Below are 144179 nucleotides of genomic sequence, written 5' to 3'. Positions count from 1 at the left end.
ATGCAAACTTAGTTTAAAAGAAGTTTCTCTGCTTAATGCCAATTTCCAAAACACTGAAGGGAAAGCACCAGAACAGCAACCAGCCCCCTGTAGACAGGCTGATTAGCTGCCCCGACAATTCCACTAATCAATAGGACTACAATTTAAAACTGGATCAAAGCCATGCTTCCCACAATACCTGCTAAGGAAGACGCAATCCATTAGTTTGAGTTTAGCATGCAGAAGGGGAAGAAAAGCCTAGAAGAGCAGTAGTACTGCAAGGCACCTTTGAGCTGGGGTAGCCGAGAGCAGGGGGAGATGGTGAAGCAGGAAGAGAAGCTTGTGTGATGGGGCAGGGCAGAGCGGATCTGAAAAAGCAGTGCTCAATGGAATGACAGGGGGCTCCTGCAGCATGCCAACGAGGTATGGAGTAAGGAAACTCCATGCTAAGTGGGACAGGTTTGAGCCTGGGAACATGAAATGAGACTTGGCCAGACTCTCAATATCATCTGTCCCTTCAGTTACCTCATTCTTTCAAAATTCTTTTAACCTTCTGCTCTATCCTGAGAGAGATTTCTATTTCTCTTACAAAAGAAGGGGAAAACAACAAAGATAATAAAAATATTTTGTAAGAGAAATAGAAAACAAAGTTATACAAATATTAGGCAGCAGTAGCAGAGGTGAGAGCCTGATCCGAGTAAAAGGAAGGCCACCAGCAGTAGGATGCCCAGTTGTATGTGTGTGTGCGCGCATGTGTCTTTTAATGCAAGCATTTCTCCAGGATCTTAAAAATGTAATCAAATGTGAATGTCAGACTCTCATCCCACAGAGAATTGGGGTTAATGCACCAGAAGTATATGCACAGTCTGAGCATTTGTCAGCAGGTAAACACTCTGAAAGTGGCTATTGGTGTAGCTATAAATATTTAGACCTTCCCTCCGTCCGTTCATTCTTCCCCATTGACTTTAGTGCTGCCCAGTGTGACGCACCAATTACAGGCACTTTGAAGCCTGCCACTGGTACCAGCTGGTGAGATTCTAGGGCTGAGAGATAGCTACTTTGAGAGCCTAATGCTGAGATTAAATTGAACAGACTTGCACAGAGTCCTGTACAAAATGTAAAACATGACAAGAGATGTTCACAAAGCTGTTAGTATAATAATCATGCTACAGGGCAATAATGTTTTTGCTTGTGAGGGGGTTAGTAGCTGGCTGATTTACTTACTTTTCTAACACGAATTTCCCAGCATTTAAGGCAAATACTTCATACAGTTTATATTTAGCCTGTGGAACGGAGCGTCACAGGACTTTGCAGAATCAAATACTGCCACAACATGTTTAAAAGGGATGGGAATATTTTATAACCACTAACTAGATTTTCATTCTTTTTACAAGACAAAGGAAATTGAGCCTCATACTTCAGGGCTTAAGTGACTGTATTGGGGACAGGACAAAATGGTGACCTGTCCCATCACATTAGACCTTTGCACATGTGACAGGTTCATCACAGTCTCGCAGTTAATGGCACAAGGCCTGGGACTCAGGAGATCTATGTTCTAATTTAAAGCTCTGCCACAGACTTCGAGTGACCTAGGGTAACTCACTTAATTTTATTCTAGAATAGGGAACACCACGCTATCTCAGAGGGTTGTTTTTTTTGTTTTGTTTTGTTTTTTTGTTTTTTGTTTTTTTAAGGCCACCCAATAGTTTTAAGCCATCCAAAAATATAAGATTAAAAAATACCCCCTCCCCCCCCGCCTTTTCATGCAAAACCTCAATTGGGTTAGATACATTTGCAGTTTTTAAAACCTCTTTGCTCATTCATCATTAAAAAGTATTAGACAAGTGTAAATGGATAGGGGGCTTTTGTTCACTTGTTCCGTTATGTTCTTTGGGTAACCTTATTGGATTTAACTGGAGAACAGCTTCTTGCTATACACAGTCGTATTGGATTATTGCTCCTTGAAGATTTATGTAATGAAATGGACACATCTCCTTCTGCCTTTATTCTACATTCTTGCTTTAATTATACACATTGTCTGTTATGAAACCTTGTCATGTTGTCACAAGTGGCCTCTGTGCTGAACTTTGCCTTGTCAAGATAGCTTTATCATTCATAAATATTTCAACGAGAACCAAAGACTGCTTATACATGATTGATTCCTTACAGTTCACTGACCCTTCCTTCGAGGCCTTTTATTAAAATCAAAGTAAACCCCATCCTAGAAATCTGACCATTAATTGTTAATCTTATAGGTTGACTGAAACAGTATCCTTGAAAAAAAGAGAGGAACATCACTGTCTTAAAGTGATACATCACTAAAAATTAAAGGTGGTCGACAGATTAAATATGTTAATTTTCAAACTCAGAACCTAACCGATGTCTTTAAATTAAATCAAACAGGTTGAGCGCTTTGGAGGCTTCTTGTCAAAATTTGGTTCGGAACGCTGAGCAGAAACCAATTAGATGTTTGGGCAGCTGGGAAATGTGGCTGAGTCATTGGCTGCTCCCTGCTACATTATCTGGGTACCTCGGTTACTGGCACTGCTAGGATAATGTATTTTTGCCATCAAGTCAGCCACAGAAAACTGATGAATAATTGGAAATGGTGAGATGGAAACAGCTGAGGTAGATAATTTTAAGGCCTGATTTTCAAAAGCATCTTCTACTTTTGTAGTCCCCTTGTAGATCAAAGAATTATGCATTCAAGTGGTTGTATGTTTGCCCTGAAGTATAGGTGTAATTATTTGCAGAAGCAAATCTATTGCTGCGGGGGAAAATATGGAGGCTCTGGGGTCTAAGCTTCTCAGGGCAGAGACCTTGTTTTTGTGTGCATCTAATGGACCAGAGACGCTGTGTAAATAATACATCATTGCATTGATTGAAAGCGAGGAGTTGCCTCTTTGTCTGTCCTATTCTTCTTCAGTTAAAGTATTTTGCACTTAACAGTATCTTGGTTCCACTTCTTTAGTGGTGCTTATATGCGCCCTGTGGCACTGCAGGGGATCCTCAGGAAAATGCACTGGAGAAGCTTCAGAGGTGGCCTGAATTAAAGGTGCACTGGAGTTGCATTTGTCAGCATCAGAACTCATCCTCCCCCTTTAGCGTATTTATGATTATCAGCTCTTTTATTTTATACCACAGCAAATATACTGGCAGCCCCAATAAGGTAATGAAGAGCATTTGGGGTTATATTTATGATCTGTGTGTAACAGAAAAGCAGGAGCTGTAAACTTCAAGCTAACCAGCCATGGTTCAATTTCTGAACGTCACATTCAACCTCTATAGGAGCCATTGCTAATACACACAGAGTTTTATTAGGGGGACCCTCTACACAACGTCCTGTTACTTGCAACTTCTAGTTTATTAAGTGGGGAGGAAAATACCTTCTTAAGCGTCTCTCAAAGTAGAATACATTTTAATGCAATTCTGTCAGGAATCCAGACCTGTCCTAGTTTTCGGTCTTATCTACTCATGATACGCCAAATGGCTTCACAGCCATTTGGGAAGCACTGCATGCTGGTGTGCTTACCTGCAGTAGCTACAGAAAACAAGACAGATTTTTCTCCTGCTTTCACCTTTGAAGACCGAATGGCTAGGCAGCAGTTCTGCGGAAAAGGACCTGGGGTGACAGTGGACAAGAAGCTGGATATGAGTCAGCAGTGTGCCCTTGTTGCCAAGGAGGCCAATGGCATTCTGGGATGTATAAGTAGGGGCATAGCGAGCAGATCGAGGGACGTGATCGTTCCCCTCTATTCGACATTGGTGAGGCCTCATCTGGAGTACTGTGTCCAGTTTTGAGCCCCACACTACAAGAAGGATGTGGATAAATTGGAGAGAGTCCAGCGAAGGGCAACAAAAATGATTAGGGGTCTGGAACACAGGACTTATGAGGAGAGGCTGAGGAAGCTGGGATTGTTTAGTCTGCAGAAGAGAAGAATGAGGGGGGATTTGATAGCTGCTTTCAACTACCTGAAAGGGGGTTCCAAAGAGGATGGCTCGAGACTGTTCTCAATGGTAGCAGATGACAGAACGAGGAGTAATGGTCTCAAGTTGCAGTGGGGGAGGTTTAGATTGGATATTAGGAAAAACTTTCACTAAGAGGGTGGTGAAACACTGGAATGCGTTACCTAGGGAGGTGGTGGAATCTCCTTCCTTAGAGGTTTTTAAGGTCAGGCTTGACAAAGCCCTGGCTGGGATGATTTAACTGGGAATTGGTCCTGCTTCGAGCAGGGGGTTGGACTAGATGACCTTCTGGGGTCCCTTCCAACCCTGATATTCTAGGATTCTAAGACATTTGAGCAGCAAACACAAATCAAGCCAGGAGGCCAAGGAGTTAGGGAAAAGAGGCACAAAGCTTCCAAAGCATTGCAGGTGTTTTCCTATCGGCAACTGAACTATGGAAGGCAAAGTCTTTGCACTGGGGGGAGGGGGAGAAAATCAGGCTTGCTCTCAGTTATATTTATAGCATCTCAGGTCATTTTTGAAAAAATCGGGTTAATCAAGTTGAAAATTACATATGCTGGTATTTTGAGAACATAATTTGAGGTTCTAGATATCAGTGTTCTATACACACACACTTGCACCAAATAGCTTCCCATTTAAGGCTCCAAAGCTTGAAGACCATGGATTTCCTAATTTTTATTTCAATGGGAAGCCACCAATGTGGACTCATTGGGGCCGAAACAGAAGAGACAAAGGGTGCGAGAAAAACAGGATTATTAACCTCATTTAACAGATGGTAAACAGAGGCAGAGAGAAATGAAATGGTCTACCCAAGGTCACACAGGGGAATCTAGCAGAACCAGAACCTGAACCTTAATCTTCTGAGTGCCTTAACCATAGACTATGCCTTCCTCCTATGTCTGATGCTCATCTAGCTAAGGGACACGTGGAAAATAAACTTTCACTGGACAAGTTTTGCACAGCTCAAAATGATATTTGAAAGAAAATAAAGTTTGTCATTTCTGCATTTATGAGTAATAGATCAATCAACATGGGGGAAAAAATATCCCCCAACAATTAACCAAGGATGCTGATGATATGTAGAACTCATATCATAATACTTGGCTTTACTACGAATACTCCTGATGAACTTTGTGTTAAAAAAAATTTTAAAAAAAAATATATTCAGTTTTATACAGATGTTTATATAGTATTATATAAACACAGATTGATTGCTGTGTACTAATTTCATCAGTAGAAGCCCTCTGTTCTGAGAAGGGGGTTAAGCTAGATATTGCACAGGGCTCGTCATTTCTGACATGCAGAAACCAAACGGAATACAAACAAACTCGACTTTTTTCCTTTCTTTCCTTTTCTTTTTTTAAATAGCAGGTTGTAACTTTTCACCCTGGACCAGAACATTTCTTTCTAGGTGAAAACAAAAAAAACACAAACTGGAGCACTTTCCACCTCCTGATTACTCATGCATAAGATTTCATTTCTAGAGGAGCTGTGAGGCCCTGAGCTTTTACAATGAGAAGCAAATTGACGCTTGGAAGTCTTGATTATAGTGAAGTTCTGATTTCAGGGAGAGAATCTAAATAAATTGCACAGTCCCTACATTATTTAACACGTATCTCATTTCAGGGGAAAAGATTGCACCAGAAAGATAAATCCCCGAGTCTCTCCACATCTTGAGGCTGGGGGGAGCTGGCACGCTGAGCCCGAGCGTCGAGCATCAGGTATTGAGGGGAAAATTACTTAGAACAGGCAAACAAGAAAAACGAGACCTAAGCTATGTTAACATTATTAATTGCATTGGCTAAATCTTGGTAGGCTGAGACAGGCCTGCAATAATCTGTGTATGCCTGGCATATCACGCTCTTCATTAGGGCTTGAATGCATGGATTAGTTCATTGTTGTAGGGGCTCTTGCGTATGCCGGGCACACCATATCATAGGTTCGCACACATTTGCTGGGTTGCTGCCATGTTGTAGACATTTTATATTTTTGCATTTCTATAGCTCTCAGTAGAACAACTGAGCACATCACAAGCAGTAGCTAACTTAACCACCTTTATCTGGGAGGTAAGAAACACAGGCTTGATGGTCCAGTGGTTAGGATGCTGGCATGGGACTCAGGAAAACCAGGTTCTGGTCCTGGCTCTACCATAGGCCTCCTATATGACCTTGGGCAAGTTTACTTAGCCTCTTGCTGCCTCAATACTTCACCTGTGAAACAGACCACAGCACTTCCCTAACTCACAGGGATCGTATAAGCATAAACGGAAGATTTTGAGGTACTCGGATATTAAGGTAATGGGGCCCACGTAGAATGTACGATGCCCATTTTATATACTAGGAGTTGAGCCAGAGAGCTATTAAGTGATTTGCCCAGGGTCACACAGAAAGTAGGTGTTATGGCTAGGAACTTAATCCCGGGTCTTGTGAGTACCAGTCAAGCATTTTTTTTTTTTTAAATAAAGTTAAAAGTTAAATGTGACAGGTTGCCAGGCATTTCCTAGCCCAGACCCTAAAGGGTTAAAGCAACAGCCAGTTAACCTTGACCTACAAGAGAGCAGGGGAAATCTAAAGGACTGCCTGGGAGGTAGTACAGGGGAACAGCGGAGCCCCACCCAGAGATCTATATGGGGAAACTGCTGGTTGAAGTTTGTGTTTTGTTCCTGATGGTTGCGTTCTGTTTGGACTCTCTATAAATTCTCATAAAGGTGTCCCTGGGAAGAAGGGACCACAACTAACTGAGAACCGCCTGACTTATTTCATGGGCCAGGAAACCAGTGCACCTGTTCACACTAAATCTTCACCATTCTTTACAGTCTCTTTTTAAAAATATTTATCATCATTATTATTCAGAGTGCTAGCAAACTACAAGAGTCAGAAAAAAGTAAAATCCCCCTCAGCAACTTCCAAAAGTAGCAGTAGATGCTGCTTTATCATTTAAGTCCCAGTTAAATGGTGCTATAGGACATCTGGAACCAATGCACTCAGCATTCTTCAATAATGCAATTAATTCAATTGAGTGAACTTCAAAAGGTATGTTAAGTGGTAACGTCTCGGATCATTAACTTTAACAATGTCAATGTGTTCTCACTATTACATCTACCATAAGTAGTGTACGTATTATTTAATAGCATGCTAGACACATGGAGAATTCTCTTGACTGAGAATCACTAGTACATATCAGTGGTTGGAAGCCAGAAACATGCGTGTGCGCACACACACACACACATATAACATAGCTCCTGTCATGTATACACTATTCTATCCCCCCTTTATAGAGGAGTAAAAAGGAAGCTGAGCTTCATGAAACAGGCTGCTAAAACCATACTATAAATATAGATCCTCTCTAAAAGAGCAGTGAGGGAATTAGGTGAACATTTTATACAGACGCTGTTCTGATGATATATTTTATATCATCTGTGTGCGTATATATACACACTTTAAAAGAAAAACACTTGTGAGTGATGGTAGGGACACTTGCATAGAAACAAGGTTGTTGCTTAGCAATTTATCTGCTCCTGCTGCTTATTCCCAGTGTAAATGCCTGGGTCATCAGCAAGGTTTGAACTCCAGCACCAAAAGCACAAACCCGAGTTAAAGGAATAACCTCTCATTGCTAATATCAGTAGTAGATTCCTACCCTCTTAGGGGGACCATCCACTATCGTGGAATATGCCTCTTGCTGGGCTCGTGTATATTCTATCAGCAAGAGGAACAGGCCACACTGGGAGGAGAGGCCTTCCAGCAGAAGGGAAACAAGGGACAGAGGGGAAGGTTCCAGATTATAATCCCTCCTCTCGGCCTGCAGCCACTATGTGCATTCTCTAGCTGTCTATGTATACATTGTGCTCACCACTTTGGTATCTGAGTGTCCTATTAGCACTTCCCTAAAATCCAAGAAACAGGGCTCCTTCCCTTCAAGTGTAAATGACAGTTTCCTAAGGATTAACAACTGTATTTTAATTTATATAGTCCTTCAGAGCTCCAACCTCTCTCATTTGCCTGTCAGCCATACCCAGAATGCCACTGCTGCTCAGAGCTCTTCCCCATCTCTGTACTACATGGCGTCTGCACCTAAGGAGCAAACAAGTGCTTAGCCATTGCTGTGGGTGGAGACAAAGTTATTTCCCTGCGTAAGAAAGTGCTGTTATGAGGTTACAGGATATGTGCAACACCAAGAACACAACCCCCAACGTTGTTATTAAGAGCCTGGATCTAAGGCAAGATTCATACATTCTGCAAAATGGCTTTGCTCAGTCAACTCAGTGAATAAACACATTCCCCGAAGACACAGAATGGCTGGCAGAAGAAGTAAGCTCCTCGCTGTTGTCTTTGCCCATAGCATTCCATGGTAATCTCGTCAGCAGTGCAAGTGTAACAAATTGCATCTGCTTATTTCTGCTCTCGTCTCCAAGGTGATAGTAGATAACATTTAAACTTAAATCCTTCCTTCCCTCCCTGATGCGCACACACACACATTGAGATTGGGGCTGGAGTTGTGAGCTCTGGAATGCCAGGCAGATTTTATGGTTTGAATGTGTTTCTTCTTGAGTTTGTAATTTCAGGTCTTAAAAGTTTCTCTCATTTATTTTAATTGATAGTGGTTATTTATTTGTCTGCTACCCTGCCCTCCTGCCACCCAGAGTGGCAGATACTGTAAAAGGACTCTTGACCTCACTCAAACGCGTGACTTGCCACTGGACCCCCATAGGCTGTAATTTACAAGGGAAGGACGGACGGACAGACAAGAAGATACTGTTAATCTGTCACTGAGCAGGAGGTTACTTCCTGAGGAAAGCACGGAACTGACAGCTAAGGATTAGAAGAGGCAGATGAATTTGGAGTAACTGAAATATACTCTGTCAAGCTTCTGGTTGGGGGTGGGGGGAGAGATGTGGTGGGGTCAGGGTGAGGAAAAGAAAACAAGCAATCATAAGTAATTCATTTCATAATAGAGAGCATGATATATTCCACCCAGATCACACCACACGATCCATTGTCTACAACCGCATTTGCTCCAACTCCTCAGACAGAGACAAACACCTACAAGATCTCTATCAAGCATTCTTACAACTACAGTACCCACCTGCTGAAGTGAAGAAACTAATTGACAGAGCCAGAAGAGTACCCAGAAGTCACCTACTACAGGACAGGCCCAACAAAGAAAATAATGGAACACCACTAGCCATCACCTTCAGCCCCTGACTAAAACCTCTCCAACGCATCATCAAGGATCTACAATCTATCCACAAATCTTGGGAGACAGGCCAATCCTTGCCTACAGGCAGCCCCCCAACCTGAAGCAAATACTCACCAGCAACCACACACCACACAACAGAACCACTAACCCAGGCACCTATCCTTGCAACAAAGCCCGTTGCCAACTGTGCCCACATATCTATTCAGGGGACACCATCACAGGGCCTAATCACATCAGCCACACTATCAGAGGCTCGTTCACCTGCACATCCACCAATGTGATATATGCCATCATGTGCCAGCAATGCCCCTCTGCCATGTACATTGGCCAAACTGGACAGTCTCTACGTAAAACAATAAATGGACACAAATCAGATGTCAAGAATTATAACATTCAAAAACCAGTTGGAGAACACTTCAGTCTCTCTGGTCACTCTATTACAGACCTAAAAGTCACAATATTACAACAAAAAGACTTCAAAAACAGACTCCAACGAGAGACTGCTGAATTGGAATTAATTTGCAAACTGGATACAATTAACTTAAGTTTGAATAGAGACTGGGAGTGGATGGGTCATTACACAAACTATTTCCCCATGTTTATTCCTCCCCACTGTTCCTCAGACATTCTTGTTAACTGCTGGAAATGGCCCACCTTGATTATCACTACAAAAGGTTTTCTCCCCCCGTTCCCCTCCCCCGCTCTCCTTCTGGTATTAGCTCACCTTAAGTGATCACTCTCCTTACAGTGTGTATGATAACACCCATTTTTTCATGTTCTGCGTGTATATAAATCTCCTCACTGTATTTTCCACTGAATGCATCCAAAGAAGTGAGCTGTAGCTCATGAAAGCTCATGCTCAAATAAATTGGTTAGTCTCTAAGATGCCACAAGTCCTCCTTTTCTTTTTGCGAATACAGACTAACACGGCTGCTACTCTGAAACCTGATATAGTCCAGTGTCCCTCCTTGCTTGTCTGGTTAACAACTGGTAGAAAAAGAGGGTTTGTTTTTTTTGTTTCTTCACACCCTTGAAATGAAAAGGACTTCAATTTCCACCATAATTTATCTGACTCTGTCTTTGCTAGCACTAATTACATACAATCCCCTGAAGCAAACCCCTTGTGCTCCCCTATCAAGGGGATTCTACTCACCGCACATGCACCTTCTTGTGGCTGGGTCTGGGAATCAGCTCTCACTCCATCTTGTGCTCCTTCCATCAGTTGGTCATGCTATGGCCCCTCTCTCTCCATGACTCAGGGTACTTCCCCTCCATGACTTGGTCCTCCAGCCAGGTCACTTTAGAGTCCCCCTTCCAGGGTAACAAAGTCCCAGACAAGCTGTCTGTCTGCCATCTCAGGTAGTCTTCTCTTCCCGCATCTGGCCCTTTGCCAGCTCACCCACTGCTCCAGGTTCCAGCCCAGGAATCCTATGACTAGCAATCCAGGTCTGCTCAGTCTCAGACCCTGGTGCTGTTTCCCTGAGCTCCTGCCAACCCCACCTTTCTATCTTCTTGCCTATCTGTGGGGTTTACCACCAGCAATTCCTCTGCTCTCTGTGGTTACTTCACCCTTCTCAGCCTCCTGCCCCAGTCCAGAGCAAAACCCCAGGACTGACTCTGCTACTAGCCGACTCTGCTTCCCTCTAGGGAGTGACTACAGACCAGTCTCCCTGCAGGTACTAATCAGCCTTCTCCTGCTCAGCTGGGCTTCATGATCAGTTAAGCCTGGCTAACCGCCAGGTGCAGCCAGGTCCCATAATTGGCCTCTGAAGCTCATGTTAACCCCTTTAGGACCTGTGTGGATCACACACCTAGATCTGAAACCAAGTGCGCAGCTCAAAATTTCCTCTCGGATAGGCCAAATCCAGGAAAAATCTGGATCCAGACTACAGCTAGTCAAAAAGTATTTTTTTTTCCCACTGCAGAAAGCTCCAATGAAAACATTTTGACTTTTCAGTTGAAATTCACATCTCCGCCCCCCCCCCAAAAAAAACAGTTATCAAATGTTCAGTTTTTCAATGAAAAATTCAAGTTTTCTACAGAATACAAACACTTCTCTCTCACACGCACACTGTTGAAAACCCAACACTGAAAAATCTCTCAATGTCATGCTTCAGGGCATACACTGACCTCTAACTAATAGAGGTTAGGAAGAAACTTTCCCTAGGGGCAGGTTATTTCATAATTGCCTATTACAGGCTGTCTTGCATCTTCCTACGAAGAATCTGGTATTGGCCATGGTCAGAGAAAGGACAGGAGATTACAGCAGTAGTTCTCAAATGCAGCCACCAGGTGTTTTTCCTGCCGCCACTATAGCCTCATGGGCAGAGACAGGGAAAAGTTAAAAGCTGCGGCCCTCTCTGCAGTTCCCAGGGGCTCTAGGGAAGGGCTTCAGGCCCCCCATCTTCAGCCGCAGGACTCGGAAGGGGGGTGCTTCAGCCCCCTTCCCTGGTTCAGCCAGAGGCTCCGGCAGCAGGCTTCACCCTCCCACTCCCCACAGCTTTAGCTGGAGACTCTGGTGGCAGGCTTTAGCCCCTTCTCCCCCTGTCCCTGGCTAAACAGTGCGGAAAAGGGGGTGGGCTTAATCCCCTTCTCCCCTGGGGCTCTGGCAGCAGGCTCTATGCTTCAGGCCCCCCCACCCCCTTCAGCTGAAGGGCTCCAGACTCCTCCCCAGGGTCTGACTCTGGGCTTCACCCCAGGGTGGTGGGACTACAGCAGGGACCACTTTACTGTGCACCATGGTCAAAAGGCAAGGAGCAGGGCGAGCCTGGGGTGCGAAACTGCAGAAGGGATCTCGGAGCAATGGGGGGGGGGGGGAGGAGGAAGCAGCAGAGCCCAGGGGATGGGGATGGAGAGCCCGGAGGGTGGTGGGTGGGCACCAAAGGCACCTAAATACAACTGTACATTATTTTTATTATTGAGACTGCAAAAAAACAAAACAAAAAAACCCTACATAAATAAATGACAATGATTTGGACATGTATATGTACATATTTATTTGTTTTTCCTAAACTTAATTAAGTATTTTAAGAAAATTTGTCAGAGTGGCCACCAGCAAGAGTTGGTGGCCACACACTGAGCCCACCAAAATTTTTGTTGTGAGATCCTCTGGACTAGATGGGTCTCTTGTCTGATCTAGGGTGCGGAATTTCTATATTACTATTCAGAGTGTCATAATGGGGAAATGACTGACAATTCATTTCCATGTTGCCATTGAGCTTGCATCTTGAGGTTTGGTACAACTCATATATTGACATTTTAGTTACATATTGAGTCATTTTATGTTACACGTACAGGCTGCTGAATACAAGATGGTGAGCAGGGAAGGGACACTTTTTTTTTTAACCTTTGACCTTTTCACCAAAAAGGTCACCAAGTCTTTATCATCTAATTTCAACCATTCAAAGCCTGAAATTTGGTCACTCATTCATTGTGGACGGTTGATTACATAAAAGAAATGAAATTAAATACGTCTGATAGTTCACCTAAAGGTCCTCAGTCTAATGATTTACAAAAATTAAATTAATTCTCTAAGTGAGGCCGTCGTATTGAAAATGAAACTTCCAGTCTGGAGAAATTAAAGTCATGTGAGATCACAAGTTCGATAACAGATTTTAGCCCAGTAGATTCTCAAAGATGAGCGAGAGTAGCTTGCATGTGCCAAGAATGACATGAGGAAGTGGGCTTGACAGGTGCTCAGTCTGTGCTTGATTGTGGATGTGGCTTAAATTTCCGTAGTGTTGATGCCTCACCTGAGATTTTACGGAGCACCCACCTTCTGAAAACCAGGGTCCCTTTATGGTGCCTCCACTTGTAGACTGTCCGTTTGGGGGTATTGCGTTCCACCTACCACAAAAGGGATTTTGAGCTGCATGCTTAATTTCAAATCTGGGTGTGGGAAGCACAAGCAGGCTCGGTTCAAGCCCCACCCCACCCCCGAAGTCAGTGCTGGTGAAGACAGAGGCAGATAGTAGAAACTGAAGTCCTCTCCATTTTCCACTGTCTGTTTCTGAGAATTGTAGCTATACATACTGTGTGTAGGACAGTTCAATAACAAATAATTAAAATCATTCCCAGAGCTATGCAATGCTCCTGCTGATCTCTGATGATTCTGACTATACAAGCAAGACAGGATATGGCATAGAGCTGATGCACTGGCTTCATTTCCTTCTGGAGCAGAAGGGGCTGGAAGAAATCATTAGACCACACTAGCCAAGTGCATATGTGTCCCCAACGCTGTGGATCAACTACAGAGTGAGTAGCTACTTTCCAATGGCCTTAGTTCATCAGCTCACGTGGTAGGAATCTGTGCATTGCAGCCAGAGGTCCTGAGGTTCAGTTCCTGCCAGTGTCCCAGTTATTTTTTGTACAGCTGTTGTGCTGAAGATCCCCAGTCATCGACCAGGACCCCAAAAGCTATATAATTGTTTTATAAATAGAAAGAGAAGGAAACTGTATTTTATGTTTCAAAAATAAAGGGAATCCACTGGGATCTCCTTGATTTTCCCATTCATTGACTCCACTAGGAAAGATCCTACAGCAGGTCAGCCTACCCTGCTGTCAGAGGAGAGCCCAGCAGAGCAATCCTCTGTTCTCAGCCTATCAAAGCTGTTTCTGTGTTGGCCATAAGGGGTTGGACTTAAGTGTGTCCTGATGTGCTTGCATATCTCTGTAGGGGTCTCGGCTATGCTGGAAGCCTTTGCCAGACCTGCATGCCAAGGAATGAGCTCCTACTTTGTTCCAGTTAAAAGTATTTCTTGAAGCTTCCGAGAAGGATAATACAAATGAAAATAATAATAACCCACTAGGAAAAGCACTTGAGAATGAAGTTTTCAATGTGTGTGATGAAGGGCTTGCTGATCACAGACTACTGTTCTTGATCTGCTTTAATCAAGCAGCTGCTGATTAGCAACAGCCCAAACTGCAGCGTTCAGATTCCCATCCAAATTTGAACTTTCCCAGAGTTCAGAGGTGTTTGGAGAAGCGGAGGGGCTTGGTCCATCTCTACTGATTGTGAACAGAGGTGTAACTTGGTAGTGTTCCCCTCCCTCTTCTAACACAGCTACACACACACACACACACAGACGAGAGATTGCCCAGTCCCAAGGGGAGAACTATACTTACAAATTTCAGAGTAACAGCCGTGTTAGTCTGTATTCGCAAAAAGAAAAGGAGTACTGGTGGCACCTTAGAGACTAACCAATTTATTTGAGCATGAGCTTTCGTGAGCTACAGCTCACTTCATCGGATGCATACCGTGGAAACTGCAGCAGACTTTATATATACACAGAGAATATGAAACAATACCTCCTCCCACCCCACTGTCCTGCTGGTAATAGCTTATCTAAAGTGATCATCAGGTTGGGCCATTTCCAGCACAAATCCAGGTTTTCTCACCCTCCACACAAATTCACTCTCCTGCTGGTGATAGCCCATCCAAAGTGACAACTCTTTACACAATGTGCATGATAATCAAGTTGGGCCATTTCCTGCACAAATCCAGGTTTTCTCACATCCCCCCCACCCCCATACACACACAAACTCACTCTCCTGCTGGTAACAGCTCATCCAAACTGACCACTCTCCAAGTTTAAATCCAAGTTAAACCAGAACGTCTGGGGGTGGGGGGTAGGAAAAAACAAGAGGAAATAGGCTACCTTGCATAATGACTTAGCCACTCCCAGTCTCTATTTAAGCCTAAATTAATAGTATCCAATTTGCAAATGAATTCCAATTCAGCAGTTTCTCGCTGGAGTCTGGATTTGAAGTTTTTTTGTTTTAAGATAGCGACCTTCATGTCTGTGATGAAGGTCGCTATCTTAAAACAAAAAAACTTCAAATCCAGACTCCAGCGAGAAACTGCTGAATTGGAATTCATTTGCAAATTGGATACTATTAATTTAGGCTTAAATAGAGACTGGGAGTGGCTAAGTCATTATGCAAGGTAGCCTATTTCCTCTTGTTTTTTCCTACCCCCCCACCCCCAGACGTTCTGGTTTAACTTGGATTTAAACTTGGAGAGTGGTCAGTTTGGATGAGCTGTTACCAGCAGGAGAGTGAGTTTGTGTGTGTATGGGGGTGGAGGGGGGGATGTGAGAAAACCTGGATTTGTGCTGGAAATGGCCCACCTTAATTATCATGCACATTGTAGGGAGAATGGTCACTTTGGATGAGCTATTACCAGCAGGATAGTGAGTTTGTGTGTGTGGTTTTTGGGAGGGGGGGGAGGGGGTGAGAGAACCTGGATTTGTGCAGGAAATGGCCCAACTTGATTATCATGCACATTGTGTAAAGAGTTGTCACTTTGGATGGGCTATCACCAGCAGGGGAGTGAATTTGTGGGGGGTGGGGGGGGGGGGTGGAGGGTGAGAAAACCTGGATTTGTGCTGGAAATGGCCCAACCTGATGATCACTTTAGATAAGCTATTACCAGCAGGACAGTGGGGTGGGAGGAGGTATTGTTTCATATTCTCTGTGTATATATAAAGTCTGCCGCAGTTTCCACGGTATGCATCCGATGAAGTGAGCTGTAGCTCACGAAAGCTCATGCTCAAATAAATTGGTTAGTCTCTAAGGTGCCCCAAGTACTCCTTTTCTTTTTGCGTATACTTACAAATGTAAGCTTCCTCCTAAGGCAATGGATTATGATCTCTTTCTGAAGGACCTCCTGCCTTTCTCTCTTGCCCCAGAGACTCAAGCTTCATACATTCCTGATGGGAGCTGATCAGACTCATCCAGATCTGGCTTAACTGGGTGAGTCAGCAGATGGCTCCCTATCTCCATACGGGACACTACTACTTGATACTTCCATTACATAAAACCACTTGTGACTCAGTATTTTAGATAAGTTATAGATTCTTGGGCAGATGATATACATGGCTCTGATCCAGCCCCACTGCCAATCACACTATAGATTTATGGAACTTTACAAACCAAATTTTAAGTGAGATTTGTGTTAGTGAAAGTTGTGTAGTTTACAGTCCTTCCTACACAGAACAGATCCAGCATGGGAAGTGGCAATTCAAGATTTCCTTGGTGTTAGCAATGGGTGGAATGGCAACTGTGAGGCCATTTCAGTCTCAAGGGCTCATTCTGCTCTTTCCCTTGTTGTCAACAAGGTGGACAGATCTGATCTGGACACCTGGTCCGAAAGCATTTGCCCTGAGACTCTCTTCTCATAAGTTTATTAACACAGGCTACCAAACAACTCTCATGGAGGGGGTCACACATCATCGACTGGAGCTGAGGATCCAGAAGCAAAAAGATCCACATCCCATTCTTGATCAAGTTCCGTCCCTCTTGTAAATTTTTACACTTTGGCCCCATTGCTCATTTTGTTTCACAGCTAAAACACAACACAAAACGTGTTGGGCTTGTTTTTTCCCCTTCCCTTTCCCAAAGTAACAAGTAATTGACACCTTTTTAAATATTCAGAAGTGCAAGTGTTTTGTCATTTAGGCTCATCACGTTGCTACATTGTGGAAACTCTGGCTCAGTTCACCTCTTAGATTTCCCAGCAGAAATAACACCAGAGTCTGGTGTGAACTGAACATTTGCGATAAGCAAACTTCGTCCTGCTGTTCATGAACTGAAACCTGACACAGACAGCAACGAGCAGCCGCCTCGTTTTTTTCCCAAGTGGCTGTCATTTCCTTGTCTTTACAGAAAGATCAGAAGCTTCATACTCAAGCTCTCCCTCCCCACTCATTTCTTTGCATCTGCCTTCTGAAAGGTACCCCTAAACATGATACAGAACTCCCATCGCTTTAAGATGAGCAACACATGTGGTTTTGAGGGGTAGGTCTAGGGGAGAGGAGCTCTTGTTTATTTAAATGTTCCAAATATCAAGGAAGAACATCACTGGGACCCTGCTAAATGAAAAGACGTTGCTCTTTACACACAATTATAGGAAAGAAAATGAAAACGAGATTGAACAATTTCTCCGCTTTGAAATATTTATCACCTCAAGTCTCACCAGCAGGGATTGTTATTCCTACATTAGGCTGACATCTGGCAGAGAGGTTGGGATAAAGAGGGAGTGGAGAAGAGCCTAGTGAGAGGTTGCCAAGAAGATGTGATCGTTCATTTCTCTGACAGGGGATCAAGCATGTCATTAAATGTCAAGTGCAAGATTAACAGATGTAGAGAAACGAAGGCACTGAATTCCTCTTTTAACCTCTAGGCTCTTAGCACAATATGGTGAAACTGTTTTATTTTCTCTTTTGAAATGGCAGTGCAGAAATGCCCCCTCATTCACAGCCAGGCCTGATGGCTAGACTTGTAGGTAGCTGTGCACTGTTTTTATCTAAAACAGCTTGTAGATAATGGAGGGAGAGATATTGGTTTGCATTTTGATAGAGATGAGCTAGAGCCGTGTGGTCCCACCTGTAGACTTTGAGGTTTTGGATAAAATAGGGCCTGGATTCTGAAATGTTCCTGACCTGGAGCTGAAGCATCTGCAAAACCAAAACCTACTCCCTGGTTTTGCCCAGACCAACCTTTTATTCTTAAAAATGATAAATCCAAGAATCCCAAAATCAATAGGTCCTAACTTAACTGAAAGGCTATCCTAGATTATTTAATTGGATACTGAGACACCAACACGACTGTGTGCTATGCGCAGACACACACTTATTTTGTGCAGCATTTCTAATATACACTGTAACCCCAAGCACTTTGCAGAGTTCATGGAGATAATAGCAAAGGGAAAGGGAGATCACTAGTAGCAGGTACAGGAAAGGTACTTTCAAGTTCATGTTTGAAATGCAATGGGGAGAGGGAGCAGATAAGGCAAAACTGATATACAACGGCTACTCCAACTGACCGGAAGTGCAGAGAAAACTCTCTTTCCACCCTGAGTGAGATTCTGCAATGGCGCAGAAAGGATGTCTCTCAAACATACTCTTATTCTAGTGCCTGAGCCTCAAAAACGTTAATTCACCTTCATAGCACCTCAGTCAGGTCTGGAAGGTCATTATTAGCCTCAGTTTACAGGTGATTTACAGGAAGGCTAAGTAACATTTCCAAGGTCACACAGCTGCGCCTGTAGCAGAACCACATTTTCTGAAGCCAAGTTCAACATCTTAACCACAAGAAAATCTATCCCCTCTCATTATTATTATTATTCATTTGTATTTAGTAGCACCCAGAAGCCTCACTCATGAACCAGGACCCCACTGTGCTAGGATCTGTACAGATACTGAACAAGACCTATGTTGACAACATGCAAACAGAGACGTTGGATACAAAAACAAAATACTTTTTTCTGGAAGGTTGCAATGTAACATTACTTTGTTTCTTAGAATCCAGAACCCTAACACTTAATAACCAAAAGCAGAAAGAGATAAAGCAGGCTGCTCCCTAAGGCAGAGATGCACAACTCAACCCAGTTTGTTCTAGGCTGGTTCTTTACAGACTGATGCTCAAGAACCATATCCCATGCTTCCCTGCAGAGTCCCTCAGCCTGCAAGCAGGAACAGGAAATACCTTACATTTAGAGCGAAAGCATGTAATTTTAATACAGTATTCAATATACACAAAGACAGCCCCTCTCCCAAAGATCTTACAATCTGAGTGAAGGATGTGTGCATGATTTGAGTGCATTTGTCTATGGCCAAGCCTGCTCCTGTTGAATTAGATGGAAATTTTGCCACCAACTTTAGTAGGAGCAGATTCAAGGGTTCTAAGACCAGAAGGGACCATTATGGTAATCTTGTCTGACCTCCTGCATAACCCAGGCCAGAGAATTTCCCAAAAATAATTCCCAGAGCAGATCTTTTCGAAAAACATCCCATCTTGATTTAAAAAATTGCCTGTAAAGGATAATTCACCACAAACTGTGGTAAGTGCTTCCAAAGGTTAATTACTCTCACTGTTAAAAATGTACACCCTATGTCCTGTCTAACTTCAATTTCCAGCCATTTAAGCTAGCTGAGAAAGGTATAACATGATCAAAGAGCCCAATATTAAATGCTGTTCCCCAAGTAAGTACTTAATGACTAATCAAGTCACCTCTTAACCTTCTCTTTATTAAGCTAAAGAGATTGAGTGCCTTCTCACTATAAGGCACGTGTTCTAACGCTTTAATCATTCTCATGGCTCTTCTCTGAACCCTCTCCAATTATCAACATCCTTCTTGAATTGTGGGCACCAGAACTGGATGCAGTGTTTCAGCAGCAGTTACACCAGTGCCAAATACAGAGATAAAATAACCTCTCTACACCTACTTGATTCCTCTGTTTATGCCTCCAAGGATTGCAGGAACCCTTTTGGCCACAGAGTTGCCCTGGGAACTCAAATTCATCTGATTATCCACTATGACCCCCAAATCTTTTTCAGAGTCACTGCTTCCCAGGATAGAGTCCTCCATCCTGGAAGTATGGCCTACATTCTTTGTTCCTACGTGTATACATTTACATTTAGTCATATTAAAAACACCCTGTTTGCTTGAGCCCAGTTTATCAAGCAATCCAGATTACTCTGTACCAGATTACTCTGATCTTCATTATATACTGCTCCCCCAGTTTTTTACTACTGCAAAACTTTATCAGTGGTGATTTTATATTTTCTTCCAGGTCATTAATAAAAGTATTAAATAGCAAAGGGCCAAGAATGCATCCCTGTAGGACTCCACTAGAAATGCACCCAGGCAATAATGATTTCCCATTCATAATTAGATTTTGAGACCTATCAGTTAGCTAGCTTTTAATCCATTTAATGTGTGCAATGTTAATTTTATTTCTTTCTAGTGTTTTAATCAAAATGTAGTGTGATATGCAGTCAAATATCTCGCAGAAGTCTAAGTATAGGTTGGTCCCTTCTGTTTTCATTCTTTCCCTGCCTGGATAATTTTCTTTTACTGGCTGAATAAACAATCCAAGAAGGCATTCAACTTTCCAGAGTTTGTCTTCCAACTCATGCTCCAGGCACTGGGGCTACCTTGAGGCAACATTCTGAACAAGTAGCAAATTAGTGTGCGGTTATTTTTTTCTTCTTTTTTTAAACAAGTACACAGTTGAAATTCAACATACATTTGTTGCTGGGTGACCTTTGCGATATTTTCTCTGCCTATGTGCATCAAGACAAACTGCTCCACCCCTTAATTCCTACATAGTAAAGCATACAGTCCGTGGCAGGGGAAAGAATGGGAGTGCTCAGGTAAGTGCTAGTTCTTATATTATTGTGTGGTTCCTTAAATAAAGGCACCAGGAGTTGCTAGTGAGATGCATAACTACAAGTTTTATGGATAGTCTCTGCATTTTAGGAGCATCAGCAAAGCACTGAATAAACTCCCCCTGTTATTTAGATTATTGTAGCTCAGCTGAGCTCAGGGCCCCCTTAGTGCAAGGAGCTGTACATACATATGCTAAAGAACCAGCCCTGCCCTGAGATCTAAATCTCAAGTCCTGTCTTCAGAGTACTTTGGGTCCAGTATAAAACTTGGGCAGCATTCTCAGGAGTACAGTCCCTTCTCTTTTGTTCTCCCAAAGACCTGGTGAACAATCTGGAGAGAAGGGGGTTTTCTCCAGGATATTGTACCCGTCCCAGAGCAGACTAAAGCAACAGCCACCCAAACTCCACCTTTAGGGTTCACTACAAATGAAGAACACACATAAAGTTAGAGCATGTGCTCAAGAGCTGTGCTGAATCTAGGCCCCTGTCACATACACAGAGACTCATGAACAGATGGGGGAGGGAGAGAGCAGTGTCATTCAAAGGACACGGTCGTCATTTTTTCCTGACTTATAAAATCATTTTTCTTACTGTTTTAGTTTTTAATTATTAACTTTCTCCAAGGCCAACATGGAAAGCCATCTCGCCAAATGAATTTCCATTCACTCTGCACACCCACACCAGTTTGTTATTGTACTGCTGCTCACATGTGCTGCTTTTAAAAAATGTATTTATAAAGAGTTCCAGAAGCATTCCCCCCCCTCCCCCAACAAAGCCCAAACAAGAAAGAATTAGAGATTATCGAAGTAGGTCTAAGATTTTTCAGACATATCTAAGAAAAAAAGGAGGAGGTAAAGAAGAGCCTCTCTGAGTAAAAGTTAGGGCCCGTTGACTTTGACTTTGCCCACAGAAGTCAAGCATTTGCAAATAAGACTTTTAGTAACTTCTCAGCACTTAAGAGATTCTTCTTTGCAGTGCATGGTGCAAAGCCAGGAGGAAGAGCCTGAGCAGATCCTGCAAAGATAGCACAGGTTTGTGAAGCATAGCAAAATAAAATAAAAAGCCCTCTTTACTTCACTACTGACTGTGAAATCTGTTAATGCCCCTTTGTCCTCCTGAAAAGTGAAAAGCTGGGACTATGTCCAAGTCTTGATTTTTTTTTCTTGTTAAGTACAGTAGCTTCCATCCCCTCCCAGCCCATGGCTTTTATTGCTCTCCATGTAGAAGAATAATCAATAGTCGTTTTTAGATATTTAATACACCATGAGATTTGTAATTAACATGACATGGTTCCTATGAAAGGATTCTTACAATGCTGAGTATACAAGGGTAATATTGAGGGTGGGGATTCTCACCCTCTCTCTCTTTTAAATACCACCACTGCCCTAAAGTAAACATTTATTAGTACATTTATAACTCATCACCTGCAGCTGTCTTTTTTGCAAGATGTGCACCACGTAACGTGGCCATTTGAAAGGAAGCAAAGCAGAAGAGCTCCTTATGAAGAGAGGGTTTGCGAGCCAGCTAGTAGGAACCTGTGCTGCAATTCTACTGTGGAAGAGGAGAAAAGAAGAGGAAAGGGGTAATAATAATATAGCTAATGGCTCTTTAGCAGACTTCAGACCGAAGAAAGAGAAAAAAGTTATTAACTTTGGGAATGGAATAGCAAGGAGACGTACCTATGGTACAGGCAGTGCTTAGGAACATTAGACATAATTGCTTGTATTAATAAGAAAGCTGATGATCCTTTGTTTAAACAGAGGGCAGATAAGGCAAGTAAGTTCAATAGTTTGGGTTGCATAGCAAGCCTCCGTTTGACATCTGTAAAACTGGAGCAATAAACATTCCTTTCCTGGGTGCTGAGAAGCTTAGTTAATTTGATATTTTGCAAGGACTTCGGTGGCACCTTAAACACTACCAGATTTATTTGAGCATAAGCTTTTGTGGGTAAAAATCCCCCTTTTTTGTGGGTAAAAACCACACTTTTGAAGTGGTTTTTTTACTCACAAAAGCTTATGCCCAAATAAATCTGTTAGTCTTTAAGGTGCCACAGGACTCCTCGTTGTTTTTCTGGATACAGACTAACACAGCTACCCCTCTGATACTTGATATTTGGCTAAGTGTTCCAATATCCTCAGATAAGAAGCATTATAATGAGTGATATATATGACTGTATTTGATGCTTCAACATTCTTAACACCATCTTGTAATTAGAATTATCTGCTTCAGACACATTAAAACCACCAGTGAAAGACTCCAGGACATTACTATATTGTGAACAGCTGACCTCTAATATTGGGAAATGATGAAAAATTAGTGGGTTCAGATGTGCCCATCTTGCCAGTGGACAGATGTTTACTTTACACACCATTTAGGAATCCCCAGTGCGTTTGACTACAAGCTGATAAATAAAATGGCTAAATGATAGGGAGAACTGGAGAGGAGCGTAGAAAAATAAAACTTCACTTTCCCCAAAGTATAGAGACACACGTGCAGAGATTCTGGAGAGAAAAATGCATCACATCACACTTCTGTCTCTCTCAAACTCCAGTCAAGAGCATCTTCATCAACTCAAGCCCATCTCATTTGGAAAATACTCTATATAGAAGAGATAAACCGAGATATACTCCCTCATGACACAGTTGACTTCCTCTTTCTTTATCAAATCCTAAGCAAGAAATAAGAACAATATATACAATAATTTGAAGGAATAAAAGCACTCTTAGAAAATGTCTCTCTCTCACTGTCAGCCATGTCCTTAGAAATTTAGCAAGCTCTGAGTTGCCTGCTCCATCACTAAGTGACATCCCTGTCCATTTGTTTTGTTGCTGCAGGAGCTCGTCTTCTTGGAGATTATTTTTCCCCTCTATTATGCTTGTCCAATGTGGCACTTATACTTTAATGCTTTATAGATAAAATGGTCTCTGTCAGTCCGCACTTGTCATGCCTGGAGAAGATTTTACTGCATCATAAAACCGTGTAATGCCCCAGTGTTTAAAAAAGATCTATCACTCTATCATCAGGTCTTTATAGTCTCTGCGTACATTTCTTTGCAATGCAAGGATGGCTCCCAGAGCAGAATAGTGACAGAGATAGATGGAACCATGTCTGCTAATGAATGTCAAGAACTGTGTTAAATTCATACTCAGATATTATTTAACAGCTACAGAAACTTGTAGAAACACTCACATAATGCCATTAAGAATCATGAAGGGGAAGTGTAACAGAAAGAAAACTTCCCTTTCTTAGCCTGTTAATAGAAGATGGTTATGCTTGGCTACGGTATTTCTATTTCCCATGTCCTCACAGATCTTCAGAGCTGATGGCAAGCATGGTGCCGGGTGTACGAGTGACCTGCTATAAAATAGAAAAGAAGGACTTGTGGCACCTTAGAGACGAACAAATTTATTTGTGCATAAGCTTTCGTGAGCTACAGCTCATTTCATCGGATGCATTCAGTGGAAAATACAGTGGGGAGATTTATAAACATAGAGAACATGAAACAATGGGTGTTACCATACACACTGTAACCAGAGTGATCACTTAAGGTGAGCTATTATCAGCAGGAGAGTGGGGGGGGATAGCTCACCTTAAGTGATCACTCTCGTTACAGTGTGTATGGTAACACCCATTGTTTCATGTTCTCTGTGTATATAAATCTCCCCACTGTATTTTCCACTGACTGCATCCGATGAAGTGAGCTGTAGCTCACGAAAGCTTATGCTCAAATAAATTTGTTAGTCTCTAAGGTGCCACAAGTCCTCCTTTTCTTTTTGCGAATACAGACTAACATGGCTGCTACTCTGAAACCTGCTACAAAATAGTGTTTTAACATGCAGATTTCTCTCCTCTTTCCTGTCCATTCATGTGCCCCAGTGACACCCTTAACCAGTGGCTCTGAATGGTATATACTGGGGTCAGAGTATTCATAAAGAAGGAAACAGAATCTCTCTCTATGCTTGTGGGAACAAGGTACTTTATGACAAGGTCTAGCAGTCCTCAGGGCAGCAGGATGCTTGATCCCTTAGCCCTCCAGGCAGCAGTGTTCCACAAGAGTGGATCACAAAAAAGATGTTCCTCCTATTTCTCTGCTATCTCCTTCCCTGCGTTCTTCTCAATTACAGGATTTGAGACAAGCACCAAGCCCAACATTAGCCTTTGGATAGACACACTTTTTCCAAGTTCAAGGATGTTCAGATCCAAGCCCATTGTCAAGAAAGGCCTTAAGCTGCATGGTTTGGCCACAGGTCGAGATCAGAGCTTTCCCACATATCGGAGAACGATTAAGAAGAGGGTAAGGATCAGGAGTTCTGTATCTAGCTCATCTGGTATCCTGATCAGCCTCCTTTTCCTGCCCCAGACCCTGAAATGCCTCCTGAGGCTGCTGTGGAAGCACAGACAGCTGTAACAAGCAGAGCGATCCTGGTGGGGCCTTAATCCAGCTCGATGACCTATTTGCACACCAAGGGGCATCATGGTAAAGATGAATCAGGTCCATTCTGTATGCATTTGTGGGCAGCCACAGGGCTGTGTGTTAACAGGTGCTTCTGCCTCTTGCAGCAGCGCGGAATGCTGATATCTCATTATGGCAGCTAATCATCATTTTCATCTAACCACTGCTGTAGGGCCTAGCTTTGAGACTATATACCCTGCACAATTTCCATGTGCCAGGTGGCTGTGGGTGACCCGATTACCCAGTGATTGCTACTCAGCCTGGGATTCCTAACACCCTCTCAGCTCCATTTGCAGCAGCCTCACCTCTCATCCTCATTGAGGAAACTTTCAGCCTGCAAATGGACATCTGTTCACACAGTACTGAACAATTTGTTGCATTAGATGCTGGAAGTATTTTACTACGTAGTTTGTTTATGCTCTGTGCTTTGATAACTCTTTTGAATAAACTTACAGGAACAGGGCAAGAAAATGGAAGCTGATGGAGGGCTTTTTCTGTGTTCATTTGAATAAAATATTGTTAGCACCTAGTGCATAAAGCTCAATCTTTTCAATAGCCCTCTGCCTTTATCCCTCTGATTTAGCTGACAGTTGGTAGAGACCTTTCTACCAGATAAGCAGATTTGATTAATATGCAGTATATTCAGTTCCAGGGTTTTCAGTTACATTGACCCTCACTTAATAAGGGACTCCCTATATCAGCCAGGTCACATAGGAACATAGCTGGGAATTACCAGTATGGATCAAACCATTGGTCCCATTATGTCTGGTGTCAGGTGTCTCATAATGGCTGGTACCATAAAGAGGTAAAACCCAAATGGAGCCAGATCTTGAAAAAAGTTGAGCACCCACCATGCACCCAATGACCATAATGGGGCCAGATTACAGGTAGAGTTGTAGGGGTCCAGCACTTATGCAAACACGGCCGTAACAGAGTATCATGCTCATGTGAAAAGTCTTTTCCCAGCCCCACACAGTAAAGGATAATGGTATATCTTACATTAGCAGATAGTGAAGATAAAGTAAACATAAAGAGAAAGTCTGATTTATTGGTTCAAGCTGGGGTCTGGGAGCCAGGACTCCTGGGTTCTGTTTCCAGCTCTTTCACCGACTGACCGTGGGGCAAGTCACTTCTGTGATAAATGTAATGCTGTGAAAATGTGGAATATTCAAAAGGTTATTGTATTAATGTTATACATGTGACGTGTCTTTATGGGCTTGCTAGGGATTGTATCCCTAGCTCAACTGGTAAAATGAAGGATGTTTCCTATGGGCAGGGCACGAAAGTCAATGGGGATTAATTAGTGCAAATCACCAATGCTGAAGCAATGCAGGTAACTAGTCTTTTGAAGTTCCCCTCTCTCCTCCCCCAGGGAATAGCATAGACTTGTTTGACCTGGATCAAAAGGCCTAAGAAGACAAAGAGCTTGAAACTGTTCAAAATATCAGCCCTGACTAGAGGAGAGGGTCACTCAGACTCTATCCTAGAACTCTGACAGGTATGAGACCATGACCAAGAAACAGGGCCCTAGTGAGGACCTGAAATACTTTTGAGCTTCCAGGGTCTCTACGTGGAAGATGGGTGATGACCTGGGAAGCTAGGGAATACATCAGAGGGGTTTGGGCTTTTTTGTTTTTTAAAGTATGTTTTCTCTGAAATGCTTTTCTTCTGAATAAATAGCAAATTGCTTTATGAGATCTGGCTGGTCACTAGTCCTGTCATAGCCCTGGAAGTGCTGAACTGCAGTTAGATCTGCTAGGGGATGATCACAGTGAATAGCAGGAATCAGCAGCCAACCAGTCCCCACTGGAGGGAGTGAATGGCAAGTTTCTGCCCTGAGAAAGGCGCCAGATAGAGGCCTGAGACCCAAGTGCGGTGCCCCTAAGAAAATCAGGAGCGGGTCAGAAGTGCAGTTAACTCAGGAACTGTGACAACTTCCCATTTCTGTGTTTCAGTTTCCTCACCTGCAAGGTGGAGATGATACAATAGAAATACCTAAACAAGGTTACAGGCAGTTGTTTGGGAGGCTTAAATAAACCATATTTATTTAACCACTTAGAGATCCCGAGATAAAAGCCTGCTGGCCAGATTTTTAGATTAATCAGAAGCTCAGGGCTGCACAGAATTATGCAGGGAAGTTTGATTATTTGCATATGCAAATAGACATTAACTGGTCATTTGCATTAAAAATTGCAGTAACTGGGGCTGATTCTCCAGTGCCCTGTCCTTTGTGCAGTCTTGACACCTGTGCCAAGTGAGTGTGAAAGGCTACACCCTGGTCTGATTGGATGGAGTTATATACCCAAATTGCAGAGATGTCAATGACTGGACAAGACATGAGGCAGTGGAGGCCCCACGTTAGGATGGCAATTCTGTATGCAACCGAGATTTTGTCAGTGGTTGCTTTTTTATCCTAGCCTAGAAGTAACAGAATATCATTATTAACATCACTCAGTGAAGCAGGCCAGTCAGCAGTGCCTGTTAATATACGTGGAAGCAGGAATAGAGAATGAGGTTTGTACAAGAGGAAGCAATCTGACAGGCACAAGAAAAAAAGGAGCCTTATATTTTATAACCTTTCAATTTCCTTTCCTTATCACACATGAAACCTGCTAGCTCCTAATGTCTGACTGGTCACTCTGTTTGGAAGTCTCACCTTCACCTTGCCCATATTTCTTGCTGTACTAACTCATGATATTGTCCCCCAATTGCATTCTGTCTGATGCTGACAGCTGACAACAGATCATCATTTCCAGTGGAAAAAATAAACAAGAGGAAAACATTCACACACACCCCAGAGATTAGAGGAGATGACTGTCAATCAGGCCTTGTCCGTCAGTATTTCTCCTTCCTTTTTTTTTAATCTCAGAGCATGGAGATTAAGGTTGTTGCCAGCAGGCCGATAAAGGACACAAAACAAATAAAACCTGGCTCTTTTTCTTTGGAGAAAATAATTCTGTTACTGATGGACTCGCTGTTCTGTTGTTGCTCATTCCACAGTGATGAGAAGTTCAGCTAGGTTAACGGCAGCAAAGATATTGGACCATGATTCAAAGTAACTTCTTACTACTATAAGTGAGTGAATCACAGTCTGACCTTAATTGACTTGCTCAAGGTCACACAGTGAGTCAGTGGCAGAGTGTGGGACAGAACTGAACTCTGTCTAGTGTGCTAACCACTGGACAATGTTGCCTACTCAAACAATAGGAGAGTTGTGGAGCAGATGTGACGCTCAAGGAAGGGCATATGGAAGCATGCCCATGGCAGGCACATGTACTCATATAGGTAGGCAGCTGCCCACGTCCGCTAACCCCAGTCTGCACTCTTTCTTTCCTCATGCAAATAGTTGAATGTTTTAAGTCCCACACAGATTTCTGTATTTCACCATATTTATCCCCAGGCCTTCAGTGGACACTAATCATTGGGAATTATTTATAGAGTTTATGGGGAATAACACAATGATTTATCCACACCAAAAAGGAAAAACAGCCCAATTTCTCAGTAGAGACTGGGAGCAAGAAAGGGGGAGAGAAATCCTTTGAGTATAAACAGATTGCACTATTTAAACACGAAAATATTTTCTGCATCTATAAAACTTACCATGCCCAAGTATTTTAATTAATCACAGCAGTTGCTATGGAAACCCTCCTAACTCAATTATGGATCTACAAGGAGGTGCAGTGTATTTATGACTGTGAAGCAGGTAGTTCTTGCACTGAAACTAAAGTGGAGAGCAGACACTGAGGAATGTAAAATGTTTTGATGGTCATTATTAGCAGCTAAATAACATGGATTTTTGTTTAGCGTTGACTGATTCCTCCCACTCTGCATTCTCCTGAGGGAGGATGCAACGGCGGGTGTGCGTGGGGGCATCAATAGATTTGTGCCAAGCCAAGAGAGTTAAAAAAGTTGATTTCAGTTGACTCCCTCCTGGGCCGATGATGGCTGGGTGGGATGATGATGCAACAAAGTGGAGGGGAAAACTGCATTGGAGAAGGGCACCATACCCTTCACAGGAAGTGTAGGCCTGTAACTATGGCCTCGTTAGGTCAGCAGAGCTCTTTGGAGACACAGAAAGGATAGGCAGTGTGGCCAACTGGATAGGCCTCTGGACTTAGACATAACAGACTGGGATTCAGTTTCTAGCTCTGCCACAAATTTTGTGTGACCTTGAGCATGCCACTTAGTCTTCCCTGTGCTTTAGTTCCCCATCAGCAAATTGAGGATTGTTCTTCCCCACCTCCCAGAGTGTTGTGAGCATTAAAAACAAACAAACAAACAAAACCCCCAAACCCAATGACTGGGAGGTGCCCAGCTGCTGCAGTGTTGAGAGCTATTTTAAAGTCGCTGTTCAGTCTAATGGTGCTGAAGACTGATGATTCTCTCATTTCTCTCCTTGAGTACTGTAACTTCACCAGCTGAGGATCAAGCGCTAGAGCCAAAAACTCAGAAATCTCATAAAAGCCTTATGAATTTGCTATACCAGACTGATCCATTAGCCACACAGTTCAGTATTCTGGCTCAATACCAGATGTTTCAAAGGAAGGTGTGAACTTACTGTGCAGTATCATGTTGCAGGGGAGAGGGGAGGGGAGAAAGAAGGGAGCATTATTTCTTCCTGACCACAGCCTGCGACTACTTTATTGCCTGGAAACGTGAGGATTGGTAACCTTACATCTGTCATAAAAATCATCTTGCCACATAAGCTGGCTTTCATTCTTTCCTATGCATGTGTTGCTCCTAGCCTCAATTCTCTGGCATCCTTTCCTGAAACAACTTCACCAGACTAAAATCCCCGTACTTAATTTCTTTTCATAGGTCTGTGGCACCATTCATCTCAGGTGCTGTTTTTAGTCACTGTTGCATGCCCCCTCTCCCACTCCAAAAGATGGCATCATTTACAGTAAGTATCCTTGTCTCCCAGTTTAGATTAAATGCCTTGTTAGATATTTCTAAAGGTGTCTTTAGCAAAATGCAGTGATATTTCGTACCTCCTCTGCCCCCATTCTTCAAGGTCATAGACCAAGCCTTCAGCTTGTTTCTTAAAGGTTAAGTGAGAGTTCCATAAGAGTAGCGTGAACTTTGGAGAAGCTTTAAGCATAAAAAAAAATCAAAACCTTCAGAGAATACAATATTGTTACATGAGGGGTGGTGAATATGAATGATAAACTGGCAGTTGAAAAAGCAGGGCAGAAAATACCAGCCCACTGTCACAAGAACTACACTTTATCTTCTTTGCAAACACTCTGCTCCCTTTGCATCCATTTTTAGCCTACCCTGCTCTAGTGAACATCATAGCCTGCAGAGCAGGAAGATGCTGGGGGCTTTCCATTTCAGCGCAGCCCCTGAAACTACTGTGATCATACTCCCTGAAAGATGTGCAGCATTAACTCTTAGGATACTGGCATTTTCCAGACTGGCAGCCATATGATACTTAGAGAGATGCATAGTATTACAGGGGTTGAACATATTATGCTACACTGTTAAAGAGGCACTTTAAAATTATAAACTCCTATTTAACTTGCCCCTGAAATATTGATCTCAACCTCTAGAAAAGTGTTTTCTAATATTCGGCCTGTATTTTCATTCCATTATTCCTAGCCCTAAACCTTCAGATTACATAAATTATTGGTTTTATTACAGGGGTAAATGGGTGCAATTTAATGGCCTGTGATATAGAAGAGGTCAGACAAGCTGATCTGATGGTCCCTGCTGGCCTTGAACTCTGATTATATCAATTATTACAATATACAGTCCATCCTTCCTGTCCACACCCATCAAACACTTGGAAGGAAATTTGGATCTCAAACTAGACAGTTCAAAAGTATGGATTCCCAGGTGCAATGAAAGCATCAATAATTCTTTGTCTCTCTTTATCAATTCTCACCCAAAGTTCTCAAAGTGCTTTACAATTCCAAAAATAGGTCAATGTTATACATTTTTTTAAATGAGTAAACCAAGGAAAAATAGTAAAATGATTTTCCACTGCCACTAACTGTCATAGCCGGGAATAGAATTGAAAAGCCTTCATTTTCTGTCCCCACTCTCTAACCTTTGAGGTCATCATAGAATGTTCCATATACCTCAGCTCCACCCCAGTCCCTTACAATGAACCAGAAGCAGCACCAGGAGGAATCAGGCAAATACAAATGAGACCCAACAAAGAATTTAACCACGTTAAATAACACGAGTTATTGATTCATGGAAGCTAATTACGTTCTATTTTTTTAATTTAATTTTTCTTTTCTTAGATGTCAGTGTGATTTCAAAGAAAGTAAAGAACTAGTACACATAGTGCAAATGGGTAGTGTGCAAACTTTCCTCATCCATCTTTACCTGACCTGCAAAACTTTCTGCGACTCCAGTCCTGGGCTCTCTGTAAACTCTACCATTGCTCTTCAAACCTGGTCTACAATTCCTGAGCTATTCCAGTCCTGGAGCTCCTCATCCATAGCTCTACAAATGCATTCCCCCTCTTCTGAGCCGCAGCAAACTTTTCTCTTTTGCTTCTGGACCTCTGGTTTGTAGGCATATCATTATACAGTGGTTATGATATAGGGACAAGTGGAAAAACACCACCAATTCAGATCGTACAGATATGCAAGCGTCCCCCCGCTCCTTTAAAACAATGTAAAGACCAATTTTACTGATAATCTACTGGGAACATGGAAACACACATCTAAAAAGTGCTGATTAAAACAACTATATTTAAAGAAGTTTTTTCATAAAAAAATGGAGTGCATGATAGATAAAAAACTATGGGTAATTAATTACTTTTACTATGGGGAAGTGTATAGGGCATCGTTTACATAGGCAAATTTTCCACATCACAGTAAAATCCTTTAAATATGTAGAACAAATACAAAATTGCTGTAGACTAAAGGGATTGTTTTCAGAGTAGCAGCCGTGTCAGTCTGTATCTGCAAAAAGAACAGGAGTACTTGTGGCACCTTAGAGACTAACAAATTTATTTGAGCATAAGCTTTCATGGGCTACAGCCCACTTCATCAGATACATAGAATGGAACATATAGTAAGAAGATATATATATATATATACATATATATATATACACACATATACACACACACACACATATACAGAGAACATGAAAAGGTGGAGAAAGAGGCTAATTAATTAAGATGTGTAAAGGGATTGTGTACATCTTGGTGCATGCATATGATTTCCCATTTATGCTAACAGGAGCTACTGGCATCCATGAAAGGAACAGCTTTCTTGCACAGAGTTGCCTGCTATTGTCTCTGAACACTCATGCACTTGAATTTTTTACCGGCAGTTATGCACACAAATGCATTAGCCCCCATTAAACCCAGAGTTTGTACATGCAAATGTATTAATTGCCATTTGTACATACAAATTAGTATTTGCAAGTGCATATTTATTTATTTAGATTTTAAAAGTATGAAAAGAGACATATCAAAGGATGTAGGTGCTCTAGCATCATCAACATGACAATAAAAATCCCAGTAGCATTACAGTAACAACTTCATGGAACTCAGTCTTCCCCCACTTCATTGCTCTGGAAAGTAAATAGTATGACCAAATGGGTACAGCACTGGACCGGGAGGGTTCTATAAGGCTCTTCACACTGGCCTGCTGGGTGACTTTGCGCAAGTCACTTTCTCTCTGCATTAGTTTCCCCATCTATAAAATGGGGATAATCATACTAACCTCCTTTTTAAAGCACTTTGAGATTTAGTAATAAAAAGTGCTGTTGTTAGAAATGTTATCATTACTCCCAAAACTCTCTAAACAGAGGTATTTTGCAGCATACTTGGAAAGTCACAAAATTTGGACTATTTCAGACCCAGGAAGGAAGCAAGTTCCAGAGGCTATGGCAGGGTGACACAGAGAGAGAGACGTATTTTTCTATGTGCAGAAATCACAAGTTCAATTAACAGTAGAGGATGAGTTAAAGTTGCTTTGGAATTTTGACACAATGTTCTCAGAGTAAAAAGTTGACAGATTTGATCTTGTGACTAGAAATTACTTGTCGAATCACAGCTTCACTTTGGAATCTCAGAGTTCAAGACTTTTTTCAGAGCTTAAACTAATTTCTTAAAAGAAAGAAAAACAACAAGCAACCCCCGGCTCCACAATTTATAGGGGTGGGGGGCTTCAAAGCTTTTATGAATTTTCCTTCTATGACTTAGTTTCTCTAATGTCTTGTAGTCTAGGTTATTTCAGTCCAAGAATAGAAACAAAGTTACAGCAAGTATTTACGAGATGTTTTCAAGTATTCAAACTTGATTTTTTTTTCTGGGTCCAAAAAGAGCAGTGCACAGTAAGACAGAAATGCGGGGTCTGCATTGATCTGCAACAGCATGATGCTACCTTTTGAACTAGTTGAGGTATGCTGCTGACAGTCAAAAGTTGAAAGGTGACTAGCAAAACATCTTTCACTAACAAGGAATCAGAATGAATTGTCCCAGGGGGCGGGGGGAAGAGAGTATGATTCGGAAAGTTTTCAGACGTACATCAATTGTGAAGAAGTCAGGTATATTGGGATTCCAACTGGAGCAGTGCTGTGTCATGGTGACCTGACGCTAGGTAGAACAGCAGACACCCTCCCAACCTCTCATTACTCAGGAGATTAAAAATAGGATAAAGCGTTTTGCCTCTAGCTCGCTACTTCCAAGCCAGTCAAGTTAACAAGACTGAAAAATACAATCTGTTGGTGCCTTTATCTAATAGAGTATGCTACCCCATAGCAATGAGTACGGTAAAGGTAGTTTGCAGACTTAGTCTATTTTTATGGCCCTCATCACCAATTTCTGAGCACCTTCCAGAAGTGCATTGAGTGACATGTCTAGCATGTGTCTCGTGTGCTAGTTCTACCTCTCTTCCTCTCCCCAAAGAGAAATTTAATTTTAACTATGAATTTTCATAATTTCAAGGAGCTAGATTTTTTTGCAGGGTTGACCTTGAATCTGAATATCACGAGTTTATAAACTAACATTTTTGAAAGGTAATACACATTCAAACCAAATCATAGGTGCCTGCCATCCTAACATCACCTTCACTAAGATTTTTGATGTGGGATACTAAATGTGTGTAACATTAACCTTAGTTTGCCCTATATTACTTATGGAGAAAGCGGAAATCTATTGCTCTATAAACCATGCTACCCTAAAAATGTAGTTCTGAAATATGCAATCCATGTGAACATGTAAACCGGGGGACACCATCCCATCATCACTACTTCATACACAAAAATGTACTTGTGTTTTGTTATATTTTTTAAATGGAAGTCTTAGCAAAGATCCAAATCATACCAGGGATTGAACCCTCCTGTAGTGGTGTTTATATGGCCAGACATTATAGGGAATAATGCGTGCAAAAATCTTGTGCCAATATTGCATCATTCTGCACATGTTTTTGTTCTGGAGGATATGAGGGTTTAACGCTCCAGGAGAGATAATTTGGTACCCTTGACCAGCCCCTTTCACTAAAAATAGATGTAAACCTGGATCAGTCTAACTCCACTAATAATTAAAATTTCCACTGAAATGAACTTAGCTTAGGAAAAGTACCTAGCTAAACTTTAAAGAGTCTGCAGTCTACAATACACACAATAGCTTTCACAATGCCATGTTTACTTTAACTCAAGGTCAGTAACTAGTATTGTCGTGACTGCTTCCTCATTGCCCCTGGCTCGTTTTGTCCCTTTTATGTCTTTTAGATAAATACAGTTTACTAGCTTAAATATCCCTAAAGCTAATGAATTTTAAAAAAATGCCTCTCTCTAAAATGGATGAATCTTCCAATGTAGTGCCAATCTTTAAAAAAGGGAAGAAGGAAGATCCTGGGAACTACAGGCCAGTCAGCCTCACCTCAGTCCCTGGAAAAATCATGGAGCAGGTCCTCAAAGAATCAATCCTGAAGCACTTGCATGAGAGGAAAGTGATCAGGAACAGCCAGCATGGATTCACCAAGGGAAGGTCATGCCTGACTAATCTAATCGCCTTTTATGATGAGATTACTGGTTCTGTGGATGAAGGGAAAGCAGTGGATGTATTGTTTCTTGACTTTAGCAAAGCTTTTGACACGGTCTCCCATAGTATTCTTGTCAGCAAGTTAAGGAAGTATGGGCTGGATGAATGCACTATAAGGTGGGTAGAAAGCTGGCTAAATTGTCGGGCTCAACGGGTAGTGATCAATGGCTCCATGTCTAGTTGGCAGCCGGTATCAAGTGGAGTGCCCCAAGGGTCGGTCCTGGGGCCGGTTTTATTCAATATCTTCATAAATGATCTGGAGGACGGTGTGGATTGCACTCTCAGCAAATTTGCGGATGATACTAAACTGGGAGGAGTGGTAGATACGCTGGAGGGGAGGGATAGGATACAGAAGGACCTAGACCAATTGGAAGATTGGGCCAAAAGGAATCTGATGAGGTTCAATAAGGATAAGTGCAGGGTCCTGCACTTAGGACGGAAGAACCCAATGCACAGCTACAGACTAGGGACCGAATGGCTAGGCAGCAGTTCTGCAGAAAAGGACCTAGGGGTGACAGTGGACGAGAAGCTGGATATGAGTCAGCAGTGTGCCCTTGTTGCCAAAAAGGCCAATGGCATTTTGGGATGTATAAGTAGGGGCATAGCGAGCAGATCGAGGGACGTGATCGTTCCCCTCTATTCGACATTGGTGAGGCCTCATCTGGAGTACTGTGTCCAGTTTTGGGCCCCACACTTCAAGAAGGATGTGGATAAATTGGAGAGAGTCCAGCGAAGGGCAACAAAAATGATTAGGGGACTGGAACACATGAGTTATGAGGAGAGGCTGAGGGAGCTGGGATTGTTTAGCCTGCAGAAGAGAAGAATGAGGGGGGATTTGATAGCTGCTTTCAACTACCTGAAAGGGGGTTCCAAAGAGGATGGCTCTAGACTGTTCTCAATGGTAGCAGATGACAGAACGAGGAGTAATGGTCTCAAGTTGCAGTGGGGGAGGTTTAGATTGGATATTAGGAAAAACTTTTTCACTAAGAGGGTGGTGAAACACTGGAATGCGTTACCTAGGGAGGTGGTAGAATCTCCTTCCTTAGAGGTTTTTAAGGTCAGGCTTGACAAAGCCCTGGCTGGGATGATTTAACTGGGAATTGGTCCTGCTTTGAGCAGGGGGTTGGACTAGATGACCTTCTGGGGTCCCTTCCAACCCTGATATTCTATGATTCTATGATTCTATGATTCCCTTTCTGAAGATTAAATGAATTTAGATCTGGTGAAAAGGTCTGGATTAACAATCTTAGAATTTGAAGGTGGCTGGAGACTGAGTGCTGAGTTGTCTTCCCCATAACGGGCTACACTATCTAAACATTTAGAGAGAGCTTGGTAAAGAATGTTTATATCTCAACTCCTTTTTTGATGGAAAATACTCTTTCAACCACAAATTTTTTCACACAAAAATTCATTTTGATCAAAGATTTTCAAAGTAAAATTTCAAAATTTTGCCAAAAAAAAAGTTTCACTAGAGTAGAAGGGGGAAAACTTCTACTCCGTCTAAAAAAAACAACCGAAAACTTTTTTTCACAGAGTAGGACTACCATTTTTCAGCCAGCTTGACATTTGTGCATAAAACACTCATCACCATGGTATCTGAGTAGAAAGATGCAAGCTGTTAAAAGGCAGTATCACTGTTAAATATCCACCTCTTCTTTCAGCCTTACTGGGGGACACAATAAACCTATCCAGCAAGCACAAGACTGAGTACCCATTTAATGCAGAGATAACGAGTCATGGCTTCACTCACACAGAGACAGAGGGTATCAAAATCCAGAATCTTCAGTACCAAACATACCACTTGAACTACAGAAAATTCCTTTTGCTGCGAAAAAGTAAGAGGCTTCACATGGCCATTGGGACAAACAAATTAGACAGATCCCTGGCCACAGACACTAGGCCAGCATTTAACATACACACCCCAATGAACGAGCTTCTCCCGAATATTGCACAGTTGTTCAAATCCCATCTGGGGTCCCATTTCATAAGGTACAGTTTCCATGGCCATCAGTGGGAACTTGGGGACTTAAGGCTCAAAAGCACAAGCTCCTGCCACTTTAGAACTCTCCTTAACCTATAAGAAAGCAAAGTCTCTCGAGTCATAGAGATCAGACAGTTGGATCATGGCCGCATCCTTAAACCAGGATAAGGCATCAAGGTTGGGTCTTGCTTTAGACGCATCTGGATCTTTTCTAAACTATCCTTAATTAAAAGAATCATCTTTACGTTGTTGTTGTTCTACTTTTGCAATCCTTAGACAACATGGTAATTGGGCATGATTTTTACCTCAGCAGCATTTGTGGAAGCTGTATCTGATAGGGAATTAGTCCAGGCCTTACGAGCACGGAGGCAGTCTCTGAGGGCCTGGATTTATCAGGATTAGTTTAGCAGCTAGCTCCGTTACAGCACATTATACATGACTGGACGTCTCTGAGGACACAGAAAGTGCTGCTGAGGAATTCCAAAGACATCCTGCTGGAAGACACATTGAGAGAATGGCATTTTGTTTTCTTCATCACATTATAGCTTAAGCAATTTAAAACGACAGAGCTAATCTCTTGCAGGGATCAGCCATGGTGTTCAGTTTATTTTTGCAAGTTCAGGGATGACTACCACTTTATATATTTTTAATTTTTCCTCCTCCCTGTTTGTGAATTCATCTACAACATTAAGATCATCACTAGGAAGGAAAGTTGAAGAGACTGGGGCCTGTTTGCTTTAACTGAAGAAACACAATAGAGGTATATAGATTAATGGCATAAGAGAAGGTAGACCAGTCACTTCCATTCCCACTTTGCATGGACAAAGGACAGTCAATGGAACTGAAAGGCAGCAAATTTGAAACTGAACAAAGGAAATATTCTCTCACCCCATGAACAACTGACCTGTGGAACTCATTGCCACAAGCAATATACCATTGAGATACCAAGAATTTAGCAGGATTCAGAAAAGTATTTCATAGTTTCATAGAACTTAATGCCAGAAGGGACCACTGGAAAATCTAATCAGAGCTCAGTTTTTACACCTTTCAGATTTATATAGACAACGGGAACACCCACAACAATAAGAGTAAAGGGCTTTTTTTTAAGAGCTTGCTTCAAGGCATAAAACAGCTTCTAACGATTTGGAAGATATTTTCGTGGTAAGCAGGTCTTTTTCATAATTGCACCTTCCCATGAACTATCTGGCGCTGGGAATTCCTGGACACAGATTACTTGACTAGATAGCTGATGATGTCATAAATGGCAATTCCCATGTTCTTTCAGAAATAGCTCACTGAACCAAAGTGAAGGAGGAGTTATGAATTTACACCCCATTCTGAGAAACTGACTGGCAATAAGTCTCAGTCAGGGAAGAAACTATCTTCCCCTTCCCGATCCCGTTCACTTGTCTTCCCATGAAAGCTGATAATATCAGCAGCTGACAGAGGTCATAGAATCACAGAATATCAGGGTTGGAAGAGACCTCAAGAGGTCATCTAGTCCAACCCCCTGCTCAAAGCAGGACCAATCCCCAACTAAATCATCCCAGCCAGGGCTTTGTCAAGCCTGACCTTAAAAACCTCTAAGGAAGGAGATTCCACCACCTCCCTAGGTAACCCATTCCAGTGCTTGGGTCCATACTATTGTGTCAAAACTCAGGGAGAGAGATGCAAGAGGCTCACAACGCTAGTTATTATAACACTCTGCTTAAAGGGGGAGGGGAGAAAAAGAAGAACAGTTTGAATTTGGAACTGAAAACTCCATGGACATCTGGGTTGGGGGTGACCCTTACTATTCAGAGCTCCAGCTAAAGACTTCTCCGCTGTGAAATAACAGAACCATGAAAGGCACGTACACAGCTGTCTCTGTCATGCTTTTTTTGATAAGAGCAAATTTCTCCTCTTGCATCCAGCACAGCATATCTTGACTCCAATTTTTCCTCTCCCTATCCTCCCACAAAGATCAGACTCAGAATACACCCAGCTAACCTTTAGCATTGATATAACTCTTTACCTCTTCGAGCGCCTTTGCAAACAGCTAATTAAGCCGAGCATCTCTCTGATGCAGTAGCAAAGGTAATATTCGTATTACTGGAGAGGTGGTTCTTGTTCCTAATTGTAACTTGTATCGTACATTTTATAGGGCAGATCCTCTAAATCAGCATATCGCCACTGAAGTTCAAATGCATCTGTCTAAGAATATATACAAGATGATTAGGACAAGTACAAAATCAAGTTTTCATGTATTTTATATTCTACCACATGGGTTGGAAAAACAAATATGCAGATACCTGGGAATGCAGTGAACGCTACTCAAATATTATCCTGGATCTTGGGACATCACAACCTTCACAAAGGTGTATTAGCCAGGACACTATCTGTTCTTTTTTCTTTATCCTCTGTTTTATTAAAAAAATCAATTGAATCAACCCCCTGGTGGTGGATGGTCAAGTAGAATTTCATCATCTCATCTATACCAACAGTATTGCATTACAATATCAAACTTTGGGTATGAAACCCCACTCTTTGAGCCCAATGCTGGACCCTGGATTTTTATTTAGTAGAGAATCATATATTTAGACTTACAAATATTGCTCTGCATAAGCAGCAAAGGGAATTTAAGCAAAGCTAGTCAATAATTGTACAGGAATCATCTCAAGCATAGGAAAAACAAAGGAATTTGTTGCTACGATCCTACAGCAAGTTCTGAATAACTGGGCAAGGAATTGCTGGGCATGAGTTGACCTTATTACATATGAACAGTTCATCTATAATGCATTTAACTCAAGTTCTTCTTGTTCTCATGAATTAAGTGCACTCTAGTGGACTGCCACTGAAAACTTGTTTGGGAAAATAGCTCCAATAAAAATCACATCAATAATAACACCTCCAAACCATTTAACAACCAGGAAATGCTTAACCAGTGATTTTGTTATCCTTCTCTTGTCAGAAAATCTTAAGAAGATATAAACATTCCACAATTATATTTTTAAATACAGTGCATTTACTACATTCAATTAAAGGAAAAGAGCTATATGATTGAATATGATTTCTTCTTTAGATTTATAACATAATGTGCTTTTATTTCTTAATTACTCCACTAGAGAAAATTTTATCTTAATGACTGTTCATGACAGATGACATTGTATTGCAGGTCTGTTGTGAATCTTACTTAAAGGAAGGTGATGGGAACACTAACCCAACTTAGCAATAGTTTTAAGAAACCAGTTAGGCACTTTACCACTATGTAAAGTGGTATTCCAGTGTTCATTTCATTATTTTATAAGTAGTATAAAGTAGGGGCATACTGTATAAGTAGGGGCATAGCGAGCAGATCGAGGGACGTGATCGTTCCCCTCTATTCGACATTGGTGAGGCCTCATCTGGAGTACTGTGTCCAGTTTTGGGCCCCACACTTCAAGAAGGATGTGGATAAATTGGAGAGAGTCCAGCGAAGGGCAACAAAAATGATTAGGGGACTGGAACACATGAGTTATGAGGAGAGGCTGAGGGAGCTGGGATTGTTTAGCCTGCAGAAGAGAAGAATGGGGGTTGGACTAGATGACCTTCTGGGGTCCCTTCCAACCCTGATATTCTATGATTCTATGATTCTATGAATGAGGGGGGATTTGATAGCTGCTTTCAACTACCTGAAAGGGGGTTCCAAAGAGGATGGCTCTAGACTGTTCTCAATGGTAGCAGATGACAGAACGAGGAGTAATGGTCTCAAGTTGCAGTGGGGGAGGTTTAGATTGGATATTAGGAAAAACTTTTTCACTAAGAGGGTGGTGAAACACTGGAATGCGTTACCTAGGGAGGTGGTAGAATCTCCTTCCTTAGAGGTTTTTAAGGTCAGGCTTGACAAAGCCCTGGCTGGGATGATTTAACTGGGAATTGGTCCTGCTTTGAGCAGGGGGTTGGACTAGATGACCTCTTGAGGTCTCTTCCAACCCTGATATTCTATGATTCTATGATTTTTACAAGATCTCCTAGTGGGATCATGATGTATTACTGTTTATATTACTGAAGCAACCAGATAGGAGACCCATTGTGCTAGGTGCCGTATAAATATATAGTAAGAGACACAGCCTGTCCCAGAGAATTTAGACTCTAAGGTCCCAATTTAGAAAACCACTTACACATGCTTAATTTTAAGCACATGTTTAAGTGCCATTGAAATCAATCCTTTCCTGAATCGGTGTGTGTGTTTGTAAGTATTGATTGATACAGGGTAATCATCCAGGCGTCACAGTATTTTACAGAATTACAGACTATTTCTGCATAGTATTTACAACATATCACCAAACACTGTAATGTACCCAACGTAGGGTAATACATAACAGCTGTTCCTAGATTCAGAGATTCTGAGGCTGGAAGGGATCATTGTGGTCTGACCTCCTATATAACACCAGCCATAGAGTTTCTGCAAAATAATTCCTAGACCATATCTTTAAAAAAAAAATCCAATCAATTTAAAAATTGTCAGTGATGGAGAATCCACCACAAATCTTGGCACACTGTCTCAGCAGTTAATTATCCTAAATGTTAAAAATTTACATCTTATTTCCAGTCTGAATTTCTCTCGCTTCAGCTTCCAGCTCTTGGATCAGGTTATCCCTTACTCTGCTAGACTGCTAGATTGCACGTGTAGGTACTTATATACTGATCATGTCACCCCTTAACCTTCCCTTTGTTAAACTAAATAGACTCGACGAGTTCAATCTATCACTATAAGGCATGCTTTCAAATCCTTTAATCATTCTCATGGCTCTTCTCTGAACCCTCTCCAATGTATCAACATTTTTCTTGGATTGTGATCACCAGAACTTGACACAGTGTTCCAGCAGTGGTTGCACCAGTGTCAAATACTATTTTATAGTGCACAGTAGCACTACCCTATACAACAAGTGTGTGTGCGGGGACCAGGGGGGTGGGGGTGGGGGGGTGGAGGGGATGAATACTGTAGATAATTAAGTACTTTAAAAGTGGGATTTGTATAGGTTTTAATTACTCAAGTGATAGGGTTAATATTTCTAGTCTTTATGAAAAGGACCGTGGTTTGTTTAGGCATCTCCACATGCATGATCCCCTAGCACCAGACTGGGATAACAATTCAATATGATTCCATGGGGAAAGAGTACCACCTGCTGAATCATCAACAGAACATCCTTCTGTAACCTAGGATTGCTTTGGAGTTTTTCTATTCAAGTTACTGGCTAGGCTTGACCTTACTGGGCACGTGAGAACTGATGAGATTTTAGCCTGCATTACTATGGCACTGAAGAAGTGAACTTAACCTGCTTTTGCTATTAAATTTCTACACTTCAAGACCACACCAGTCTCAAAGCTTGAATAATGACTCAAAGAGGTGAATTAAAGGTTGACGATGTCATGGAAAGCAAGCTCCCACCGGCTTACGAAGTTGTTTTTTTCGTTTGGTTTTTACACTTGTGCACTACCACCAGCAGCTAAGGAACAACAAGCAGAAATCTGCAGTGATCAGATGAAGTGGATTTTGTTTGGCTGAAAGATCCCAGATTGTCCTGGAGACTGAAGTCTGCCGTTTAGGCAAAGCAAATGCAGCAGCAATGCAAAATCCATGCACTGACCCCTCCTCCGTTATATATACAGACAAGCAAAGGTGCTTCAGCTCTCCCTGTCCATTCAAGCCACTGGTGTCTAGGTTGAGACTAAGGTTCCAGTTGTAATTTTTCTAGGGTTATCACCTGTTTTCTAGCAAAGGGCCTGAGCCTATGTGAAGTCATTGAAGCAGTCATCAGGTGGTAACAACTCCCAACCTCTACCTATCTAGGATCAGATTTGAGGTGGTGATTTAGAATGTCAAGGCCTCGATACAGTCCCTTACCAATAACTAATAAGCCTGTATTGCCATTTGTTTGTGGAAGCTATTCAGTAAGTCATATTTATTTATTCTTGTTAAAAGGAGATTTCGAGCCATTTTCTATTTCTACTCCAAATAGATTCTTGTCAAATTATTATCTGGATGAATGAGTTCTAAATGGACTGCTTTGTTCATTCATTACATCTTTGTTTGCATTCATTGCTTTGTCAATGCTTTTCCCAGCGACTGTAAAGATGCAGTGACAACTGGGGTTAAACTTTGTGCATGCAGTTTCTAGAACTAGGCCAAGCAACATGTATTATATGCTGCAATTAGGAGAGACAATGGGCACAGACACCTAAGAGAGATCCTCTAACATCCAGAAATTCCTGAGCAAAAAGTAATATACTTCAAACCAGTAGTGTTCAAAATGTGATCGCCTGGGAAGAGCTGTCTGGTGATATATGCTGACTTCTTTTCTTGTTTCCAGCTGCTATATTGCATTAAAAGATGGTTAAAATTGTATTAAATACTTTCCTACTATTACTTTCCTTGTCAGAAAGTGTTGTAAGCGGCCACAGGGATGTATATGCAATTGGCAAATGGGAGGGAAGGCACTTCAGGAAATTGCAAGCAGGATTGAAAAGGAGGCATTAGACTCTTCTTTCCATTAAGATATATTACAAGTATATTTTGTATGTGTTTTCCATCTGACACCCCCTATATTATTCATTTAGGTAAGAAAATAACTGGTATTGTCAATTCTGTTTACTGATCATGAAAAAATGAGTAACTAAACATAGATTATTTTTTTCAGGTCACAACTAGCACTGGAACTGCTTGGGGAAAAGAAATGCCCATTTCTTCTGGGATTTGTTTTCATACCCAGATTTTAGACCCAAGAGGCCAAATTCTTCTCTTGTATACTGATGTGAATCAAGAACAATTTCACTATAACCAGTGGAGTTATGCTAATATATCTTTCCCCTTCCCCACCCTAAGCACAAGCCATGACAGGCAAGAGTGAAACCTGACCACAGAAAATCAATCTGTGGTCCAGCTATAGTTAGATTCAGTAAATAATGAATCAAAGACATAGACAAGACTATATCTGGAATTGCTTCACTCTTCAAACGGCGTGCCTGACAAATCTTTAACTGTCTCCTGAAGTACTGCTTCTAATGTAGTCTAATACACTTAACATTTTCATAAAATCAACCATTTGGGCTTTAATATTGAACTGCAGGAACAAAGTCGAAACATTAAATTAAAAGGAGTACTTGTGGCACCTTAGAGACTAACACATTTATTTGTTATTAGTCTCTAAGGTGCCACAAGTCCTCCTTTTCTTTTTGCGGATACAGACTAACATGGCTGCTACTCTGAAACATTAAATGTGGTTTTTGCTAAGCAGAAATTATCAGCATTCCTATAAACTGTTTTTTCCACTTCCTGCTATTTAACAAGTAACGGTTTCAGTTCCACACACTGATAAATTCCAGTTTGAGTCCAATAAGTCCCTTTCGTGACCCAAACAAGGAAGACTGTAGATACTGTGAAATGCAAAAAATTAATTTTTATATGGTGCCTTTATAGTGAAGGTATCCCAGACTGCTTTACTACAATAAGCTAAACACTGATAGTGCAGTGAATATATCTAAGCAACTGTGGAATCCTTTATAGAATCAGGGATACAGTTCATACAGAGTATGTGTGAGTGAGTGCATACTGCACAATGATGAAGAGGCCAGAGAATCTCCTACTTTCACCAGGACTGATATCCAACCTTACATGTTTGTATTTAATCTGTTTCTACATCATCTTTTCTTCTATTTGCTTCCCTCCTGTATAAGCTTCCTCCTCATGCCCCCAGATATTTCTTGCCAGCTACTCATGTGCCTACCAGTTGGAAGCACCTAGTCCTTTGTTATATTGTGTCATGCAGACGAGCTGAGTAACCAAGAGTAGGAGTAACAAGAACGACAAAATTGTGTCATTGTTCCTAATCTATGTGCAGCAGGGCTCGCTTCTGATGCTAATCTGCTGTCTAGATTTAGAATCCGCTCTCACTTATCTTTTGAAAAAGATGCCTATATAATGCCATACAGAAACAGTATAAAACCCGCAAGGGGTGTGTTTGTCGTGTTCTTCCCAGATTCTGCTTACATGAAATTTGTGCATTACTTCTGATTCCAGAAGGCAATTTACCCATTACTGAGGCTAGGAGAGAAGACAATTTACAACCAGCCTTCCCCGAAGTTTGAGTGTGTTCAAGATCTGGGAATTTGCTTTGGTCCTAGATTACTTAGCCCAATGTTTCTCAGCCTTTTCAGGCTGGTGATCCCTTACTCAACGTCAAAAGTGTTCACAACCCCACTTACATTTAGCATAAAAGTAAAGGTAAAAAATGCATTCATGATAAGCCTGTAATGTGTGTGAGTGTGTGTTTTGAGAGGTTGACACTGAATACTTAGCCTTGAAGGGAAAGGGTGTGCAGGGAGTGAGATTTTCTTTGCCTTATATGTATTGAAAATGTTCAACACCTTGCAACTCCCTTGATTGCCTTTTTGGACCTTTCTGGAGGTCACATGAATGAGAAATCCTGGCTTGGAATAATGGGGTCTCAAATCATGATTGAGGTGCATGAGTGCTACTACAATATCAATAATACTATTACGTACAACAGTAGTTTTGAAGTGGACCTGAGGAAGAGTTTTGTGTCGTTCGAAAGGTTGTCTCTTCTACCAGCTGAAATTGGTCCAAAATATTACCTAACCCATCTTCTGTCCCTCACTGTTTTTAAAGTCATTTTACAAAAGAACAAAACAAAACCCCACAAGCCTTTCTTGGACATTTTCACTTCCTGTGTTATGCTAGGAAAAGAAGTGGAAATACCATGAAACAGACTAATCTGGAGTAATTTCTGATTCTGCCAAACTGGTATTACTGAAAATCCCAGGAGTGTTAGATATCCAGACTGATTTCAAATCCAATGAGATTTTGGATACGCACGCATAATTGCCTATCTGGCCAGAACTTGAAACTTTAAATGTACCCATCATTGGTCTAGAGTTGGTTTTAAATGTGATTATTTTTATGTCCCACAGTTCTTGCCCCGTATCAGAATATGAAGAACCATCACCATATCTTACGATTATATATCAAGTTTCACTCAGACATTACAGACAACAAGATTAAGTTAGGGCATCCAATTTACACATCTGAACAATGCTTTATGGCTGCATAAAAGTGTTAGAGTCACATGGCCTGTTACTCAACTACTTCTGTCTCTGGGATGGACCATTCCTCACCAGCAAGGCTACACACAGTTCCTCAGAGAGGATATGAAGAATGACTCATTCATGTGGAAACTACAGTGGGAGATTCAGTAGGCAGATTTTACGGTAACTTCATTTACCCTTATTTTAATATATAAGCTGTAAGAAACATATGAAATACAAACAAACTGGTTTTTATTTCCTTCAGCATTCTCCCCCTGGAGAAGATATCTGATGGCTTTTCAACAACTTCCCTCTGACAAAGGCTGCAGCAGGCATTGTTATTCCAATCTCTACCTGCTTGTCTAATGCAGCATGGAGGAACATTGCTTGAAATTGAATTGTATATTATCCAAAGAACATAGAACATCTTCAAAGGGGAGAGTTTGGAGATATTGTAATGTAATAATGTGATTTTGAAGTTTGCACTGAATGAACATAGACGTGAGAGCATTTATTGGAGATGGTGACTGGCATCTGGTGACCCTTTAGAAACCACTCCAAGAGACCAAAGAAACACTGGTTATTGGTCCTCCACGAGTCTTGATTAACTATTTCTAGGAGTTTTAAGTTGCAATCATAGAAGTACTGCTTTGTAAGTAATGAAAGCTACTCCTTGGTCATTGCTATTCAACTCCATCACCTGCTATTGTCTGCAAGCTCAAATTGGCCGTCTCATCTATCAAACGTACCCTTCCTACATGCTCTCTATTTGTATAAGCAAGGAAGCATATAAAATCATCACTTCACCAAGATTTTGTGAGGGTGCTGCTCTGATCCTGAGAGCATCTTGGTTTTGTTTTCCTTCTCGGCATCTGTAGGCTGTTCTGCATCTGACTTTTCAGTAGCTACTATAGTTGGAATGAAGCCCTAAGCTTTATAGGTGGAAGGGTTTTGAGTAGTGTTGTTTTGTTTCCTTGTGTATGTCTGTGTTTGGAGGTTAAATACTCTCTTTTCCTCTGATGCCTATGACAATATAATGTGCTCAAATTGGATCTCTTATACAAGGAAAAAGCATTGAAGAGGTGCTATGGAATTATAATACACCACAGGAGCTGTGCAATTATTAATACCAAAAAACCCGCACATTAAAATAAAAAATCCCCAAAGTTTCTTGAATGCTTTGCGCTATTTGGGATGGATGACAAAAATATTGGTAGCAAAAGGCCCCCTCCCTTCCCCCACATTCCAACAATGCCACAAGCATGAAGTAGGTCTACAGGATTGGGCTATGCCTTGGGAGTCTCTTTCTTTTCCCGGTGCCCATGTGAGACTCCCACGGCTGTCTGTGCAACAGGGATGCCGGGAGGGACGGTGGGTGAGGTTGGGTAGTTCTTGATTGGAGCACTGGCCAGTGGGACAAGGAAATGAGAAGATGATCCACTGGGTACAATACTTCCCTCCACCCCAATCCCCCGCCCCTCCACTTTGTGGGCTGTGCATTAGCTCAGTCATGGCCCACATGGGCTACACAACAGAATCAAGGAGCCCAGATGTACAGCTTTGTGCATCCAGCCTTTAGGCAGGGGGTGGATTCCTACCCGCACACACGTGTCTCCTGCACAAAGAACATTTTACTCAAGGTTTGAACAAGAGATGCAAAATTAACCTCATGCCTGTAGCTCCTTAGTAACTAACATCCAGAGCCACAGATCAGTTTCACTCAGACTGGTGCAACGAACAAACAACTCGCGGCCTGAGAATGATCATCAATAACTAAAAAAACAAACAAACAGAGAGAACTTAACTTTACACAATCAACGGGTGAAAAAGCAATGGGTGAAGCAGAACATACATTTCATATTCATTCCTCCCCTTTCCCCTAAAGCAGGGAAATTACAGAAACATATGTAGACATCTGGAAAGCAAATGAATCAATGCACAGCTAAATTATACAACCCATAAAAATCAATGGAACCCTAAGATATAACACTAAGATGTTAAAAACCCGCAAATAATAAATAAAGCAGAACCATATTTAGGGATTGCCTTGATCCGTGTCCTGTGCAGTGCTCAGGCACATTGTTGGCACATTACCCAATAAAGAATGACTGTACAAAAAAATAGTCAGCAATACAACTGTCCAGCGCTCACTTCCTTCCCCTGTCCCCCAAGCTTCTCTTTAAATGCCAAATATCCTCAGTGCTTACAGTCATCAGTCATACAGCTCAGTGTTTCTGACCGCATCACACTCATTGTCTTCCTTTCGCTTGGAAGGGCCATTTTACCAAAACTATCATTGGTTTCCATTGGGACTAAGATTTGATCCAACTGCATCTGCCTAGCAATAAGGTCCTCTGATGCTAAGGACCTATTTCCTCAATCCTACTATCTGACATGGGGCCCTCAGTGCTCCAGCATTTGTGTCCTCTTTTTGTAGCCGATTGTTTTTCAGGAAAAAGGGAGAGGGAAGACAAGACCTGCACCATAAACAACCTAACCGCAGTAAAATTAATGTTTATTATATTTATAGAATGCATTATTTATGCTGTTTGGTCACACAGTTTCTGGAAAAAGAAATCACACCATACGTCACTGGCTTTATTTCATTCCCATTCATTTGTAACAATGTATTTCTTTGGTTATCACGATCTCCCAAGTCACTGTGGCCCCAGCAAAGCATTTAAGCATTGGTAAGTACAAAGTAATGCACACTGGGAAAAAATAATCCCAACTACACATTCCAAATAATGGGGTCTAAATAAGCAGTCACCACTCAAGAAAGATCTTGGAGTCACCGTGGATAGTTCACTGAAAACATCTGCTCAATGTGCAGTAGCAGTCAAAAAACTAACAAACCAGAAAAATACCATAATGCCACTGTATAAATCCATGATATACCCCTCCCCACCCCCTTTGAGTACTGTCTGCAGTTCTGGTTGCCCCATCTCAAAAAAGATATTTTAGAATTGGAAAAGTACAGAGAAGGCCAACAAAAATGATGAGGGGGATGGAACAGCTTGCATACGAGGAGAGATTTAAAAGACTGGGAATGTTCATTTTACAAAAGGAATGACTGAAGGGGGATATGATACAGGACTATAAAATAATGGATGGTGTGGAGAAAGTGAATAAGAACATGTTATTTACTAAAAAAGAAAAGGAGTACTTGTGGCACCTTAGAGACTAACCAATTTATTTGAGCATGAGCTTTCGTGAGCTACAGCTCACTTCATCAGATGTTTACCGTGGAAACTGCAGCAGACTTTATATACACACAGAAATCATGAAACAATACCTCCTCCCACCCCACTGTCCTGCTGGTAATAGCTTATCTAAAGTGATCAACAGGTGGGCCATTTCCAGCACAAATCCAGGTTTTCTCACCCTCCACCCCCCCACACAAATTCACTCTCCTGCTGGTGCTAGCCCATCCAAAGTGACAACTCTTTACATAATCAAGTCGGGCTATTTCCTGCATAGATCAAGGTTTTCTCACATCCCCCCCACCCCCATACACACACAAACTCACTCTCCTGCTGGTAATAGCTCATCTAAACTGACCATTCTCCAGGTTTAAATCCAAGTTAAACCAGAACATCTGGGGGGGGGGGGTAGGAAAAAACAAGAGGAAACAGGCTACCTTGCATAATGACTTAGCCACTCCCAGTCTCTATTTAAGCCTAAATTAATAGTATCCAATTTGCAAATGAATTCCAATTCAGCAGTTTCTCGCTGGAGTCTGGATTTGAAGTTTTTTTGTTTTAAGATAGCGACCTTCATGTCTGTGATTGCGTGACCAGAGAGATTGAAGTGTTCTCCGACTGGTTTATGAATGTTATAATTCTTGACATCTGATTTGTGTCCATTTATTCTTTTACGTAGAGACTGTCCAGTTTGACCAATGTACATGGCAGAGGGGCATTGCTGGCACATGATGGCATAGATCACATTGGTGGATGTGCAGGTGAACGAGCCTCTGATAGTGTGGCTGATGTTATTAGGCCCTGTGATGGTGTCCCCTGAATAGATATGTGGGCACAATTGGCAACGGGCTTTGTTGCAAGGATAAGTTCCTGGGTTAGTGGTTCTGTTGTGTGGTATGTGGTTGTTGGTGAGTATTTGCTTCAGGTTGCGGATTTGTGCTGGATTTGTGCTGGAAATGGCCCACCTGTTGATCACTTTAGATAAGCTATTACCAGCAGGACAGTGGGGTGGGAGGAGGTATTGTTTCATGATTTCTGTGTGTATATAAAGTCTGCTGCAGTTTCCACGGTAAACATCTGATGAAGTGAGCTGTAGCTCACGAAAGCTCATGCTCAAATAAATTGGTTAGTCTCTAAGGTGCCACAAGTACTCCTTTTCTTTTTGCGAATACAGACTAACACGGCTGTTCCTCTGAAACATGTTATTTACTCTTTCCCATAACACAAGAACCAGGGATCACCCAATGAAATTAATAGGCAGCAGGTTTAAAACAAATTTAAGGAAGTACTATATTTCACCCAACGCACAGTCAACCTGGGGAACTCGTTGCCAGGGGATATTGTGAAGGCCAAAAGTGTAACAGGTTTAAAAAAATAATTAGAAAAGTTCCTGGAGGGCTATTGGCTATTAGCCAAGTTGAGACAAAGAGAGTGATGTAAAATCCTTTATTGGACCAACTTCTGTTGATGAGACAGACAAGCTTTCGAGCTTACACAGAGCTCTTCTTCTTCTGAAGAGCTCTGTGTGGCTCAAAGACTTGTATCTCTCACCAACAAAAACTGGTCCAATAAAAGATATTACCTCACCCAGCTTGTCTGTCTAATATCCTCGGACCGACATCACTACATCAACACTGCATTAGCCAAAATGGTCAGGGACGCAACCTCATGTTTTGGGTGTCCGTAAGCTTCTGCAGCCAGAAACTGGCACTAAATGATTATCCTCTCGTGCTTGTTCCTTCTGAAGCATCTTGCACTGGCCACCGTCAGAAAACAGGATACTATGCTAGATGGACCATTGGTCTGATCCAGCATGGCCATTCTTATGTTCTTATGTGTTTAACTTTAAGCACATCAATAGTCCCATTGACTTCAATGGAACTAAATGAAGTTATTATTTAATTACAGTTATTCTCACCTACCTCCCAGGATTGTTGTAAGTACAAAGTTGCCAACTCTCACAATATTGTTGACAGCCTCCTGACAGTTTGTGTTTTTTCTTAAACCCCCAGCTCCTGGAGTCATGGGAAAATATGAGATTCGGCTTTCATTTGTTAAAATAAGTTTATAGCCCACATGGATGTGGAGAATAGCTGAAAACTCAACACAAGTGCTCCCTCAAGGCTCAGAAAGCAGAATGCAAATAAAAAACACTCACAATTTAATAAAAAGAAAAGGAGTACTTGTGGCACCTTAGAGACTAACCAATTTATTTGAGTATGAGCTTTCGTGAGCTACATCCGATGAAGTGAGCTGTAGCTCACGAAAGCTCATGCTCAAATAAATTGGTTAGTCTCTAAGGTGCCACAAGTACTCCTTTTCTTTTTGCGAATACAGACTAACATGGCTGTTACTCTGAAACCTGTCACAATTTAATATATATTTTTTTCAAGATCCCATGGTTTTGTGGTGCCTGATTCATGATTTTTGGATGTTTGGACTCAACAATACTGTAAATATTATCCCCAATTTACAGATCAGAAAAATGAAGTTCAGAGAGGTTAAGTAAATTGCATAAGGTCACAAAAGGAATCTCAGACACAGCCCGGAAGAATTATTCCGTCTTTAGTTCCTAACCTACTAAACCGTCCTACCTAAAGGAGACAGGGCATTACGAGAGTGCTGTATGTCTATAGATATGTAAATAGCTCGTTAATAAAGTGCCAGTAAATGGGACTCAAGAACAGATATTACAGGACCTATAAAACTTCTTGTTGTGCAGTACAAAGGGTTTCCTTTGTGCAGCTATTAACAGGGGGCAGGGAAGATGCAATTATATTACCACATGAAAAGGGAAAACTCCCATAAGGATGCAGATTCAGCCAGGGTACCTTTGGAGAGATCTCAGCCTCTCTCATGCTGCAGCCCATGTGCACTGCCATTAAAGCAATACAGATCCGCATCTCCTGAGCAGGTGGATGTGTGCGTTAGCACATGACTGGTTCTATGTCTGCAGTACATTTTATCCCAAGGGTAATCTGTTTTACACACAGGTGTTATTTTTTGAGGGTTTTTTTAACTAGCTGTTTTTGATATTGGCAATAGGCAGGATCTAAACACAACGAAAGAAAACACATTCACAAGGGGTAATGAGGTGGCATGAATGTCATCTGGATGATGATGTGCACGCACTGTGAGAAAACCATGGTGAGCACTGGAGGATGCATCGAAATGGACTGGGACTCCTTTTAAAGGTTAGTAATGTGTTCTCACTTTCTCTGCTCTGTCTCTGGTCTCTCAACAAGCAGAAAAGTGGATGACAGCATTTAAGTCTTTTCATGGAGATGTTATCTCTTCCCCTCAACTTCTTGTCCTTGGAGACCTGGATATAACATGCCTAGGACTCTGCATTTACCCATAAGAAAATGTGGCAGAGTCAAAATATCCTAAGCAAAAAATAGAGGCCCAGAAAATGATTAACAACATCTAGCTAAACAGCGGGGAAATGAGCAGGCTTTAATACATGCTATCTAGCAGGTGATAATCCGTTCTGTGTTTGCCAAAATAATGCGTGGTTCACTAGCACAACTGCCTCAATGGTTTTGCCTGCCCACTTACCTATGTTCACTATTAAATTACTAATGCCTTTTACATCATTAATATTTACACCAATATTGCTCCCAACAACCTGCCCCATTCTCAAATCTGCACACAACCTGACAGGGCAGGTAACCTGACAATGATGGAATATATTGCATGGCATATACGACAATGTTTTTCCTTGCATTATAATGTAAACTCTCCAGCCTGCAGAGTACTTTGGGATTCCTTCAGGATGAAAGATTCTAGAACTTTTAGAGCTTTACGTGTTCAAAGCTTCATACAGCCAAATATGTCTTCATGACATTCCCTGGGAAGCAATTCCTGCTTATCATTTATATTGTATATATTGTGATTCACACCCCTGTGAGGTAGGAGACATATGACTAGGCCCATTTTACAGATGAGCAAGCTGAAGCTTAGAGATAGACAGCCTGTCAAAGATGGCAGGACAGGTCACTGGCAAAGCTGGGACCTTAATGCTGAACTCTCAGTCCCATCCTCTAATCCTAGATATCATCTGTCAGTGAAATCTCATATGTACTTCTACAAGGGACAGGGCTCTCTCTTCTGGAAGGATATAAATGTATATATACTCTGTGTTCTCAAAGCAGACGCAGGATATCCTGGTTCCATTCTAGTAACCAAGAAGCTATATTAGTCCAGATGCACCTTCTCCAAATTAGGATAAACTAAATATAAATTAGCTAAAATATTGCCTAGTGCATTACTAAGTAAAGAATACTAAATCTACCCAGGTATTTATACAACACATCACTTTGACATCTCTTTTATGGCATTGCAATGAATACATTTTGCCCCTTTACTTCCTATCCCATGGGGAATAATGGGCAGTCAGGACTCCTGGGTTCTACTCCTGGTTCCACTACTAACATGCTGTGTGAACCCTGGGTGAGGCACTTTGTGCCTCGGTTTCCCCTTCTCTATAGGGGGGAAAATGATACCATTCCTCTTTGAGTAAATTGCTTGAGTTCCATGGACTGTCTACTATGTTTGTACAGTGCCTAGCACAACGGGGTCCCAACCTTGGCACTACTGTAGTAAACATGGTTAACAATATGGAGCAATAGGAGACCTAAGCATTAATATTATTATTAAACTTCCTCAAGAATTGGATTCTGGAAATCATCTCAGCCTTTTGATATTGGCTCGGCTTAGAGGGTTTGCTCCTGCATAGGTTTGCTGCATCTTTTGTCTGTTTGCCTGGTTCCAAAGTGACTTTTTTAAAATTATAAAGACAATGGAAGTTTTGAATTCTTTTCTCATTATCTTTTCATAAGTTGCAGGGTTCAAGTCTTGTTTGTGTGATAGCTGCCAGTGTTAACGTGACATTCACCCTGAAGCTTTCATCAATTTTGCAGAACCACTATTATTTTTAACCCGTTGCCAGAGGCAAAACTTCCAGCAGCTAATGTTGCAAATAGTGCTGAGAGAGGCCAGAAATTCCCTCTTAAGCAAGCAAACTTTATTTATTTGCTAGAATAAATTAAATACATAATACTAATAAAAAGACAAGTCCCTCTAACTTTGGGGTGCCTTGGGAGAGCTTAACAGGCTGTATCACAATGTGATTTCAACGGGACTAATGGCAGACACAAATTCTTGGCAAAGAGGGAAATCTCATCTGAGATTGGTGTAAGCCAAGTCTGAGATGAACAAGGGAGCCAGGTAAAAGGATGACTGAGGACTGGGAGTAGGACCCAGACTTTTTTGTAATCAGGTCACCAATTCAATACCAGCTCTGATTGGTGTAATGATCAAAAGTCATTTCCATTCTATAGACCTGTGACAACTGAGATGGAAGGGTCTCTGCCCGTCCTTAAAGAAAAAGGTCTTCACTTCACAATTACATCATGACATACGCCGTGAAACGGGCTCCCCCTTTTAGGGACTCTGAACGGAAGGCCCAAGGATTGAATAAACCCTTGAATGAAACTTTCCTCATGCAGGACCCCTCCATTTCAGGGTGAGGCGCAGTGGTAGACCAGCATGATGGAAACTGACCTTGCCCACTGCTGTGGAGGAATAGAGGTCATCAGTCTCCAGGATGGTTCATTCATCAAAATGGTTTCTCTTTCCATAATGGCGTCAGGAGATCACTGGAGAGCTTGTATTGGAGAACGGTGAGGGAGGATTGAACTAAACTATTTCAGATTAAAAGAGTTACAATGGAAGCTGAATAGGCAATTTTGTTTTTACCAGGTCCCATGATACAAGAACAAGGGGTCAAGCTGATTAAATTGATGACTGGTACATTCAGAATAAATAAAAGGAAATAACTTGTTTCATATAGTGTGTATAGTCAAAGCCTAAGGGTTTGCAGCCATAGGAGGTCATCAAGTCAAATTCTATGGCTAGATAATTTATAAGCAAAATTAGCACTGGATAGAGATGCTAACTGAAACAAGAGTAATTGCATTTTATGCTATCGGGCATAAAATGATCATCATAAGGACAGAAGAAGGAACCATTCCCTCCTCTTCTCCCCCCCCCCCCCCCTGCACCCACACACCATGTGCAGCATTGTACAGTTTTCTAGTTGCAATATGGTAAATCTCTGACCGGATGGGCCAATGGTACAACAGGTCCTACACTCCTATGAACATTTCTCAAACAATAGTCTCCAAATGGTGGCTGGAAACAGGGTATTTCCAGAATACTCAAAGTATTTGGCCTACGTTGGTGGTTTCAACAATATAGCAAGCAGCTCAGAGTTCTTATGGGGGTGGAAACCCCAGCCCTTCATTTCCTTTGCCACCCCCTGCTTCTCACTAGCAAATTCCTCCCTCACGTCTTATTTCATTTGGTTTAAGAAATGGAAGCTATAATCCTCCTTTGCATCCTGCAGAGTCCTAACTCCTAATAGAATATTCCTACGTGATCCATAGCTTGCAAACCTTGTGGTTTCCATAAATGTTTCATAAACTGCATGTCAGTTCACTCACTGCTAAAGAGCAGCTACATGTTTGTGGTGAAACCTGGTAGCACTGGAAGTTTGTGGTGAAACCTGGTAGACAGTTAGCAACACACAGCAAGGTGGCCTTAACAATTTCTAGTAAAAGTTGAATAGCACAGTTCAGTGACTTTTTTTTTTTGAGGGGGGTTACTGAGGAAGTTCATAGTCATCTTCTGTTCCAGATTCTGAGCATTCATTTAAAAAAACCCAACCAATTAAACGTCTAGCCTTTATGTTTGTGAAATAAACCTTCAGAATGTGAACAGAGTGTAGCTGACACAGCGACGTGTATCTGAATCTGCAGACATCCTGAAACAATGGGTTTGAGATGTGTGAACTGCTCCTGTTTATCTCAATAACGCTGAAGGCTAATGTTAAACATCGACTTTTCCCCCTATTTACTGCTAGTCAAAGCACAGAAGAAATAAAAGTGACAATCACACGTGAAATTCTGCAGTCTATTTTGAGAGGCGCATTTGGTGCCTCATTTTGGTGTCTGAACTGGGTGGGGATTAGTTTGTGGTGGAAGCAGGGGGAATTCCACTATTTTTTATCTCCAATTCTGTCTCTGGTTTTCAGATGTGAATGTGAAGAAACAACCTGTAAAATGACATGGGAAATCAAAGGATGTAGAAAGTACTACCCAAACGGGAATTTGGCCAGGGCATCAGTGCTAACCATCCCTACTTTTATCAACAGCACAAGGGAATCTTTAATGCCTCTGAGTGGGGAGGACCTCACTTTTAGTGGAAAGCAGCATCTCAGACAGTGCCGTGCACCTCCCCATCCCTCTGCACTATGTTGGAGCATTGGTTCAGTACTGACTCAGAGGGAACTGTGCCTGCCTTGGTTGACCACATTTGCCCAGCAGAAATAAATTACAATAAAATTAAGCACCTTGCCACTCAAAATTGGGAAGCTCTACAAACACATTACAGGTTAACAGCTCCTGCTTGTGTTATATGTAATGCTCAAAGCCTCAGCATTCTCATTTATTTCAAATTAGTCTCCAGAATAGTAAGTTATTTTGGAAGCTATAACACAGAATCATTAAAACACACAAAAGACTTCATCTGTTGGAAAAAGAAATATACACGGCGTGTGGAGAGAAAAAACAAGCTCCAATATAAGAAAATGACAGCCGTTTCCACCTTAACCTCTTCAGCTATGGTTGCTAAGTTACCATGACACACCACTGTGTGTTTTCTGCAGCGTCTTGTCTCAGGCCTGACAGTTTGATTAATTCTTCTGAGTATCAAACCTGCATAGTGAATATTTAAACTACTCCAGCATTTATAAAAAAAAACCAAAAAACCAACCTCCGTTATTGTCTATGATTTATACAATATGTTTTATAATTAAACTGCCACATTAGGTGGGAAGCAAAAATTATTTTCTAACATAAAAGTTTAGACAGATTACTCACTGGTTCCAACCCCACCCCCCTTATGTTTTTACCCCATGCTAATAGATTTATCTTTTCCCCATGCTAATAAGTGTATTTAACTTTGGACTCTGTCTACAGGGTTTTAAAGAAACAATGAGAGAAAACTGCTTATATTGCCATTTCCTTTCCTCCGAAGAGCCTATGGGCTGGTCTACAGTACCATTTAAATTGATGTAACTTACTCGTTGCTCAGGGGTGTGAAAAAGACAGCCCCCTGAGTGATGTAAGTTACATCGACCTAAGCACTGTCCACACTGGCGTTATGTCAGCGGGAGAGCATCTCCTGCTGACATAGCTTCCGCCTTTTGCTGAGCTGCAGTAATTATGCCGATGGGAGAGCGCTCTCCTGTTGGCATAGCGTGTCTTCACCAGATGCGCTACAACAGATGATGTAGCTCTTGAGTGTAGACTTGCCCTGTGTCTCCGCATAAAGATGTTCAAAGAGCCAATAAACTTTACCACATTCCAACGAATGAAAGGCAAATATGTCAGACATGTCTCTACAGAGATAGAACATGTCGGTGTTAGTCCTCACCTGTTCATACCAACCATAGCACCAAAGTTTCAGCACTTGGCAGTCTAACTGAACATAAAGCTATTTAATATTTTACATTTCAAAAACCTTTCATCCCAGAAGATCTCAAACATTTATTGTCGCTTGCCCCCACTTTTGCACACTGATTTGAGATCTACAGGTGACAAATGCTAAAAATTAGTATAAAGATTTTTGTATTAATAAGCAGCACACATAGAGAGCCACTGTATCAGCCCCTTGAAATGCAGCCCACTTTGGGGTGAAACAGCAGGGCAGCACACAGTCACATACAAACAGTATAGGGGGAAGAATCCTGCATCCAGCTGAAATTGCCAGAGGAATTTAAGGAGGCAAAATGGAATTCTCCCAAGTTGGTGTTTTGACCAGGACACTGGGGCTAAAATTGCAACTCTGAAAAGGTGTCATTGACTGGATCTTTAATGACAGAGCGTAATCAAGAAACCTTGGTTTTACATATCATCATCCTACATTTTCAATTATATCAATTAAGAAATAGGCCGGCATATAGCATGTGATTAAACATAAAATGTCCCTGAGCAAATGATTTTGAAATATTTGTATTGCATACAGAGCAATTTATTTTCCTTGTAGCTGTATGTATTTCCCTTACTCCTGAAGGCAGGTGTCAGTTAAAGACATTTCCCTCCAGAAGAATCCATTTTCACCTTCTCCTATTCCTGCACTGAAGCCTGCATTTATGCTTATGAAGTCACAGTCTGCTGCCGTGAGTGTGACTGTGACATCCTAAATTCATCCTTATCCCCAAAAAGTCTGAGACCAGGGCAAAGTTTGCTGGTGAAAATAGCTATTCAATCTAGATATTTAATAATGAGTTAGAATGCTTGAGTTCTAATATGACTCCGACAAAGACACACTTTTTCAGGATTTTTGGATAAGTAATTTTAACCTCACCAAAAAGAAAAGGAGGAATTGTGGCACCTTAGAGACTAACCAATTTATTTGAGCATAAGCTTTCGTGAGCTTTTAACCTCACTGTGCCTCAGTTTCCCAACCTGTAAAATTGGCCTAATACTACTGACAGACATCCCAGAGTTTGGAGGGAGGTTTAATTAATGTTCATATAAAATTGTATAATGGAAGCAAAAATAAAAAATGGAAGTTGAACAGTACTCTATACATTCCACAATGAATTACTGAATACTTTCACAGTACAGAGCAAGTGCGTGGCAAGGGAAATATGTAAATGGCAGGTACATTTTGACTTGTTTTTAAGACTGTTCTTTGCACTATTTCCATACTCTTGAAATTTCCTTTTCCAAATGTGAGGTCAGAGCATATATAAAGTAATCTAGAAGGATGAATGGATTTTTTCCTTTACATCATCTGAGATGGGGGTGTGTGTGGAATATATATCCTCTTGCCAAATACTTTTTTTCGAATTGGATATGGGCCAATCCTAGTTTTCAGGTTATAGAATCATAGAAATGTAGGTCTGGAAGGGACCTCAATAGGTCATTTAGTCCAGTCTCCTACACTCAAGGCAAGACTAAGTAATAACTAGACCATTTCCGACAGGTGTTTGTCTAACCTGTTTCTTAAAAACGGCCAGTGACAGAGATTTCACAACCTCCCTAGGCAATTTATTCCAGTGCCTAACCACCCTGACAGTTAGGAAGGTTTTCCTAATGTCTAGTGTAAGCTGCCTTTGCCGCAATTTAAGCCCATTGCTTCTTGTCCCATCCTCAGAGGTTAAGAACAATTTTTCCCTCCTCCTTGTAACAACCTTTTATGTACTTGAACACAGTTATGTCCCTCCTCAGTCTTCTCGACTCCAGATAGACAAATCCATTTTTAAAAATCTTTCCTCATAGGTCACATTTTCTAGAGCTTTAATCTTTTTTTTTCTTTTTTTCCTCTCTTCTGGACTTTCTCCAATTGGTCCACATCTTTCCTGAAATGTGGTGCCCAGAACTGGACATAATGCTCCAGTTGTGGTTTTATCGGCACAAGATCCTCCATTGATTTGTGTTTCTTTTAAAAACAATACTTCAAAATGAATAAATATTGTTGAATGCTGACTATAGAATACAATTTTCCAGAATCTAAACAATGCCCTGAAGGAAACCAGTGCTTCTATCATTTCTCTTGATCCGTCTTGATCAATAAATGCATTTTCTCTCCTGTATGCAAAACATTTCTCCTGAAATGAATTCTGTATTATAAACTCAGCAAATTCAACCTCTTCCATTCCTTCTGCAAGCACTATTTTTCCTGCTCCATTATGATGCTTATAGGAGTTGATTCTAACCATGCATAGAGTGGCACCTGCAATGTGGAGTGTTATGTTTGCTTCTCTTTTCTGCTTAATAACTACACTACACTGCATACATTTACTCCTGTAATTCAAGGAAAATCTTTATTCAAAGTGCTTTATTCAATTCAAATTCTCACACAGATTATACTTCTCTCTTCCCCTCTCTGCTTTTGTAACAGTTTATAATAGCAAAGAAGATTCTGTCTAGAGCAATACCACCAGAGACAGAATGGGATGTCTTTCTAAAAGATGTTTTCTGGCTCAGGCCAAAGTTATTGGGATTGATAGCATCATACGAATATGACAGCAAGAATTATTCCCTCCACTGGGTGAATTAATGGATGGAATTCCATGGCCTGTGTGTTATACTGGAAGGTCAGACTAAATGATCATAGCTGTCCCTTTCTGACCTTAGTCTCTATGTCTGTGAAATTGTTGTGGATTTTGCATTTTACACAACTAAATAATATGTAAAAACTGGACAGACTCAGTGGGGCTCCGAACAACTTTGTTTACTGAAGATACACAGCATATAGAACCAGCTACATAGACATATTGCTACTCTAATTGGGTTCTGGCATTATTCATATAAAATTTCTTAAACATGCCCAGCTTTCTACCACAGGTAACATTTCTTTTTTTGCCAGTAAAATGGCCAGTATGAGCTTCCCCTCATGTAGCACAATCTATTGTTCCAATTAATTATTCCACCGTTCACACGAGGGTAGAACTGAGCGCATGACAGGAGAGTGGCAGCAAAGAAAAAAGTTATAATTACATTACTATTTGTTAACCACTGATAGGCTCATGCTGTACAGACACAGGGAAATTATAATGCATTATCTCCATCCCCATGTGCACATTTGCACTCTGATTTCTCCCCCTGCAGTATCATGGACACTAATAACCTATGCCAGAGTTCCCAGATTGCATTCTTTTAGCAATCCACAGAGCCCTTGCTAGTTATATGATGCTGTCTCTCCCCCTTCTTTCTAGTTGTAGCTGGATAAAGACAGTTAAGAGCACACTAAACAGTCTCCTAAATATTAATTTTCCATGTAATCAAATGTTTTAATTGACACAGGGAAATGATCTGATTGTGAATGCGAGAGGAAACGTTTGTGAGACAACCCCTCTGCTAAGATGTGGCCCATACTGTGAATTTCTTTGACATTCTTTGCCTTAGACCACTGGGGCTAATATCTGTTCTGAGAAATGCATCGCAGTCTCTCTGAGTTACATTCTTGCAGAATAGTAGTAAAAACGGACTCCCTTGTGTTCCCATTGTAATGCAATTGTGTCATTCTTGCTGCTAAAGGCAATTTGATTTGATTGACTAATTAGGCAGCCTAGATGACCAGTTACAACAAATGTTCCCTTCCCTAACGGTAATAATCCATACATAAGACAAAGAGTACCACCACTAATGGGAAACATTTTCCTAATATTCATTGCTTTAAATGTGTAACAGGACATGCCAGAAGCGGGAAGATACCTTTATGAATCATTATTAGGAGTGTGAGCTAGTACAGAGACTAGAGACTCTGTTATGGTGCTTCACAAACAATGCAAGGTTTGTCCTAACCCCTGCTCTAGGAATTCTTAGAGCCCGTTCCCTTTGGAGACTCCTACACAAACTAGTAGATATTGTAATAAAAATAGATCAAAAGTAATGTTAACTTCTTAGAAATTTCTTGTGTCTCTTTTACATCTGCTGGGAAATGGAACAGCTCTGAAGGGGAGCTGAGTGGGAAGTTGCAAGTGGAAACCTGCCCTTGGATATTACCTGCCCTTCAAACATAAGCCATTCATTAACAGAACAAACAAAACAAAGGAAAGAACTAATGTTATGAATCTTAGCTACAAAGTTTATGTCTCTATATGTTTGTCAACTAGAGGCATTCCCTGCCTAAAAGAAACCCCTTCCAAACAACCAGAGCAACTCTGCAGTCAGGCCTTTATAGCCTTTGCAGAGTTTCCCCTGAAGTGTCTGCACCTGGTTACACATCCCTCTCCTGGGGCTGCAGTCAATCTGCTGCAGGCACTTTGCTGCTTAGAGCTTTGGCAGCTTTTGTGTTGGGGACACTTCTTTTCCTTCAGGAGCTGGTTGTTTTGTTTTTTTTTGCGGGGGGGGGGGGGGAGAGACACCTTTGGGTAAGAGCTTGCAATCCCTATTTCACTCAGATCATTAGCTCTACGCACTGCCTACATCCCAGCTGTACAAGATGTCCGCCTGCAGTCTTTATATATATCTTACAATGTTTATGAGTATTGATAAGGTTCAAGCTTTCTGTAGAGATCTCACATGCTATCCTTTATGGATAAACTCCATGCAAGTGGTGTAGCAGGCATAGCAAGTTTGTCAGATCTGAGACAGGAGTTGCTTGTAAAGAACTGTGAACTCTGAACAAAGAACAAGTGGCACCAATGGGCATCTTGTCACAACTCCCATTGAGAACAAAGGAGAATCCCCTTCTCCACCCTTGAGAACAATGGGAGCTGCTGGATGCTGAGCGTTTTTTAAAGTCATTAGGCTTATTTCAGGAATGACTGGGTAAAATTCCTCCGCCCATGTTGTTCAGGAGGTCAGACTAGATGATTACAGTGGTCCCTTCCAGCCTTAAAATCTATTGAAATCTGGCCCTTCGTAATCAACAATACTACATGTAGATCTACAATAAATGGGTCCCACCAACCCCCTCAAGGGCTGCTCTCTGCCTCTTGCTGTGACATTGACAGAATGTCAGGGATTCTGTGTGATGGTTTGGGGAGCTCAGATGATGTTATGTTTGTAAACGTCTCTTGTAATTCTTCTTGTTTTATTGCAATCTCCGTGTGATTCCATCTGCCCCAGCAGTTAGCAAGGCTCCTCACAACATATTAAACTTGCCACCAGTGCCCATGTTGTGAGTCATTTTGACCTTGCCATTTGCTTTGAACTGTGGTAAGCCTGGTCTCTCCTTCGCCCCCTGCTGCTCTCTTCTGCTGCTGTTTATTACAAACATTGAGTTCGGCTTCTCTCACCTGACTCATTGGTTTGTGACTCACTCCTGCATGTTTAGGCCATTTCCAGCTCTTAAGTGCTGCTTCCACTCACATAGATTTACACACTACATCCAAGTAACAAGCAATGAGACATTGCTGAGTAGTGGCCAAGTTTTGCCATGCAGTAGGTCTGTGCCAAAACAAAATCTTCTAGGCCTTGCATGAACAATGAAAGAAAAAACAGAAGTAAGAAAACAGAGGTTAACAATGGACAAAGCACTAATTCACAAGTGGCCTTGTAAATAATATGTAGCTAGTAGATAAAGAAATAGTAAGAGAAGTAATGTGTGATAAGCCTGCTGCTGTAGGCTTACTAGCACAATCTGTAGCATATGGATAGTTTAGGATCTATACAGGGATTGGTTCACAAAATTAGTAAAACAATCAAAGCGTGTGATACATGATGTACAATGTAATAATGTGCATGCGTTGCTCTGTTTTAGAGTATCTATTCAATCTGATATATCATTATGTATGATGGAGTTGTGATGCACCCTAACTTATCCCCTACATCTGAGCCTGATCACTTCAGGTGTAGCTTTATGAAATACCAGTAGAGAAAACACAGTGAAGATCCCAGATTTGAACAGAGTTTTTGGATTCCAGAGAACTTGATATAGTGTTCTCTCAGAACTGAATGAGGTGTTTTGGGCAAACCGAGTGGGAAAGGTCTCAGAGGAAATCCCAACAAAACGCACAGCATAATTCAATACAATATGCACAAAGAACAGCATAGCAACTTGATCTCACCAGGTAACTATTCTGTACTAGCCAGCAGATGGACTAAGGGCCAGATTTTTAAAGGTATTTTGGTGCCTAACGATGCAGGTAAGTGATTAGTGGAATTTTCTAAAGCACCAAGGTTCCTAACAATTATTGGTTTGAATGGGAGTTAGTTGCCTATGCATTTTTGAAATCCCAATAGGCCCCTATCTGTATCATCAGAAGCCTAAATGTCTTTTAAAAATCCATCCGTAAGTGACCAAATATGTCCTTTCCCATCTCTGGCAATACCTGAAGAAATGCTTGTTTCTTTCACCAACAGAAGTTGGTCTAATAAAAAAATATTACCTCACCCACCCTGTCTCTCATTCACCAACTGCTCAGTTTATTAAAATATGGCAGAAAAAATTTATGCTGACTTCTCTTCACAAGAGTTCAGTGCTAAGGGCCTGATCCTGAGAGGTACGGTGCACTCAGAAATCCAAATGAGATCAGTGTGAGTTACAAGTACTCAGCACCTCCCTGGATTAGGTCATTTATCTGAGAAGTTCCACAAAGGCCTTGTTCAATAGTTTGTGAGTAACACTGCCATCTTCCCAAAGGCTGGGGAATCCACTCCCAGCTACATTTATGGGAAGTTCAACTCTGCCTTCCTTGAATGAGATCTTCCAACCTTTTATGAGCAGAGGTTGGCCTAGGAGGAGCTAAAAGATCAAGCCAGGATGCAAGGACGTGCAGTGAACTTTTTAACCAAGCACTGACATTGGTTAACTGTTGCTTGGAACAGTTTCTTCCTCCTTGTGCAATAAAGCTCTGATCCTGCAAACATTTGTACATGTGCTTAACTGTGCTCACATGGGTAGTTCAACCGAAGTCAAAGGCTGAAATCCCGCCCTGCCGCAGTCAATGGTAAAACTCACATGGGCTTAAATGGGACCAGGATTTACCCAAAGTATTTGCAGGACTGAGACCTTCAACAACCACTCTCTCTTAATTCGAATCCCTACTTCAAGTCCATGTGTTGCTCCCATGAAAGCTTCCCACTGACTTTCAGTGAAATATAGATGCCTAAAGGCAGACTTTAAAAGTATACCGACACCTGAAGATGAAGGAAGGCATCTACAAGGATTTTCAAAAGCGCCTCTGTCAAGGTTCCTCCCCCACTCTGAACTCTAGGGTACAGATGTGGGGACCTGCATGAAAAACCTCCTAAGCTTATCTTTACCAGCTTAGGTCAAAACTTCCCCAAGGTACAAAATATTCCACCCGTCATCCTTGGATTGGCCACTACCACCACCAAACTAATACTGGTTACTGGGGAAGAGCTATTTGGACGCGTCTTTCCCCCCAAAATACTTCCCAAAACCTTGCACCCCACTTTCTGGACAAGGTTTGGTAAAAAGCCTCACCAATTTGCCTAGGTGACTACAGACCCAGACCCTTGGATCTTAAGAACAATGAACAATCCTCCCAACACTTGCACCCCCCTTTCCTGGGAAATGTTGGATAAAAAGCCTCACCAATTTGCATAGGTGACCACAGACCCAAACCCTTGGATCTGAGAACAATGAAAAAGCATTCAGTTTTCTTACAAGAAGACTTTTAATAAAAATAGAAGTAAATAGAAATAAAGAAATCCCCCCTGTAAAATCAGGATGGCAGATATCTTACAGGGTAATTAGATTCAAAAACATAGAGAACCCCTCTAGGCAAAACCTTAAGTTATAAAAAAGATACACAGACAGAAATAGTTTTTCTATTCAGCACAATTCTTTTCTCAGCCATTTAAAGAAATCATAATCTAACACATACCTAGCTAGATTACTTACTAAAAGTTCTAAGACTCCATTCCTGGTCTATCCCCGACAAAGACCAGCATATAGACAGACACACAGACCCTTTGTTTCTCTCCCTCCTCCCAGCTTTTGAAAGTATCTTGTCTCCTCATTGGTCATTTTGGTCAGGTGCCAGCGAGGTTACCTTTAGCTTCTTAACTCTTTACAGGTGAGAGGAGCTTTCCCCTGGCCAGGAGGGATTTCAAAGGGGTTTACCCTTCCCTTTATATTTATGACAGCCTCCCATAGGAGTTAGGTGCCTAGGCACTTTTGAAAATCCTACTAGGCACCTACTTGTACCTTTAGATGCCTAAATACTTTTAAAAATCTGGCCCTAAGTACCTAAATCACTTTTGACAATGGGCCTTAAATTCCGAACTTAGATGCTTATGAAAATGTAACCCTATGAGTTAAAAAAATGTGTTAAAGCAATGCTCTCCAATCAGCCAGCAACCCTGATGTATTTTGTGGCTGAATCATATTGTCTGCCTGAGTTAGGTTATGAGATCCTGCGGATTGTCAATGCCCAGTAAATAATGATGTAACACTTGTGTTCTGGTTTAGGTTCGCCAATCCATACAATAGTAAACAAATGCCTAATGGTTCCCAGAACCAGTGCTTCTTCTTCTGTTACACAGAATTGCTTTAATTAATGCATAGACACCAGATGAATCTCTCCATCCTATTGTCTTTTTATAGATCTTGCCCAGATTTCTTACTGAGTGATCCTAAAATATGACATGGCCCAGGAGCAGTTCTCTTCTTCCCACTCCCAGCTTCAGGCCTCACAGATTATTCCTGACTCTTTTTGACAGGATACGAGAATCCTCACCTCCCTATGCATTTACCTAACTCACACCTATTTGCCCACATGATCAATGGTAATCCAGCCAAGTAAGGAGGAGGAATGGTATCTGCTTTGGTCAAGCAGATTTTCCTCAATCTGACGGATGAGATGAGGCCATCATCACTCTTCTGAAAATCACTCTAGTGCAGTTGTTTTCCTGATTTACTTCCACTGGCAGCGGTTTAAGAAGAGCTGCACTAGGTTCTCAAATGTACTATTAGGGGCATTCTGAAATTCAACCAGGGTGAAATGCCACTGTTTCTGCTAGGGAATACAGATACCCATAGCATAATTAGTAGTTCTTTGTGGATTTGCCCCAGGCAGAAATTCATTCTTTTTACGGTTTTAGGTGTTAAAATGACAGTTTCTGTTGTCTCTGAAAACTGTCTTTCATCTCCACAATTAAATTCATGGCAAAATTGCAAAGTGTTTCCCATTTTTGCAAACCAACAATTTAATGCCAATTATTTTTGTTTTTGAGAACTTTCTCACCTGGCTCTGTTCATGAGTCTGTATAACTCTGCGGTTTATAAATTCAGAATTCTTGCTGTACTGTAGCTTTCCGCTCATTACCTGCTTTGCAAGCAATCTGGGATTATACCTGCATTGCAGTTTTCACCTCTACTAGCTCCGCTCGGCACTTTGTGTGTGCTCCTCTTACCGCTTCACAGTTCACCTTTTAATTCCATCTCTGAAGCTGAATGCTTAAACCTCAGATTCCTTAGCACTAAGAATAACGCCTTGCAGTTACGTGACCATTCATCGGAGGGTCTCAAATTGCTGTGGGAACACTGAGCCTCACAACAGGCTTTCTGGGGCAGCACAGTGTTGTTATTCCCATTTTGCAGATAGGGTAAACTGAGTTTAAAGTCATGAAGCTAGTGTGAGGCAGATCTAGGTTTAGAGAGCCAGAACCCAGCTCCCAGTCACCTGCTGTAATCTGCAGGCCCCGCTGCCCTTACATTCATTTGCTATTTTGTACCAACCTATTGTAACTTAGTCCGGTACACTTAAATTTTTGTTATATTTATCTGCTGGCTATTTTCTACTGTACTTTTTCTTCATGATATTTTGTTATTTATTGGTATTACTGTAGCACCTAAGAGCCCAACCACGGACCAGGAGCCCTTTGTGCTAGGCACTGTACAAACACAAACCAAAACGACGGTCCCCACCTGCAGGAGCTTATCGTCTAAGACAAGAGACAACAGGTAGAGACAGACAAAGGGGGGAGCACACGGAAATAATATCAGTCAGCACAATGGACTGTGATGTCAGCCCACCAGCTGCTGAACCATTCTTGAGTTTTTTTTGTAGGCATTATGTCAGAGGAGACTTTTGAGAAGGGAATTGAAGGAGCACAATGAGGTGGAAAGGGGGGATCATTCCTTATTGTAGCAAGTGCTCTTCACAAAGAAACCATAGATTAAAATTTATTCTTTCTACATGATCATTGTCAACTACGTGGAGAACGGGATTCCCCATTGTTTATAAATGAAGCTGCTGAAAGATCTGGCTCCGAAGACTGAATGATGCATTTTTAATATATCATCTATAAGTGAATGCAGTAAAATGGCATGAACTTGAGCTGGTATTATACAGGCAAGTGCTGTGAAAGCTTGTTTTGCCCCAGCTATAGCACTGAACCTTGAACATGGTCTCTAACACTGGCTTCAATGGAGTTACCCTCAATTTACACCAGCGTAAGTGAGAACAGTACTTGGGGAAATTTACAGCTCCTGAATGCATTTGGACTGTTCTGACAGCTTTAATCCCAGTGACTTCACACACAACATCTTACAGGGTCTAGCCCTACATTTGTATTATAATTTTAAATGTATAACCCCCCCCACACACACACACATACACACTAATCTAACCAGTGCCTTACAAAACACAGGGGAAACACATTCCCTGCCTTGACATTCTTGCAATCTAAGCGAAGCTACTGGAATACAAAATTCCCAGCTTTCTAATGGGTTCTACTGGAGCTGGACAACATTTGTCAAATTTAGAAATTTGAAAACAGTGTTGATTATTTATTTGCCAAAACCTTTTACTCTTTCTTGACCAAATATAGAGCTGATTGAAAATTTTCAAAATGTGATAAAATTTGAGATTTTGATTTCTTTAAATTGAAAAGAAAATTCACAGTTTTTAATCTTTTCTATTCAACCTACTCTATTTACAAGTCCAGCCAAATATAAGATATAAGAACATAAACCTATGCTAAGCCTGCACAGTAGCTATGCTTCTTTCAGCATATCCTCAACCCTACATTTGTATAACTCTCAATCAACCAGTTCAAAAAAAGATATAACTGGAAATAAGATTGCAACTTTTTACCAGAGAGATTAATTAATCATTGGAACAGCTTGTAAATGGAAGTGGTACCTTAGTTATCACTTGGAGTCTTTAAATTGAGATTGGACATCTTCCTAAAAGTTAATCCACAAGTTATTGGGCTGATAATGTTCACTTATGCAGTAGGGAAGAATAATTCCCTACATTCAGCAATTCTATGAAATTCTATGACCTGTGTTATGAAGGAAGTCAGACTAGATTATCACAGTGGTTCCTTTTGCCTGAAACTCTATGGGCTTGATTCTCATTTACACTAATGCCTCTTTACTCCACTCTCAAAGTATAAAATGGACCTTAAATGCAATCATAATTTACACCCATTTAAAGGCACTTTTACACTGCCAGAGTGATGTAAAGACGCCTTGGCATAAATGAGAATTCAGGCCTGTGAAACTAAAATTTATGCAACTATGAAAATAAAATAAGAATTGGCCCAAATTTTCCTCTCAAATTTGAGATTAACCCATCCTGAAACTCTGAGGTTCCATAATGTTTAACATTTCTCTTTCTTTCTTTCTTAGGTGTAAATCTTTATTACTTTAGGCCAGCCAGGTCTGGAAGGAGACATGCCAAGTCATCATGGGAAAATCTGTTCAGTTGGCATTTCTAACTCAGTTTTGCAGGTTGAAGAGTTTTGGTAATTTTTAAATGAGCATATAAATTCGTAGGCTTGTTTATACTGGGAAATTAATTCAGATCCAGGTAGGGCGTGAATTTAAAGTGGAACAGCTATTCCCAATTAACAGCCTGTATGCACATTCTTATTCTAGAATAAGAATGCTTTATTCTAAATTAGCTTAATCCACTTTGTAGCCCATAAGGTTAGCGTGCCTTTATAATATTCACTAGCTTGCCTTCGTTATAGTTAGCTGCTTTCATTATAATCAGCCATAATGCAAAAACCTACAGGCCTGTATCCTGTAAGACATTAGCTGAAGCATGGGTTAGCATAAATGCAGTTAAATAGGCCATAACCCTTGGCATAGATCAATAGTTACCTTTAGATGTTGGGAACTAAGAAGAGCTTGCTGAATGGTAGGAGTTAGAATGTTCCAGTCAGTGCTACTACAAGGAACATGGAAGTAATAACCACAAATCCGCTTGAGCAAGGGGTCACGGGTCTGATCATGTGCTGAACTGGCAGCTATATGTATCAATCTGTTAACCTATAGAATAAGTACAGCTCTGTAGTATGTGGGTGCAAAGGCTAAGTATGGACATGGAGGACCGAGCATGAGCGGGTGATGTTCAGGCCCTATAACAGAGCAGTCACCATGTGGTTGGGGGCTTGATATTTCTTGGGCTTCTTCCATTGCGGTCTGCTTTTCTACTACTTGACGCTTCGACTCATTAAGGAACTTGGACTATCTGTCACTGTGGCATGCCAGACCAGGGCTGGTCCTTTTGTCTCTTACCATGAGGTCCTCAACTAAGGGTGTGAGTATGCAATTCTAGGAGCTTATGCATAGAATAATACCACAGATAACCCCGATACTTGTATTATCTCTATCTTGTTATGTGGTTTGGGTCTTTTCTATCTTTATTCATTATTTTAATAAAGATAAAAAAGGTTTTACTTTGCCCTCAGTGTGAGTGTCCTTGTCATCCCCTGCAAGACTGCCCACAAGATATTGAACTCTGTAGTGTTAATTCTGTGTAGCCTGATTCTGGGGGAAGAACCTTAACACAGCCACATCAATTGGCCATCAGTCCAAATATTATTAACTTTCAAAAGGGTCAGGCAACACTTTTGAAGGGGATTAAGTATAAGACAAGAGGCAACAGGTGGAGATAGACATAAGTCTGTCTGTATAAGAGCATTCATACAGAATTCCAACACTCTTCCCCTCTGGACTGCTGTTTATTTTTCAACCTAGAGATAGACTTGAGTGTTTAACTCTATTCTGCTAACTGATTGAACAATATTCTTCATGCCTTTGTGCTTTCATCTGTTCTTGATCAAAGCACTGCTTCAGGTCTTGCTTCTGTACTACATGCTAAAATATTCACAGCTTATTGGCTCCATTCTGGCTATAACACAGCAGAGCTTAAGACATTTATATGGAGTGACATGTCTAAATAAGCCTGGCTTTGAGTCCTTTTCTGCCCTTTAATGGTATCATGATGAAAGCATCCCTTCTACTGAGCAAAGAATTACTTTACTATGACATGATCAAAAGCTGTGGAAGAACACAAAGCTGGAGTCTAAGTGCCCAAGAGAAAATAAAATTAATAGAGTCTTAGGCGGATTGATCTCTTGATTCTTGTTAATAGAGCACTCCAAGGAAGGCTGCTGGTACAGTAGGAAAGTGATCTTCACCCGTTCTCGTGAAAGGTGAGTAGCTAGTGTACTAATGAGAGCCAAAGTGGTGTGCTCTGGTTGATAAGGCACTGAACTAATAGTCAGGAGACCTGTTTTCTATTCCCAGCTCTGCTGCTGACCTACTCTGCTCAGGTCACTTCTCCTGTCTATGCCTGTGTTTTCCTATCCATCTTGTTTGTTTAGATTGTAAGCACTCTGAGATAGGGACATGGACAATATAAAATCCCACTTTCTGGGCAGAAAATTCAGGACTGTGTTGCTTTGATCACAATTCAAAAATTCTTTTTATCTCTTTTCCTTTCATTTGCTTTTTTTAATTATATCCTGATTCACCAGACAATTAATAGTGACTCCCTTTTTTCTGCCTCACTTCCTTGCTCACTTCATATTGTGCTTGCCAGTGGAGGATTCATACTTGCCTTCTATTTTCTCCCTTTTCCTTCCACGGCCAACTTCTGTAGATATGCAGATGTCTCGCAATTATAGTGTAACTTAGAATGGACTGGAATGACAACTCTCCAGTAAACATTTCTCATTCATTGACTTTCTGACACAAAAGTCTTATCTATCCATCTGAGGTTTGGCCTCTATCCATAGCCATCATAAGGTCATCTATCAGCACTTCAAAAGCCATTACTATGCTGTGGCGCAGTCTGAATCATGATTGTGAGGATGTTGGCATAACTTAGGCACTGCTGGACTACAGTTGTCACTGCTCTTTCACTGGCTGTTAACATTCTGGTAAACAATACACTATGCATTTGAAAACTTGTATAAACATTGAAGTCAATGAAAAGAATGCTTTTGACTTCAGTAAGCTTAGGAGCAGTAGAGCTGACTAAAAAATGGATTTTCCATCCCACAAGAAACAAAACAAAACAAAAAATCCCCAATATTTAGACACAGATCCTGAAGCGGGACAAAAAGCAAAAATTTTGAATGATTTTTGCCAACTGAAATGCTGAAAAAAATTGTGTTTTGGGTGAATTAAAATGTTTTGTTTGATAAATTTGAAATACTTCATTTTATTTTTACTTTTTAAAATACAGAATAAAGTAAATTTCAAAATGAAAAGTCAGTTCAAAACAAAAAAAATCAAAACTTTTCATTCCCCAACAGAGTGAAATGGGATATTTGCACCTTTTTTGAAATATTTTCCCCAGCAATTTTTCCATAGTGATGTTTCATTAGTCTTTATACAGTTTCCAAATAAATGTAGGTTTTGTCAAAATCACATTTTTAATGGAAAGTTATTTTTGATGAAAAATTTCCCATCAACTCTATGGGTCAAGACTTTATTTTGTTTACAGAGAACACTCACAACGATGGGTGAGGGTCTAAACTTTCCTCAAGTTCAAGACAATAGGGATGGATCAGATCAGGTTCAGCCATGAAGTTTGGTTCCATATCCAAATTTTTCAATAGTGTTGGGTGTTTTGAGGTAGCCCATCTTTATTTCAAATACTTCAAAAAAAGACTTGCATTGAATTTGGTTGGATATTATTTTTCTCTGCCAAGTTTTGTAATCTTGTCATAATTACCCATTTTTTTCTCTGAATTGCACTGTTTATTGACCTAAGTGAAATTTCTACAGGTTTATATATGCACAATTTGGCCCAGTATTTACATCACTTATCAGTTGTATCCAGAGGTATGGATGAAGTGGTTTGGATATAGGAAAAGAAGACCTAGGGATGATCAAAAGGCAGGAGAAATATTCACAAATTGAAAAGGAGCACTTGTGGCAGCTTAGAGACTAACCAATTTATATGAGCATAAGCTTTCGTGAGCTACAGCTCACTTCATCGGATGCATACTGTGGAAAATACAGAAGATGTTCTTATACATACAAACCATGAATAAATGGGTGTTTACCACTACAAAAGGTTTTCTCTCCCCCCACCCCACTCTCCTGCTGGTAATAGCTTATCTAAAGTGATCACTCTCCTTACAATGTGTATGATAATCAAGGTGGGCCATTTCCAGCACAAATCCAGGGTTTAACAAGAACGTCTGAGGAAGGGGCGGGGGTGTAGGTAGGAAAAAACAAGGGGAAATAGGTTATCTTGCATAATGACTTAGCCACTCCCAGTCTCTATTCAAGCCTAAGTTAATTGTATCCAATTTGCAAATGAATTCCAATTCAACAGTCTCTCGCTGGAGTCTGGTTTTGAAGTTTTTCCGTTGTAATATCGCAACTTTCATGTCTGTAATCGCGTGACCAGAGAGATTGAAGTGTTCTCCGACTGGTTTATGAATGTTATAATTCTTGACATCTGATTTGTGTCCATTTATTCTTTTACGTAGAGACTGTCCAGTTTGACTAATGTACATGGCAGAGGGGCATTGCTGGCACATGATGGCATATATCACATTGGTAGATGTGCAGGTGAACGAGCCTCTGATAGTGTGGCTGATGTTATTAGGCCCTGTGGTGGTGTCCCCTGAATACATAACACCCATTTTTTCATGGTTTGTATGTATAAGAACATCTTCTGCATTTTCCACAGAATGCATCCAATGAAGTGAGCTGTAGCTCATGAAAGCTTATGCTCAAATAAATTGGTTAGTCTCTAAGGTGCCACAAGTACTCCTTTTCTTTTTGCGAATACAGACTAACACGGCTGTTACTCTGAAACCTGTCATTCACAAATTGTTTTTAAGTTTTTTCACTCTCCTTTTTTCCTTTTTGCAATTTGAAAAATTTCAGTGACCTCCAGGAATCTCTTCTTCCCTCAACTTTTGCTCAAAACCAGTTTTGAACAAAGCCTTTTCTGAGGTTCTGAAATGTTCAGGTAAGCAATTGGATTGTTACACTTCAAGTTTTTGGCCAAGACTGAAATCAGATTCCTGAAATAATAATAATTAGCTCTCATGTAATACTTTTCATATGAAAAATTGCAAAGGGATTTTCAGAGAAAGGCAAGTATCATCTCCATTTTTATAGGTAAGGAAACTATGGCACGGAGAGGAAAATGGTGACACATGAAGTCTAGCCAACAAACTGAAACATCTGAACCTCTGGGCACCAGAAAGTCCTAAGTGATGGAAACTTGAAGATGTGAATGAAAACAATCTTTAAACAAAAAGTAATTGGTAGAATTCCTGATTGCACAAAACAATGTGTGGAGGATAACTGGTAGAAACTAAAATTACCATTGCTGGAAACATCACATGAAGTTCTAGCTGTTCCGAAAAGGACAAGAAGGGAGACTTGGTTGTGAAGTCCTCAAGTTAAAGCATCTGTTGAGAAGAAAAAAGTAACTTTTAAAAAATGGCAGGCTAGTGGCTTGAGCGGTGAGAAGTTGGCATATATGGAGGCAAAAAAAGAGGTCCAAAGGAAGTGTTGCGACAGCTAAAAATCTGGCCTATCATGAGCTCTATAACTGACCAGAAGGATCTGAGGGAAAATGGAAATGAAGCAGGTATGCACTAATGTTGAGATGGTCAAATGGCTGGACACTCCATGATAAGAAACAAAATGAGGCTGGCGAGGGGCCTAATGAGGGTTGCTCCAGTTGAAGATAAGTTGAGAGAGGCTAGGCTACAATGGTATGGACATGTCCAGCCAAGACCCGAGAGTTATATTGGTAGGGTGGCCCCGGTAAGGATAATGGACAGAAGACAACAAAGGGGGAATCAAATAAATATGTGAGGAGCTTAAAGATACCAATTTGCATGATAGCCAGGCATACAATCATGAGTTTTGGAAGAAGACTATAAAAATAGCCAAGCCAGGATGGTGAGGTGGCAAGAAAAAACTAGTAGCAGTTGTAGTAGTCAGGTCAAGGTTACACAGGAGCTGTCTGGAAGACCTGGGAACAGAAGCCTTTTCCATTTGATCACAGAACCTCCCATGGGAAAGTCTGTCCTCATGAAGTTTCCAGCACAAATTTGCAGAGCTGAAGAGGTAAATATAACTGTTGTGTAAGCCTCTGACCAGAGTCCACACTTCACGTCTTTAGAAATGAACCTCTCTCTTGTTACCACCCTGTAGCAGCCTGCCTAGTTTACACACAGCATCGTCCTGCAAGGTGCTCAGCATCTCCTGAGACATGTTAAGCACCCACAGTACAGGAAATAATATCTCAGTGAGAACTGGGGATGCGCCGCACATGGCAGGAGCAAACCCAAAGTGACAACGTTTGGAATCACTGATATTTACAGCTGGACTGATGATGGTGTAAGAAAGCTTGACCCTCTTAGGCTGTAATGGATAGATAACTACTGTGGCAGCTACCTGTGTCTGAAGTGCCTGTTGTGCTATTAAATGTAGGACTGAGTTCTACGGAGCAACTGAGATCCACTCCCGGGTGGCTTAGCCTTGGCCTGAAGAACTGAGTGGCTGGGTAATGCTTTCCCACTTCACCTTAGAGCATGGTCCCAATGTGCAGCTTTTTAAGCCTCAATTTACCACCTCTCCCTTCTTTTGTTCTCCATTTACATAATTCCATTGCCCCCCTGTCTATGGTATCTGTTTTCACATATTTCTCTACCACTCTTCAGTGCTTTGATTTGTTTTTCATAAAGAGACGGGAAAAGAGGAATAAATAAACAAACAAAACCGAAATCAGAGTCAGCAAGCTCTAATGGGCGTTACTGATTGAGTTGATACAATATCCCCCCTCTTTCACGCTTGCTAAGTAACTGCTTGTATAAAATATTGGTGATTGCTGTAATCTCGGGCGTCTGAGAGCAGCAGTCAGTATGAAAAGCAGCAAAGGATGTGCGGACGAGTCCACAGCATCGACACCGATTTTATTTATTTTTTACATATTGTTTTACTTAAGCCTGTGGACCAAATTCTCTGCTGGTGGGAATCTTCACCATGCCTTTAATGTCAATGAAGCTTTGCCAATTTATGCTGGCAAAGGATGTGGTCTTATGTCCTCAGTTCACATCAGGAAATAGACAATATCTGAGTGGTGATTTTAGAAGCCGTGGACTTGTCTACATTGGGGATTTGCCCTGATTCCAGCTACTGGTGCAGTTGTAATGGTGCAAACTCCTACTGTAGATAGGAAATCCAGTTTTCACTGGTGCAAATAGCCAAGGTAAGATCTGCAGGTGCAAATAGCAGCTTTGCCTGCACTTGGTGCTTACACTCCTGCAACGACATCAGTAGACGGAATCAGTGCAAATCCCCAGTGTACACAAGGCCCCAGTTGATCTATTGGTTGATCATCTGGTCTGCAAGGGAAATTCTTCCTGTGAATCATCAAGTGTTGGCTGAAAGTGGGTGGTCATTTTTATTATTAGAGAAAGGGGTAGTTTTTGCCTCCATCATAGGGTCGTTGTCCTTTAGAGTCCTATCTAGGAAGCTCATTAGTGTTTTCTGTGTTTATTTGCAGCCTGCGTTATTGCTGTACTGTAATTATGTGAGCTTCAACCCAGGATGGGGAATCTTCCATGGACACAAAGCCAGTGTAGCTGTTTCTGTGCCACATGCCCACCCTTGCAGGCAGCATAGATGTTGTGACTAGGAAAAAAGCAGGTATGCACTATTGTGGCTTCTTGGGGCCTTTCACAAATAGAATAAAAACATAAGAACAGCCATACTGGGTCAGACCAGAGGTCCATCTAGCCCAAGAGCCTGTCTTCCAACAGTGGCCAGTGCCACATGCCCCAGAGGGATTGAACAGAACAGGTAATCATCAGGCAAACCATCCCATTGCCCATTCCCAGCTTCGGGCAAACAGAGGCCAGGGACACCATCCCTGCCCAACCTGGCTAATAGCCATTGATGGACCTATCCTCCATGAATTCATCTAGCTCTTTTTGGAACCTTGTTATAGTCTTGGCCTTCACAACCTCCTCTGGCAAGGAGTTCCACAGGTTGACCGTGCATTGTGTGAAAAAATACTTCCTTTTGTTTGTTTTAAACCTGATGCCTATTAATTTCATTTGGTGACCCCTAGTTCTTGTGTTATGAGAAGGAGTAAATAACACTTCCTTATTTACTTTCTCCACACCAGTCAATTTTAAAGACCTCTACCATATCCCCCCCTCTTTATCAAACTGAAAAATCCCAGTTTTATTAATCTCTCCTCATCTGGCAACCGTTCCATACCCCTAATCATTTTGTTTCCCTTTTCTGAAACTTTTCCAAGCCCAGTGTATCTTTTTTGAGATGGCACAACCACATCTGTACGCAGTATTCAAGATGTGGGCGTACCATGGCTTTATATAGCGGCAAAGTGATATTTTCTGTCTTATGATCTATCCTTTTCTTAATGATTCCCAACAGTCTGTTGGCTTTTCTGACTGCCGCTGCACATTGAGTGTATGCTGTCAGAGAACTATCCACAATGACTCCAAGATCTCTTTCTTGAGTAGTAACAGCTAATTTAGACCCCATCATTTTATATGTATAGTTGGGATTATGTTTTCCAATGTGCATTACTTTGCATTTATCAACATTGAATTCCATCTGCCATTCTGTTGCCCAGTCACCCAGTTTTGAGAGATCCTTTTGTAGCTCTTCCCAGTCTGCTTCAGACTTAACTATCTTGAGTAGTTTTGTATCATGTGCAAATTTTGCCACCTCACTGTTTACCCCTTTTTCCAGATCATTTATGAATATGTTGAATAGGACTGGGCCCAGTACAGACCTCTGGGGGACATCACTATTTACCTCTCTCCATTCTGAAAACTGACCATTTATTCCTACCCTTTGTTTCCTATCTTTTAACCACACAAAAAAAAACCCAAAAAACACTGTTTCATGTTCTCTGTGTATATAAATCGCCCCACTGTATTTTCCACTGAATGCATCCGATGAAGTGAGCTGTAGCTCATGAAAGCTTATGCTCAAATAAATTTGTTAGTCTCTAAGGTGCCCCAAGTACTCCTTTTCTTTTTGCGGATACAGACTAACACAGCTGCTACTCTGAAACCTGTCATTATGCAAGGCACTGAATTTAGCCGTATGGAATGGAAATCTATCAACTTCATGAAAAAACTTGTACGGATACAGACAGACATCATCTTCCTTTCCAAATGCAAACAGATGGACATCATACCAAAAGGACTGAAGGTAAAAAATCCATTACAATCTACATACCACACAGACTATGCTGACAGCTTGTGCCACACACTCTCTGCGGAACCACCTGAACAACATCCTCTATAGCAAACAGGGAAAGATTAAGAATGAGCTCTCAAAACTGGATACTCTCATAAAAAACCAACCTTCCACAGAAACTTCCTCGTGGCTGGACTTTACAAAAACTAGACAAGCCATTTACAATGCACACTTTGCTTCTCTACAAAAGAAAAAGGACACTAAACTATCGAAACTACTACATGCCACAAGGGGCCACAACAGTGGTTCCCTTAACCTACCCAGCAATATTGTTAATCTATCCAACTATACTCTTAGCCCAGCAGAAGAATCTGGGCTATATCGGGGCCTCTCCTCCTGCCCCTCCACCCCCACGAACATGATACAGTTCTGTGGTGACCTAGAATTCTATTTTTGACGTCTCCGACTCAAGGAATATTTCCAGCACAACTCTGAACAACGTACTAACCCACAGAGACCTTCTTACCAACACTACAAAAAGAAGGATTCTGGGTGGACTCCTCCTGAAGGTCGAAACAGCAGACTGGACTTCTACATAGAGTGCTTCCGCCGACGTGCACGGGCTGAAATTGTGGAAAAGCAGCATCACTTGCCCCATAACCTCAGCCGTGCAGAACACAATGCCATCCACAGCCTCAGAAACAACTCTGACATCATAATCAAAAAGGCTGACAAAGGCGGTGCTGTCGTCATCATGAATAGGTCGGAATATGAAAAAGAGGCTGCTAGGCAGCTCTCCAACACCACTTTCTACAAGCCATTATCCGCTGATCCCACTGAGGGTTACCAAAAGAAACTACACCATTTGCTCAAGAAACTCCCTGAAAAAGCACAAGAACAAATCCGCACAAATAAATCCCAAGAACCCCGACCAGGGGTATTCTGTTACCCAAGATCCATAAACCTGGAAATCCTGGACACCCCATCATCTCAGGCATTGGCACCCTGACAACAGGATTGTCTGGCTATGTAGACTCCCTCCTCAGGCCCTACACTACCAGCACTCCCAGCTATCTTCGAGACACCACTGACTTCCTGAGGAAACTACAATCTATCGGTGATCTTCCTGAAAACACCATCCTGGCCACTATGGATGCAGAAGCCCTCTACACCAACATTCCACACAAAGATGGACTACAAGCCGTCAAGAACACTATCCCCGATAATGTTACAGCAAACCTGGTGGCTGAACTTTGTGACTTTGTCCTCACCCATAACTATTTCACATTTGGGGACAGTGTATACCTTCACATCAGCGGCACTGCTATGGGTACCCGCATGGCCCCACACTATGCCAACATTTTTATGGCTGACTTAGAACAACGCTTCCTCAGCTCTCGTCCCCTAATGCCCCACCCTACTTGAGCTACGTTGATGACATCTTCATCATCTGGCCCCATGGAAAAGAAGCCCTTGAGGAATTCCTCCATGATTTCAACAATTTCCATCCCATCATCAACCTCAGCCTGGACCAGTCCACACAAGAGATCCACTTCCTGGACACTAAGGTGCTAATAAGCGATGGTCACATAAACACCACCCTATACAGGAAACCAACTGACCGCTATGCCTCCAGCTTTCATCCAGACCACACCACACGATCCATTATCTACAGCCAAGCTCTACGATACAACCGCATTTGCTCCAACCCCTCAGACAGAGACAAACACCTACAAGATCTCTATCAAGCATTCTTACAACTACAGTTCCCACCTGCTGAAGTGAAGAAACAGATTGACAGAGCCAGAAGAGTACCCAGAAGTCACCTACTACAGGACAGGCCCAACAAAGAAAATAACAGAACGCCACTAGCCATCACCTTCAGCCCCCAACTAAAACCTCTCCAACGAAACATCAAGGATCTACAACCTATCCTGAAAGACGACCCATTAGTCTCACAGATCTTGGGAGACATGCCAGTCCTTGCCTACAGACAGCCCCCTAACCTGAAGCAAATACTCACCAGCAACCACACACCACACAACAGAACCACTAACCCAGGCACCTATCCTTGCAACAAAGCCCGTTGCCAACTGTGCCCACATATCTATTCAGGGGACACCATCATAGGGCCTAATAACATCAGCCACACTATCAGAGGCTCGTTCACCTGCACATCTACCAGTGTGATATATGCCATCATCTGCCAGCAATGCCCCTCTGCCGTGTACATTGGCCAAACTGGACAGTCTCTACGTAAAAGAATAAATGGACACAAATCAGATGTCAAGAATTATAACATTCAAAAACCAGTCAGAGAACACTTCAATCTCTTTGGTCACTCGATTACAGACCTAAAAGTGGCAATTCTTCACCAAAAAAACTTCAAAAACAGACTCCAACGAGAGACTGTTGAATTGGAATTAATTTGCAAACTGGATACAATTAACCTAGGCTTGAATAAGGTGGGAGTGGATGTGTCATTACACAAAGTAAAACTATTTCCCCATGTTTATTTCTTCCCCCCACCTCCTCCCCGCCACTGTTCCTCAGAGGTTCTTGTCAACTGCTGGAAATGGCCCACTTTGATTATCATTACAAAAGGTTTCCTCCCCGCCCCCAGCTCTCCTGCTGGCAATAGCTCACCTTATCTGATCACTGTCCTTACAGTATGGTAACACCCATTGTTTCATGTTCTCTGTGTATATAAATCTCCCCACTGTATTTTCCACTGAATGCATCCAATGAAGTGAGCTGTAGCTCATGAAAGCTTATGCTCAATAAATTGGTTAGTCTCTAAGGTGCCACAAGTACTCCTTTTCTTTTTGCAGATACAGACTAACATGGCTGCTACTCTGAAACCTATCTTTTAACCAGTTACTGATCCATGAGAGGACCTTCCCTCTTATCCCATGACAGCTTATACTTATGCTACTTTATAGCATACTTAAACTACTTTAATTTAAGATGAGGCACCTTCCCAGTGTGCAGCCTAGTATCAGGGACACACCCTGGTCCTCCTCCGAGCTGTGCTGTGTGTTCCCAAGCTGCAGCAGGGAATCTGGGTGTACAGAACACTGTAATGCATGAAAAGGAACTTGCATCTATAATACTCTTCTTCCAGCATGCTTTTTAGTTTTCTGCCTTTTAATTGGGCTTCCTAATATATCTATTCTTGTCCTCCCCAGACTGATTAATCAAGTGCATCATCAGGAAACTGAAATTCTACCATAAAACGATTGCTAATGTGCAAGGGGGGATTATTAAATTGCAGCTTTATTGCAAGAAATTAACAAAGATCAGGGATGAATGATGTTCGTGCTGGAGCCTAGTAGCAACAGGCTCATCTGATTAACGAAGTGACAGTTTTATGTTGTGAAGAAGCAAAAGGGCTTGACAAGACTCACAGTTTTGCTCATTGACTCTAACAGTTGGAATGAGGTTTCCTAACATTCTCTCAAAGTTTGTCATGAATATATCGTCCTTGTCACAATCTCTTTTGAATGGATTCTCAGATAGGAAAGAGTAGCAGTGAGGTAAGTGGCATCTAAGCCACTGGGAATCAGAATGGGAGTTGGTGAGAGTTCCTGGGAGCGTCCCTCTCCATAGTTCTCTGACTTGACACAGATCAGGTTTCAGTCACATGGAATTAGGGTTGCTTTTATTTTCTTGTCATAGCCCAAGTAGCATGCGGGGAAAATTTGATGCCTCTTCAAAAAAAGGAAATAAATCATTGGTTTTGTTGCATTAGGGGTTGAGTTGCAGAGTATGATATTATGACGGTTCAGAAGAAAGTCTTCGCTCCTTTATACAGTGGGTCTGATGTGGCTCTCAGTTATAAGGGTTTTACACCGATGTCACTACAAAGAGTTGAATGAAGTTATTGCTGATTTACACTGGTGTACATGTGATCAGACTGAGAAGTGAACGCTACTTTGAAAAAACAATCTCTCACACATAGAACAAAACCCCCAGTTCACCTCAACCTTCCAGAAGGATTTTCAAATTTGAACTCAGGCTGGTATTTCCGCAGTTCATTCTGTTTAGTTAGTGTGCTGAACCAAAACCCGGGATTTCACAGTGTGGTTCAAACTTCAGATCTGGTTTGGAATCCTAGTTCATGGATCTGAACAATAACCGGGTATTGAGGATGTAATATTCCTGATGATTTCCAGCAACAATAGATGACTTTATTGCCTCTGGCAAACTGCTCAAGAAAGTGAGAGGCATATTTAATACATTTGCTTGGTCTAGTACACTGAGTATAAGACTACAAGTTGGAAGATCTAATCCTTCCAATTGACTCATGGGAACATAGGAATTGCCATGCTGAGTCACATCTGACATCCATTTGCCCAGTATCCCGTTTCAGACAGGACTCATTATCAAACGCCTCAGAGAGAGGTGTCGGTCAGGTCACCTTTCTGTGCTTCATTTTCCCCCTCTGTAACATTCCCCCTCTGTAAGGGATAAAGATATTTTGTTCCCAGTGATGTAAAGCTCTGTGAGCTTTATGGATGGAAAATGCTATATAAACACCATGTATTATAGTCTAAATGTCTTATTCATTCTTTTATGTTAGATACTTATCTCAGTTTGTGTCGCCCAACTTAGTGGAGCCCCATTGTATTTTCCATTCAAGGCTCCATTTCTTCTTATAAGCCTCATTTATTCCCTGTGGACAAAGATCCTCCTCTGCCTTGGTGGGTCCTGCATTTATTGGCGGATTTGCTTGCCTCAGAAATTCACGGCCGCCCTCAGTTTGGCCACTTTTGCTAGTGGCTCAAACCGTCCATTCTCTCAGCTAACCTCATCACTGGCCAGCATGGGGAAAGGGAGGAGAACAATCCCCGCAGTCTCTGCTGACCCACCTAGTGGGTCAGGAGATAGGCCAGGGACCTTCCTCTCTGGTGGGACCCACAGTCCAGGTCACCTCCTTTTGTCTCAAATAGGAAGTTGAGGGGGATGGGGGGAACCCAGGCCTGCCCTCTACTCCGGGTTCCAGCCCAGGGCCCTGTGGGTTGCAGCTGTCTACAGTGTCTCTTGTAACAGCTGCGTGACAGCTACAACTCCCTGGGCTACTTCTCCATGGCCTCCTCCCAACACCTTCTTTACCGTCGTCGCAGGATCCTCCTCCTGAAGCCTGATCATGCTTGTACTCCTCAGTCCTCCAGCAGCACGCCTTCTCACTCCCTGCTCACCCTCCCCTAACTGAAGGGAGGTCCTTTTTAAACCAGGTGTCCTGATTAGTCTGCCTGCCATATTTGATTCTGGTATGTTCTTAATTGGCTCCAGGTGTCTTAATTAGCTTGCCTATCTTAATTAGTTCTAGCAAGTTCTTGATTGCTCTAGTGCAGCCCCTGCTCTGGTCACTCAGGGAACAGAAAACTATTCATCCAGTGGCCAGTATATTTGCCTTTGTGGAAGTATAACATTGTATAAGGGGACATGCTGGATACATTGTATATGAGAGGGCATGCCAAAACATGTTACAAAGTATCTGAGGGAGCATACCTAGGGACAGTTAGCTTTTGAATGGAGAAGCAATTAAGATAGAGCCAGCACGTCTAAGAAGCAGGCATCAGAATGGAAGGTGTGAAGGGCAATTAGTTAAGTTAACTGGAAGCTGTTAAAGGAGATTGTTAAGGGTGGCAGGTAATTGAAGATACGTGACTGGTCTCAGGGATCTCGAAGGGTAGTGACTAAAATCTTTTTCTTCTTTTGTCTGTAACTTCTCTGTAACTTGTTCTCCAAAAACTGTATAAATTAAAAGACACAAGCCTCACGCGGGGGGGCTCACTTCTAAATGTATTAGCAGAGCAGCTTTGCTAATAAAACAGAGTGGTCTGATAAATTGTGAGTCTGAGTCAAACTTTGACAATTTGGAGGTCCCACCGAGATGGCAAGCGGCTTCACTGAGGCTGTGTGATCCCTGACTGCCTTGCAGGACGATCGTGGCAGCCGGCGCCTGGACGCTTAGTCAAAGTGATCCTTCACAACACAGAAAGGTACACAGCAGCAGTGCAGTCTACGCCATTGAACTTGTTGGTTCCCACTCTGTTCGGGTAGGGGTCTTTGGATCCAGCTTCTGGAATCAGACGTCTCAGGTAATTATTATTTTTGTGCTTTAACCGGTTTGAGGACTGTCTTATCTTTGTGTCTATCCATCTTCCCCGTGGTGTGTGTGTGAATCTGGGAGCCATCTCTGTCCGGAGACTGGCTGACCAAGGGGTCCCCGTCCCCACGGTCTGAATAAGTGGAATCTGCACAGCTGCAGCAGCACCACGCCTTGGGTATAACCCCTGGTGTGAAAGCAAGGGCAGTTGAGGCAGTAGCCTGTGGGCTCCTTTCTGTGTGTTGCACCGGGTACCGCTCTGCTGAGCCCGAATTTCCTTCTTGTGTGAGTGCTGTGTGAAGTCCTCCTGGATGGGTAATCAGAAGTCTAAGGTAGAACAGTTCCCTAAGGGAACTCCAGCTTATTTTATGTATTTTAGGAGGGGTCCGGACTCTTGTAGATTTCTTGAAAAATGGTCCAAATTAGCTCTAGAGAACCCCAAATTACAGTGGCCACTGTTAGGTTCTTGGGACAAGGATCGAGTGGACGCTTTAAAAAGCAAACTCACCTCCCAAAAACCAAATTGGAGAGAGGAGAAGTAGACTGCTTCATGCGGTGGTGGGAAGAGGCAAATCGTAGATGGACTGAGTCAAAACTCACCTCTCTTAAAAATTCTATCAAAAAACTAACAGTTCAATTGGATGCAGTCTCTCCCACCACTAGTCCGAGCGCTCTCCTTTGCCCAGCCCTGTGCAATGATCCGGATCAAACCCGACCCCCACCATACTCCTGCGCAAATAAGAAATCAGAAAAGGAAAAATCGTCAGTGACTACAGATAATGAAAGTGAAGAAGATACCCTCATTGGCCTCGCAGCTCTGCAAAATATTATGAAGAAGAAATCCAAACCAGACTGCAAAGATTCTCTTGACATCTGTTCTTGGAAAAGAGAACTTGATGGGAGGTTAATGAGAGACTCTGATCAAACTGTTGTGGCACCCTTACGAGTCCTTAAGATGGGAGAAAGTGAGTCCATATGGGATTATAAACCCTGGACTCGTACGGAACTTTTATCTATAGTTAAAAGTTTTCCCAAACCAGAGGAAAACTCTGTCAAATTTGCTGAGGAGTTTCTGTTAATCTGTGAAACCTATGAACCCTCTGAGACAGATCTCCTCCAAATGTGTAAATTGTTAGCTCCTGCCAGTTATTATGAAAAATGGTTGGCTGCCGCAGACTGGCCAGCTGAAGTACGCCACTCAACCATAAAAAGTACTGGCCCAGATTTGGCATACAGAGACCGGTGTATGGCTCTTTGGAAGCACCTGCATCAAGCCATTCCCAAAGTGTGGTCTCCTAAAACAAACTGGACAGCAATACGTTGCTGTAAGCAAGGGCAAGGAGAAAGCCCAAGCGACTATAGGTCCCGGCTAACTGATATTTTCCTACAACATTCAGGAATACAAGAGCCCGATGTAAATGGGCAGGGGGCCTTGGCACATGCATTTGTTGATGGTCTTCTCCCTGCCACAGGCAGCATGTTAAAACGAATAAGTGTGGGATGGGAGACTGAAACCATGGACAAATTGCTGGCAGTAGCAGAGCATTGCCACCGCACTTTAAAAGGAAAGGAGGAACAGTCCTCCCAAAAGTTAATGGCTCTGCAGATACAGCATTATTCAGGACTAAGCAGACCACACCGGGGACAGGGACGGGGTTGCAGAAGGGGGCGGGGGGCTGGATTAACTGGGGTTTGTAACTACTGTAAACAGCCTGGACACTGGAAAAAAGAGTGTCCTAGACGACCTAATAATTGTATGGGAAATCAAGTGAACCCCCCGCTGGTTCCTCCAGCTGATCCCCAACCCTATTTTTCACCCCAACAATGACGGGATGCTGGGGAACCTCAGAAAGTTTTAGCTCCCTTATTACCTCTGTCCCCTACCGGAGAATGTGTCCTGACTGTAAATGATCTCTCTCTCCCTTTCCTTGTTGATATTGGAGCTTCTCTTTCTACAATCCACACCACTGACTTGCCTGAGATTCCCCGATCTGGAAAATCTGTGTCTGCTGTTGGCATTACGGGGATCCCTACCTCTTTTCCCCTCTCAAAACCTTTGTCTGTTCAGGTCGGTCCCCTCTCTGAGGAGCATGCATTCCTCCTCTCTGATTCCACCCCTGCAACGGGACGGGACTATGCTATGCAAACTTGGCTGTTCTATTTACTGCTCCCCAGATGGTGTCTATCTGCAAATCCCTCAGTCTTCCTTATGTGATTCTGTAGCCACCCTGCTGTCTGAAACTTCCCTCTCCACTCCAGTCCCTTGCTGTCCCTTAACTCTGTCCCTAGAGCACCTAATCTCTCAGGTTCCTTCCTCCCTATGGCCATCTCACCCATCTGAAGTGGGGCGATTAAATACTGACCTAGTTTGGATTACTGTAGACAATTCCAAACCTCTGCCTCGCCTGTCTCAAGTATCCTTTGAATCCTGAGGCAGAGACTGGGATTGCTCCAGTTATATCTGCATTAAAAGAACAAGGAATTATTGTCCCTTTTTCCAGCCCCTGTAACACCCCTATCCTCCCAGTTCAAAAGGCTGATGGCAAATCATGGCGATTTGTTCAAGACCTTCGAGCTATTAACCGTATTGTCATACCTTCTTTTCCAGTGGTTCCTAACCCTGATACAATACTAGCGTCTCTTCCTCCAAATGCAACCCACTTTACTGTTGTAGATTTGTGCTCCGCTTTCTTCTCTGTCCCAGTTCACTCTGAATCCCAGTATCTCTTTGCCTTCTCCTACAAGGGTCAGCAATATACATGGACTACCCTTCCCCAGGGGTATACAGAGAGTCCATCCTATTTTTCTCAAGCCCTAGCCAGGGATCTCGCTGATCTGGTTTTCCCATCAGGATCCACACTGATCCAATATGTGGACGACTTACTCCTGTGCTCCCCCTCTCTGTCTGCCTCAGAAACTGATTCACTAACACTTCTCACAGCTTTAGCGAACAAGGGTCATGAGGCTTCTCGCACAAAATTGCAGCTCTGCCAAACCTCTGTCACATACCTAGGCTTCCTTCTCTCCCAGGGCTCCCGTACACTCTATCCAGCCCGGGTACAAGCCATCCTTAGCTTTCCCCAGCCTTGCTCTCCACGCCAGGTCAGAAAATTCTTAGGCATGACAGGGTTCTGTAGGCAATGGATTCCCCAATATGCTTCTCTGGCTAAACCACTCCAAGAACTCACTCGATCCTCTGTACCTAACCCCATGCCATGGCCACTTGAAGCAAATGCTGCTTTCATCTCCCTTAAGCAGAATTTAGCCTCTGCCCCTGCCTTAGGGTTACCTAACTATGACAAGCCTTTTACCCTTTTCTGTCATGAACAATCTGCTTGTGCCCTCGGGGTTCTTACTCAGGAGCACGGTGACAGAAATCGCCCGGTGGCTTATTTTTCTGCAACCATGGACCCTGTAGCCCAGGGTTTACCCCCTTGCCTACGTGCTGTAGCTGCTGCAGCGCGCCTGGTCGAGATGTCTGAGTCCCTTGTCCTCCGCTCTCCTCTCACTCTCCTGGTTCCCCATTCTGTGGAAACTCTCCTTCTGCAACACAACACGGCTCACCTCTCCTCTGCTCACCTCACTAGGTATGAACTTTTGCTGCTTTCAGCCTCACATATCACTATTAAGTGCTGCTCCAGGTTAAACCCTGCTACCCTCCTTCCTTTACCTAGTGATGGTGAACCCCATGACTGCCTTGCAACTGTCTCCGCTATCACTGTCCCGCACCCCGACCTTTCAGATGTACCTCTCCCTAACTCTGACCTGGTATTATTCACTGATGGGTCCTGTTATAGAAATGACCAAGGCCACCTTCTTGCAGGGTACGCTGTGGTTTCTCTCTCTGAGACCATAGAAGCTGCGCCCTTACCCTCTGTGACCTCTGCCCAGGTGGCTGACCTGATTGCTCTAACCCGTGCCTGCTTTCTAGCCGAGGGGCTCTCTGCCACTATTTTTACTGATTCTCGGTATGCCTTTGGGGTTGTGCATGACTTTGGCACCCTCTGGCAGCCTCGAGGTTTTCTTACCTCTGCTGGTACCCGTATCAAGAATGGCCCCTACACTGCCGCCCTCCTGAATGCAGTTTTACTACCGTCTGCCTTGGCAATTGTTAAGTGTACTGGCCACTCAGCGGCAGACACCGAGGTGGCAAAAGGTAATGCACTTGCTGATGCTGCTGCAAAACATGCCTCCACTATAAAACCTTCACCAGAAGAGTTTCTTGGTCCCCTCTCTGACTCTGTAACGCCACCATCCCTGTCTCATCTCGCTCAGCTCCAGGATTCTGCCCCAGAAACAGAGAAAGAATAGTAACTATGGCAGGCGACCAGCTTGGCTTAATGGTGAAATCCTAGCGGATCTTAAACATAAAAAAAAAGCTTACAAGAAGTGGAAGGTTGGACATATGACCAGGGAAGAGTATAAAAATATTGCTCGGGCATGTAGGAATGATATCAGGAGGGCCAAATCGCACCTGGAGCTGCAGCTAGCAAGAGATGTCAAGAGTAACAAGAAGGGTTTTTTCAGGTATGTTGGCAACAAGAAAAAAGCCAAGGAAAGTGTGGGCCCCTTACTGAATGAGGGAGGCAACCTAGTGACAGAGGATGTGGAAAAAGCTAATGTACTCAATGCTTTTTTTGCCTCTGTTTTCACTAACAAGGTCAGCTCCCAGACTGCTGCGCTGGGCATCACAACATGGGGAAGAGATGGCCAGCCCTCTGTGGAGATAGAGGTGGTTAAGGATTATTTAGAAAAGCTGGACGTGCACAAGTCCATGGGGCCGGACGAGTTGCATCCGAGAGTGCTGAAGGAATTGGTGGCTGTGATTGCAGAGCCATTGGCCATTATCTTTGAAAACTCGTGGCGAACCGGGGAAGTCCCGGATGACTGGAAAAAGGCTAATGTAGTGCCCATCTTTAAAAAAGGGAAGAAGGAGGATCCAGGGAACTACAGGCCAGTCAGCCTCACCTCAGTCCCTGGAAAAATCATGGAGCAGGTCCTCAAAGAATCAATCCTGAAGCACTGGCATGAGAGGAAAGTGATCAGGAACAGCCAGCATGGATTCACCAAGGGAAGGTCATGCCTGACTAATCTAATCGCCTTTTATGATGAGATTACGGGTTCTGTGCATGAAGGGAAAGCAGTGGATGTATTGTTTCTTGACTTTAGCAAAGCTTTTGACACGGTCTCCCACAGTATTCTTGTCAGCAAGTTAAGGAAGTATGGGCTGGATGAATGCACTATAAGGTGGGTAGAAAGCTGGCTAGATTGTCGGGCTCAACGGGTAGTGATCAATGGCTCCATGTCTAGTTGGCAGCCGGTATCAAGTGGAGTGCCCCAAGGGTCGGTCCTGGGGCCGGTTTTGTTCAATATCTTCATAAATGATCTGGAGGATGGTGTGGATTGCACTCTCAGCAAATTTGCGGATGATACTAAACTGGGAGGAGTGGTAGATACGCTGGAGGGGAGGGATAGGATACAGAAGGACCTAGACAAATTGGAGGATTGGGCCAAAAGAAATCTGATGAGGTTCAATAAGGATAAGTGCAGGGTCCTGCACTTAGGATGGAAGAATCCAATGCACCGCTACAGACTAGGGACCGAATGGCGAGGCAGCAGTTCTGCGGAAAAGGACCTAGGGGTGACAGTGGACGAGAAGCTGGATATAAGTCAGCAGTGTGCCCTTGTTGCCAAGAAGGCCAATGGCATTTTGGGATGTATAAGTAGGGGCATAGCGAGCAGATCGAGGGACGTGATCGTTCCCCTCTATTCGACATTGGTGAGGCCTCATCTGGAGTACTGTGTCCAGTTTTGGGCCCCACACTACAAGAAGGATGTGGATAAATTGGAGAGAGTCCAGCGAAGGGCAGCAAAAATGATTAGGGGTCTGGAACACAGGACTTATGAGGAGAGGCTGAGGGAACTGGGATTGTTTAGTCTGCAGAAGAGAAGAATGAGGGGGGATTTGATAGCTGCTTTCAACTACCTGAAAGGGGGTTCCAAAGAGGATGGCTCTAGACTGTTCTCAATGGTAGCAGATGACAGAACGAGGAGTAATGGTCTCAAGTTGCAGTGGGGGAGGTTTAGATTGGATTTTAGGAAAAACTTTTTCACTAAGAGGGTGGTGAAACACTGGAATGCGTTACCTAGGGAGGTGGTAGAATCTCCTTCCTTAGAGGTTTTTAAGGTCAAGCTTGACAAAGCCCTGGCTGGAATGATTTAACTGGGAATTGGTCCTGCTTCAAGCAGGGGGTTGGACTAGATGACCTTCTGGGGTCCCTTCCAACCCTGATATTCTATGATTCTATGAAAGACTCCTGGAGTGCTTTGGGTTGCTCTTTGCATTCTGATTCCCTTTGGCGATCACCCACCGGTACCTTTGTAGCCCCCCTCTCACTCTACCTGTCTCTAGCCGCCCTGCTACGTGGTGTTTCGCATGTCGGCAAGGAGGGGATGGTCTCTGCTATGAGTAAGGCGGGGTGGTGGGCTCCCCATTTCAGCTCCTTTGCAACCCGCCACTGTGCCGCTTGTGTTACTTGTCAAAGCCACAATGTAGGCAAATCTGTAAAAGTAACACAAGGGTTCCGGGGTTTGCCTCAAGCACCTTTCCTACACTGGCAACTTGATTTTGTACAAATGCCAAAGTGTCAGAAATATGAATTCATTTTAGTTATAATATGTCTGTTTTCGGGTTGGATTGAAGCCTTTCCCTGTCGCAAAGCTGATTCATTGTCCGTTGCAAAATGTCTGTTAAACCACATTATCCCTACCAAGGGAATTCCTGCCACTTTGTCTAATGACCGGGGAACACATTTTACTGGAAAAATTGTTCATCATCTAAACCAGGTATTACATGTCACCCACCTGTTGCACTGCCCTTACCATCCACAGAGTGCAGGGGCCGTGGAAAGGCGAAATGGTGTGCTTAAAAATAAGCTGGCAAAAATCTGTAGTTCCACAGGGTTAAACTGGCCAGCTGCTTTACCACTGGCCCTTATGGAAATTCGGTCATCCCCATCCCAGAGACACAAACTGAGTCCATTTGAAATCATCATGGGACGCCCTATGTGAACAATGGCTACTATTACCCCAGCCCCAGACCTAAACCTAACTCACAGCACGCTCCTCCAGTACTGCAAAGGGTTAATGCAAGCGGTGAGCTCCTTCCATTCGCAGGTGCGAGCAGCTTGGCCGAGGGAACCCACCTCTGCTGCCTGTCACACTCTTGAGCCTGGTGATTGGGTCTACCTGCGGCACCGCCTTCGGAAGCACACCTTGGAACCTCGGTGGAAGGGTCCATACCAGGTACTGCTCACCACCCAGACAGCAGTGAAATTATCCGGCATCGCTGCATGGATCCACGCCTCACAGTGTAAGCCAGCGCCACCTCAAGGGGACCAAGCACCTCTGCAAGACCACGCCGAACCAGCTTCAACCCCAGAAGACAAAGAGGAACAGCCTGCAATACCTTACAATCTGCGCTCTCGTAAGGGTTGCCAGAAGCAGAGGGTAAGCAGACAGCAGGACCCAACAAACAAGAAGCAGTAGTGAGCCTAGCGCCTGCTGCCTGGTGGATGTAAAACCATGACTGCGGTTCCCTCGAAAGGGGTTGTCGGAACCAGAAAGGGTCCTGCTTCCAACATGTGTCCTTTGAGAAGCTTAATCCTCAGCTCCTGTGTCCTGAGGGTCTGGGGAATCCAGAGCGACAGTGACAATTCTTTCATCCAACAACAGGTGCAGATAGCCCAGATCCTGAATATTTCTAATTGCTGGGTCTGCAGCCACATCCCAGCTCACTCACAAGCTAGTATCCCCACCATGGCAATCCCTTTGAATTCCTCAGAGCTTTCTGGAGAACCCTATCCACTTAAAAGGACATGGAAGGAAAATGACACTTGGGGGCTGGGAAAAACATATGTTCCTAAACTTATAAGTGTGGTGAAAGGAAAGGGCCACTGGTGCTGGGAGTGTAATGGGACAGGGCTGAATCTAGGGAGGAGCAGCTGTCTCCAATACATCGTGTCCCATGGTATATGGGACTATTCAAACAAGGTTGGAGAATGGCGAACTGGGTATGGAAGGATAAACTTCCTCTCAACCTGGGATCAAACCAAAGATTCAATCTCTTGCTCCCCCTACAGCCTCCCTGAGAAAAACAGCACCATCTACAAATGTCATGTGAATGCTACCTCTTCTCCCAGTGAAAATCATCCTGTGCCCTTTGGGGGATACTGTTCCTCCTTCGTAAATTCTTACATGTCAAAGGGTTGCAGTCAACCCTTCCCAGCTTTAATGGGACATCATTGGGTTTGTGGGGAAAATGCTTACACTGTGTTACCAGCAAATTGGTCAGGTATCTGTTATCCTGCTCAGCTTTTCCCACAATTCCGGGTGCTTCAATCCCTCCCACGAAATCACCTCCGTAATTTCAGGCGAAAAAGGAGGGACTTGCCAGATGCTAAATGGTATGTGGATAACCTAAGCCCCCTAACTTGCGAAGAAGCTGTTGGCATTTCTTTAGTCCCAGTAGGGGGGGTAATCCACCATGCAAAAAGGCTTTTAAGGTTACAAGTGGTGGTTGAGATCATGGCCAATGAAACAGGAGAGAGCTTAAAAGCTCTAGCCAAAGAAGCAGGAGCGGTCCGACAAGTGGCCCTCCAAAACCGTCAGGCATTAGATATAATACTGGCAGCCAAAGGAGGGACCTGTGCTCTAATTGGAACAGAATGCTGTGTATACATACCTGATAATACTAATGAGGTAATAAATCGTGCTAGCCATCTGGAGCAAATTGCATACCTTCCCCATGAAGAACCAAGTTCCTTGTGGAAATGGATAAGTAACTTATTCAATTTCTCTAGTCTGGGAAACTGGTTGTTTCAAGGAATCTTGACTATCCTATTTGGAATTCTAATAATCTTTGTGTGTTTTCAATTGATTTCTTGTTGTATCCAAAACTGCACAAGACACACCATCCATCAGGTTACCCCTAACCAGAGTGCTAATCTAATGTTGTTAAATGTCACCAGTGAAAGTAATGAAAAAGAACGATTGATGTATGGAATCCAGTAAGTCATTGGTCATGGGCGTAGCCTTGACCAAAACGGGGGATTGTGGAAGTATAACATTGTAGAAGGGGACATGCCGGATACATTGTATATGAGAGGGCACGCCAAAACATGTTACAAAGTATCTGAGGGAGCACACGTAGGGGCAGTTAGCTTTTGAATGGAGAAGCAATTAAGATAGAGCCAGCACATCTAAGAAGCAGGCATCAGAATGGAAGGTGTGAAGGGCAATTAGTTAAGTTAACTAGAAGCTGTTAAAGGAGATTGTTAAGGGTGGCAGGTAATTGAAGATACTTGACTGGTCTCAGGGATCTCGAAGGGTGGTGACTAAAATCTTTTTCTTCTTTTGTCTGTAACTTCTCTGTAACTTGTTCTCCAAAAACTGTATAAATTAAAAGACACAAGCCCCACTCGGGGGGCTCACTTCTAAATGTATTAGCAGAGCAGCTTTGCTAATAAAACAGAGTGGTCTGATAAATTGTGAGTCTGAGTCAAACTTTGACACCTTCTACCAGACTCCTGTACCCCACTGGTCTGGGTCTGTCACATCTGTCAGTGAAATCCTTACTCTTATTTAGTAATGGGAGAACCTCAACATTTTCAGGACCAAAACCCATGCTGGTGTAAATCGGCATAGCTCTCTTGACATCAGTGGAGCTATTCCGATTCATACCAGCTGAAAATCTGGCCTTCAGAGCTTGGATTTCATTTGGTAAAACACCCCAAAATGCAAATGTTTATCAAAATCCTCTGGCAGTTTCAGAAATGAGCTGGAAATCTCACAAGAACAAGCTGTCTCGTGGACATATCTCTCAGACTGCCAAGGTCCAAATATTGGCTGCAATGTGTGGCTAAAGTCCCAGAATGAAGCATACAAAAATAATATTCACGAAGGAAAGATATGTTGTAACTCAGCTGGAATTCGGGCGAGAATTGCTGGGTGAGGTTCGCTGGCCTGTATTATGCAAGAGGTCAGATTAGATGATCCTGGAGTCCCACCTGGCTTTAAAATCTATGAAAACTGAAAATACAGTTGTTTACTGAAAATACAGGGATTTATTCCTGTAGTAAAAACAGCTCTTTCTTTAACGTCTGTCCTGTGACTCTTTATTTCTGATGTAAGTAATTTTCAACAATAAAAGGGAGGAGAGACCATCAAATCTGTGTGTGTGGATTATAGGGAGTTTTGGAACAACACTCAGTTGTTGGATCATATTAAAGAAGTTCTGTATTAAAATCACAAATGAGTTTGATTCTCCATAGTTTAAATTCCAGAGTATTACTAATTAAGAGGTCTCCTGGTTTTTGGTACTGTTTCTCTCCCTCTCTGTGTGAAACTTGCAAGCTGCTAATTGTGTTAGTACATTCTAAGACATGATTCTAAGACAGAGTCTGTTCTCAAAGCAATTCTTTGTAACAACAACTACTCACACAGAGAAAAGAAGTACTTGTGGCACCTTAGAGACGAACCAATTTATTTGAGCATAAGCTTTCGTGAGCTACAGCTCACTTCATCGGATGCCCATCCGATGAAGTGAGCTGTAGCTCACGAAAGCTTATGCTCAAATAAATTGGTTCGTCTCTAAGGTGCCACAAGTACTCCTTTTCTTTTTGCGAATACAGACTAACACGGCTGTTACTCTGAACCGACTCACACAGAGAGAGACTCAAAGCAATACTTTGTAACAATAGAAAGAGCACCCAGAGACTCCCCGCCCTTTTGTTGTATTCATCTTGCTTTGTTAACAATTGTGATTAAAATAGAAATAGAGGATGTATGTGGATGGATGCTTGGTGTGGATAATAACTGAATGGTTAGGGAGGTGCCAGCCTAAGAATCCAGTGTCCATCGGCTGAAGAGGGCGTCAAGTGGAAATAACCAGAGGACCCCTGGAAGGCAGACTGGAATCCACCCAACAGCCTCAAGAATGGGAGAACCAAAGAACAAGATAACATTTAGCAGCACGGAGCCGTCAGGAATGTGCCATCTGCTGATTGATTCAGCAACAGCATGATGAAGCAATTCCCATAGACTGGCATAGGAAGAAATTCCTATAAAAATGGACTCTAGAAAGTGAGAACTTTGGGGGGGTCTGATTCTGCAAACCAACTTCCAGGAGCATCAGATGAGCATCTGACAAGGCCCTGCTCCCTCTTCATGTCCAGGCCACCTGGCCAGTGGCTTGGCATGAGCAACTCTAAGGCTGGTAACTATGATAACAGCCTTGCAGAACCTCTGTGTGTGTGTGTGTATGTGTGTGTGTGTGTTTGTATGAATGAATGTGTGAATAAATATGAGATTGAATGGAATGTTATAACTATAACTAACTGCTTACTATGATTCTTTCTGTATTCACAATAAATGTGGTATTTTGCCCTTTTCCCTTTTAATAAGATCCTGCTGGTTTTTATTTTATTGGTACAACACAGTAACGTCCCTAGAAGTGAGGCTCCTAGAGAAGTTTGCCTGTGAATTTTCTAGGTCAGTCGCTACTGGTCTGGGCAAGAAATACAAGAACAACAGCTTCTTACATAATGTTCAGCCTCCTGCCACATAGTATAGCTTAAATTTAAACATGGAGGGCCTGATTTTCCAGTGTGCTGCACCTTGTGCAGCCATTTACATGCCAAGTAGATTTGAAATACTAATAAATCAGAAGAGTCATGATTTACACTCACTTTGTATGGGTGTAAATGGCTGCAAAAAGAGTACAAGGGAATGGAGAATGAAGCTCAAACTATTTCTGAGTGCAAAGAAGCAGCTGAAAACATTGATTTTCTTTTACAGCTGTGGCAGTCACACCTCAGGCTGTAGCCAAGTGTAACCCCAAGGTTGTGTGTCTGAGATTTGGCCCATAAGACAGTTCTATTGAAAGCAAATGGTTATAAATGTAAATTTCAAACCCCACAGAGCTGGTCCACAGAGGAGGATGTCGGGGCTTGGCAGGCTTCTGTGGCAATTATCTAGACCCAAGCAGAGTTTTCATTTCAATGGGGAAGGTGCTTGGCAGCCACAGCAACAAATTCAGAGCAGACCACATCCTTTCACAAAGACTGTGAACCTCCAGCTACAGGGGCTTAAAAGTTAATGAAGTCGCCCATTCATTATCTCCATTCTTTGGCACCAGAATGGAAGACAAACCTAAGGCTGTACTCAACTTTCTGGAACATGTTGGCAACTGGATTTCTCTGAAGCTCCCAGCTGACTTGATGCACATCAGAATGTTTCCAGGAACCAGAGCACTTTGCAGCCAATAATGATTTTCATCTGGAGGGAACAGGGGATGGAAACTAATTAAAAGAAACAAGTTTCTATGATTAATTGAGTCAATGGCGAAAAAGCAGAACATATTTCTCACTGTAGTTTTTTGCTTGATGATGGGCTTTGCATTTGTTAATGGAATTCAGAGTTGCTCACTCTAAGCAAAAGTTAATTCTGTTTTTTACACCCAGGAGCTACTAAGGATTCAGCAAAGGCCTTGTGTCGCTGGTCTCATTTGACAATGGCAGCTAATATTTAGAAGGTCTCTATGCTAGCTTCATAGTTACATAGTCACATAGCCCTAGGTGTTTCTCTCCTTGGATCAATTTGACTATCTAAGATAGCGTGAAAAGAACTAGATTCTACTTCCTGGGAGTAGAGCTGACCAGAAGTGGCAAGCTTTGCTTACCTTGGCAGCAGCTATAATTTTAAAAGTCCTGAATATAAGGCCCTACTTCAACAAAGTATTCAAGCTTCTCCCTAAGCAGATGCGGTCCTATTGAAGTAGATGGGACGACTCACACGCTTAAAGTTAAACATGTTGCTTAATGCCTCATTGAATCAGGTCTTAAATCAAGAAATGAGGATGAATGTCACTCTTTATGAGTTCCAAACACCATTTCGTTATTGAGCCTCTATTCCTAGATGTAAAGAAAGGCCTAGAAAATAGTAGTGACAATATAGTGGTCAGGCACCCTCACCTGGAACACTGTGTTCAGATACGGCCACTCTACCTTAAAGAAAAGCTATAGAAGAGATGTCCAGAGACAGGGGATGGAAATGATCAGAGTACTGGGGAGACTTCTGTATGAGGAAACGTTGAAAAGACTGGTTTCAGAGTAACAGCCATGTTAGTCTGTATTCGCAAAAAGAAAAGGAGTACTTGTGGCATCTTAGAGACTAACCAATTTATTTGAGCATAAGCTTTCGTGAGCTACAGCTCACTTCATCGGATAAGTGAGCTGTAGCTCACGAAAGCTTATGCTCAAATAAATTGGTTAGTCTCTAGGGTGCCACAAGTACTCCTTTTCTTTTTGTTGAAAAGACTGTGATTCATTTAGAGAAGAGAAGTAGAAAAAGGGGGCATGACAGAGGGAGCATAGTGAATGGTATAAAGGAATTAGATCACTCGCTCCTATTTACACTTGCTTATCACACAAGAGCAAGGAAACATTTAATGAAGTTGAAAAACAAAAATTTTAACCCGAACAAAGATAAATACTTGTTTGCACAACACAATCTGTGGAACTCACTGCCACAAGATATCACTTAAGTCAAGAGCTAAGCAGCATTACATAAAAAAGTGTTGCAGATTTATAAGTATAATGAGATCAGGGACAATTACATCACATGATCCGGAAACAACAGGGATGAATCCGATGAAGTGAGCTGTAGCTCACGAAAGCTTATGCTCAAATAAATTGGTTAGTCTCTAAGGTGCCACAAGTCCTCCTTTTCTTTTTGTGAATACAGACTAACACGGCTGCTACTCTGAAACAGGGATATAAGCCCTTATGCTTCAGAGCAAAAGCCAACCACTAATTCCCAAGCGGCTGATTATTCTATAATAGCCATTTATAGGGTTTTTCTTTCACCTTTCTCTGGAACATCTAATACTGGCCACTGTCAGGACAGGAGAATGGTTTTCTGATTCCTTTGCTTCTAGCACCTCATGTCTTGTTTTTCGATATTACACAGCAGAACTTTCTGTCTCGTTTCTTATGCCATGCATATTACCATAGTATCTGAGTGCCTATACATCTGAGATGTTCAAAGAACAAGGTATCCCTCTCCACCATTTACTAGGAAACACAGTACTATTCCTTCACAGCTGGTGGCTCCCAGAACCTTTTTAATAAGGATTTATTAAAGCTGTCATTTCCTGGCAGTTTATCATCTAAATTAAATTGGCTAATGGAATCAAAACATTTTATTAAACTTTATGACTGCGGTAATTATAAACCTTTCCCCACCAATCCAGCATTTTAGACTGATAGACAGATGGCCAAGAGTGTGTGTTTCTGAGACATGAGTCCAGTATTAATTAATCGACATCTTATAAATAAATACAATACCATACTTCAGGAGAGAAGATATTTGTATCTGTATTAGGGATGGAACTATCACCCTCATCTGAACAAAACCAGAATCTGGGAGACTTGCCTTTCTCACTGTATGGCAGCACAAAAACTATGTTCATGCACATGGATTTGTGCCTCCAACTCATTTGGTGAGCAAAAAACACAGATGCAAATTAGCAGAAGACTGGTGAATTGGCTGGGAATAGACGAACTGGGCTCTGCCACTGGCTTGCTAAGTTACCTCGGGAAAGTCACTTCCCTTTCTTGTGCCTCAATTTCCTCATCTGTAAAACAAAAATAATGTTTAGGGCTAGATGGGAAACATTTTTTCTGTCCCATGAGAATTTTTGAGATTTTGAAAAAAATTCCCATTCCAAATCAGGATAAAAAATTTGAAAATTTGAAAATTTTCTCAAACTGAAACAAAAGTCAAAATGGTTAATAAAACAAATTGTTTTGATAATTTTGAAGTATTTAATTTTGATTTTGACTTTTTTAAAATATAGATTTAGTTAAAACGAAAAGTAATTTCAAACTGAAGAACAAACCTTTATGTTTTAAAAATGTCAAAAATGGGACTTCTGACAATTTCAAAAACGTATTTCGAAGTCAGGAAATTTGTCAAAGCAGTTCTGCTTTTGATGAATCAGCATTTTAAAAAAATAATTTTGTTGAAAAATTCCCAACCAGCTCTAAAAATGCTGCTGACTTCCTCCATTAAAGATCTTTGAGATCTGCTGATGAAAAGTGCTACGGTAGAGCTAGGTATTATTATCCAAAATGTATACATCCTTCCTATTCTTCAATCAATCGTTATCCTCATCCCTAGCTGCTATAAAGCCTTCCAAAATTGGCCCAGTATATACACACACATACCTCAAACAATTTTGGCAGGGCTTAGTGCATAGATTCCTGCAGAAAACCCACACATGGCAGTTGGAAGTTTTCCACCCAAGGGCTAGTTCCTCACTGAAAGCTGCAGATATCCCCTGTGAGAGGAGCCACAGTAGGACACTCAGTCAGATCCTCAGTTTCACTTAGGGAAGGGATGTTGGTGGGGTTTATGTCTTCCTCTAGGGTAGTGGTTCTCAAACTGTGGGTTGAGACCCCAAAGTGGTCACCAAGGCATTAAAATGGGGTCACCAAGGCTGGCTTAGACTTGCTGGGGCCCGGGACTGAAGCCCGAGCCCTACCGCCTGGGGCCAAAGCTGAAGCCCAAAGGGCAGTGAGGCTCAGGTTACAGGCCTCCCGCCCAGGGCTGAAGCTCTTTGGCTTTGGGCCTCCTGCCTGGGACAGCGGGGCTTGGGAGGGCTCAGGCTTCAGTCCTCCCTCCTTGGGGTTGTGTACTAATTTTTGTGGTCAGAGGGGGGTCACGATGCAATGAAGTTTGAGAACCCCTGTGCTAGGACATGCTGCTCGGAGGTACCACACAAGTGACTTAATGGCCCGTTTGTCTATTCTGGTAGTGTAATCGCTGAATTGCGGTGTGCGTGCAGGTTTGCACAGCTAACGAGTGGTATACAAAATGTAGTTCTCTGGGTTCACGAAGGGAAAGATTTAGAAAGACCAGCTACGTCTAACATTGCACCAAAACCACTGAAATACCTCCAAGCTGGGCCTCCAACTTCTGGGCACAGTGGGGTGCAGACTTTCACACCTACTACCCCAGTGCTAAGGTCTGGGGTGGGGTATTGCTGCAAGACACCATGTGTGAATATTGCAGGCAGCAACTGCTAGGCATTAATGGACATTGGCAAAAGTGCTAGCTGCCAGATTTCTCTGGATGCAGAAGATAACAGACAGTGTTTCCTGCAATCCAACTCAGAATCATGGGGGATGCTACACAGGGAGGCATAACCCAGTAACACCTCCTTTTAGAAAAAGATACCTATGAAAATCTTCACATAGTTGACATGGATCATGAAAAGAGAGGTTAAAAAAAATAGATGCCAACCTCCACAAATTAAGTGGACAGCTGCACCCTCATTAATGAGCCCCCAATAAATGTAAAGATATCCTGTGGTTTCTGTTTGTGCCTTGGCATGCTGCTTTGCGAGACTTTGAGCTGACAGCATTTGGCGCTGCTAAGCTCTGCCTTTATGGTAATTTCTGTAGCACAGCCCTTCCTGATTTATAAAATTTTCACTGAAGATCTCTCTCCTCATTCTGAATGTCTGTTGGCTTTGCAGACTTCATTACAAATGCTTCTTGACTTTCTCTAGCCCTTTGCATGCACTCTGTGCACACAGCACTTTATTGTGGTACAGATGACAGAGTTAAAATTAACAACAATAATAACTGCAGAAAGCAGAAAGATTTGTTCTGAGATGAGACTTGAGAAGAAAGCGGGCCTGACGCTCCATTGCCCTGCACCTTCTGTAGTGATTTAAACTAATGCAAAATGAGTGTAAAATGCAAGTCTCATTTACAATGAGGTCCCTTTACGCCACTCTGGCAGTGTACGTGTAATATAATTCACATCTGCTTTAAGGCCCCTTTACACTGAGTCGTGTAAATTGGCTTTAGAGGCAGGCCCTTTATCACTCATCTTGTGCTGGTGTAAGTGATGACATAAAATGCTGGGCAACAGAAAATCTGGCGAGCTGATGAAGAGATGCAAGGCTAAGGGAGGCTGCAGAGGACAAAGCTGTTGTGGCATCAGTGGTAAGCCTTTGAGAAGTGAGGGGAAAGAGGGTGGTGCTAGAGATGCAAAGGGAGCTCAGAAGGCACTAAAAAGCAACAACTGTCTCAGAGCTGGGCTGCCGTTAGTCCAGGGGTATTAAGAAATCAAAGGGCAATTTTGAAATGAATGCTGAAATAAACTGAAAATCAGAAGAAGGTGTCTAAAGTTGGAAGCAACATGGCGTGCAATTCTTAGGCTCTCTCTGCATACCTTCCTCCTGCTCTCGGTTATGTCTGGGTCTCAAAAGTGAGGCCTGATTTCTTTACTCAGGCATCATATCTTTGATAGTCTTAATTTGTCTCATAATCTTAATGGTGTCTTGTGGTATAAATTTCTTCCCTAGAAATCCAGTTGGAAAACAAGCCAAGATCTTAAAATATATACATTTTAGCCTTAATAAATAAAGAAGAATAATTCACACTAATGATGCATATTATGCAAGGTATTAAGGGATACTTTGCAGAATTGCTCTTAGCAATTAGCAACCGAGTATTTGTGAGTATTCATAATTCCAAACAAGGCCTACAGGGGTTATCTTGACATAGGTATGCCTGGCTGGTTATGCTGAAAAGGGACATATTTTTATTCAGTAATGTTCAGATTTGTATTGTCAGAAGTTGCTGATTTAATTTCTGCTTTTTTTAAAATTTATGAATGCTGATTTTGTCTGTGTTTACATGTCTGTAAAATGTGTTGTTCCTCAGAGTTATTTGACTGATAGCTCTGGAGACTGGAGTCCAAAGAAGAACAGAATTGGTGACCTCAGTGCAATCCAGTACCCTTTCAATGTGCATCAGCCCTGAACTAGATGAATCACCTTGGAATTAAGTCTCCAGGCCCCTCTACTGAGGCTACCAACAACATTTTTATCATGTAGACAATTTTGTGGACTAGACTAAGACCCATCAGCTCTTTTCAAACAGATCACCAAGCTGCCGATGACTAATCTTTCACTGGGTTGACATTTTAGTTGAAAGCTCGTAGTTGCTATCTACCTGTAGCCTACCGTGAAAGCCTCTTTAGCCCATTCCCAAAGCCCTGAGCAGTCCTGTCATCCATACTAGAGTAAGGTATAAAACAGATCATCGTAAATATTGTGCCCACATTATGATCATAATGAATACAGTCAAATAACAAGATTCCTCACATGCTCTAGCTGCTTGTACTTGTTGGAGTAGGTTAATTGCTGAGGCATTTACAAATGAGAACCATCACTTGGTGCAAGATTATACTGTGTCTCCTTAACCTATATGTCTTCATAGCACCTAGCACAATCGGTCCCAAGAATATTTAAGGTCCCTGAGTGTCAGCACATTACCAAAAATAATAATAATAGGGGACAGATTGGGTAAGGAATTTATAATCTACCACAAGCACTAATATTATGTTAGCATGTAAAAATGTAAGAGTCGGTGATGGGCGATAGACCCTCTTTTTGATTTCAACCCAACCCCGATCAGCAGTGATTTAAAGTAATCCCAACTTGATGGCTCTTTGATAGCCTATGATGGTTCTCCATCTAGTTCCAAGGGCAGGCAAATATCCCCAGAAGGAAACAACACCACCTAATTGTCACTAGGGACTTTGTTAATTAGATTGGTCCATGACTGGGGCTCCTAGGTGGTACCACAATACAAATAAATAAGAGCAGCCATGGCAACTTAGCAAGGTAGCTGGCAGTCTCAACAGAGTGGCTGAAGGGTGAATGGAAGAGATCTCACATCCTTTGGTGTCTCTCGGTCAGGGCCAGTATATACTGAAAAGAGAGTCAGGAGTGGTTTGTACTGCTGCTGTCTCTGCATTATGCCTGTGTGTATATTTTGGCTAATTTGCGGGTTTTAGTCTCTACATATGTTAATTTACCACCTTTCAGCATATATTAAACTCACATTAAAAATGCACAATAAAGAAAAAAATAATGTTTCCAAACGATTAATGCCTGACATATGTTTTAACCAACCCCAACCCTTTAACCAAAAGGATATTTTATCCTTGAAAATGTGGGTTATGTTACATTAAATTTAACCACAGATGTCTCAGATCATCTCAGGCTCCAGTGTGTATCCGTGCATTTCTTCAGGGTAATGAAGGTAGCTTAGAATTGAAAAGCTAATTCATTCACAACAGCTGCAGGTAAAAACCACAAGGTGGATTTAAATAAGAGCTGAATGTGTGTATAGGTGGCAAACCATGCCGCGCTGAATACGTTAAAGTCCTTGACGAGTTAAATGTTAAATGAATTAATCACAAAATAATTAAACATCTCAGGCATACTGAACACAAAATAAGTGGGACATGCTTGGTTTTCCTCCACATGAATTCCTACTGATGAAGTACTTTTGGCTGTGACACAGAAATAAAATCAGGTCTCTTGGTGATTCGATGCAGATCCAACAATTAATTCCACATCTATGGGATTTTGTTTTCGATCTTTAGTTTTCTGAAAAAGCTTAATTTAAATATCTATGCAACAACTGATGACAATTTCCCCCATCTCCCAAAGGGTGAGGAGGGTGAACATGTTTTAGAAGCAAACCAAAATACTTAATCCAAATAGATGCAAATCTTAAATTATTCTTTAGTAGCGGGGAATGGTTGGCTAAGGGTATTGGGAAGGGAATACAGAGCCTTTAACCTCTATATAAGTCAGTGTTCAGAACTGGCTCCGGATTGATAAACAAATTAATTTGCCCCTTATAGCCGCTGTGCAATAAATGAGTTATAGTTTGTTATTATAATTCTATACTTTTTACATTAACCTAGTAGTTCCTAAGTGCTCTTTTCTTTGTTGGATGAAACAAACAAAGGTTTCAGTTCAGGAACAGCATAGTAAGAGACACTTCCTGCCCCAAAGAGCATACATTCTAAATAAACAAGCCTGGCAAAGATGGATGAAACAAACAAGTGGGTAAGGGGGAAAAGGAGTACAGGGTAATCAACTAATGGGATGCTTTAGCATAGACTAGCTGTGTGCACAGCTCCTAGCCAATCAGTAGCAGTAACCCCAGTAATCACATCTCACCACCTGCCTAGCCATCGTCAGATGACAGTTTCCTGTAAGCATTATGGCAGAGATGAGTTATAAGGAGTACTTGAAGGAGATAAGGTGGTGGCTTTACAGATTTTGATTTGAGTGTCTATTTCATAGGCTTTCTTGGGAGGTGATATTTCCGCTGTTTAATCTAATTTCATTTTTTACAACACTTTAAAAATGTTTTGATCTCACAATATATTTGAAGGCTCAGTTTTTCCTTTAGCTGCCTGGTTAACTCTGCTTGGACTCAGGAGTCCAGAGCGCCTCTGAAAATCAGGCCCTATACACCTGAAATTCTGCACCTAAAAGTGGGATGTACCGAAAATTAGATGCTACTTTTGAAAATATGAGTCCTGACAACCCCCTCACCTCCAATGACTCACTTTCCCTTCCGCAGAGCAATTGGATTGCTCATCCCCAGGACAGAATTTATCAGGGTCAGTAAAGTACTTTGAGACCCTTGGATAAAAGGCTCCAGAGAAGTGGAAAATATTTTTTTTAATGTTTATAGATTTTCGCTCCGATAATCAAGAAACACAAGTAAATAGATTTTGTCCCCAGTTCAGAACAACGTTGTAAAAAGAAGCTCGCCTCCCCTCTCCAGTGTATGTTTGGTTGTGATAAATATAGTTCCTGACCTTTAGTAGAAGTTAAAGTGAAAAAAAGAAGAGAAGATGGGCATGCTGTGAAGGCTATAGCCTATTTTACAAAGCATCCCACTTTATCGATCGGCTGTGCACACACACCGCTGAGAGCTGCTTTGCCACTCCTTAATAAACTTATTTCATTTTTGCTTCAAGGACCCCACACAATACATTAACAACATCGACGCAAAAGAGTCTTGTGATGGATGGGCAGTAGGGAACTGTGCGCACTTGTATCAGTGCTACTGGTTGTATTGTTCCCCCCGGCTCCCCACAGGGCATAATGCAGTATGGACCCAGCCTGACCCAGATAAATGGATATTCTTAGCTGGCCAACAGATAATTCCTTCAGAAGAAAAATCAATTTTCTTTCAACGCAGCCAAAAGAAAGTGCCATCTGAAACTCCTTGTCTTTGTTTCTGTTTTAACTTCAACTGCTTAGCACCCCCTTCTTGCCAATTACTGTGATTCCTGGGTACTGAAAACAATATTTTGGGATCCCCAGGAGAAAAAATGTAGTTTAACAGAATCTGCTGTCAAGCTGGATTCATTCATATTCCTTCCCGCTTCCTCCCCTAGAAGGCACAGCAGGGCTGTTCTCTCTACTGTATCAATTTTGGAAAGCCTTCACAAAGAGATGTCCCTTCCATTGTGGCTTAACCATCCTAGAAATGGTGATTCTTCCTTGTTGCCGGTGGGAATAAATTCCACAATTTAGAACTCATCATTCAAAATGGTCTGTTCCCAGCATCCACGTGGAGGGTATCATCGTCTTAGGCAACCCTGATGAGCAGTGTGACAGGATTATTCTATTCTTTTCTGGTTCGTACCCCTCCCTCACCATGGGGGTGTCTGAGCACCTTCCAGTAGTGCACTGAGCAACGTGACCAACATCTGTCGTGGGAGGCCTGGTCGTTCTCTCATGGTTTCCCCAGGGAGAGACAGTCTTTATGTCTCACAACCATCAACATATTTTAAGCCAGTGAACACATGATGCAAGTCTTTGTTTCTCTTCCTTTGTATAGTCTGAGTGAGAATCACAGCATACTGCCAGCAGCTGAGGGGTGTCATTGTAGCTTCAGGCGTTTCCCCCCGCACACACACTTTTTTTCTTTTAAGTGAATTTCATGCTGGTGAAAGGTACCTTCCTAATTCTGGAAACAGAAGTCTTCTGGTCTCCTCCAGAACTGGACAGCATAGGCAGCAGCAGGGAAAGTTCCTCTCACAACCTTCTACCTTCCGAAATGCAGGTGTCACTACCACTGTACTTCACCCACTTCCTGGAGTGACCCCTGTCAGGAGCCAGAACAGTGTTCAGTCTTATGCAAGCTTTGGCTAAAAGCATCAAGTAGAGCCAGCTTCAGTGGTGGTTTTGTAATGTGGAAACCTGCTCTTTAGGAAATAGGCTGAGATCACCATTTAATTTCCTACAAGGGTCAGATCCAACCCTACAGGGTCCGATCCTGACGTCCTTCTTCAATTTCAATTTCATTTAGTCCTTTTACTTGGGTTGCCCACCCTCCAGGATTATCCTGGAGTCTCCAGGAATTAAAGAGTGATCTTCAATTAAAGATTATGTCATTTGATGAAACCTCCAGGAATATGTCCAAATAAAATTGGCAACCCTACCTTTCACAGGCAAAATTCCTACCGAATTGAAATCTCACCCCGAATTGAAACAGCAACATCTATTCATTGCCAGCGTGGTTAGGAATCAAATCAGTGAAAAGTGTTCTGAGCAGTCCTGGGTTATACAATCCCCAAACTGGCTGCTTTTTGCATTTGCCAGAACTTTGTCTTGATGCCTATGCAAATAGCAAATGAGTTGTTCTCAATGCAATGGTACTGGGATGAGTAAATGAACTCAATAGCATCAGGTCTAGCTCCTTGATTTCTAATGTAAACAAACTTATACTGAAAATAGAAACGTTTATAAAATGTGGCTGGAATGGCAATGAAAGCAGTTACTTGATTTTTCTCTCCATACTTGTTACAGCTGAAACAGCAATTAAATTGCTCTCTGCAGAAAGCAGCTTGGTTTCTCATTTAATATCGCATGCCTCAATATCAGGCTTCATTTAAGGCTTGTAAACAACATTAAGAGTAGCAATAGGTGAACTTCAAATGGGACAGGGGTTTCAAAAGTTGAAAGAACATTCTTGGGATTGACAGAGAGCGTGTGTCGACTGCTAGTTAGAGCAAGGAACTGAGAATCTGTCACTATGTGACCTCAGGCAATTATCTGCCCCTTTCTGTCCTCAGTTTTCCCATCTGTACAGTGGGTCTAATAATGATACCCTTTTGACAGATGCAAAGTGCTTTAAGATCATCAGAGGAAATATCCAAGAGAAAGGCAAAGTGTTGTCCTTTTTGCCTTTCACAGGAAATTTTTATTCTACTCCTGCAATTCAGTCATGTGCCTCCTTAAAGCCTGAGACATTTAGATAGAAACGTATATGCATGGCAGTAGGAGAGGAGAGCGGACGGTGACTGAATTAAAAGTCCAGCATCCAATAATGAATTCTGCTTCCCTTCCAGCCTCCTGCCTGGCTAAACATTACATTGATTGCAACATTTGAAGTGTTGCCACATTCAGTAACGTGAGCTTCCCAGGATTTGATATTTAACTTTCAGGACAGAAGCCCAGATCCTTCCTCTACCCTCCAGCAGTGTGTTTACTGAAATAGGAAGTGTCATAAACAGCTTGTCTGTTTACTTTCCATCCATTGTTTTGGGGCATGTTAGGATAAGAAGGAGCATGACCAGCATTCAGGAGAAGCCAGAGAAGTTAGCTTTCCTCCTCACCGTATATCACCTTGTTTAATCAGAGTATTAGTAACTTAGATGCATTGTTATAGCGTTCATCAAGATTTTATCAGTTATGTTTTCTAATTGATGTGGCATCAATTTTAGGCTTGCAGTTGGGTAATACATATAGGATATTGATTTCCATAAAAAATATAATTTTGAAGCTTCATTTACATAATGAACCATTCCAGATGACATTTCCTTTTTGTTACACTATGCATAACTGTTTTAAAATATTAATAATTTGTCAGTGCTGGCAAATAACGTTGTAGTCACAAATTCTCATTATGATTACATATTTCCGGTAATGACCAAGTGCCCTAGGTGGTCTCCAAACAGAAAAAGGAAGCAAGGTCCTAGTCCTGGTGAGGTTAAAATCTAAAGGGGATGGAAAATATATTTTAAGGATATGACCATTGAGCGGATGGATGGATAGATAAAAAAATATGTATGGAAATAGCTTAGATAGGTAAGCAGGTAGGTAGGGCTATATGTATGAAGATGGATAGATACCTTATATAGATTATCTTGAGTAGCTAGATGGAAAGATTACTTGGTGAGTTTGATTCAGCCTTGGACTATGCCAGAATCCACAGCCTTTTCCTCCAGCAGAACTCTGTCCACACTTGAAAACTCTTCTCTCTTGAGGAAACCTTGGAGCAAATGCCCCTTGTTTGTGCCAGTGGGATATGGAGTCTTTTCCCTTTGTTCACCCGTTCAAATACATTCTATGTTGGTGGTTCAGTGGCCTGTGCGGAATGAACTGTAGGGATCTATGTAAGTTCCAAGGTAGGAACCTACCTATTACCTAAAAACAACCGTCATAACTGACACGCTTGTTGGGAATCTCTGCAAAGAGGAGAAGATCTGAACAGGCTATGGGGACCGTGCAATAGCATGCTCACAAGCTTTTCAGTACTTGCCTGGCTTCGTTAGGATGGAAGGTCAGTTTATTTGCTTAGCATTAGTCCACCCATTTCTAGACAGGAATGACCCAGTGAGGTTATTTGCCAGCACTGTGCTTATTATCATGAACAGTCTGAGCTGGCGAACCGGAGTTGCTCACAGGGGAGTTTTGCGAGGGACTTCTCCAGGTGAAGGAGGAGCAATTACGTGAACCTTGGGGTAAGTTTGTTGTCTGTTCTGTGTGTGTTTGTGTTTGTTGCAGTGTGCTTGCTGCTGGACTGAAATATATCGTGTGGTCTGTTTGTTTGAGGGACTGTGTGCTGACCACATGGGTGCTGAGCCTAGCGGCGTGCTAGGCAAGGCTGAGAGCTTCTTAATGAGGCTTTGATCCTAAGCCCTTTAGCACCCATCAACCCTTAGCCAGCGGGTGGGGCTACTCAGGAAGACCAGGTCTTTAAAAAGCCAACTCCTAAGCGACCAGAGGAGCTAGCGAACAGGGGAGTTTTGCGAGGGAGTTTACAGGAGGAGTGTGAGGAGGGGGGCTATATACACTCAACATTCCTTAAACTTCTTTAAACTTAAGCTAAAAAACACCGCCTGTTAAAAACAAAACAACAACAAAGGAACCAGTGGCAGGAGTAAAAAGAGAATGCAGGCAGAAGTCCAGCAACAGAGTGGGGGATATCCAGTTTATTGCACCCAAGGCAGCATGTCTGATTACCTGCCCTGTGGGTGGGTGGCGTATGTGTGCATTCGGTGCAAGGAGCTCCTGGCCCTCAGAGACCGTGTACGGGCTTTGGAGACCAGAGTGGCTGAGCTGGAGGAGCTGAGGGAGACAGAGAGGTACCTAGATGAGACTTTCCGGGACACAGTAGAACGGTCCCACCCCCGGTCTGACAGCCTCTGTGCTGTTGAGGAGGATGAAAGCCTCAGGGAAGGAGAACATCCAACTGGAGCAGGGGAAACAATCCCATAGTTGGGACCCTCCTCCGAGATGATGATGTGGTATCCTCTTGCACTGAGGATACCTCTCAAGGGGAGGGAACTCCAGTTATTAGGACGAGACAGGTATTAGTAATGGGCGATTCAATCATTAAAAACATAGGTTTGTGATGACCAGGGAACCACATGGTGACTTGCCTGCCTGGTGCAAAGGTTGCGGATCTCTCGAGAAGTCTAGATAGACTCATGTATAGTGCTGGGGAGGAGCCGGTGGTCGTGGTACATGTAGGTACCAATGACGTAGGGAAGGATAGGAGAGAGATCCTGGAGGCCCAATTTAGGCTGCTAGGTAAGAGACTGAAGTCCAGGCCCTCCATGGTAGCATTCTCTGAAATGCTTCCAGTTCCAGGCGCAAAGCCAGTCAGACAGGCAGAACTGCAGGGTCTCAATGCGTGGATGAGACGATGGTGTAGGGAGGAGGGGTTTAGATTTATTAGAAACTGGGGAAACTTTTGTGAAAGGGGGAGCCTATACAGGAAGGACGGGCTCCACCTAAACCAAAATGGAACCAGATTGCTGGCGCTTAAAATTGAAAAGGTCGTAGAACAGTTTTTAAACTAAGGGCTGGGGGAAAGCCAACAGGTGCAGAAGAGCAAGTGGTTCAGACATCCCTTACAGAAGAGTCTATAAATGGAGATTCCCTAGGTCCTCCATTTAAGGAGGAGAGGATGGAAGATGATAAAATACAGGTAGGATCTCATGAAAAAGAGTCAAATTAAAAAAAAAAAGTGCCATTCAGTTACATCATGTAACCGCAGGCAGCTAAAAAGTGTCATGTTTTTAAAATGCTTCTATACCAGTGCTAGGAGTCTAAATAACAAGATGGGTGAACGTGACTGTCTCTTATTAAATGAGGATATTGATAGAACAGGCATCACAGAAACTTGGTGGAATGAGGATAATCAATGGGACACAGTAATACCAGGGTACAAAATATATCGGAAGGACAGAACAGGTTGTGCTGGCGGGGGAGTGCAGGGGGTGAAAGTAAGATAAAATACTTACAGATTTGGGGGTCCAGCTCAGAGCCCCTGGAAGGGGCGAGGCCTTGGGCGGAAGGGATGGGGCCTCAGGCAGAACTGGGGGTCAGCCTCCCCCAGCCCGCTCATCTGCACTGTCTGGCCTGCACCACCTGGGGCTCCGGCAGCTATTTAAAAGGGCCTGGGGCTCCAGCCACTGCCGTGACAGCAGCGGTGGCGACTGGGAGCCCCCGGCCATTTTAAATCGCTGCGGAGCCCCGGGGCAGCTCCCCCTTTTATACGCCCATTGGCAGCCTTGCTGGTAGGGTCCCTACCGGCAGGGCCACCAACGGTGGGGTGCAAAAGGGGCAGCGATGTTAAAGCTCTGCCACAGCACCACTTTAATATCAGCTGTGTACGGGCCGGTACTGGCAGCCACTTCTTACCGGTACCCAGTTCTGGTCCATACCGGCTTCCTTTCACCCTTGGAGGAGGGGCACTATATGTGAAAGAAAGCATAGAATCAAATGAAGTAAAAATCTCAAATGAACCAAACTGTACTATAGAATCTCTATGGATAGTAAGTCCATGCTTGAATAGTGAGAATATAGCAGTAGGGATATATTACTGACCACATGACTAGGATGGTGATAGTGACTGTGAAATGCTTAGGAAAACTACAGAGGCTACTAAAATTTAAAAAAACTCAGTAATAATGGGGGATTTCAGCTATCCCCTTATCGACTGGATACATGTCACCTCAGGAAGGGATGCAGAGATAAAGTTTCTTGACATCTTAAATGACTGCTTTTTGCTGCAGTTAGTCCTGGAACCCATAGGAGGAGAGGCAATTCTTGATTTAGTCCTAAGTGGAGAACAGGATTAGGTCCAAGACCTGGACAGCTTGGTAATAGTGACCATAATATAATTAAATTTAACATCCCTGTAGCAGGGACAACACCAAGGCGGCCCAGCACTGTAGCATTTAATTTCAGAAATGAGGAGGTTAGTTAAACAGACATTAAAAGGTAGAGCACCAAAAGTAAAATCCCTGCAAGCTGCATGGAAAATTTTTAAAGATACCATAATAGAAACTCAACTTAAATGTATACCCCAAATTAAAAAAACATACTAAGAGAACCAAAAAAGAGCCACCGTGTCTAAACAAAGTAAAAGAAGCAGCGAGAGGCAAAAAGGCATCCTTTAAAAAGTGGAAGTTAAATCCTAGTGAGGAAAATAGAAAGGATCATAAACTCTGGCAAATGAAATGTAAAAGTACAATTAGGAAGGCCAATAAAGAATTTGAAGAACAGCTCGCCAAAGACTCCAAAAGTAATAGCAATTTTTTTTTAAGTACACTAGAAGCAGGAAGTCTGCTAAACAACCAATGGGGCCACTGGACAATTGAGATGCTAAAGGAGCAATCAAGGATGATAAGGCCATTGCAGAGAAACTAAATGAATTATTTTTATTGGTCTTAACTGCTGAGGATGTGAGGGAGTTTCCTAAACCCGAGCCATTCTTTTTAGGTGACAGATCTGAGGAACCGTCCCAGATTGAGGTGTCACTGGAACAAATTGATAAACTAAACAGTAATAAGTCACCAGGACCAGATGGTATCACCCAAGAGTTCTGAAGGAACTCAAATGTGGAATTGCAGGACTACTAACTGTGGTTCGTAACCTATCATTTAAATCATCTTCTGTACCAAATGACTGGAAGATAGCTAATGTGACGCCAATTTTTCAAAAGGGCTCCAGAGGTGATCCTGGCAATTACAGGCTGGTAAGCCTAACTTCAGTACCGGGTAAACTGGTTGAAACTATAGTAAAGAACAAAATTGACAGACACATAGATGAACATAATTTGTTGGGGAATAGTCAACATGTTTTTTGTAAAGGGAAATCATGCCTCACCAATCTACTAGAATTCTTTGAGGGGTCAAGAAGCATGTGGACAAGGGGGATCCAGTGAATATAGTGTATAGATAAGCGGGAAGGTTCTCTCATGGATTGGTAACTGGTTAAAAGATAAGAAACAAAGGGTAGGAATAAATCGTCAGTTTTCAGAATGGAGAGAGGTAAATAGTGGTGTAGCCTAGAGGTCTGTACTGGAACCAGTCCTATTCAACTTATTCATAAATGATCTGGAAAAAGGCGTAAATATTGAGGTGGCAAAATTTGCACATGATACAAAACTACTCAAGATAATTAAGTCCGTAGCAGACTGAGAAGAGCTACAAAAGGATCTCACGAAACTGGGTGACTGGGCAACAAAGTGGCAGATGAAATTCAATGTTGATAAATGTAAATAATGATCATTGGAAAAAATAATCCCAACTATACATATAAAATGATGGGGTCTAAATTAGCTGTTACCACTCAAGAAAGAGATCTTGGAGTCATTATGGATAGTTCCCTGGGCAGCAGCAGACAAAAAAGCCGACAGAATGTTGGGAATCATTAAGAAAAGGATAGATCATAAGACAGAAAATATCACATTGCCTCTATATAAAGCCATGGTACGCCTACATCTTGAATACTGCGAATAGATGTGGTACCCATCTCAAAAAAGATACATTGGACTTGGAAAAGGTTCAGAAAAGGAAAACAAAAATGATTAGGGGTATGGAACGGATGCCATAGGAGGAGAGAATAATAAAACTGGGACTTTTCAGATTGGAAAAGAGACGACTAAAGGAGGATATGATAGAGGTCTATAAAATCATGACTGGTGTAGAGAAAGTAAATAAGGAAGTCTCATTTACTCCTTCTCATAACACAAGAACTAGGGGTCACCAAATGAAATTAATAGGCAGCAGGTTTAAAACAAACAAAAGGAAATATTTTTTCACACTAAGCACATTCAACCTGTGGAACTTGTTGCTAGAGGATGTTGTGAAGGCCAAGACTATAACAGGGCTCAAAAAAGAACTAGATAAATTCATGGAGGATAGGTCCATCAATGGCTATTAGCCAGGATGCGCAGCAATGTTGTCCCTAGTCTCTGTTTGCCAGAAGAGCGGAATGGGTGACAGGGGATGGATCACTTGATGATTACCTGTTCTGTTCATTCCCCCTGGGGCACCTGGCATTGGCCACTGTTGGAAGACAGGATCTTGGACTAGATGGACCTTTGGTCTGACCCAGTCTGGCCACTCTTATGTTCTTATTACCCAGTGCAGAAAATGTCCTCAGGTCAGGATCACATGAGGGAGAGGAACAATCTGTCCGGTTTGTGGCCCAGTTCCATCTAAAAAGCCTTTTAATTGCACTAAAAAAGAGCCTGACTTTCTTGATATCTTATTAAACTTCACCCACATCGCGCTCCAATTCTCAGCTACTGCACGAATGCTAGTGGAAAACGAGAGATAGGCATTTTAGACAGCGTGGCATGGCGGTGATTTTTAACAGGAACAGAGACAGCAGAACAACAGCCACCCCCATGCATGCAAACCAGAAGGATTCAACTGAACAATTAATATTAATTAGATTCTAGAAAGGGGGCAGTAAGAATACAAAGAGATGAAATTATGCAGTAAGTATGCCAGGACATACTAATACCACTCTGTGTGAAGGAAATTTAGTATGGAAATCCATTTGTTTAACTTTGTTCTCAGTCATTATCGCTGTTCCCCTGAATCATGAAATGCTCATTATCAAATAAATCCTGACATCAGCTTTATTATTATGATCATAAATCTTAATAGCTGCTTCCTTATTTTAAAGCTATAGTTCCTGTTTCTCATTTGGAAATCCTAACTTCTCTGGGATTTAGGCCTTATTTTGCTTGTATTGACTACCAATGGATATATGTGTGTGTGGATATATATATGCTTGTGTGTGCTATATATAGACGGAGAGAAAAAGTAATGCCTAATTAATGTATATATGTGTATGCATTAGATATATGCATGCACAAATGTACACACATATAAAAAGAACCATACAGAGAGAGAGAGGCTACTCAACCACCTTACACTAATTTCACACCAGTGTAACACTACTCAAATCAATGCATTTACACTGACATACACTGGTGTTGAGGGAGTGGTGAGTGAAGCCCGGGATCTTTAAAATGAGATTGTGTCAGAAGGCAGAATGACTTTTACCATTTTACCTTATTATATGGTCACAGATCCCATATTCTAACAGTGAGGGAAAACAGAAAAGGAGGAATAAAAAAATATGTGTTGCTGGATCTTACACTATATTGTAAAAAAGGAAAAGGCTAAAGTGATTGTAGGGAAGATTTGTCTTACACCAAATGTATGCAACTAACAAAGTCAAGAAAATGAATATTCATACATAGCCCGCTGCTTAATGGAGTGCTACAGTATGTTCTATGTGCATTAGCACCAAGATTGAAAGTTTGAAATCCAAAATATTTGTCACTTACATGGTCCCAATACTGAGGGGAAGGGAGCCTTCTGCTGGTGCTAATCACACACAGGGACAGAAGAGTCTGCATTAGTGCTGTAAAATCCTCACTTTGCACGAAACACACCTGAATTACACTGTGGCACCTTAGAGACGAACAAATTTATATGAGCATGAGCTTTCGTGGGCTAAAACCCACTTCATCAGATGCATGTCGTGGAAAATACCGTAGGAGGGTACATACCTATAGACACGCAGAGAACATGAAAAAATGGGGGTTGCCATACCAGCTCTAACGAGACCAATCGATTTAAGGGGGCTGTTATCAGCAGGAGAAAAAAAATTCTCATGCTGATAATAGCCCCCCTTAATCGATTGGTCTGCATCCGATGGAGTGGGCTGTAGCCCACGAAAGCTCATGCTCAAATAAATGGGTCAGTCTCTAAGGTGCCACAAGTCCTCCTGCTCTTTCTGCGGATACAGACTAACACGGCTGCCCCTCTGAAACCTGAATTACACTGTTCATCTCCTCTGTCATCATCTCAGTATGAAGCACTGCCCCCACTTTTCACGCATATACACGTTCACTGAAGCGCATGTGATTTGCAACAGGGTATGTCTGACACTATGCACCAAGTTTGCAAATGCAATGCTCCCAGCAGCTAAAAGTATATGGGGAGGGGGGATCCTTTTAGGTTAGAATTACAGCTGTAACATCATTTCTACAGACAGAGGTTTGCATTGTCAGCCGTAACCTGATGAATGTAAAGTGTCTTGGATAGCCTGATGAGAATCCCACCATCCTACCTGTCATTAACCACAAATAAAACTGGCCGCTTCAGAGAGGCCATGGGAGTGACTGCTTTATCACGTTCAACTCTGGCGGTGCTCTCAACAAAGCCAGGCATGGTCAGACTGCGCCAAGGACTGGGATGGGACCCCTCCAATGGGGAACAAAACATATTGTGCTGCAGTAAATAATGGCAGGGATTCAGTAGGTGACATTCTTCCCTCTCAGCCAGTACTTAATCAGTCCCCTGCACAGTGCTGGGTGCTGCTGTAAATACAATATTCTGGATTAAAGAAAATCAATATTCGTTAGGCAACTAGGCTCTTTACAATATCTGCATTTTTAGGTGCCTAAATACCTTTGGAAATCTGAGCCTAGGTGCTTATGTCACTACTATCACCATAAAGTGGACTGAGGTTAAGCCAGCAGTCCTGACCCATAATTCCCGCCATCTTGTTGTTTTGGCATAAAAAGAAGTTAGCACAGGGAGATTCCTGTTGGCTATTAGAATAATCCTAAAGGCCATGGAGAAACTGGTGAGTATGTGATTTCTAGGCTACCTAATGACAACATATTCAATCTGCTCCAAACCCCCTGATTATCAGGGCAAGTGCTGGAGTAGCTAATGTACAAACAGGCTCAATTAACCCTAATTAGTTCAGAGTCAGGCTACAAAAGACTTAATTAGCAGTTATTAGGTACAGCTCGGAAAAGGAGCATAAATAATGTTTGGTAGCAAGCTGTGTTTAAGAATCTTGTGACTGAGTGACACTAAAAGAAGTGGGGAGTGGGGGAAGAGAAACCAAATGAGTCAATATTCCCTCTTAGGAGCTAAATGGGAAATAATTCAGGCCTTGCATTTAAAGCTGTCACTGCGGTTTTTGACAACTGTGTACAGATAAAATTTTTCAAAATCTGCATGTTCCAAAGGAGGTGTCTGAAAGTTTCATTTTGTACTATTGTGGATCTGGTACTTGATGTGTACTTTCTTTCATGCCACACCTTGTCCTTTGAAATACCTGTCCACTGTTCACGTGCCGAAGTCTCTTCTGTCCTCTCTTTCCACCACATTTCTTCCACAAAACCCCCCTGTGCTGATCTCACCAGCAATGTCTCCATGTCCTCTTGCATTTAAACTGCTTTTATTTGTCTCTCAGCAAGGTGCCATTCTCGCAAACACTTGCATAATTTTACTCAGGGGAGAGGCCCAATTCAGTTAGAAGGAGCTGCTCTCAGGTACAAAGTTATGTACAAGAGCAAATGTTTGCAGGATTGGGACCTTAGATTGTAAATGCCACAAGAGGAAGGACTACAACTGTTGAGATATTCTATACATAGCAGAGTGCAGCAACATTGTTCAGTAAATAATAATAAAAATAGTGGCATGATTTTTAATAATAATGGGGAACCAGAAAAAGAAAGTATGAGGCTGAGCTATTGCAGCAAGCATATGACAAAGGAGATAAAAGGGGACTATGGCATATTACATGGAAATGAAGCACTGTCTTTTTGTTCTCTGTTTGTACAGCTCCTAACACAATGTGGACATGGTCCACGACTAGTGCTCCTAGGTGCGATGATAATACAAATAATAAATTGTCATAAAAATGTTATTTAATCTTGTAGTAGTATAGTGCCAATGTGCATTTTGCTTCACAAAGCAAATGAAGTTGAATTATCTGCTAAGACAAGCTTACAGAGCTAATGCCTTGATACTACTTCAAAATCTGCTTCCACAAACCCAGTGCCCAGCAACCCCAATGGGATTGTGCAATGCAGGATGGGGGTCTAAATGAAGATGAGATCAATAGGGGGAGAAATCTACACAGACAGGGGAAATGGTCAGGCAAGGACCATATGATTATGTGGCCACTTGGGAAGTGACCACATTCATTTTGATGGTTTTATACACACACACACACATATATATACACAACGCTTTTATACTGTGCTCATTGAGAATCCATGTTGCTAAGATGGTTTCTGATACTCATTAAGGCCCTGGTTCAGAAAAGCACTTAGACAAGTGTTTTCATCCATCCCTATTCAGATCAGCACTTAAGCACATGTTTAAATGAGTATTGCCACTCCCAGGCAGTGACAAATCATGAGTCAGGCTCCCAAAGATAATGAGAGGGGCTAAAAAAGAAATCAATCTTTTTAAAAATAATAAATATAGATTTTATTTATCTTCTTGTATTGTTGTCATTAGGGGTCACATTTTCAAGCTCTCCTCTGCAACCCGGAAGGCTAGAAACTTACATTTTAAAAAAATATATAATCTTAGATTCTCATGTAGCCACCTGAATCCAGGAGCTGGGACGTTAAGAAAAGCATGCAATGTTGCTAGACTCATGAGAGTTGGCAACATTGGAATAAGGGTGCTTTCCTCAGCCTGAAATCCAGTCCCACCCCAAAAAAGATATTCTCTTTGGCATCGCCTATAATTAGGGTTACCAGATAGCAACTGTAAAAAACCGGGATGGAGGTAGGGGGTAATAGGCGCCTATATAAGAAAAAGTCCCAAAAATGGGACTGTCCCTTTAAAAATGGGACATCTGGCCACCCTACCTATAATATTTGCCTCCTGCATATTCATCCTCTGGAGTCCACATTTCTTTCTGTCTCATGTTGAGCTGTCTCAATGTTATTTTAAGGTCGAAAAGGATTTACATGAAAGGGAGTGATGCCATCTGCAAGACCCCTAGCAGATTTAGCTGCACTCCATTCATCTTGATGCCCTTTCTTAATCCTATTCAAGGTTTTTGTATATCTTCTCCAGGCAGCAAAGGAAAGGTTTTAATAAGATAATTTTGCGTTTACTAGCTTTAGGTTTTAGCTTGATCTTTTCTGTTTCTTTTTTTAAAGTTCTAAATGCGCTGTACTAATCACATCCTGCTAGATGTGGTTAAGGGTTTCTTCTGTGTAGCTATTCTTCTTCCCTTGTAGTGCTTCTGAGGTCCCATCACCTTTTCATAATCACCACAACTCATGCACAAAGGACTGCTATTCGCAGCCATCTTCTACAGACCCACATCCAAGGTTTCATTACAGACAACCGTGAGCTGAGAGATTGCTCCAGACCTCTGCTCTGTTGATGCTTGACTGTGCAGAAGTCCCTGCAGGTTTTTTCACCCACTGGTAACCTCTTCTGAAGGGCAAGTATAACAGTTACGATAAACTGATGAGTCAGTGATTTGTAAAGTCTTCAGGCCTGATTCTCATTTACATTGAGGTCCCTTTATGCTACTATGGTACCAAAAAGGAGCCTTAAAATGAATGTAACCATGTACTGTTCATTTGTAAATATGTACTAGTTACATGCACTTTAAGGTCCCTTTACACTGTCAAAGTGGCAGAAAGAGACCTTATTTTAGATAAGAACCAGGATGTTCATATTCCCTTATTGATAATGAAAGAATACACCAGTATGTAACAGGGTACCTGCCTATTCTCTTCAAATGCTTCTAAAAATTAGGAAACTTCTTGTGGACTATATAATTATTTCTGTATTAAGATGTACTATATAACTGCAAACCTATCCATATGAAGGAGTCAGCTACAAATCTGGATTTAATCTTGGATTTAAACTCCAAATTTAATAAAAACGGTGAGAGATAATTGACTGAGGACAAGAAAAGTGTTCCATTGTTCAATACCAGCAAACTTTAGAAAATGCTTGGAAGGACAGTGATAAATAAATAAAGACCTTTAAATTCCACAGCTGGATCAGGTTTTTACAGCTCTCATCCCCACCAAATTTTATGTAAGCAAAATTCAGGAAACAGTTGTCAATGTTTTGCCATGTATCACTGGCATCCTGGTAATCCTGAACCATAAAGCTGCTTCCTTAATCCTGCTCAATTCCACAAATCTCTCCTCCTCTGACTCCTCAGGCTTTTGGAATTAGTGGAAACCCACTCAGTTAAGAGGAGCATGAAAATTTTAAGTCACAATATACTCTTTCATCCCACTCTGTAAACCCAGCTTTGTTGCGCTGCCTTCTACAGCCATGTTGGATGTAGAATCAAGCATGTGTGTGCATGCCCGTGTGTCTGCACTCACTCCATTTCATAAGACGCTCACCTTTCCGGATCATAAAAAAATATTGATTTTTTTCTCAATACAATTTCTCTAAGCCACTCTTTCAAACAAAACTGTGACTTTGTAGAAGCAGCTGAATTCTGTTGAAAGATAGCTTGTGGGGTTTCATTAGCTTGCCTTCTGCTCGAACAATAGAGGTGATCGCTGCCTCCCAGGAACGGTGGCAGTCAGCTCTATGGAGCTTCAATAAACTTAATCTAGAAGGGTCCGCTAATAGCTCAGTGAATCAACAGTGGCACATGGAGCCTGTTGGTCCTATAGTAATATCAATGATAAGTAAATTGAGGACCCTCAGAGGAGAGAAGGAAATGATCTCCCTCGCTATTCTCCTAGCCTAGGAGAGAACAGAGCCAAGAGGCTCCCAGGGCACCCCATTACTTGAAGATCCCTGGAGATGAACTGTTTGAGTCTTACCAGAATACTTCTCATTAAGATTATTTATTGGGCCTTTACTTTGGTTTGCTCAAGCTGCAGCCTGTCGGTCTATAATTGGCACTGCAACCTCCTCTTTGGACCAAGCTACGGAAAGTCTTGCTCCTAACCCTTTAGAATGTTGCCAGAGGAGAGGGCATCTGTGCCCCAAGATGTGAGCCTTAAGAGGAAGGTCTTTATTCTCATTGACACTAAGAGGTCCCTTCATACTGCCCTGGAAGCATAAAGGAGCCTTACTGTGCACGTACATTCACTTAAAATTCAATCTATGATGACAGTGTCATGGGGTTCACTCGCTACTAGCGTGGCTCCTCCCAGCCGCTCTAGGGATTAGCTCTGCCCAGGTCTGACACCCCCTTCCTTCTCTCCTTTACAAACCCCACAGCCTCTCTCTCTTTGTAACTTAATTCCTGGCTTGGCCCTCCCTCCAGGTTCCTATGTGTTTTATTCCTTCTAGAATATTAAAGTCTCTCCATATAAACTGACTGAGGCAGTTTTCCCATTCATTGCGCAGAGGATGCCACTTCCTCCATGATTGATAGGGGAACTCAGACCTACCTTCTATTAAGGGTTCCACCCCAGAGACCCTACAACCTGCAGTCAAGAGTTACACCGTCTCCAACCTTGCTGCTCTTTCCCTGGTCTGCTTCCTTCTTTACCTCTATCAAAAGCTCCTTCTCCATCCTCCTCTGGGTATGCCTTTCCCTCAAAACCAGGATCTCAGAACTTGTATTCTCCCTCTCGTTTTCCCCTTTTCATCACTAAACCTAGAGAATGACTACAGCTCCCTTTCTTATGTACTGCTTCCTGATTTTATAGCAGTTTAGCCTGCCCCTTGCCCAGGTGGGCTTCACCATCAATTAAAAGCTTATCCACATGGATTCTCCTCCAGGTGCAACCTGTCACAGGGTTAATTGGCCCTTTCTGTCTACTCAGGCCTTGTGTGTGGCAGGCTCCCCATCACAGCCAGAGTGGTGTGGAGCCTTAATGTCAATGAGAATAAGGCATCTAGTACTTTGTTTCTCCTTTGGCTGGTGCTCAGCATTAATCCCCTGGGCCAACCTTCTACTCTTGCACAATTACTTATCATTTCCCTATTATATACATTCTTCCCTAGGCACCTGCTAAAGGACGAAAGATTGATTTGTGGAAATAGGAGCCCTGTTTTAATTTGAGCTGGTTCTCAACCATCTCTGAATTTCTGACAAGGCTGTTTAAGACTGACATGATTGAATCATAAGACCACTTGAAAACGGCAACATATGCTTTATTCTGCATGAGAAACGCATCCTGTCATCCAAGGAAAGTTCTGTCAAGGTGTTAAGCTGATGCACAGGATGTTGTGTATTGGCTAGGGATGAATTTGGGCCTCAGCTAATCTAAACTGATGAATCAAAGTCCAGCAGTGAGACAGACAGTGGGTCTAATTATCTCCAAAGGGAGGCATTGTTATATGTGGACTCCAGCTGTCAAGCAGTAGTAAGCATCTCCTGGAAGGTACTTCCATTTAAGATCAGAAGAACCAGGCCGTAGCACCCTAAGATGGCATGCTGTAAATGTAAAATTAGTTTAGTGCTTGCTGCTTCCAAAACCCAATTATTTTTTCCAAATGCAAGCCATGAATCTGAAATTCAAAAAAGCCCAAATATCCTGAGGGCTTTCTCTAACAGGGTCTACTCAGGATCTGAGAGCTCGTGAGGGAGCATATTAAAGGGTTGATTTTCACAGCAATAAATGGGAGTTAGGCACCTAACCAGTTCTGACATTTAGTGAGTTTGGGGCACCTAAAAGACCTTTGTGCCTTGAAAATCTACCCCTATAGGAACTGCATTCTAACCGTACAAGCAGAAGACCAGCAGTCAGGGCTCCTAGGCTCTGCTAATGAATTGCGGTGACATCGTAGGTAATTCATTTCACCTTCCTGAGACTCACTTTCTCCATCTGTAAAATGGGGATAACCCCTGTCTGCCTCAGAAGCTGCTGCAAGATTTAATTCATATTTATAAATACCTTTAAGATCATTGGAAGGTGCTAGAAAATTATTACTTAATGAATTTTCTTATTGTCTGATGCTTCTACAGCTCCCAGCAGTCTTGAGACGAAGACAAGGATATTTTGAGCTCCAGTAGCCAAATACACCAGTAACTATAGACTGACGGTAGGAAGTAGGGACCTAATTAAAACATCATGAAAACCTTCCAAAGCAAAGTGAAGTGCACATAATAGATATCCCATCGTAAAGACAAACTTTTCTCTGTCAGGAACATTTCTGTGTAGATATTTAGTATAATAATAATAAATAATAATAAAAATATAATATTTAGCATTTCTAAAAGTTTTTTTTTCTGAGATCTCATAACATAACTAGAATTGGTGAATCTTTTGGTTCATTGGCAATTTAAAAAATCATTTTAGTTTGGACGAGGCTACTTGGGAGAGCCACATAAACTTGATACAGATCTCTCCAACTTCACCGAAGCAGTGCACATCAATATTTTTGCTGCTATGCTTTTGCAGTATTAGTAAGCATCTACTTAATGTTCAGTGTAACTTCAGTTATAAAATTTTAAACCAGATACAAATTTTATTACCTTTTTTATTTCACGGACACCCATAAAAAAGAAGTCCTGTGATGTTAATGAAACCTATAACTTGACTGAAATATGCAACGCTGACTTCTATGCACATTTAATTTTTATACTCACAATAAGAGTATATCAAAGCACCGCAAGCACACAAAAACTGAATCCTGACAATAGGAAATAAATTAAAAGTTAACGCTGTCCCATTATGATAGGGTAATGTGGCCCAGATCATGAAGTATGCAGTACTGTGCACTGACCTGATACTCAAGCACTATTTAAGCACAAAAGTGTAAGTCAAGAAATGTCTGCTAGTTATTTGGTTCTTCTTTTATTTTTTATCGAATGTGGCACCTAAAGACCTCAACCAACATTAGAACTTCATTGTGGTAGGAACTGTTATGGCCTTGGCCTCAGGTGGTATAAATCAGTGCAGCTCCACTGACCACACTTACACGCACACATACACCTAATATGAACATTTAACAAGAAGGCATTTGACATTATCTAGGAGCTTGAAGATAAATCTCAGTATTCTTAAATTAAACTCCTCTTGGGATTGGTATTAAGGGAGAATTAGGTTTGCATTAATCAAGGCTTGAAAGATGCCCTGATAATGTCTTTGCAATCAAAATGTAATTACCAATAAGAATGTTTAAATTGCAGAATACTTTTGTTTTGTAATTGAATGGTAACACTTAAATATGCAGATGCATTGTTGAGAGTATATGCAACTAAATCCAAATTCATTTACTGCACCATGTGCTGTGGTTAAATACAGTACAATAACCCAATGCAGAAATTCTGAAATAATTACATCAATTAACAACTTCTCTCTGACTTTTGTTTTCCTCCAACACTATCTGAAAGTTTATGGTTGAAGAACTTATTGGCAATTTAAACTATAGGCACAACTCTGTGAGGCAATGGTAGTTGAGAGTCCATGGCACTGTTCAGGAGGAATTCAGCACTGTGTGATACTGAGTCCTGTGAAGAGGGAGATTTTAAGATGGTGTAGGGAGGATCTATACGGGATTAAGGAAGTGAAAATCAGGACTCCTGAGTTACATTCCCTGCTCTGGGATAGAAAAAAATCACCTGGTGAGGACAGAGTCAGGAATCCTGAATTCTATTTCCAGTCCTGGAAGGGTTCTAGGTTATTGTATCTAAAGGGGTGGGGACTCCTGGACTCTGTGCCCAGCTCTGGAAGGACTCTGAGTCATAGTAGCTAGTGTGAGAGTGTGGGAGGGGCTAGAAGTGAGGATTCCTGAGTTTTAGTCTCAACTCTATCAGTGGCTCACTGTGTGGCTTTGGGCCACTTGCACCACCTGTAGGTTTAATTATCCATTCAGATAGTTGGAATAACAATGTCTCCATCTCCTTGGTGAATCATGCTTAGGGCTGGGCAGAAAACAAGAAATCTGTTTTCTGGAAAATGTCAAGGGTTTTCAACCTGTTTTTATTCCAGTGGGGGATGAAACCAAGACCTCTCAAAATTGTTCACCAATATATGTGAGAGAGAGAACATATGCCGCTACCAGAATAGCTTGTAGCCTAGTAAATATAGCATGCACCTCCGATATGGGAGATCCTGGTTCAAGTCCCTGCGGGAGATCAGGGACTTTATCCTGGCTCTCCACACATCCCAGATGACTGCCATAATCCTCAGGGTATTCTGAGGTGTTTCTCTTTCTCTTGAGAAATTCCATCCTGGGTATGAGAAAACTTCTCAACAAAAGATTCATCAGAACTAACACATTTCTGTGAAAAGTTTTGCTTTTGAAAAATAGGTATTTTCCAAGAACAACAACAAAAAGTTCCATTCCCATTCCCAGCCAGCTCTAGTCATGAGGTTTAATGTTTTAAATGTTTTCATTGTCCGCAGCTGAAAGATACTATGCAAGTTGCAAAGTATTGTTCTTTGTTATTACATCAAGAAAAAATTCCTCCTTCCTGATGATTGAGATAATGCTGACTCTGAGGACATGGCAGTCCCAATTTAGCAGTTAGCCTGGGAGTGAGGAAGCTGCAAAATAATAGCATCAAGGGAAACTTTTTGCTAACAAGGCAAAAAATGTTTAACTAAGCAGTTTTCAACAGTCAATGCAGATAAAGAGAAGATGACTGGGAATGAGATACAGGGCACCTGAAGGAAAGTACAGGATGCATAGTATGAATTATTTCTAGATATCTCAATGGGCTGGAAGCAACATACTAGGCCAACAAGCAAAGCCATATGGCAGCTTACCTGAGGCTCCCTTCGCAAGAGCTGTGGAGACAGTGCATATTGCAGAGGTCACCAACAAAGTGCCCCAGGGTCAGTCAGCAGCTGCAGCATAGACACAGAGTACACTGTGCTAGTTTATGCTATAGATTGGCATTTGATCCAGGCTTCAGGGAGTCCTCCTGTTGCCCTTGAGAGAAGCAGAAAAGGAAAAATGCAGTGGCTCGAAGGATTCAGAACAGAGACTGTACCCAGATCTGGCCCAAGTTGGCAATGTCTTGTCTTTATTGTTTCAATTAATCTGGGGTGGGAGGGGAGCTGAGGGAGGGAGAGTTACATTATAAAAAACATTTGTATATGGGCCAAGAAAATGAAAAATGAATGCCTAAAGTTAGACCTCATCTACACACAAACTTGTAATAGTAATAAAATTGGTTTAATTAAACTACTGTGTGGACACTTTCGAGGCTTGTCCACACATGGAGGTATTCCTGAATAGCTGTTCCTGAAAATCTCTATTATGAGCACACTCCTTTCCAAATAAGAGTGCCAGATTCCAGTTTAACTTAATTAAGTGTCCATACAGCCTTTTGCACTGATGTAACCAAACTGGTTTACAGACACACTTTACGTTAAGCCACTGCAATTCTGCTTGTAGTGTAGTGTTAGGCTCCTAATCCATATTTAGACACCTAAGAAAATGACCTAATTTTCAAAAGCACCTGATAACCCATGAAATTAGGATCTTAACTCTAGACCTACTTTTTTTTATAAAGCTTTGCATATTTAGGCACTTGTGTGAGTTCTAACATGCTGGAAAATTCCACGCTCTAAGTCCCATTTTGTCTGTTTCTCAGCTACTCATCAGCTGGTTGTACAGATGCTGGACTCGTTTGTTTATCATGGGGTCTGGAAGATTTATGGCTGGGTGCATGTTTTAGGCAGCTTTTCCTTCTCTGCTGGCATGCATCCTGAGCTGCACAGCACAGGAACACTTAAACTCACTTAATGGAAAAATCTGTCCCAAATGCTCCCCGTGGTTTTCAGCTGGCTACTTTTCAGCTTCTGCCTTTGTTTAAGAAAGGTAATTACAAAGTTATTATTTGTAATGCGCCTTATATTTGGGGTCAGAAAGACAGCTGTTAAAGGGGAACATCATCTGTCAGGCAGGGCATCTGGTGACATTCCGAATGTAATTAATCAATTAGTGGAGCCTGCCATCCGGATGGACTGGCTGCATCTTTCTGTCCTACATACTCAGACTGGGTGGCTTGTGGTCCATGGGCTGCAGGAGAGCTTCCTGTTGGGAGGTGGTGGGAGATGCACATGGCTCATCTCAGCCTGAAATTGCTCTTTGAGGATCTTGCAGCTGCCTGTATGGAAGAGTAGAGAAGGGCTGGTGAGAGGACCCATAAAATACCATCAAGAGTGCCAGAGAAATGCAATATCCATGCCTTCCTTAATGTACTTTGTGTGTGTGTGTACGTACCAGAAAAAGCCCCATTTTCAGCTGTCACCAGGATTTTTCCCCAGTAAACTGGTCCATCTCCAGAGGGGGGAAATAATCTATAACTACTGGAAAGTAACTCTAACCCATGTGTAAAAGCTAAGGCTTAGATTTCCCAATTGGCGTAAGAGATTCAGATGCATAATACACAGCAAATAAATCCTTTAGGTTTCAGGCTTTAGAAAATCTCAGATTAAAATTCCAACTCTCCCTTTCTTTCCTTGTACACTGTGGCCTGAGTCTCTCTGGCTCGGTAACTCATGCTGTCATTTACACCAGTACAAAGAGGATGTAAAATGCCACCCCCATTAAAACATTATTTGACACCCACTTTGTGGTCAGTCTGAATGATGACAAAGTGCCAGGCAGTGGAGAATCAGGATCTGCTTTGTTTTTGTCCCGCCTCAAAGAAGAAGAGCAGTCAATGGAATTAATAACTGCCTCTGTGATAAGGTATTTCATCTGTGCTTATTTTTGTTAAAGATGATATTAAAATATTGTTGAGGTCACTGTTATTCATTCAACTGATAATCAAGAGGATTAAATATAACTTCATGAAACTTTCTTATTAAAGTCCTAGGTAGCCTATGGAAAAGCAGAAGTGTCCGTCTGCTGTTGAACCCTGGAAGTTCACTTCAGGGCTACTCCGGCCTCATCTGGACTACATTACTAGGGTGATGCAAGGCAGTTTACATCAACCGAACTGTGGATGTGTCTACCCTTTTCACTCCTGCTGATGTAACATGCTACGCTGACTTACTAACACCATCTCCCCAAGCGGCATAGAGCCATGGTCAGTATGGTTAGGTCAATGCAGTATCGGTGTAGACTTTCCGTTGCTTATGTTGACTGTCACTGGTTTTCCGGAGATGTCACACAGTGCCCCACACTGACAATGCAATTGATACAAGTACTCCTGGTGAGAACAGGCACCACCAACACAAGCAATTTAATAACTGCGATGGCTATATGCCAATTTAAGTTAGGTCAACATAATTTTGTCATGTAGACATGGCCTTAGGTTTGTGGTTTCACAGGTATCTTCCCTTATCTTTTTTTTTTTTCTTTACATGGGTTTCAGTACATCATTTAAAAGACTTGAGTATTGATGCCACTGCTCTTCTGAGCCTGCTCGGCCACAGAAGAAGTCAGTCAGTAGGAATCTAGAGTTCACTGGAGCTTTCATGAACAATTTAAAATGAACCCTAAAAAAGTCTGTGGGATTCAAGAGAGGGGAAACAATGAAGAAAAAAGTGGGGAACATTGTGCTTAAAAAGTAAGGGAAGAAGAACAGTGACCATGACCCAGTTTTTTGAAAAATCTACTTTGATGCGCATCATCTGCCAAACTGAAGTCTTTCTTCAGGAGGATGTGATTATAATGGAATGCACTGGTATTCACCTCTAGGTCACTGGCTTACATACAACCCAGATCAGCAGTAACCAAGAAAGCTGTCTGTTGACTGTGCAGGTGTCTATGTCAAATGGGTTAGAGAGTCTCAGCTCATAATCCAGGGAGATGGGACTTATTATAGAAACAAACATTAGAGCTGGAACCACTATTGGTATGCACTGCAGAGAGGCCCAGACTGGCATGGCCATGGAACTTTTCTTTCATATGTAGAGGTCTCTCTTTTATATATGGAGGACAGGGTTGAAGGAGCATGTTGGCAGAGAGTTGCTTGGAGGAACCATGTCTTGATACTGGTCACTCTGTAGCTGCAATGGGAATAAACATAGGAACTCAGCTTTGCTAATCTGGAACACTCTTCCCTAGCCTACAAAAGCGGCCACAAGATTTCCAGGTTTTTTTAGTACAGTGAAAGCTACCCTGTGGAGGGGCCAGGACAACATCTATGCATCACTTACATCCTATTCACCCTCTCCAGGCTGAATTCCTGTCCCCCCTGAAGTCAGAAGAGGGTTTTGCCATTGACTTCTATGGGGCCAGGATTTCAGCCTTCGTGGTTAAATGGAAGCTAAGTGGTGCATAGGCCTTGGCCTGGCTTCTAGCACAGTGGTGAATTTCACTTTAAAACATTGAAATCTAGGCTTTTGGGTTCCCAGTGCTCAAAAGATGATGAGTTGGGCACAGAGCTTCCCAGAAATACACTGAATGCACCTGTCAGCAATTTCACAAAGCTCTTTTTCTAAACGGATCCATAATTAATAAACAAGTAAGATGGTGTCATCTTTAATGATCACTGACTTCCTCAATTTTTATTTTATTTATTTTCTGAGGTCTTCTTTCTTCTGAGACTACTTCTCCACACTAAAGACCCCAGTTTATAAATGGGATGTGACAAGCTGAAATAGAGCCTGAAGTGATGGCTAGCATTCATGAAGGCATTGTGCTGCTTAGAAGCTGCAGGCACATAAAGGAAGCTCCAGCAGAACCCTCAAATTTATCCTGCATGTGAAGGATAACTAGAATGAGGGTTATTTGTTATCTGCCTTCTGAGTGACCCCTGCCTACTCTCTCATCACGTCTCCACGTCTCTGCCTATTGTAAATAAACCTAATTGCACATTCTAGTGGTTAGAGTTTAGGATGGGGAATCAGGAGACTTGGTTCTATGCCTGGCACTGGTACAGTCTTGCTGCATAAACTTCAGATACTTAATCTCTTTGTGCCTCAATTTACCACTCGCTCAGTGGGTGTTGCTGTATATTAATATTTTCTTGCTCTACCTACCTGCCACTGTCTTTGTATGAAGAAAAGGAGGACTTGTGGCACCTTAGAGACTAACAAATTTATTTGAGCATAAGAGCTGTAGCTCACGAAAGCTTATGCTCAAATAAATGTGTTAGTCTCTAAAGTGCCACAAGTCCTTTTCTTTTTGCAAATACAGACTAACACGGCTGCAACTCTGAAACCTGTCTTTGTATGGTTTAATTAATTAATGTTCACAACAATTGTTCTGAGATCCTTGATCTTCAACACATTCTGATCGGAGAGCCAGTCTGTAATGTCCTGGCTTTATGTATCTAAGTCAGTGAATGATGTTACCTTATTGTTCCTAGCCCACAAGGATGATGTGAGATCACTAGTGTCAGTTATTAAAGTAATTCTTTTTCAGCTCAGGAAGTAGAGGGCTGTGTCTTTTGAAAGAGCAGAGTCCTAGTCCTGGTTCCCCAGTGGTTGGGTACGCAAGTGTCATTATTATAACTGTATCTCTTATCTGTTGCACATGATTTAGTTACACACCGAGCCTAGAGAATTAGGCTAGTGAAGAAACATTAATTTGCTCAAGGAATATTCTGCAGCATTATTATTTATTATTTGGGTTATGACAGAGGATAGAAGGCCCAAATAAGATTTGGAGCCCCATTATATTAGGTGATGTACACACATACAACAAAAAACAGTCCCTGCCCCAAAGTACTTACCATCTAAATAGACAAGACAAAGGGTTGGGGAGAAGTGGCTTGCTGAAGTCACACAGCAATTCACTGACAGGTTCAGGAATAGAACCCAGGTCCCCTCAGAAACAAGACAGACAACGGAAAAGGAATTCTTATTATCTCCATTTTACAGATGAGGAACTGAGGCCACAGCAGAAATCAGTGACTTGCCCATGATCAAATAGAGAACCCAGAGATGGATGTAATCTGTTATGTCCCAGTCAATGCTTTAACCACAAGACCATCCTTCAGCGTGAGACACTGCAAATGAGGTGGTGCCTACAAGAAGCCCTTTTAGAATAATATCTCCAAACTTTTTCTGTCAGCAATTCCTCTGTTTTTCCTCGGCACTGGCTTTTTCCAGCACAGTGCTATGATTCTTATTTAATGCCATTAATTCTTTCCTTAACAGTGTGTTAAACTATTTGACAGCAGTATGGTAATATTGCTGTCAAAGAGAATCTCTTCTCTTTTCAGAATATTAAAAGAAATTGCTTCTCTTTGCAAAAACTAAATTTATTTTTTCAGGCTCCTAAATCTCAGAAAGGGGAGTAAGTATCTTTTATATGAAATTCTGCACCTCCCTCTAATAATTCACACTCATGTCTTTTTTTAAATGGACCTTTTAATTGAATTTTCTCTCTTTTTTCCACCGTGTAGTTGTGGAGGAAGGGAATATGTTTGTGTGAAATATACCAGAATATTAATCAATTGACCATTACAGATTTTTGCCCTTTATCTCTTACAGGATTTTTCATTTTCAGAAATAATTGCCAGGTTTCTTCTAACATTTATCAAGAAACAGATAAACCTTAAAGTAACACGGAAACAAAGTAGACTTTGGTGCTCAAGTTAAAACAACAACAAAACCTCAATATGCACAACTCTGCTTATATAAGCTATAAAGCGTCAATACATGAGCACCATACCTGGCAAGGTTGTCTCAGCAAGAAATGCTTTCAAAACAGAATCTACTACAGTATAATATAACTCCCTTACCCAGGGAAACAAGATCCTAGCTGCTGTTCTTTGAGCTTGGAAAGCACCTTGTCATTATGCGCTGAAATGGTAGAATATAGGCTTTAGTCTACAAATGACCTTTCAGGTGCTGGAAAGAAGAGACTCATTAAACTAAAAGAGCAGGTCTCCATTCACCAAACTCTTTTCTTTTTGCTGCATGAATGCAACAGAAACATTGTATTGATTCTAGCTGGATTTGACATGAAATTTGTGTGGGTTTTTAATCTAGATGTATTAGCATCAACTACTTCACTTTTGTTTTTTTTAAATTCAGCCCACGACAGCATATGTCCATTTGTGTTCACTTGAAGAGGAAAGATTAAGGGATATTTAAAAGCTCCAATCTCTAGGCTCTTAAAACTGCTGTGTACCTTCTGTTCAGGCTAAAGAAAACCAAGGGAAGATAGGTTAGCAGTCTACTAGCACAAAAAGAGAGGCAATAAGAAGCAGAGGGGCTAATAATTATTACTGGCCAAGTAGGGCAGAACAGAAAGTTAATGGGTTTGGAATACAGTTGTACTCTGTAGAGTGACTTGGTAAAAAAAGCATTGTGGGGTTCCACGTTTATTGTCTCGTAATGACTCCACTTAAAATTTGCTCAGCTTACAAGTAAAAAGATGGGCTCAGTTTTTCCCCCCGTATCAGTCACCCATGCAAACTCAACTTGGGATTTTAAAGTCAAGCAGTGTTCTTTCTAATCTAAATGTCAGTACAAGTAATAACCATTCTCAATCTGATTCTCCATTGCATTGCTCTAGTTCTATACTGCAATTCCCTAACTTCAATGGAGGTAAAAACCGGGATAACGCAAAACAGAATATGATCCTTTGTATGCATCACATTTTGCCTTCAGTCATGCTCATGCAACCCCATTATAATCAGGCAGGTCACAGAGCTAATACTGATGACATAATTTTTGCCTGCAGGTAACATAGGCCCAGCATCAGCAAAGCACTTAAGAGCCTGCCTAACTCCAAACGCAAGGCTAAGTGTTTTGCTGAACTGGGGCTTTAGTTAACAATTCCATTGAAGATACACCAACCACTAGCTTCCAGTGGAAGAATAGGTATAAATCAGGTAGTTAAAGGTGCAACTATTCCAATTTGCACCTGCTGCAAAATACAAGGTCACACATTTGTGGGTGTAAATGATACCTGAAAAAAATAGACAGCTGAGCCTCAGGCCTTTGAAAAATTCCCCCTCCAATACAGATTTTTTTTTTTTTTTACCATGATGGACGCAACGGGATCATTGAATTGCTATGGGATTATCCGTCTGCATTCCTGGTAAAACTATAAGACCAATGATGCCCCTGGTGTAGGACCTAACACTCATTTTTTTTCTTCTTAACATCTTTAGACTCAACAGAATCATGTCGGAACAAACTCATCCTCCTCCAAAAGGTTACCAAAAAAAATTACCAACTTTCTTGATAACCATGAGGGCTTGGCAAAGGCAAGGAAGGTAAGGCAATGAGATTTATGTCAAATCTCAACTTCTTTTGTCTAGCCGTTATATTCTGTCCCATATTCTACAGTCCTAATGCAGGCAAAACTCTCAATGACTCCAGAGATAGTCGTGTGCATTGCATCTGTCATAGGGTTTTCCAGTATATCACCCATTACTTTAGTATCTAAGACCCCAGTTCATCAAGGTACTCAAGCATATGCCACATACTTAAAGAAAGGCATGTGGCTGAGTTCCCTGCTGAATCATGGTTCACATATATTAGGGCTGCAGAAGCGATTGGCAGCTCATTTGCCATGTATTGTTGAGCCACCAAAACAGACCTTGTTGGTTGCTGCTCATATTTCTGGCACTAAGAGATGTGAACTCTTCATGAGAAAGGAAAACTGACTACAACAGGTAATGAAACCCAACACCTCTCACTAAACTGCCTCATTGTAATACCTCAGCCTCTAATTAAACCTCAGCTGGGTACTAATTATTTATTCAATTATCATTAGTTATTTCAGGGGCCATCCAGCCGTCAGGAATAGATCAAGTCGGATTTTAAGGTCTGTTCAATAATGTCATTCTGCTTGGTTTTTTAGCAGATGCATTCTGAGAGGGGAAATCCCTTCTCTTTTTGACACCCCAAAGTTTAGCCCAGGAAAAGGATCATCTACCAAATGTCAGGTTTCTGCTTGAGGCAAAATGCAAAACAAAATTTTCTTTTTCCCCAGTTTACTGGGGCAAATTCATTCCTGATCACATTCTACTGATTTCAGTGGAGTTAAACCAGGGATGATTCTGGCCTATTGTTTTAAAAAATCCCACCTTCTATACATTTTCTGTCCTTTTATCTTATTCTTCCTCCATCCCCCAAAACTTTTTGAATCTCACTTGTCTTCCCAGTCTCCAAATTAATTTCCACTCTAGGTTTCTCACAGCGTCTCTGAAGCCCCAGCTTTGCTGAAATCTTCAACCAAGCCTTACAAACACTGAAGCCTCAACTGCGTCCAGATGTTTACTGATACCGTCAAAGTCTCTAACAAATAAGACTGGCACTGCGATGTGTCTGCACTGTGCTAGGACTCTGGGAAACTCAATGATTCATAGTACTTGTGTGTGTGTGAATATTCTGACTAGGTTCAATTCACCAAGCTTCCCCCTTCCCCCAAAGTTTAGATTTCCAGCTTTGCATTACTTTTTCTTCTCTCCCAAACATTGGGCCTGATTTTCCCCTGTATTGCTCTTTGTGTAGCCACGTACGTCTTGGCCAAGTGGATGCAACATGCTGCCAAATTAGAAGTCTCCTTTCACTCAGCTTTTTGCTTGCTTTGCACTGTTATGAATGATGACACAAGGTGCAAGGCAAAGGAGAACCAGACCTGGTGTCTTTCTCCCAGCTTCTTCTGCTGGTCCATTGCCAGCCTCCTCTCTTTCCCCTCCCACCCTCTTGCAGTTGTTGATGTGAGAGCTACTACCTGAGTAACTCCTTCTGTCATGAACAGTCCTTCTTGTATATCACTGATTTTAGCTGATCTAACTTCTCATCTGAAAACATCCCTCTCCTCCCTTGCCAGCATTAAATAATATAAAGGATGGATTTGTGGTTAAGGCACTGGACAAGGACTCAGGAGCTCTGGGTTCAATTCCTGGCTTTGCTACAGACTCCCTTAGGAAGTCACTGTGGCCCAGATAAGATAGCCCCAGTGAAAACATCTCTGGTGAGGAGTTGGAATGGCAGGAGAAGGAGTAACCCGTCTGATGGAATATAACCTGTCTGAGAGCACTAATACATAGTAACAACCAGGACATGACATAGCAACCAAGCTATACACTCGTCTCTTCAGGTTCCTATAATGAACCCTGGTGCCTGAGTGGCTAGATCTCTTAAAGGGTTACTGCTTTCCAAATATTTCTTTTCCCTTCCCTTTGAATATATGCCCATGAGGGGTTTTTTTCTCCTTTCACCCTCATGCTATATATTGTCTTCCATTTTCCCAGCCTGAATTTCATTTTCTTTTTTGTTCACATAAATGTGATGAAATTCTACCTAACAAAGATCCCGGTTTCATGCATATGACCCTATGCCCGAGGGAAGAAAAATCTATGCGAGACACTCCAACTTGCAAGCCGATACGCAGCTACTGGAAATTCCAAATGCCTTAATTTCTTACTGAGGTAAATGGGAGGAGAGGGATGCTCAGAACCTCTATGGGGTGTTTTAGCACCCTACAGTATCATAAATAATCCTGATCTCCTACTGAAATCAATGAGAGTCTTATAACTGACTTCAGAGGGAGTTGGATCAAGTGCTACTCTATGAATCCAATCATTTCTAAAGGGAATAGGCAAATGTAAATTGATGTCCCTCCATTGACTTCAATAGGCTCATGTCGATTTACACCAGGTGGGGATCTGGTCCAATGTTGTTCAAAGTTTTCTATCGAAGGCCATTCAGTGGCTCTTTAAGGATGTATTGACTGAGACTAGCCTTGGTCTCAAATTTGATAGATCCAGATGAACTAATGACTGTATGATTAAATTTTAAAGGGAAAAAAAAGAAAGAAGAGAAACAAAAACAGAATTTATAAGGGCAGTTTAAATAAAAATGTATGAAATTCAGTGCTAATGTCAATATAAATGCAAAACAAAAACCCAGCTGGACTTAAATATCTGAGAAAGAATCTGTTATTTCTCTTAAAGTCATCAGAATGGCATTAATCTAGTTGCTGGTAACAGAGGGGTTTTTTCCAGTCATTGTTCATTTTAAATGGTTTTAACAGCCCTGGAAGTATTCATGAATTCAGGTTTCCTCACTCCCCTAATCATGTTGTCGGCTTAAAATTCACATTTAATTAACCTCTTCACCCAAGGCATAAATCAATACTAATACTCCAAACGCTTACCATACTGATAGTGATTTTCATTTGGAAGCTGACTGCTGAAAATTAGGCATTAGGATGCCTGCAGGAAAGCGGCAAACTAGTTGGGTGGAGTGAAGCACAGTTAACTCGTAAACTGCAGTAATGAATGGCCTTGGATAGGATGGGAAACCCATTCCTTAGGTTCCAGGAAAACATGAGAGCAGGACGAGGCCACAAAGTGATGCAGCATCCGGGACAATAATAATTTGGGTGGGAGCCACTCTGTGCAATATGAGTTCCTGTGGCCGTAGGGATCTGGGGAGGTGGAATGCATTGCAACTGTCATGAAGATTTTCTCACAAAAGGAAAGGTTTCAGAGTAACAGCCGTGTTAGTCTGTATTCGCAAAAAGAAAAGGAGTACTTGTGGCACCTTAGAGACTAACCAATTTATTAGAGCATAAGCTTTCGTGAGCTACAGCTCACTTCCTCAGATGCATATCGTGGAAACTGCAGCAGGCTTTATATATACACAGAGAATATGAAACAATACCTCCTCCCACCCCACTGTCCTGCTGGTAATAGCTTATCTAAAGTGATCATCAGGTGGGCCATTTCCAGCACAAATTCAGGTTTTCTCACCCTCCACCCCCCCACACAAATTCACTCTCCTGCTGGTGATAGCCCATCCAAAGTGACAACTCTTTACACAATGTGCATGACAATCAAGTTGGGCTATTTCCTGCACAAATCCAGGTTTTCTCACATCCCCCCCACCCCCATACACACACAAACTCACTCTCCTGCTGGTAATAGCTCATCCAAACTGACCACTCTTCAAGTTTAAATCCAAGTTAAACCAGAACATCTGGGGGGGGTAGGAAAAAACAAGAGGAAACAGGCTACCTTGCATAATGACTTAGCCACTCCCAGTCTCTATTTAAGCCTAAATTAATAGTATCCAATTTGCAAATGAATTCCAATTCAGCAGTTTCTCGCTGGAGTCTGGATTTGAAGTTTTTTTGTTTTAAGATAGCGACCTTCATGTCTGTGATTGCGTGACCAGAGAGATTGAAGTGTTCTCCGACTGGTTTATGAATGTTATAATTCTTGACATCTGATTTGTGTCCATTTATTCTTTTACGTAGAGACTGTCCAGTTTGACCAATGTATATGGCAGAGGGGCATTGCTGGCACATGATGGCATATATCACATTGGTAGATGTGCAGGTGAACGAGCCTCTGATAGTGTGGCTGATGTTATTAGGCCCTGTGATGGTGTCCCCTGAATAGATATGTGGGCACAATTGGCAACGGGCTTTGTTGCAAGGATAAGTTCCTGGGTTACTGGTTCTGTTGTGTGGTATGTGGTTGTTGGTGAGTATTTGCTTCAGGTTGCGGGGCTGTCTGTAGGCAAGGACTGGCCTGTCTCCCAAGATTTGTGAGAGTGTTGGGTCATCCTTTAGGATAGGTTGTAGATCCTTAATAATGCGTTGGAGGGGTTTTAGTTGGGGGCTGAAGGTGACGGCTAGTGGCGTTCTGTTATTTTCTTTGTTAGGCCTGTCCTGTAGTAGGTAACTTCTGGGAACTCTTCTGGCTCTATCAATCTGTTTCTTTACTTCTGCAGGTGGGTATTGTAGTTGTAAGAAAGCTTGACAGAGATCTTGTAGGTGTTTGTCTCTGTCTGAGGGGTTGGAGCAAATGCGGTTGTATCGCAGAGCTTGGCTGTAGACGATGGATCGTGTGGTGTGGTCAGGGTGAAAGCTTGAGGCATGCAGGTAGGAATAGCGGTCAGTAGGTTTCCGGTATAGGGTGGTGTTTATGTGACCATTGTTTATTAGCACTGTAATGTCCAGGAAGTGGATCTCTTGTGTGGACTGGACCAGGCTGAGGTTGGTGGTGGGATGGAAATTGTTGAAATCATGGTGGAATTCCTCAAGGGCTTCTTTTCCATGGGTCCAGATGATGAAGATGTCATCAATATAGCGCAAGTAGAGTAGGGGCTTTAGGGGACGAGAGCTGAGGAAGCGTTGTTCTAAATCAGCCATAAAAATGTTGGCATACTGTGGGGCCATGCGGGTACCCATAGCAGTGCCGCTGATCTGAAGGTATACATTGTCCCCAAATGTGAAGTAGTTATGGGTAAGGACAAAGTCACAAAGTTCAGCTACCAGGTTAGCCGTGACATTATCGGGGATAGTGTTCTTGACGGCTTGTAGTCCATCTTTGTGTGGAATGTTGGTGTAGAGGGCTTCTACATCCATAGTGGCCAGGATGGTGTTTTCAGGAAGATCAACGATGGATTGAAGTTTCCTCAGGAAGTCAGTGGTGTCTCGAAGGTAGCTGGGAGTGCTGGTAGCGTAGGGCCTGAGGAGGGAGTCTACATAGCCAGACAATCCTGCTGTCAGGGTGCCAATGCCTGAGATGATGGGGCGCCCAGGATTTCCAGGTTTATGGATCTTGGGTAGTAGATAGAATATCCCAGGTCGGGGTTCCAGGGGTGTGTCTGTGCGGATTTGATCTTTTGCTTTTTCAGGAAGTTTCTTGAGCAAATGCTGTAGTTGCTTTTGGTAACTCTCAGTGGGATCAGAGGGTAATGGCTTGTAGAAACTCGTGTTGGAGAGCTGCCGAGCAGCCTCTTGTTCATATTCCGACCTATTCATGATGACAACAGCACCTCCTTTGTCAGCCTTTTTGATTATGATGTCAGAGTTGTTTCTGAGGCTGTGGATGGCATTGCGTTCCGCCTTGCCCCATAACCTCAGCCATGCGGAACGCAATGCCATCCACATTTTCTTTTCACAAAAGGAAAAGAAGTTAGAACCATATCAACTTTTTTTTGGAGGGGGAGGTTGGTAGAGCATTTATTTTTGGGAACAGAGTTAAGTCTTCTGTCCCACTAAAGTAACCTATTTATTATTATTATGTATTTGTACTACAATAGCTCCTAGAGGCCTAACTGTGCCATACACTGTATATTCAGGTAATAGAGACAGTGGTTGCATGGAAGATTTCCAATTTACATAGACAACACAGACTAAAAGGGGTATTATTAACCCTATTTCACTGACGGGGATGTGAAGCACAAAGAGACTAAGGCCTGGTCTACACTAGGGGCGGGGATCGATCTAAAATACGCAACTTCAGCTACGAGAATAGTGTAGCTGAAGTCAACATATCTTAGATCGACTTAGAATCACTTACTTTGCATCCTCATGGTGCGGGATCGACGGCCGCCGCTCCCCAGTCAACTCCGCTTCCACCTCTCACCCTGGTGGAGTTTCGGAGTCGACGGCAGAGCGATCGGGGATCGATCTATCGCATCTACACTACACGCAATAAATCGATCCCCGATAGATCGATCACTACCCGCCGATCCGGCAGGTAGTGTAGACATGACCTTAGGCCCAGATTTTTAAAGGGATTTAGACGTTGCTTCACTCAGCATTGAAATGCCTAACTGACTTAGGAACCTAAATCCACTAGGATCCTATTGACTTTCAGAGATTCAGAGATTTCAAGACCAGAAGGGACTAATCTGATCATCTGGTTTGCCTCCTGTATAGCACAAGCCATAGAACTTCCCTGAATTAAGTCCTGGAGCAGATCCTTTAAAAAACATCCATTCTTGATTTAAAAACTGTCAGTGATGGAGGATCCACCACAGCCCTTGGCAAATGTTCTCATGGTTAATTACTCTCAGTGTTAAAAAAAATGTAAGCCTTATTTTCAGTCTGAATTTGTCTAGCTTCAACTTCCAGCCATTGTAACATGGTATACCTTTCCTGTTATACCTTTCAGTTGGATTTAGGAGTCTAAGTCACTTTTGAAAATAAGACTTAGGTGTTGTGATGCTGAGTGCAGCAACACCTAAATCTCTTGATACACCTTTGATACCGGCTTTCTGGTGATTAGTGGCGGGGGGTGGGGTGGGTGGAGGGGACATACCACAATGCATCTTCTTTCCCCATCTCCCGCCCACGTTCTGGATGTTTATTTACTGATTGTTTTAAAAGCTCAGCCTATGAATGGGGAATATCAGTGACTGATTAACTACCAGAAAATGTAAATGAGTAAGTGGGTTTAGATAGGATCAAAGGCAGCTTGGTTTGTGTGTGGGAAAACACTACTCTCTCCTCTCTGAAAGCCATTTTCCCCACCACCACGCCCACCTGTGTCAGACTCCGGAAAGGAATTCCTCCTTGCCTGGGTCTCTTTATTTTGCTTAGTACAAAGCTTCTCTCCTTGTCCCTGAAGCTCAGCTGGTGTTAAGCTGGCCGATGGAACTATGATGATTACACTCACTGAAGAACTGGACCATAGAGTTCAAGGGAGTTACCCACAACTTGTGTCAGTGTAACAGCAAAAAGAATATAAGAGAGCCCTGCGGAGCATATAATTTAAATTACCGAAAGAAAGGGTGGGAGGAGAAACAGAGAGGTTAAGTAACAAGGCCAGGCATCAAATAAATGTTAGAATCGGAATACAAAGCCAGCAATTTTTCTACTAGGCCACACTGCTCCTTACATAAAGGAGATATTTCCATAGCACACCAAGCTCATCGTCACCTCAGCTGTCTCCATTTCCCCAGTTTAAAAGCATTTTAGTTCCCCCCAGCCAAACATCATGAAAGGAAAATGTACTACCTCAAATGACTGTGAGCCAAGGGGCAGATCATGGGAAACCTTCCCGTTTGCAGCAGGGAAGATGTTTCCTTTCATTTAAAGTTAGATTTGAAATCAATACACCATTACAAACATGTGCGTTACAGAGAGGTAGAGGAACCAAATACATGCCTTGAATGAATGCATACTGAAACAGGAGGGTAACTTTGAAACATGTTACATTTTAAAAAAAAAAAGTACCAGAATATCAAGTTGGATATTTTACCTTGAATCAACATTTTTTAAAAAGAAATATTACAAAGTACTTTATCAGATGTTTGCAAAAATTTAAACTGCCGTTAGCATTTTTACTTGTTTTTTTTTCTCCCCAGGGTTTTTTTTTTTAACATCATTTGCTTCAGCTGAAATCCACATTATTTGCCTCAGGGATGAAATTAAAGTTAAATTATATTACTTTCCTGCTCGGTGCTACTTTCTTGGAGATGATATTAAGCATCACAGTTCCAAAGGGACCGAAGTTACTCCTGATGCTCTCGCAAGTAAACGTGAGACCAAGATCAGGCCCATAATATAAAAACAAACTTTAACTTATTCTTTGCTGCTCGGAGTGTTACGTTAAAGTCACTTTCTTCAGAGAATGAGGGGAGACTCTGCATGTGTGTGTTAATAACACCAAAATATACAGCATGTTTACTGGCACTATTCCTCCTATAACTGGAGTAACCACTGTAATTTTATGCCACCACAGTGCGTGGATATACATTTCTCCACCCTAATTACACATTTGCAGCTTGTGTAATTTTGTGTAAGTATGGTATGTTAGCAGCCCTCTTTAGCTCCTTATATTTTCTAAAATACTTTTAACAATCCCCTGATATTTAATTACATACTAGCCATTTTTCCTTAAACATATATAATGCCTTATTTTTATTTAATTCAAAATGCAACCTCAGTAGCATGGCTGAAATTTCTAACATATTCCCTTTTAGAGATGGTTGAAGTATTTGTTATGAATGATGTATCTAACCAGTGTAGCTCTTTTTTTCCTGAAAATAAACATGAACTGATTGATTTTTTGCTAATTTATTTAATTTCAATTATTCAATTATTATTTGCAAACAATCTTTTGCCAATGGTTTGTTCACACACTGCTTAAGCCTGTGAGTGTTCACTATTTGTTGCTTGAACTGTCAGTTTAGCCACCCAAGTCACATGCTTTTGGTTCTTTTTTCTGTGTGGGTAGACGTAGGTTTTAAATCAGGAGTCTCTTTTTCTGTACATAAGATATGCTTGAATATTTGTAATTTTTTGACAGATCTCTTATGTGAATAATAAAAAGAGCTTTGCAAAATGGTCACAGAGCACTTCTGGCATGAATATTCTTGCAAATATTTATCTGCATTAGCATTCCTGGTGGGTTTCTTTGCTCACTCAGATGTCTGTGAGTAAGTGAATAAAAGGGGTTGCCTATACAAGGGAAGTGAATAGGTGAGCTTTATTCACACGAACATCCATGCTGTATTTGCTCAGCTCTAATCTCCATTCTCTAAGGCCCAGATCCTCCAACCCTTATGCACGGGTTTAACTTTACATTGATTTCCATGGGACTACTCAAGGGAGTAAAGTTAAAAGTGTGTGAAGGTGTCTGTAGGAATGGGGTCTAAGTTGGTATGGAGTCCATGTTTCCCAGGAAAAGCTATCACCACCAATATGACTCCACACTGACCCTGAGGTAGTTAATTCTGACCCATTCAATCACCAAGACACAGAAGGTTGAGCTGGGGTAGATAGTTCATCTCCCTGGTAGTGTAGAAGACCCTGCCAGGTCTTGTGATTGTGTTTTTTGGGATGTACAGTGATTTCTAGTCTTCCCATGTTGGCCAAGTAGTTTTAATTGTCAGGATGTTCCTATCCCTTCCTCTAACTAAACATCTCAATTTTGGAACTTGTATCCTTTCCCCCATATAAATGTCCCCTGTTTCCTAGACCTGTAAGGCTTTATCTCATAAAAGTTTTACACCAGTATAAATCCGGTGGATTTAGTCCCAATTTACACCAATGGTAAGGAGGGGTGAGTCATGCCCCTGTTTCAAAGGCCTGGTGTAAACACACACCATGCACCAGTTTTACTAATGGTGTGATTTTAAACAGATTTAGTTAAACCAGTGCAAAATGTTGAGTGGACATTCTTATTTCAATTTAAACTGGGCTTATGTTGGTTTAGCTTAATTCATTAGGAATTAGTTAAACTAAACTGAAATAAGCCACCCACAAGAAAGAGAGGGGCATTTGTACCAGTTTTACTAAAGTGGTTTAAAGAGAGAATGAAGTGAAACTGATGCAACAGGTGTAGACAAGACCCGTGTGCTGACAGCCCTTACATTGAACTAGTGGGGTCAGGATTATTTCAAATTAAGTAAAAGTGTCTCATTTACATATTTTAATACCACATCCTAACATTCCGCATTTTTTCCTGTCAAGTTGGCGAGAGCTCTGCACTGATGTGCTGATCGGAGCTGCTAGTTCTTTTTAATCTTTTCAAGCAAACAAAATTGTTTATCTTAGCCGAGTTAAGTCAGTTCAAACTTATGCAAAAGCTGTTCTAAAAATGCCTCTCCTTCTACATTCAGCCCAGATTCCTCCGTGGGGAGCTGCCTGAATCTGTCTCCCAGCAGATCCACAAATGTCACCAAAACCCACTGAGTACTGACATTTCCAGCACTTAGCTAAGCTTCCCAACAAGCAGCTCTCAAGATAGTTGGGCTTGTTGATTTTGGGGTGGATAAATTTAAAACTGCAGTAGGAAAATCACATGACATTTCCCTCTTTTTTTGGGGGGGGGAGGAGTTAAACATGTAAAGAACATGTCCCAAATATTTCTAGGGACCTAAATAATCTTTGTAGATGCTTCTTGTGTACAAAGGAAGAATTTGTCAGAGCAGAACAGACTACTGGTGCGTGTGTTATGTGTTATTTATTATTTCTACTACAGTAGCACTTAAGAGGGCATGGTCGCATTGTGATAGCCATCGTACAAAACATAACAAAGCTATTGTCCTTGCCCTTTAAATTGAAGACAAGAAACAATGGGTGGAGATGACAGAAAGAAGTGGGGGAACAGGGGTACAATATTGGCTTCGGATGCATGTTACAATGTCCAATAAGGAGAGGGAATGTGGTCTAGTTGATAAGGCAGAAGACTGGGAGACCAGACTTCTATTTCTGGCTCTGTCGCTGACCGGTTGTGTGACCTTGTACAAGTCACTTCACTTCTCTGTGCTTCAGTCATAAATCAGATTTCAGAATGCCAGCTGCTAATTTGTTATGAATCAATAGCCAGATTGAACTCACAACAGAAGAGGCCACAAATTGCCTACAGAGGCAACAACTGATCATATGTTTTTAACTTTCCTTTTCTGTACATTTTGTTTATTAATAGCAGGGGGAAAAATCCATCATTTTCTGGGTGGAAGAGAGGAACAGAGCCCATCTGTGTAAGAATTTATTGCAAGCCTGATAATGACAGCATCATATGGATGAGTCACTGTTTGGAATGCAGGGCAGTCTGGAAACCATGAAAAGCATAAATAAGATTTTGAGAGGAAACACAACACCCCTAAATAAGGATTCAACAAAAATCAAGCTCAAACAATACTGAGATATCAGCTTGCCCTGGTGCGTGCAAGTTCAAAGAATAAAGCAAAGAAAGAGTTCAGATACAGGTGTTTGAGAGGTAGGGAGCATTGATTAAATGTATCAATGTTTAAATGCCACTCATCATCATGGTAAATAAACATGTAGATGTTTTCTCTTGAGGCAGGGCTACAACTAGAAATCAATACATTGATGTCAGAGGTGAATCTAGCCCAAAATGTCCAATGGAAATCATCACTTGTGTTATTGAGACACTATAAAAATCCCTCCTTCATCAGGGCATAAACCAATCTATAATTAATGGGAGTAAAGAGAAAATTTTAGTTTGGGGCAGGTCATCCCCTAACTGTGTACTATGGACATTTCTTGCATCTTCCCCTGAAGCATCTAGGCCTGGCCACTGTTGGAGAAGGGCTGATGGATAAGAAAGACCTTGGGGCTGATCCAGTATCGCAATTCCTATGTTCTTCTGTCTTTGCTGCTGTTCTGCTATCTGATGCCAATCTCTTGTTTTGCCAAGGATAAGACTGAAAAGAAACAGGCTTCTGTAGGAAGCAGCGGAGTGAAAAGGACCGTTTAATGCACTCGCAATGTTA

This window comes from Lepidochelys kempii, chromosome 26, assembly GCF_965140285.1.
Source record: "Lepidochelys kempii isolate rLepKem1 chromosome 26, rLepKem1.hap1, whole genome shotgun sequence".
NCBI lineage: Eukaryota > Metazoa > Chordata > Testudines > Cheloniidae > Lepidochelys > Lepidochelys kempii.
The sequence above is the reverse complement of the archived record's forward strand: the minus strand, read 5'-3'. Positions refer to the sequence as shown.